Here is a 144,179-nt window from a genome sequence, read left to right as displayed (position 1 = left end):
GGGGTGACTTAGGGAGTTCCACCTGATGTCATCCTGCATCATTTTACACATCGGCGAGCGGGGTCTGACCTTCACTCGCCGATCGGGAAATCCTGGCCAATGAATTCCAGATGCCCACCACCCTCTGGGTGAAAGGTTTTTCCCTCATGTCCCCCCAATCCTTCTACCAATCACCTTAAATCTATGCCCCCTGGTAATTGATCCCTCAGCTAGGGGAAACAAGTCTTTCCTGTCTACTCTATTTAGGCCCCTCATAATTTTGTACACCTCAATTAGGTCACCCCTTAGCCTCCTCGGCTCTAAGGAAAACAACCATAGCTTATTGAATCTTTCCTCATAGCTGCAATTTTCAAGACCTGGTAACATTCTTGTAAATCTCCTCTGCACTCTCTCCAGAGCAATTATGTCCTTCCTGTAATGTGGTGACCAGAACTGTTCACAAAATTCCATCTGTGGCCTAACCTGTATTTTATACAGTTCAATTATTATGTCCCGGCTTTTGTATTGAATACCTCACCCAGTAAAGGAAAGTATCCCATGTGCTTTCTTGACCACCTTGTCCACCTTCCCTGCCACCTTCAAGGACCTGTGGACATGCATTCCAAGATGGTTGCTGCTGTGACCACAGCAGTGGAGGAGCTCCCTCTTCACAATGACAAATTGGCAGCCCTGGCCTCTTTTTATTTTACCTTTACTAAAATGTCTTCTGGGCTGTTTCCATCTTAAGGCACCCTCTCTTTCACCTGCCTCACTGGCAGCTCCCACCTCTGGTGGTTGGGTTGCCGATCTCGCGATGCTAGAGGGCATCCAATAGGCCCTCCAGCCTCAAGTGCGACATCCTTTATTGGATGGGGCCACCTAAACTTGGAATACAGCCCAGCATCGAGATTGAGACTCTGGAACAAAAATGGAACTGATAGAGTACCAAAGCCAGGAAGTCACGATGAACCTTTGTAAAATTATGATTTGGCCTCAATTGGAGAATTGTATTCAATTCTGGGCACTGCTCTTTAGGAAGCATGGGAAGGCATTAATGAGGGTGTAGAAAAGATTTACGAAAATGGGTCCAGGAATGCAGGATGTTCAGTTATGAGGCTAGATTAGAGAAGCTGGGGTTGTCCCCCTTAGAAAAGGGGAGGTTGAAATGAGATTTGAATGCAGTTTTCAAAATCATGAGGGGTCTATACAGAGTAGATAGAAAAACACTGTTCTCTATGGCATAAGGGTCGAGAACCAGAGGGCACATATTTAAGGTGATTAATGTTTCATTATCCAAGCCATGCACTCATGTGCTTGTTCACCCATCTCCCCAGTGCTTGTTGATTTGGGCGGGAATTTCCAGCCTTGCCCGCCGCAGGAATCGTTCGGTCCCGCTGCTGGGCCGCCACCTCCCCACAGCAAACCCAGCCTCGACGGGGCCAGAAAATCCCGGCCATTGTTTCTCAGTCCCTGAATGCCTCAATTTAAAATTCAAATTCAATCAAATCCCTCCTCCCTATCTCTGTGACCTCCTTCAGCCCTACTGTCCTCTAAGAACTCTCCATTCCTCCAAACCCGTCTCTGGTCCAGGTCCCTCTTCCTTCACACCACCAATGGCGGCCATGCTTTCAGTTGTTTAGAGTCTAAACTCACATTCTCTCCCTAAACGTTTCTGTCTCTCCACTTTACTCTCCTCCTTTCATACCTTCCATAAAACCTATGCCTTTGACCAAGCTTTTGGTCACCTGTCCTAAACCTGGCTCAGAATCACATTTTGTCCATTTTATGTTAAAGGTTTTATGTAAATGGAAATTATTTTTATTTTGCTGATAATGTACAGCATTTTTCTATAATTATATATCTTGTAAATAAATGTAAAATGGTTTAGCCTAGGTAATATGTTCTAATGGATTGGTGTTTTCAAAGCATCGATGACAGACAACTTCTTCAACCTTCAGCATGAAATATAATGGGAGAGGGGCAGCTGTTAATCCCAATAAACACACATGTAAATTTTAGATCAGAGTCAATGTGGGCCTGATGGTGAAAGCACTGTTCTGCTGTGACTGTGAATGAAGAAATTTGTAAGAGGGCACAAAATGCAGTGCCTTTCTATGCTGAAGTGAATATGCATGGATAAACCTTTTCTATTCAACTTCATGTCATTTCAAATGGGAGCAGATTCCTTTACCCATTGAACTGTTTGGAGCTGGCTTGCCATTGACTTTAGCAAAAGCAGGAGGCTGCAATTTTCCTGGAATACTTTATTGCTAAAGAGCCTCCAAGCTGGCAAGATGGGGTCTAAAACTGAAATGCTGGTTTAGCCTACTTTTTGCACAAAGAAGCCCAATTGGTAAGGAAGTTGAAGTTTGCACCAGGAAAGGCCACCCAGAGAATCATAAGAGGCAGATTACCAATTAAATTGTCGGCTTGTGCTTAATAAGGAGGCTGCAGACCATTTTGGTAAATAGCATTTAACCTAGCCAATGTCCTCTCTAACAATGACCAGCTAATTGGCAGCAAACCAGTCTTTGCCAAGGATTTTGAGTGTTACTTAACTGTACATCAAATTTTACTGTTTACTTGCTGCTGGAGATTAAAGGGAGCTTTTGAAACACGTGGGAGAATTTCTGGGTAACTTTGTTGAAACTTCACCAGCATTCTACCATCATTTATTCCAAAGTTCTCTGACCAATTCACCTAAAAAAGAGAGACAATTGTGCTGCTTAATCTCATTGTAGTCACCAGGGAAACCAAGTGCTTAGCCCAGGGCATTTGCTATGGGGCTTTCAATTGCAGAAGGAATGGGCAGAAAATATGGACTAGGCAGAGCAGCAGGAAAGAGGGACAGGAGGGACAAGAGGATGGCATGGACTCCTTCCCCTCTGTGTGACAGAACTTCCCTCCTTTGCTGGATCTCCTCCACCAAGGCCTCCAATGTTGCGTATGAGAATTGTTACGTTCTCTCCATCCCTGAGCCTTTCTGAAACATGTCGCTGTGGGGTGTCAGCATCTTCAGTGGAAGGTGAGTGGAGTCCATTTAGACCACTCCACAAAAGTTGCATCTAATCAGTGCTCAAGAGCTAAACCTGCAGATGTCTGTTTCAATACCTCCAGGCAGGCAGCCAGTTAGCGGCTGTTTCACCCTTTCACTAAAATAACCCCCTTACATTTTAATTTTGCAATATCCTCTCAATCATAGTGTGGGTGAGAGCATGACATTTGATTCAAAAAAGCTTTCATTTCAATTTTAGGATACAAGGCTTGAGGTTTCCGCGAGTCTTTTTGGTAAGTTTTTGTGAATTTGTCCCTCCTACAGTAAAAATGACTCAATTTTGTAATGGGGTCAGTGGCATTTTACATCTTCTTTCCATTTACAAGTTGCTTTTGAAGAACTTGCAAAATATACCACTAATGTAATTTGCTCCCCATATGGCTAGAGAAACTGCCTTGATGGAAATATGGCAGTATTTCAGCTGGGCTTATACCAAGGCTCAGTGGAAATTCAAAATTATAATGTTTTTTAACAATATTTTATTTAAAAGAGGTTTTAAAAATATATTTTTTTGCTACTGCAGTTGCCAGCATGAAAAAGAAAGACTTGCATTTATGCTGTACCTTCATGACCTTAGGGTGTTCCAAAGTACTTTACAGCCTATACAAAGCACCTTTGACATGTAGTCACTGTTGTAATGTAGAAAATAAAGCTGCCAATTTATGAACAGCAAGGTTCCTTAAACCAGAAATATGATAATAATACTGGTTGACAGATAAATATTGGCTACAGCACGAGGAAGAATTCCCCTGCTCTTCCTCAAAGTAGTGCCATGGGATTGTTTACATCCACTTGAGAACTAGGCAGACAGGGTCTTGGTTTAAAGTAATATTTCATGCAGCACTCCCTCAGCACTGGATTTTATGCTCAAGTCTCTGGAGTGGTACTTGAACCCAAAAACCTTCTGACTCAAAGGAATGAGGTTTATCAATGAACTGCGGTTGACACCATAAATGGATGATGAGCCAGTCTAACTAGCAGCTTAAAAGGTGCACTGAGAAATAGCAGTACAAATGTTTAATATTTTGCAGCCTGCATTCCTGGCACACATGTTGTCCAACTCAAATGCGAACAACTCTTGTCTGCTTCCATCGTCATGACTTTGCAGAGAAATGGCTGTCTGGCCAAGTCTTTCTGGAATCTAGACTGGATGAAGCAAGCCTCTTATTAATATATATTGGTCTGTGTGGCTTAAGACTATGAAAACAAAATGATGAGATGGGGTTGCTCCACAGCATTTCAAACAGCCTTGCAATAATTCATCACTGGAAAGTTACAGGTTTTGTAAAGTCTCTGTGGACAACAAGTAAGGCTCAGCTTTCACAAGGATATTTGCTAATCAGCTTTTCCAAACACCTTTGTCATTTGTTCATGGGAACATAGGAGCAGGAGTAGGCCATTTGGCCCTTCGAGCCTGCTCTGCCATTCAATGAGACCACGGTCGATTTGGTTGTGGTCTCAGTTCCACTTTCTTGTCTGTCCTCCATAACCCTTGACCCCCTTGCCTAACAAAGATCTGTCTAACTCTGCCTTGGATAAATTCAAAGACCCAGCCTTCAGTGCTTTCTGGAGAAGTAATTCCGCACACCAACAACTATTTGGAAGAAAAAATTTCTCCTAATCTCTGTCTTAAAAGGGAGTCCTCTTATTTTAAACTATGTCCCACAAGAGGAAACATCCTCCAGGAATCCACCCTATCAATTCATCTCAGAATCGATCAGATATAATTACAATTGGCTGAATTTGCATAAGAAAATCCTAAACTCTTGTAAAATGGGAAAAAGCTCAGATCGCAGTCAGCTTTTTTCAACAATCATAGACATTTGTTTATCCACTGTTCCGTTCTGAATGCAAATACATGCAATCTTTCAGACAGGGTTTTAACTTGACCTTTGAAAAGGATAATTTCACTTCTTTGAACCTATTTTAATTGGTCAATGTTAGATTTATTCAGAATTCCACTCAGTTTCATTAGTCATCCCACAAAGCACAAATGCGACAGTGACATTATATCACTATCATTACAGGATACATGAGTAGGAGTTGTGTGGAGCAATACACAAAGGGAGTTATGTCAAACACAAAAAAGTGGGATATAGATTAAATGTCATGGTTTTTTAATGTTGTATTTTGTTCATACCGCAGATAAACAGGTAAGAATTCTTACATTAGACAATAACAGCAGCCCTTGACACTAAGGGCAGGATTTTTCACTGACATGTGCCCGACCCGCTTGAGCATAAAATGGCGCACGATGATGTCAGGCGAGCATCCCGGCATCGTCGCGCAATCGTACGATATTTCAGTCGATGAGCACACGTGGGACTCGGCAGGGTGCCTGCCAACAAGTAAAAGGCCTATTAAGGTAATTAAAAATGTAATTCAAATAAAATTTTCGCTGCCCGTCCAACCTTATGGTTGGTGGGCAGGCGAAAAGGCCAAGCGGCCTTTGCACTTTTTTTAGGAAACCTCATCCATGGATGGGATGAAGTTCCCAACAGCTATTAAAAATAAAATAAAACTTTAATTTTTCATTAATAACATGTCCCTGCTCATGTGACAGAGTCACATGAGGGGACATGTTTTATAGCACCTTAAAATACTTTATTTTTTTAATATCTTCAGCTCCCTGACACAGCTCTGTGTCTCAGGGAGCTTTTCTTGCATCCATCTGCACGCATACGTGAACTTGCACTCTCGCCTTCCTCCCCCACCTCCACACAGGCAGTGCTGAGCGCTGAAGCATGAGTTTCGCGCTGGGTGGGCCTTAACTGGTTCGCCAGCGTGAAATTGCGGTCCAGCACCAATCGTGGGCAGCAGTCGGCTTCCCGACTGCTCCCACCCGCCCCCGCCAAGCCCACCCAGCGTGGGAAAAGACCTGGCCTAAGCCTAACCTGCTTGGTATTTGATAGGCTATTAAGCTTAAAAGTGGAATTGTGTGTCAGTATTCCAGAAGAATACTCTGATTCATTGAACGGAAATAAATGAACAGCCTGGCCTATAAGTTAATCAAGTCAATTTTTGGTTGCCAAATGAGCACAGAGAGTGATTGCTCTCCCTGAAAAAAGAGGCCAGTATGTTGTGAGAAGATAGTCCTCGGACCTGACCTACATTATCATAACAAATTGTCAATGCTGCCACATGCATTTACCTGACAAGTCAACCAAGGACAGCCTCATACGCATAAAAGCAGCTACTTGCTGAATTATGCTGGTTGAAGCCTCACAGCAGATTGCCTGCCTCACTTTTTGAATATGAAAGGTGTGTTTCCGCTGTGTATTGTATGTCTCTGTGAGGGTGTGCATATGTGCTGCGCAATGTGTGTCTAAGTAGGCATCTGTGTCCAGATGTGTGGAGGAAGTAACAGGGAAAAATATAGGTCTATCTAAAATCAGCTAAAAGTCAAATTCCCATCTTTTGTATTTGAAGGATATACTCATTCTGCCAATGCAAAGAATATTTTAATAGATTAAGAAATCAAACAATTTCTCTACAATTATAAATCAGCTCAAAAACAAGATTAATTTTTCTCTGTAGCAAAAATCAGTTGTCCTGCCTTTATGAAACTTGATAATTATATTCCTTATGAAAGTAGGATAATATACTTATTTATCATAGTGCATTACATTTAAATCAATTAGATTAATTGAATGGTAGGCTCTTGCTTACAATGCATCCACTGTTACAGAGGGAAGTGTCACAGTGTGTTCAAAATGTTGCTGATATACAGTAGCTTCCAAGTCAATGCACCAATTGCTGATTTTCAATCTGCAGTACTAAGTTTAATTACAACCGTCTGAATAAAGCTGCAACCATAATTAAATGGAACACCTTATTGTCTGTCTGTATTCTGTATACGAAACAATAGGATTCTATTCAAGCCCTATTCAAGTTCTATTCAACATGTAATGAAGACATAAACTTAATTTTGCCAAACATCAAAAATTTTAGCACACACTATAATTAGGGGATTGAACACAATCACCTACTTTTAGTTAGAGCACAAACAATATATTTATTTTTTTTTAAAATGACAGAAATGACTATCAAGTAAAGTTCCTTCAGGTATTAGTTGACAAACGTTTTAGCCACCTACTCTTTTCAGAAAACAATAGTTATTTTATCTGGTGGTTTGTGGCAAGGGTATTTCGTAGCATAAACAAGGACTCCCACATGTACAGGAACCAAAATGGAGCTGAGCCTGTTTACACGAGAGCAGAGATAAACACAAAGCCTACATGTTATCATTTGTACTCACGTAAGTTAAACTCACACCAGATACTGACCTGAGCTCCATGGCATTTAAGAGATGTGCTAATTTACCAAAGGGTGAGCTAATTTTCTAGTGAGATGTTTTACATTGTCTTATGCTCCATTTTACTGAGTGAACATCTCACTATATCTCATGTAGATATGAAGGCTTTTAAACTCAGTGAACCTGGCTAAAATCCTCCAGTTCTTCTCTCTTCCTTATCGCAGACCAATATAAAATCTGAACCATAGGATTTATCAGAATGTCAGGGAGCTCTGGGTACTTTACTGTCCAAGGCTATGAGAATGTGGTCCCTATCCTACAGAGACTGCCAATTTATGTGGGTCATCATTCTAGTTCACCAGGAAACACACATGTTAAGCCTAAAAACCCACTGAACCACGAAGAAGATGCACTGGACTGCCAGGAAACCCAAATGCCACTGAAAATCAACCACAATACAGCCAAAAAAATGAAAGGATGTAAGCACGTATGCTCTTCACCCCAGGCTTTTTAAAAAATCATAAAATAAAGAAAGGTACAATGGCAATCATGGGGGATTTTAATATATATATATATATATATATATATACATATATATAGAGTGGAAAAATTAGTTGGGCAAGGTAGCCCAGCAGAAGAGTTCATAGAATGTTTTTGGGATAGTTTCTTAGAACAGCACATTCTGAGCCAACCAGAGAGCAGTCCATACTAGACCTGGTATTGTACAATGAAGCAGGATTGATTAATGATCTCATAGTGAAGGTACCCCATAGGTAGCAGCAATCATAATATGATAGAATTTTACATTCAGTTTGAGGAAGAGAAAGATGGGTCCAAGGCTAGTATTTTAAACTTAATTAAGGGCAGTTATGAGGGCATTAAAACAGAGCTAGCTAAAGTGAACTGGCAATTGAGTTTAAGGGAAAGGTCAATAGAGACATAGTGGCAGACATTTAAAGTGATATTGCAGAATGCACAGAATAGCTACATTCCAATGAGAAAGAGAAATTCAAAGGGAAGGGCACCCCCACCCATTGTTAACTAAAAAAGTTAAAGACAGCATCAAACTTAAAGAAAAAACATAAAATTGCCCAAAGATGGGTGGCAGGTCAGAAGATTAGACAGAATATAAAGAGCAGCAAAGAATGACAAAAAGCTTAATAATGAGGAAAATTAGAGTACAAGAGAAAGCTAGCTAGAAATATGAAGATGGATAGTAAGAGTTTTTATATGTATGTAAATAAGAAAAGAATTAACAAAGTTAGCGTTTGTCCTATAGAAAGTGAGGGGAATTAATAATGGAAAATAAGGAGATGGCAGAGGAATTGAATAGGTATTTTGCATCAGTCTTCACTACATAGGACACAAGTAACATCCCAGGAATAGCTGTAAATCAGGAAATGGAAGAACCCTGGAAAATTACACTTACCAGAGAAATGGTACTTGGCAAATTCCTGGAGCTGCTGCTGACAAATCCCCAGGTCCTGATGGACTTCATCCCAGGGCCTTAAAAGAAGTGGTTAGTAATGCATTGATTTTAACCTGCCAAAATTCCCTAAGTGTGGGAAAGGTTCCATTAGATTGGAAAAAAAGCAAATGTAACCCCTTTATTCATAAAGGGAGGGAGACAGAAAGCAGGAAACTACAGACCAGTTAGCCTGACATCGGTCACAGGGAAAATGTTTGAAGCTGCTATTAAAGGTGTTATAGCAGGGCAGCTAGAAAAATTCAAGGCAATCAGGCAAGGTCAACATAGTTTTGTGAAAGATGAATCATGTTTAACAAATTTTTTGGAGTTCTTTGAAGGAGTCAAACGTGCTGTAGATAAAGGGGAATAGGTAGATGTACTCTACCTAGATTTCCAGGTTGTTGTGGAAAGTAAAAGCTCACTGTGTAGGTGGTAACATATGGCATGGAAGAAAAATTGGCTAGCTAACAGGAAACAGAAAGTAGGCATAAATGTGTCTTTTTCTGGTTGGTAGGATATAATGAGTGGTGTGCCACAGGGGTCACTGCTAGGGCCTCAACTTTTTATAATTTATATAAATGATTTCAATGAAGGGACCAAAGGTATGGTTGCTGAATTTGCTGATGACACAAAGATAGGTAGGAAAGTAAGTTGTGAAAAGGACATAAGGAGGCTACAAATGGACATAGATAGGTTAAGTGAGTGGGCAAAGATCCGGCAAATGGAGCATAATGTGGGCTAATGTAACATTGTCCATTTTGACAGAAAGCATAAAAAAGCATCTTATCTAAATGGTGAGAAATTGCAGAGCTCTGAGATTTAGAGGGATCTGAGAGTCTTAGTGAATGAATCACAAAAGTTTAGTATGCAGGTACAGCAAGTAATTAGGAAAGCTAGTAGAACGTTATTTTTTATTGAGAGGGGAATTGAAGACAAACATAGGGAGGGTATGTTTCAGTTGTACAGGGCACTGGTGAGATCACATCTGGAGTATTGTGTATAGCATTGATCGCCTTATTTAAGGAGGGATGTAAATGCATTAGAAGCAGCCCAGAGAGGGTTTACTAGACTAATATCAGGAATGGATGGGTTCTCTTACGAGGAAGGTTGGACAGGTTAGGCTTGTATCCCCTGGAGTTTAGAAGAGTTAGAGGCGACTTGTTTGAAACATATAAGATCCTGAAGGGTCTTGATAGGTGGATTGAAGAGGATGTTTTCTCTCATGGGAGAATCTAGAACTGTTCAAAAATAATGGTTGCCCATTTATAACAGAGGTGAGGAGAATTTTTTTCTCTCAGATGGTAGTGACTCTTTGGAACCCCCTTCCTCAAAAGGCAGCAGAAGCAGAATCTTTGAATGTTTTTAAGGCAGAGGTAGATAGATTCTTTAAAAAAAAAGGGTGAAAGGTTATTGGGGATAGGCAGGAGGATACAGTCAGATCAGCCATGATCCTATTGTATGGCAGAACAGGCTCAAGGGGCTAAGAGTCCTACCCCTAATTTGTATGTTCATATGTACATTAGATCATCACAGAATTAGATGGTAATTTTTACATCATTGTATAAGGTCATATCTTCAGTAATTTTCAAAATCTGTTGGTGTGAACGCTCAAATGCAGGTTTGGGCCTCACTAGCTCAGTGTATAAATACAGCATGTGCTGTGATGTTGACTCACACCAATCAAGAAATTCCACTTCAATCCTTATGAAATGATAGTGCTTTTTGAAATCGTTGTATAGAATGAGAGTTCTGGAAATAACTAGTTGACATGATATCAATGTTGATCATTAAGCGAATGCAATTCATTTGAGAGTGGAATGACTTGGAGACATGTAGAATTATGACTGTTAATGAGTTGGGGTAGGGATTGTTCAGTGGAAGTGCTCTTCCATGAGCTGCTGTTAAATAATTTTGGGTGCACACAAGTATTAGAGCCTACTTGCTTCCTCAGGATCCTCTCTGTCATCAGTGTCAGCTAGAAGCTTCTTTTCATCTCCATATGGCTCCTGAGATCTGGCCATGGTGGATATTGGGTTACAGGTTATGGAGGTGGCGTGGGGGTATGAGGAGGCATGGAGGTGGATGGTAGCATGAGTTGGCATAGGGGAGCCATGGGAAGTAGATGAGGGGTGAGGGAGTATGAAAGGTGAGGGTTAGAGGGCTTATCAGTTTCCAAAACAACTGATGTGAAGTGCTTTCTAACCAGCCTGTCTCAGCACTCACCTGCCCACATGGCTGTCTACAATCTGCTTCCATGGTCAGTGGGTCCTACCCTCACCTCCCAGGAGCGAAGGCAGCTCTACTGAGTTGGGAAATTCCCCGACTTGAGGTACCTGCCTCAGTAGTGAAAATCTGGCCCTTACTCTCACTTGTTGGCTGCAAGCCATTGTGTAAATAATATTTTTTTTAAAGCATCACAGACCAACAAAAACAAAGGATTTTGATTTTACCATTGGGGTTAGGGAAACAATTGTAATAATACAAACAGGAGATGGTCTCTTCAGTGTATGTTCCCCTTCAGGGCCAGTTCCGCACTCTGAATTTAAAAAGCAGGGACAGTAGTCTATGAACATCTCTCCCAAAGCTGGTTGAAATTAAGCGCAAATATAAAAAGACCTTTTCACTCCAGCAGTCTAGACTGGATTTGAACCCAAGTCCTAGCACCTAACATATTCACACAGAATTGAGCACATCCGCATAAATTGTGTATCCCTGCTGAAGGAATTGAATGCAATCTGATCGCCATTTCACAATCAAATTACTTGTGACGAATTGGTGCTGGACTTAATCAGACCCATCTCTGGGTAAATCTGTCACACCCGCACGAATATTTAATAATTATATTCCAAGAATTTTCTCAGAGAAAGCCAGTAAAGTTCCACTCAGCTCACAATTTGACAGGTATACAACTGAGCTGGTTTACGGCTTTAAATCAGAATGGAAATGAGACCGCAGCAAGTATAATTTTTCCCATAAATTAGTAAGAAATAAAGGGATAGATTTCCAACTTCCGGCCCACTATAGAAACTGCCCAATCTGAATGTCCATTGATTTCATTGAATTGGATGGTTTCTATAATGGGTTGCCGATCCGCCTCAATAGTTTTACGCCTGTGGGCAATTGAAATCTATTCCAAAGTAAAGTTGTAAAATAGGAGTCATGTGAATTTTGTGGAGAGCTATTGTTTTTGAAGATTTTGTTGCTGCTGTTTCATTTTCCGTTTCTCTCTATTTTGGGGTATGTAGAAAAGGCTGGCGGCTGCCATCCTTACCTAATGGTTTTGTACTTGCAGTTTTTGTTGGGGAGTGACCAAGAGAAACCCTTGAGATCATTAACTCTGAATTCCCTGCTTCTTACAGGCAAAGACCCTTAACTCTGTTCAAGGCTTCAAGTCAACATTGATGAAGTCAGAAGCTCAGTATGGGATTGAAAATTTCAGCATATTGGTTAGCAGTCACATCAAATTTCTGTGTGCACTAAATTAGAATTAAAATAAATGGGTTAATGAATTTGTTAACATAACATACAGGAATTTGACTCAAACATGTTAAACATTGGTCTGAAAATAGCACCCCTAGAAATATCAATGCACATGTGGGAAACTGTACCCATAAATTTGCATAATGTGGTCTTAACATGAAAGATCATGTACTAGAAATACTTTAATTCCATAGCAGATATTGCAAGATAATATATCAGGGTGCTGGTTGCATTTTTTCTATCATGTTACATACGGGTGAAAAAACAGCTTTAGTTACAAAAATAAATGGCCAAGCTTATTTTGACCTAGAATGTATATGTTAAATCTGGTCAACTATCCAAGGAAAATCCAATTCATTCAATTTTTGTGGGGTCTGTCCGTATAAATGTGTCATGGTCAGCTTTGTTTCCTTTGACCTGGTCATTTTTTGAGAAGTATTTCTCACTTGTCATGTTCAAATTGAGCAGTCCACCTGACACCATAAGAAAGAGAGAGATCAGCCAAAGAGATTCCTTGGCCAGTAAGCACCAAACCAGTATGTGTAAGATAAGATTCAAGGACATTTCTTAGGATCTAGTTTACATTGTAGTAGTTTCATATTTTTCTACTTCTGAGGAATGATAATTAACCCTATATAACTACTAAAAATCCATAATGTGTCACAGCTTTGTTCATTTGTTCATTTACTGGTAATAAATTTGATGACAAATCCTTCCATGGCCTTTCTCCTCACTATCTCTGTAATCTCTTCTAGCTCCACAATTCTCCACGATATCTGTACATCTCTAATTCTATCTTCTTGTGCATTCTCAATTATAATTACTCCACTATTGGTGGCTATGCCTTCAACTGCCTAGGTCCCAATCTCTGGAATACCCTCCCTACACATTTCTGCCTCTCTATATTGCTCTCTTCCTTTAAGACATTTCTTAAAAACTACTTCCAATAAGCCATTGATCATCTCACCTAATACCTCCTAATGTGGCTTGATATCAAAGTTTGTTTTATAATTCCCCTGTGAAGTGCCTTGGGACTTTACATTATATTAAAGACACAATATAAATATAAGTTGCGTTGTTGTTGTAGAAATGCTGTATACTATATTTTAAATCTGTTTTCTATTATAAGTCAGGTTGCTATAGTTCTTACCAGCTACTTATTCTTATTATTCAGATTTTTATGTACTATAAAGATTTCATGATTTCACATGGTGAATGCTCAATCCCAAGATGTAAAAGCAAGATCTTTGAGGCAGCAACCTGGGACATTTGGCCTCCACTTTCTCCACATGCTTAGTGATTTCTAGGGCTATAAAGAGCAAACTTGTTCATGAGGCCAGGCAGGGAAGAGGGGTGGGGCGATTGTGGGATGAGGGTACTGTAAATAGCCCTCCTGGTTTTTACCTGTCCCAACATTGCTTAGACGTCCAAAGGAATTAGACACTGGGCCTTGTATGACTGAAGAGAAGCAAGGACTTGGATACAGGGGCCCTTAGATCAGCCACAAACCCCAAAGTCCATGGCCATTACCAATGCTATGAGCCACACAGGCTGGTAGCAAAGGTTGTATTTCGGCAACAGTTGCTTAGCACAAGTCCCTGCCCTACCTGAGGGTTTTTTGAGTTGCTTGTGCCTTGGCTACTAACTGGAGCCTGAAAATTTGTACAGGATCAAGACAGGTGGAGCACGTTTTGCGTGACCTCTGTCCTACAAGTGCCCAAGCTTAGGGAAATTTGGAAAATCAGCCCCTGTTCTTTGTAAACATGTTTATCACTTGCAATACCTAGTAAATAAAGGACATTTTCTTGCATAATTTAAAATAAATTGAAACTTGGTGGAGTATCTTACTTATAGCATTACCTGACATCTCATAAGGTGTTAGATGGACATGACACATTGGTAGGACATGCAACGAGATAGCAATGGAGTTGTCAATATCAAACTAATATCAGGAATTACACTTCTGTCAAAAAGACCGAGACACTTGTACAATTTGCACATAGTGTTGTTACCAGCAGAGATCGGAAGGCAAGACATGATTTTCTGTCAAAGTAAGTCACATTTTTAAAATTAATTGAGTAACACTTTTCAAGTTCTGCTTTGTATTAAAGTCCTTATTTGCAAAGGTCGAAGGAAATGCTGCCAAACAGGCCATATTGATTTTACTGATCTTGAGAAAATGGCGCTTATCTAAATGTGAAGGGAACAGAAACAAAACTTGTGCCCATTCAGATAATCTGTTGCTGGCTAAACTTTCTTCAGATTCATTACAAATTCATGCCAGAAAAAAAATGCTTTCATTAATTTGTCTGCTGAAAATATGCAGCCCTGTAGAGTGATTTGCTAGGCATGGCCTCTCTCTAACTCTCACTTAGGAGAGGTACTAGACAGTGTAACCATGTTATTGAACCACAGGAGCCATCATAGTTGAACCCAACATCCATGAATGTGATTTTTCCAGCAGCAATCAGCAATATAGGGAATTGGATACATAGAAACTTATGGCACAGAAGGAGGCCATTGAGCCCATTGTGTCTGTATTAACTCTTTGAAAGATCAGTCAAGCTTCATTTCACTTCCCTGATTCTTGTCCATAATCCTGTAAACCCCTCATCCTCAAGATTATGCCCAACCCACTTTTAAAATTATTTATGGAATCAGCTTCAGGAAGAGCATTCCAGATCCTGAACACTCTGAGTGAAAAAAAATTCTCCTGCTCTCCCTTCTAGATCTTTTTCCAGTGGTTTTGAACCTGGGACCTCGAATAATTTTTCTCTATCTATCAAAACCTCTCAAAATCTTGAAAACCTGCTAGGCCGCTTCTTGACCCAAGGAGAACACTTGTACATTTTCCAACCTCTCCTTATAGCTGAAGTCCTTCATTCCTGTTAACTTCCTAGTAAAATTCCTCTGTGCCCTTTCTAAGGCCTTTTTATTTTTCCTGAAGTGTGGTGCCCAGAACTGTCCAAAATACTCCAGTTGACTCTGGCATGAGTCAAAACAGAAAGGAGAGAGAGAGAGAGAGAACAGGGAACCAAAGGCCAGTTAGCCTAGCACCAGTCATAGGGAAAATGCTAGAATTTATTATTTGGAGCTTGATAACACAGGGATTAGAAAATGATAATATGATTGAGCAGAGACAACACAGCTTTATGATTGGGAACTTGTGTGACAAATCTGTTACAGTTCTCTGGGGTTGTAATTAGCAGCATGGATAAGGGCGAACCAATGGATGTAGTGCATTTGGGCTTTCAAAAAGCATTGAATAAAGTGTCACTCGAGATTAGGACTCAAAATTAGGTCTCATGGGATTTGGTAATATATTAATATATTAGCATAGAGTGAGGATTGGTTGACAGATGGAAAATAGAGATTAGGAATATATGGGTCATTATCATGTTGGTAGGCTGTCAATAGTGGAGTACCGCAAGGTTCAGTGCTTAGGCCTAAACTATTTACAGCCTGCACCAATGACTTTGAAGGGACTAAACATGATGCATCTAAATTTGCTGATGATGCAAAATTAGATGAGAAAGTTAGTCGTAAGAAGGATGCAAGGGAACTACAAAAGGATTCAAACAAATTAGGTGATAAGGCAAGATGTGATGGATGGGATATAATGTGGTGAAATGTGAGATAATTTCCTTTGGTAGAAAAATAGAAAAGCAGGATATTTTTTAAAAGGCCAGAGTGGTGTCATGGAAAGAAGCATCTGCTCTCTTACTGCCATAATCAGTCTGTTTTGTATGGAAAGGGGTTTTTTTATTCATTCACAGGGTGTGGGCTTCGCTGGCTGTGCAAGCATTCATTGCCCATCCCTACTTGCCCTTGAGAAGGTGCTGGTAAGCTGCCTTCTTGAACTGCTGCAGTCCATGTGGTGTAGGTACGCCCATGCTGCTGCTAGGGAGTTCCAGGATTTTAACCCAGTGACAGCGAAGGAACGGCAATATATTTCCAAGTCAGGATGGTGAGTGACTTGAAGGGGAACTCCCAATTGGTCGTGTTCCCTTCTATCTGCTGCCCTTGTCCTTCTAGGTGGTAGTGGTCATGGGTTTGGAAGGTGCTGTCTAAGAAGCCTTGGTGAATTCCTGCAATGCACTTTGTAGATGGTACACACTGCTGTTGGTGGTGGAGGGAGTGAATGTTTGTGAATGTGGTGCCAAACAAGCAGGCTGCTTTACCTGGATGGTATCAAGCTTCTTGAGTGTTATGGGAGCTGCACTCATCCAGGCAAGTGGGAGTATTCTATCACACTCCTCACTTGTGCCTTGTGGATGATGGACAGGCTTTGGGGAGTCAGGAGGTGAATTACTCGTCGGGGGATTCCTAGCCTCTGACCTGCTCACATACAAAGATTGTATGCTTATAAAGATTGTGCACTTTTACAGTTTACAATTAATTCAGTCTCAGATTTATAACTTCTGGTCTCTGAAATAACAGGTCTGGGGTTTCTTGAATTGATTCAAGGATTTAAAACTGAAATGAGGGCCTTGTAAAGTGACCTGTTCACTGCAGGTTGTGAGGTTTCATGTAGTCAAATACCTAGGGCAGAATCTTCCCAGATTTGCATTAAATTCGGTAGCGGGCAGGAAAAAGAATGTTTTATCATTGGCCGCAATGTTCAAGCCGTATTCTTCCACTCCCCCCTCATTAATCATGCATTCCTAGGAAACATGCCATTTTGATGGTGGACAGACTCCAATTTGTCTGCTTTGCTGTCACCGTGTTGCTTCCTCATACCAGGTGCAATATTTGAAGTTTACACACCTCTCAGTGCTTCCAGCCCAGGACTGCTGCACAGAAGACATGACCCCAAATGGCAAGAAGACTGCAGTCCTCCCTGATTTAGTGACGCCTCCCTCGAGGGCCTTTTGGATGGCAGGGAGGCCCACCATGATGTCCTCTACCCCCGCTCTGGCTGCAGGAGGGGGAGCAGTATTACCAAACTAGCTTGGGAGGTGATGACAGCGTTGGTCAGTGACAATGTCCTGCAAAGGAGGACAGCCACCCAGTGCTGTAAGAGGATGAATGATCTCTTTTGTTCCAGGGTAAGACACTCTTCTCATCACTCTCAACTCGCACACTCCCTGGGAACCGTGCATAGAACTGCAGAATGTATTTGTGGTGGTTGCACACCAGTTGAAGTTTCAGCGATTGGAAGCCCTTGAGAGTGACATATTTGATGGCTTGTTGCCATGGAGATCAGAGCGCCACGTGAGTGCAGTTGATGTCACCCTGCACCTATGGGAAACCCAAGGTCTGAGCATATCCCAGCGCTCTTGCATCCTGGTTTTCCTGGTCCCAGGCAAAATGCACAAAATTGTGTGCCTTCGCGAAGCTGGTGTCTGTGACCTTCTGGATGCATTTGTGTCTGGAGGATTGTGATATCCCACAGAGGTCACCTGTGGAGCCCTGAAAGTAACCTCCGGTGTAGAAATTGAGCGCCACGGTCACTTTTACAGCCATTGGCAGTGGATGCCCTCCATGTCCCCTTGGCATCAAATCCTGCAGCAGGTGGCAGATGTGACTGACCAGTATTCTCGACATGCGAAGTCCTCGGCGACACTGGTTCTCAGTCATCTGCAGGTTTGAAAGGCAGTATCTACAGACCCTGGGTCCAGCTAGGCACCGACCAGCAACAGCTTGCTGTGGCTCTTCAGCAGAGTGTGTGGGAGTCGCAGCCCCCCTTCTTCCTGAGGGCACTGCTCATCCCTTTGCCCAGCCAGGTGCCTCCGTCACTCTCTTCTCCATTGTCTTCACTCTCTGTAAGCCATGAGGCATACAGTTAATTCACCAAGCTCCATGCTCCTGATGTACTCCTCCTGCAGGATGAAAGAGAGAGACGTGCAGGTTAGCATGGGTATACTGAGAACCTCTCTTGGTTAAATCTGAAGACCCCTAAATGCACTCCAGAGAGTTCTGGCCATCACTTGAATGGCTAGAGTTTAGTGCGTTGCATGGCAGCCTGAAACCCCACCCACCTCCCCACCACTCAACCTGACTGATTGGCAGCAGATTTGCCCATTGGACTGCATGCTGTGCTCTCAGCTCAGGCGCAGGCATTCTCCTAACCCACACTGCAAGGCTGTGCTGTTAGCTGGAACTGTTGGAGATACTGGTCCAAACCTGAATGATGACATTGCAAGGGGCTGTGAGCACCTTCACCAGTGAATGCTCCATGGGCAGCTTTAGCAAGGAGATTATACAATGTGCACAGCTGCCCATTGTTCTGTAGTCCATTAAAATGCTCATTAGTTTGCAGTCTGTGCCTGAGTGGTGAAAAGTTCTGGAGCATTTGGTGGCACTTTCACGCCTGCATGTTGTTTGAGTGGCCAGGTAAGCTAAAAGCCAGACTCCAGTCATTTATATGTGGCTGCACCTGAACTGTCTCAGTTGCGCAGGAATGGTCACTTTATACAGGTTTCCCGAATGTGTGGCTGCTTCCCTTCCCACACAACTGCCGCACCCCCCCCTGCCGCATGTGCTTGTGCACTACTATTAACCAGAGTGCAGCCCTTGCCCACTCCCCCAACTCACCTCAACCACAGTGCAGCCCTTTTCCCCCAACCCCCAAACTTGCCTCAACTGCAGTGCGGCCCTTGCCCTGGCACTGCACTGTCAGCCAGCCGGGAAAAAGTGACTTTCCTGTGCCCCCGCCTGAATGCTTGGTGCCTCAAACTTGAAGTCCAACAGGCGACCCTTGTGAGCGCTGCGCAACATTACTGTGTACTCACTTCCGATATCCCCTTGAAGTGCAGTTTGCCAAGTGCACACCTTATAAATGCTGTTGTGAAACACTCTGATGTGCTCAGATGATCAGCGTTGGGGCTGATTCTGGCAAGCTAGGCTTATAATAATATGCAGATGTATTGCAATGAAGTTCCCGATGTCCAGCGGTGGGAAACACAGCCCGGCCTTGACGGCAAACAGTTTCACAATGGCATGAAACCGACTTTTGGCCTTCCCGCCATGTTGTCCGCTCATGTCTACCATGAAGCCTGCCACCTTGCTTGATGACTTGCAGCTAGTTTCAGAGTCTGGCTCTCAGATTGGCTAACGATAGATGGCCCTTAAAAGGCAAAGACACGCAGCTTTTCTCTGCAACTGTTGCCTTGTTGGTTTTCTTCTGCAGTTGCCCAGATCTCTTAAAAAATATCAATGGACTTCTGGAGCCTGTTGAAACTGACCATTAACATGTCATGAAATGTAAATTTCATTGCTCCATCTTCTGTCAGTGTGAACATTCCAGATGGATACTCTATTTGTGCTTTCCACTAGTATTTGCTTGGAGATAGAGTTTAATGCAGTCCACAGAACGGTTATCTCTAACAGTGTAGGGCATGAAGGTTGCTATGTGATCTGTAAGAAGTCACTTCGCTGTTCAAATGGATGGGAATTCTTTACTCTATATTGGGTCCTGTAAAGTTTGAATCAGAATGCCATTTAACAAGGCCATTGGCAATACAAAGCCTCCAATCAAGAACAACCAGGTATTCTTCAGCTGTCACCACTAACCCTTCCCTACTTATCAGGAGCAACTTAATCTGGTGAATGCTTGATGATGACATTGAGTGATAAAGTTTGTTGCTAAATAAAAAAAACAGCTCTCTCATCCTCACTCTCTCATCGCCCACACACTCCCAATGCCCCATTCATGCCAATCCATGCCAAACTATGCTCCTCTACCCACCCCAATAGTCCCCATACCTTCCATGCCAACATATGCCCCTCTACCCACTCCCCATGGTCCCTCATGCTCTCCATGCCAATCTATGTCCCTATACCCACCCCCAAGGTCCTTTATAATCCTGTGTCAACTTAGTGCCAACTCATGCCAACATATGCTTCCCAACCACCATCTTTTGCACTTGTACTCTCCATGCCAACTCACCCAGTATCCACCATGGGCAGATCTCAGGACCCATGCTGCAAGGAAATAAAATAAAGTTCTAAGTTTCCATTGATAAATTCACTATATTAAGAAAAGCATCCTCATTGATTAAAAAAAAAGTCACTACATTTAAATTCCCTTAACTATTAATTCCTTATAATAACAAGCATTTGTATTCACAGCCCCACATGGAGCTGACAATCAAACTATGTCCATTCCAGAGGAAGCCCGGACTCATGGTTATTCAATTCGGAACTTTCCAGAAGGCTTGATAGTCCGTGTTGAACAAATAGAGGTCAGCTGGTGCCTTGGTAGCCACCTTAACATTTTATCAGTGTCCATTTTAAATAAATAAAGGACAATTCCAGAAGCTTCCATACTCAGTCCATAAAGTTAGAATATGACATGCCTTTACTGGGCATGATATTGAGAAATGTTGGTCTTCAAGGGATTTGGCTGTGCTTGTGCATAAATTACAGAAAGCTAACATAAAGCCACGGCATGCAATTAGAAAAATAAATAGTACATTAACCTTTATTACAAAGGAATTGTGGTATAAGAGAAAATAAGTCTTATAGAGCCTTATATTAAATTATATAGAGCCTTGGTGAGACCACACTGACAAATCAGGTACAGCTTTGTCTTCTTACCTAAGCAAAGGTATACTTGCCTTAGAGGGATCGCAGTGTAGAGATCAGTGTAGGTTTTATAGACTGATTCCAAGTATGAGGGGATTTTCCTACTAGAGTGATTGAGGTATAGGTCAGAATTTTCCGGCTGACGTGTGGGTGGTGGAGCCCGCATGTCAGCGCTTAAAATGTCACGTGCTGACTTCGCACGAGCGTGCTGACATCAGCGTGTGGCATCGTGATATTTCGGTCGGCGGGCGCGCTCAGCAGCGGGATGCTCACCTGCCATTAATTGAAGGCCTCGTTAAGGCCTTTAACTTGCCAATTGTCCTGGATTTTGAGGGGCCCGTGCGAACTTCGGGTCGGAGCACGGCCCAACGGGAAGGCGGGTAGAGATTTTTTAAGGAAACTCATGCAATGTCGGGATATGTGGACTCAGAGGGGTTGTTCATGTTTTACATGAAGTTTTAATTGCTGTAAGTGTTTAAAAGTTGCCTGTGTGAGTGTTAGCAGTTCTCATCGATTTCCAAGAGCTTCTTGTGTACTTTGAAACCAGTCTGCAGACAGTAATCTTTCTCGAGCCTGCAGATTTCCAGAGGCCTCCATTTAGGCTGGGGGTATGGGTTCTGACATTCCCACTGGAGGCAGCTCCCCTGAGGAGGAAGGGAGGGATAGAATAAGGAGGAGGCCAGGATTGGACAATCAGCCTCCAGGGGAGCCACCTTTGGGAGGCCAGGCGCAGGCACAAGGGGCGCAGGGCCAAGAGATTGTCCAAGGTGGAAGGGGCCACAGAAGATGCCACTATCCTGCTGCCAGGGTATACAGACGGCGAAGCAGCTACCTCAATATGACTGAGGTGCAGTGCCGAAGGAGGCTCCAACTCTCAAGGGAGACAGTCAGCTATATCTGTCAGATGATTGGCCCTGAGATCTCCCCTAACTTTGTGGGTGGACACCCCAAGCCAGCAGCTCTGAAGCTCACAGTTGCCCTCCATTTCTATGCCTCTGGCTCCTTCCAGGGCTTGGTGGGTGATCTTTGCGATGTCTCCCAATCAGCTGTCCACATTTGTGTCAAGCAGGTTACAGATGCTCTGTTCAGACAGGTATCCACCTTCATCCACTTCTGCTGCGACCAGGTAAGCCAAACACAGCGAACCAGAGGCTTCGTGGCCATTGCTGGCTTCCCCACGTCCAGGGTGCAATAAACTGTACACATGTGGCCATCAAGGCACCAGCCGGTGAGCCCAGTGCCTTCGTCAATAAGAAGAGCTCCCATTCCATGAACGTGCAGATAGTGTGTGACCACAGGATGCAGATTCTGCAAGTCTGTGCAAGGTACCCAGGTAGCTCCCACGATGCCTACTTCCTCAGACACTCCCAGGTGCTGGGGCTCGTCAGTGCTCTGGCTTGGCTGGATGGGTGGCTGCTGGGTGACAAGGGCTATCCCCTGCAAAGGTGGCTCATGATGCCTCTCCGCTGTCCAAGACCAGAAGCTGAGCATCGGTACAATAGGAGCCAAGGCACCACAAGGGCTGTGGTGGAGAGAGCCATCGGTCTTCTCAGGATGCGCTTCCGTTGCATGGACCGCTCAGGGGGTGCACTCCAGTACCAACCAGATCGCCTCTCTCTGATAGTGGTAGCATGCTGCACCCTGCACAATCTTGCGCTGGAAAGGGGGGATGCAGTTGACGCTGAAGTCCTTGATGTACTGGATGAGGCTGCACATGATGAATCAGGCAGTGCCTCAGAGGATGAGGAAGCACAGGGCGATAATTAGGGGCAGAACGATGACCCGCATTTACACCAAGAAGGCAGAGACACCCGGGACAATTTAATCCAAAGAACCTTTAGCTCCACACACATGGATCAGCAGGAACAGCATTGCCTGGCACTTCCACATGTGACACTTCGGTGCCACATCTTCCACCTGTTCAGCTGCAAATAAAGACTTAGTACAGAAACATCAATGTCCACTCAAACACTCATGATAAATAAGTGAAAAAGAAAAATGCACCACAAACAAAAGACCCTCAGCCATGGTAACAAAGGTGGACTTTATTATGTCTAAAAGAAAAGCACATAGCACTTTTTTGCAATAAGAAAAATATGGGTCCCTATTCTAAGGCTAACACAAAATTACCAGCGATATACCCGGGGAATGCCTAAAGTGCCTTATGCTTATGTTTGCGGGTGCTACGTCTAGGTGCCGCCCCATCGCTCGGAGTGGCTTGTGAGACAGCCTGCTGACCCTGCTGTCCTATTGGCCTCGATGACCTTGGCGGGTATCCTCTGGCCCCTGGAGCCTGTGATGGCTCCGCCTGGGAAGGAGTGGCCAGTTCCAGAACTGGTGCCTCCCCAGTTGTCGCAGCCTCAACAGAAGAAACATTGACTGGCAGAGGGGCGGAGGAGCTTCTGCCCTCATCCAGAGCGCCCTGAGAGGAGCTCGCAGCGACGACAGGCAGCTGCTGCGCCGAGACGAGGTCCATTTCGACCTCCCTGCTCATCGCAGATGCATGGGCACCGAGTGCCGATGCTTGGTGTTCACAACATGTCCCACATTGGGAATTACCACCCGTGGCCAGTACCACTGTGAGGGCTTGCAGGTCAGAGCGTATCCCAATCATAAAATGTTCCTTTTGATTGAAGCCCCTCTATATGAGAGTTGCCAATCTCTCTTTGGAAGAAGCCTGAAGCTCTGCCCTGAGGGCCAAACCTTCACAAGCACTCAGCCTAGACTCCTCCATCGCAGAGAGCATTCCCTCATGCAACCCTACCAAACGCAAACACACTTCCTGCCACCTGTCCTGCAGCTGCTGCATTGGGGACAACTCCAGAGGCACGTCACCTGTGCTGGACTCAGCATGTGCCTCATCCCCTGCAGCCCTCCATCTGCTGGCGCCATTGGCACTCTCTGTCCCTGCCATCTCCTCCAGCGATTGTGATGTGCCCTCTCCACTGAGACCCGGGATACTAGCCGACGGTAAAGTCCCCACCGAAGTGTCTGTGTCTGCACAGGTACCTGGCTGGCTGAAATGAAGTGCCGCAAGTTGCACATGTTGGCCCTCAGGTATAGAGTGGGGGCTGCGGTGTCGATGTGCGGGTCGCTCTGGTGGCAATGCTGAAATTAACAACAAGGACAGTGCATCAGTTAGCGAACATTCAGTTCAACCTTTCATCCCTTCACCCCCCAGCCTCTCACCCTTCAAGACCCTAAGGAGAAGAACTTTGGTGAGCTGGGAAAGAGTCAAGAGGAGCCCCAAACATTAAACACACATGAAGACAGGCTGGTCAGATGGCCTCAGGAATGCCACATGGCATGTTATGAACCATAGGAGTGGGGAGAGTGCAGAGGTACCTGACCTGGATGCATTGTGGCCTGGATAGTTGCGGGAATGAGGAAACATCGCAAACAGTTGCAACGTTTGCCGTCGATCACAGGAGATTGAGAGGTTACATTATTGGCCTTCATTCCGTAAGGAGGGGCATAGACCGGGTGGGCAGAAGGCAACATTTCCCCTTGGCGCAGGGACGAATAACGTGGTGGTACTTATCTAAGCTGAGTGCCATGAGGTTCACAGCTGAGGTGCTGAGAACCTTTTGGACAGAGTAATGTGGGGTGCACTGGCTGAAAGGGTGCTGGAAGTCCCAAACCCCCTCAGATGAAATAAGTCTTTGGCTGTGCAGCAGCGAACCAATGGCATGTTAGATCATGGTGGTCGTGGTCACAAATGGGATAAGGTGACTTTCAAAGGTGGTGGAGGCGCGAATCCTCAAGGGGATGAGGGTCCCTTCTGTATGACCCACACGTCAGAGTGTCTCAGTCTGTGAATGAGCAGTGTTTCAGCATTAACGATTGCAGCAACCATCAGTGGTTTGGATGGTGGGCAGACAGAGTGAATGGGACTGTGGACCTCAAATACCTGCCCACCGGGCCCCAGCCTCACTGCCCCCGGCCACCCTGGCCTCCTGACTGTTCCCCAGCTCCGTGGCCTGCCCTTCAACAGGCGTGAGGTGCTGCAGGAGGGCACACCCACCTCCAGTCCTCTGGCGCTCCCGGGAATTGTGGTAACGTTTTGCCTGCAAAACAGAGAAGAGGATTTATTGGGGTTGCTCGCTCATGTACTCTGCATGAGCACACCGCACCTCAACCACAGTGGCCCATCTGAGGTCTCCAGCGGCACCTGTCCACACTACCGGTGATCAATTCCCAGAAGATAGTATGGCTGGTCCCAACCCCCTCCCCCAATGGCCACTTTGGACACATTCGGCGTCCTTCACTTTGAATAGTACACGGGTCTTAGCGCCCATGGGAAGGATGCGCAGGTAGGTGTGACACTGATGCCAGCAGATGGCACTTGCCCAAAATACCTTGAGGCACCCCTTGCACCATCTCATTACCATCAATATAACATGTGTTGGAGTTCTGAGTATGTGTCTAGCGGCCTCCCCTGCAGGTTGCCCCCAGACAACTCAAATGTCACAAACACCAACATATGCTGCGGGGAGAACCCTTCTTCTCCTCAGCCACTAAGGCTGATGTAAGCATGGTCAGTACCCATTTGCCCACCCAGCATGCGACAGATGCCCTATGCAGTAACGACAGCAAGGCATGGTGGGGGGCTCAAAGTCTAAGGCTGCCTCCTGGGTCAAATGGCCAAGACAGGCATGGTACTCACCCGTCCAGTGCGCAGCAAATTATTGAATATTTTCCTGCACTGGGCGCCAGCGTGCCGCAGATCATCTTGGGCACTTACAGCGTCACCCACCTCCTCTCACGCCTGGCTGGTGACATAGGGGGCCCTCCTCCTCCCATCCTCCGGATACAGAATGTGCCGACAGATAGCCACCTCTTGCAGGAGGACAGCAAGGCATGCATCTGAAAATCTAGGGGGCACAGTGGCCCCCCGCTGGCCTCTCCTGCAGCCTGCCCCCCCTCCTCCTGCTCATGCTGCTCTCCAATTGGTCCTCCCTCCCTCCTCTCTCCACGAGTGGCCATGGTGCACTGCCTCAAGCAGACTGCCTGGCCACTCTTTATACGGGCTGCTGGCTCTCCTTTGGAACCGGCAGTCTGAGACCGCCCGCCCCCGCGACTATTTTCCCGTTCTTCATGGGAGTCGCTAACCCGCTGGGCGGGCCTTAATTGGCCGGCCTGCGGAAAATGATGGCACGGCCCGATTCTGCAGCGGCAATCAGCCTCCCGCCCGCCGCCCAGTCGGTTGGACCTGCCGCCCAACAAATGGAAAATTCTGCCCATAGTCTCTAATGTTTAGAAGAAAAAGAGGTGATCTCATTTAAACACAAAATTCTTAAGGGGCTTGACAGGCTAGATGCTGGGAGGATGTTCCCCTGGCTGGGGAATTGAGAACTAGGAGTCACAGTCTCAGAATAAGGGGTCTGACATTTAGGACTGAGATGAGAAGTTTCTTCACTCAAAGGGTTGTGAATCTTTGAAACTACATCTACCCAGAGAACTGTGGATGTTCAGTGGCTGAATATATTCAAGATAGAGATTGATAGATTTTAAGATTAGTAAAGGAATCAAAGGCTATAGGGAAAGAACAGAAGAATGTCACAAATTGGATTGGTTCTTCAAAGAGCCAGCACAGGCAGTTTGGGCCAAATAGCCTCCTCCTGTGCTACATAATTCTATGACTCGAGAATAAGGAGTGGAAATCCTGTCTGATTTTTTTGACTTTAAACCAGAGGAGATTAAGGCAATTGTAGTGACCTCTTACTATTGGGTCTGTTTGATTCACGGCCCTGACCTTGACAAGGGAAGGATTTTATCATCATAGCATACATTATTTTGCTTTGACAGGTTCCCACTGGCAGTCAGCCTCATTATCAAGCTTGGCTTCCAGTCAGACAGGGAGCACTCTAGAGCAGGCCACCGCTGCAGGTAAGTCACCTGATGCTATAGTGAAAGCATAGATCAGGAGAGGTGGCTTTCTGATCCTCTATCCTGGGGAATGGGGTGTGATCCGGAGGGAGAGTGGGGTGTTGTCTCTGAAGTAGAGGGGTGGTTCTAGAGGGAGTCTGCTGGGGAACCTTGGAGGCACTGGGGGAAGCACAAACCCTCTCTCTGGAGCTGTCCTCACCTCTCTTCCGCAGTCGAGTTCCCCGAAGCTTGGGGAAGTCAGCCAAGGTTAAACTTGCAAAGCAGGTTAAATGGGAGGCTGTGAGCCTCTTAAAGTATTTAATTGGCCAACCCACCTCCTGGGAACAAGTTGGTTGCCTGTTCCTTGGCTCGCCTCTGTTAAAGCAAGATATGAATAGATTGGGCTTGAGTTTGAGATGTTTAATATTTTAACATCTCAGCCAACCCCCAACCTATCTATTTTGGGTGGTGGCAGGGGTGGGGGTGGAGCTTTTAAGCGTCAGCCCGCTAATTTGGTGCAGAAAAAAGAAAGAGTTGCATTTATATAGTGCTTTAACAACCACTGAACTTTGCAAAGCACTTTGTAGCCAATGCAATACTTTTGAAGCATAGTCACTGTTGTAATGCAGGAAACATATGGCAACCAATTTGCACCTAGCAAGAGCCCGCAGATAGCAAGATGATAATGACTGGTTAATCATTTTATTGTGATGTTGTATTAGATAAACATTGGACAGGAGACTGGGGGCAACTCCCCTGCTCTTCTTAGAAATAGTGCCATGGAATCTTTCACGCTCACCCAAGAAGGCACACAGGGCCTTGATTTAATGTCTCATCCAAAATATATCACCTCCAACAGTACAGCACTCCCTCAGTACTGCGCTGAAATGTCAGCCTTGATTTTTTTTGTGGAGAAGATAAACAGAAGTCAAAGTTCAGTATTTTGTTCTGTATGTCTCTGTTCCACATCATGTGATACAAGTAATAATTTAGTCTTTGGTGATGCATGCTGGCAAATTCTGGTTCTGTTTTGGATGACCATAAGTGGATCATACAATTCACAATAGTATCAGTAGCTGCAAACTCATCATGATTTTATAGTGAAGTCATGCACGTAGGGATTGTGTTGATTGGTTACAATAAGTGTTATGAAATATATCTGAAAATCTTAGCTGTTTTTTTTTCCTCAATCAGATGTTTTTCATTGAACGTTCCCATAAGTTTAATCATGTTTATTACAATAGCTCACAAAGCAATACAGGACATAAACCAGGAAGAAACGGCACATAATTTTATTGTAGTTCCCTCGCAGCCACTGACTCAATCAATTAATGGATACCTGCCAAGAATGCAGGAATATTCCCATTCTGTTGTTCTGTTTTCTTGCACATTGGACTGTCCCGGAAATAGGAAGTGCTCCAATTTGCAAAGCAACTGGGGCCATACTGTGTAAACAGATCATCAGGTCTTGTAAATGATTTTAGACTGATGATAATTACTAGGAGATGGGTAGCATTCCCATACACTGTGGGGTGCTGTCCTTCTCAGCAAGTGTTGGCCTCAGGCCTCGCACTGGTCACTATGGAGGAGTCTCTCAGCAGTTCCTTCCTGTGAGACAGTGCAAAGGTCCCATCAAGCTGCTTTGTTTGTTTGTGACATATAATCGCTTCCCACAGCAAGTCCACTCATTAGGGGAATTTTCACTTCAAAGTTTGTATTATTAACCAACTCTAAACTCTGTGGCAGCATTTAGCCAATTCAGTGACACCCAGTGGTGCATTTTTATTGATTCATTTGTAAGTAAAAACAATGAATGGGTCTGTCTGCTGCCCACAGTCACACATGACAGGAGTAAAGATAGGGATCATTTCTGTGGATTATTATAAAAACAGTCAATTAGCTCAGCTGGGGACCTCTCACTCTTAAAAGATCAGAACAGTAAGGAAGCCATCAAATGTTAAAAAGCATTTTGGAACATTTATCTCAAGTCAGATAAATAAAGTTGTCCTTTGTTACTGCTTTATTGTTCTTTGTGGTGCCACTCAATGCGCTAAGTGTGTTTCATGCTTCAGTTAAGAAAGCATTTGCTTAAAAATTATTTTTAACACTAGTCACTCTGATATTTTGGTAAATTTATTTTCAATCTGTGTAGGTTAAAACCTGATAAAAAGCAGCCAGTGTTGCTCTTATAATGGGAAGTCTTATCATCTGAAGTCTTTTTATAAATGATTTACATAGATGTCTGCCTTACACCTTTGTTTTGCTTTGTTTTGCTTTGTATTGTTTATTTTGGTTTTGCTTTAAATACAATTAATCCTTGCAATGCTGATTTTTTTTCTTTGCAGTAATACTTTATCCATAAAATTTCTGAAGTACATTACAATTCAAGTAAGGTATTAGAAATTGTGTAACAGAGGTCAGGTTAGTTAAATATAATACATGGTACTGAAAGTTTAATCTTCAAGGGATCACCCAGATGTAAGACTCTGCCAGTACAGAAGTGTTTTTTAGCTCCACTAACACCCACCGCCCCCTACACCAGAATTCACTGCATTACATTTAAAGAACAGATTGCACCAACATTCAAAGTGCCTTAAACATTTTCTGATGCATATGCACTTAGACTAAGGGATTTCACACTGCTTTCAGCCACCCATGTACTACGAGCAGACCAGAAATTGTGGCCTTTCCTGATTGAGCCTTTGCAGTGGCTGCACCAACTTTCAGTGCATCCCTCAGTACATAGTCCTAGACCTTAGAATGTTCAGTCTGTGACACTTGGTTGTGCTAGAAGATCAGGAGGTTTCAGACAGAGCAAAGAACACAAAAAAGAAGAAATAGGAGCAGGAGTAGGCCACTTATCCCCTTGAGCCTGCTCTGCCATTCAATAAAATCATAGGACAGAATTTTCCCTCCGTTGGGGGTGAAGTTCAGGAGCGGGCGCGCCTCCGATCGCCGCCATTTTACGTGGGTGGGCCAATTAAGGCTCACCCAGCATGATGTCCACCAGGAGGCGCTATGCACTCCCTGTGTGGGTGGCTGGACGGGTTGATTCCGTAAAGCCAGGAGTGCACTCTTTCACGCAAGCTAAGTGCTGCCTCAGGGAGATCGACGCCAAATTTAAAAATGTTAAATGTAGAAAAATAAAATTTCCCTGATATATCCCCTCATGTGACACTGTCACATGAGTTGGGACATGTCCATCACTTTTAATTAAACTTTTATTAAATTTTTAAACACCTACATGAAGCCTCATCCCGCCTGTGGATGAAGTTTCACGCTTTTTCCCACCAGGGCTCCCGGCCTGCCCGCCAACCTTAAGGTTGGACAGGCAGGTCCTTTAACTAGTTCAATTAGTTTTTAAATGGTCTCAATTGGCTGTTGACAGATCGGTGGGTGCATAGCTGATTCGGCTGTGCCTCCCCCCCGACCCCCGACCTGAAAATTGAAATGACGCAGAGTGACATCGGCAATTCCGCCCGACATCATCCCGCATCATTTTATCCGCCGGCGAGTGGGCCCCGGCCCCCCCCCTCCCCCCCCGAACTCGCCAACCACAATATCCTGCCCATAGATGATCTGATTGTGGCTTCAATTCCACTTTCCTCTGTCTGTCCCCATAACCCTTGACTCTCTTGTCTATCAAAAATCTGTCTAACTCAGCCTTGAATATATCCAAAGACCCCATCTCCACTGCTCCCTGGGTAAGAGAATTCCACAGATTAACAATCCTTTGAGAGAGAATATTTCTCTTCATCTCAGTCTTAAATGGGAGACCTCTAATTTTAAACTGTGCCACCTAGTTCTAGACTCCTCCACAAAGGGAAATATCCTCTCAGCACCCACCCTGTCAAGTCCCTTTAGGACCTTATATGTTTCAAAAAGATCATCTTTTTTATTCTTCTAAACTCCAATGGGTATAAATCCAATCTGCTCAACCTTTCCTCATAAGATAATCTTTCCATCCCAGGACTCATGCTTTTCATGCAATTATATCATTTCTTAAGTAAGGAGACCAAATTGTACATACTATTTCAGATATGGTCTCCGCGTACCTCTGCAGCAATACTTTCCTGCTTTTATACTCGATTCCCCTGACAATAAACACCAACATTCCATTTGCCTTCCTAAACACTTGCTGTACCTGCAGACCAACATTTTGCAAATCATGTACTAGGACACCCAGATCCCTCTGTACCATAGCCTTCTGCAGTCTTTCTCCATTCACATAACATACTGCTTTTCTATTTTTCCTGCTGAAGTGGACAAGTTCACATTTTCCCACATTATATTCCATCTAAGGATTGCCAAGATATACAACAGACTTTCAGAAAACACTGTCACATCCATCAGCATCTCAGTTCCTTTTTTCTGTTCCCAGCAACCACCAGACTCAAATTGATGAAATGTCTGCATGTTCCCACCTTAGAAAACATTTGCTGCACCCTGTTCTTACGTCACCTAATGTACAAAGAAGGCTGTGATAAGAATGTTGGTCTGAATCCAAAGAATTAAACTCTGGAACCACAGAAGAGGGTGTTGACTTCTAATTCCTTTATTTTAGTTTCTTCCTCATGATGCGAGCAGATTACTCCTTGATTTTAAGGCTAGACAAATTAAGTTCACCCGGGCCCTTGCCAATGCAAACTGCTATTAGGAGGTACTTGTGTGTTTCACATAGGGCAAAATTATAACTGCCGAGGGAAGGTGGGATCGGGTACAGCAGGGAGTTAAAGTCCTGAAAAGTGGCGCAGATTAGGAATCTGACATAATCCAGTCCACTTCCAAATTTAACGCAATGAGTCACAGGTGAGCAGGGAATACTCATGGAGCTTTTTAGTATGTAATTTAAATATTTAAATCCCCAATGAACTCAGGATTTAACCCCGCATTCTGACTTTAACAATCAGCTGATGGGTTTCCCAAGTTGTGTGACACTCACCGGGGGTTAGCAGGCGAGTCCACAGCAGAGAGTACTTGGTGAGTGAAACTGAATGACCGAGAAGCCTTCAGGGAAACTGAATTGCTGCAGCCTTGCCTGGGTGAGAAGCTGCTTCTGAGAATGTTCTCCTCTGGCTTGACAGGCGATCTGCACCTTCCTAAAAGTCAGTTCACCACTGTTGCATTTTACTTACCTTGATCTGCACTTTTATGCTACCAACCTTCACTACACCATTGTCATCATTGTTGGCTGTCCCTCAATTCGAGGATGATGTCTCCTCAGGGTCGTGAGTTTCTGCCGTATATCTACATATGACCGAATGGGCCAATTCTCGACCTGCCAGTCTTTGGGTACGTGTAGCAGGACGTCCCACGAGGTAGCGGGATCCAGAGTACAAGATTTGCTTCTTCTTCTTTCCTTCTCTGCTTCTGCTCTGCCTCGTCACTAAGGTATTTGGACTCAAAGCATGATGCAGCTTGAGAGAGCTGTTATCGCCATTTTGACTGATTGGTAACAAGTTCCATCCATTCATTAATATCAATGCTGTCGCACTTCAAAATGAACTTCAGAGCGGCTTTGTAGCATTTTTTTTTTGTCCTTCCCGGAATGCTGCCCATTTGAGAGCTGAGAAAATGGCCTGGTGAGGGAAATGCTTTTCAGATATCAGGACACAGTCTCCAGTCCATCAACGTTGATCTTGCAGGAGTTTTGCCTGAATGCTTGTGGAGCTGGCTTCAACAAGGACACTAGCATTTGTCTGAAGGCCCTCCCATTGAATCCAAAGGATGCAGCGGAGTATTGCTGATGGAATTTCTCTAGCACTTTTATGTGTCGCTGATACACATTCCAAGTCCAAGTGGTGATGACAATTGCTCTGCACACTAGGACTTTTGATGACTTGTGGAGGGCTTTGTTGTCCAACACTCACTGCATAGTTTGTAGCTGGCCACTTCCTCCCTATATTGGAAAACATTTCAATCCCTCAGATTCTGCAGCAGGACCTCTAGATAATGGGCCAACACTCAGGATGCAGCCTTCCCTGGTCACCTTTTAACTCCTGAGAAAGCTGAAGCCTCGGAAATCAATGTACAGTTCAGCAATTCTGACTCCTGACAGGATTCCTTCTTTTGACAAGGTTCCTTCTTCTGACAGATTCAGCCCATCATCCCCATCCACACTCTCTGATCGGTCAGGAACCTGGTAGCGGAATGTTAATGCCATATTTAAAGAGCCACAGCAAAGCTCACATCAATTGCCAATGGGTTTCCAACTGGCCTCACACTCTGGGCAGAATTTTCTGCATACCGGGCGGGCAGGCCCGACCCAATCTCCGGTGGGCAGGGAGCCGATCCCCACTGGAGAAGCGGGCCATGCCGCCATTTTACGTGGATGGGCCAGTTAAGGCCCACCCAGCGTGACGTCCACCAGGAAACGCTATGCGCTCCCTGTGCAAGTTGGGGGGGGGATTTCCCCAAAAGCGAGAGTGCGCTCTTTCACGCATACACACAAAAGAGCGTACATCTCCCTAAGGCTCAGTGCTGCCTCAGGGAGATCGCTGACAGTTTTAAAAACATTAAAATTAGAAAAAAAAAATCCTCAACATGTCCCCCTCATGTGACAATGTCACATGAGATGGGACATGTTCATAAATTACACTAAAACTTCATTAAACTTTTTAAATCCCTACATGAAACCTCATCCCGCCAGTGGATGAGGTTTCATGTTTTTTCTGTTGTCCGCTGGGGCTCCTGGCCTGCCCGCCAACCTTAAAGTTGGACGGGAAGGTCCTTTAATTGTTTCAATGATCCTGTCAATGGTCTCAATTGGCCATTGACAGGTCGGCGGGCCCATAGCTGATTTTGCTGCACCCCCGCCTTCTTGAAGATTTAAATGGGGTGGGTTGATGTCGGGGGTTCTCCCCGATGTCATCCCGTGTCATTTTATGCATCGGCGAGCGGGCCCCGACCCCTGCTCGCCGACGGCAAAATTTTGTCCTCTGTGTGGGTGTCTCTTTAGGTAAAATTCAGTTCACAGGCCCACTCTGAGTTTCCCTTCTTCTGTGAGGGTGGGTGGGTTGTTTTTGCCTCAGTCTACATGCTGAGTTGGGAAACTCACCATGTATGATAATTTGACTTACTAAACTTTTGTCATGCATGGGGATCACAAGTGCTATCTTCCTCAAGACCACTCTCAGAAATGATCTAATTTACTACTTCACAGAGGGATGCGATGCTGATCTCCACTGACTTAATGCCAGTAATCTATTTGTTCTGATTTATGCCAGTAATCTACATCACTCAATATTGGGTCAGCCAACCTTTAAAAACTTCTCATTTCTGCTCCCATTTACTCCAATGGAAATGAAGATCAGGAGGAGTGTTTACGAGGTGGCTGAGCTGATATCACATATTTTTTGCCCCATTTGCCAAAAGTCAAAATTATCCCCATGAATTCCCTGCATGCCAACTTCCTGATTTCAGCTGTGCTGCAAGGGTATTTGTTTACAAGACAAACAATGGCTTTCATTAAGCCACTTGATTTGCTCTCCTGATGTTGGAACCATCCTACCTTCCTGTTGCATTCACTTGTTTTCTGTCATTGAAGAAAGAATAAAGCACAGCACTGAGCCCTAGCTCAGTTAGCACTCCATAGCTGGAAAGAACGTGAAGCAAGGCACAAAGACAAGTGGAGCTGCAACCCTATCATGTGTTACAGGCGAAACAGTTGCAGGCTACAAGTATCTCTAGAATAATACCAGGCATAAGAAATTATAGCCTTGGGGAAATACTCGAAACATTGGAATTATATCCATTGGAGCAGAGAAGACTCAGAGAACTTTTATCAAAGATTTCTATTTAACTCCCAAAAGGAATTAGGGCGAATAAAGATTATTTCCTCGGCATGAGGGGCCAACAACAAAAGGTTATAAATTTTAAATTGTTGCTGAGAGTTTTGGAGAAATTTCTTTTAGCAGGGAATAGTTAGAGCATGGAATGTTTTGTCAAAAACCAAAGTCGAGATTTTATTTTAAAGAGAAACTTTGATAAACATTTGACGCATGCAAAGTTAGAGGATTTTCAAAAGGCACAGCAGCACAGAGATGGGCAACGATTAACGCCAGCCTTGTCAGCGACGTTCGCATCCCATGAAAGGATAAAAATAAAGTTAGTTTTGGGTTGCTTTAGCAAACAATTAGCAATGACACAATGGGTCAAAGCAGCATCCTTGTGCGCCATCATTTTTATGGTTTAGAATTCTAGACTGTGGCCGGGATTTTCTGCCCCCATTCACGGCAGGCATGTTAGGTGGCAAGATCAGAGAATCTCGCGAGAAGGCCCTAGTTGCGTTTCTTGATGATGTAAATCTAGGTCGCGATTGTTCCTTCCCCCGCCAATGGTGGGCCACGTTTCCCACCTTCAAACGTTGGGAAATTAATTGTAATAAATTTGCATCTAACTATTGTTGCCACATACTGGAATCATCCCCGCATGTCTAATTTAAACCCCACTTCGGTGTGATTCCATGATGGCGTGAATTACAACTGCCTTTAGAAGGCATGAACCTGGCGACCTCAACTTCGAGGAGAACTCAGAGGTGAATGCGCACAACTTTGCACAGCGCTCACGAGGATCCCAGCTGCTCCACAGGTTCACCGGGGGCGGCACAGGCAAGTCAGTAGCTTCTTCATGACTGACTTGTGGTACTGGGGCAAGGGTGACAGTGCAAAAGGGGAGAAGGGAGAAGGCAACCTCAGGGTAAGGGCGACAGTGCCAGGGATCGGGGTGGGGGTGGGGGGGTGTGGTGGGGGGCGTTTGTGGTCATGGCAGCACCCACTGAAGCACTAAAGTATGAGCACAAACACATGTGGAGAAGCCGCGGGGGGGAGTGGGGGGGTGCGGTGGGGGAGGTGACAGGGATAAAGAAAATGGCCGAGCTAATGGCAAAACATGTCCAAGATGAGCAGACAATGCAGCTGAGAGCATTTAGCTTGAGCTTAATTGACATGCTTGGAGTCAAGCCTAATCAAGTATTTGTGCCCACTCAAGCAGCACTAAATTCCTCAGGGTGCCAATGATTGCTCCTCTACTGTTAACCCCTCGTACGGACAATTCAAACTCAAATGAGTGCTATGATGCTGTAAAACCATTGGGTGACTGGGCAAGCCTGAGTCTGCATATGGGGTGGCCCTGGACTAAGACACTAGATGACATTTTGTGCAGGTTTCACATCTGATTGACACGAACGCTGCCCAACATAACAAGGAGCCATAGACAAGGAGTCATTCTTGGGAGTGCATTTACAATGGTCAACATTAAGTACAAGTGATTAACATCTGTGCCCAAATTGTGCAACTAAATCTTCTTGACCTTTGTAACCCTACCGCTATGTCTTGGTGCTCCATGGACATCCACAGCAGAGGTGGAGAAGACATGCTGACTGTTTTGCCCTGTTGTCTGTGATGACCTTGGTGAGTGCTCTCTGGGGGGCTGAGACCTGGAGGGTCCCAGCATGCTTTCGGGGTCCTGCTGTGTGGCAGTGGTACCCTCCTCGGTCTGTGGAGCTGGAGCTACTTGGGTCACAGGAAGAGGGGATTCAGATAAGCTGGTCACTCTTGGAGTCACCTGGGTGGTTGGAACCTGCTGATTCTCCTCCCTTTGGGTGCCTGAGGGCTGCTGGCTGATTTTTTGAGAGGAAGGGGAAGCTGGAATGAGCTTAAGATGCCCCACCCACCCTCTCACATTGACAATGACGGATACCTGCAAGTGCCTCAGTGACGGAGTGCAGTTCCTGCAACAGATCAGGGCCAATGTCCTGGACCAGGGCTGCATGGTGGCCACCATCCTACCAGTTTTGACTTCAGTGCATTAAGGTGCTGGCGCTATCACCTCAGGCTGAAGGTGAAATGACTCCTCCATCGTGCCCTGTAACCTGAGGAGCGCAGCGGACATCCCTTCCTGATCTTCCCGAGCTTTCTTTTGTATTTCCAGCAACTGTGACATGACCGAGCCCAGAGGCTCGTCACCTGACTTGGACTCAGCAGATCTCTGGCCTCCAGCAGTCCTCTGAGTGCCGGAAACCTGGGAAGTTCCTGCCTCTACCTGCTGTGGATCAGACAGTGTGATGTGCTCACTAGATTGTGACCCCAAGGCTACAACTAGGTCCCACCAAGGTGTGGGTGTCTCTGCGCTGGTGGAGGGTGTGGGTGAGCGCTGTGACGGTACTTCAATGTCAGGGTCTGTGGATTCCTCTTCTGTGGTGTCCTTGCGGCTGAAGTCGAGGACCGGCTTGTGGACCCCCTAGGCTGCTTCCCGGGTGTGCCAGCGAAAGCAAAGAGAGATACTTAGTGAATGGCAGGGGACGGCAGAATAGGGGAACTCACTCACGGCATGTTTGTCTGATGGATGTCACACTGCATGACCCTCACTTGGTTGAGCACTGCTGACCTCACCGTCAGCACTGGAATGGTCCAGATCCTCACAGGCCAGCTGGGTGGCTCTGTTTTTAATGTCTGTGAGGAGCTTGATGTCAGAAATTCCTCCATCAGTCTGCGAACCCTCCCTTTTGTTGTGCTAGCTAGACCTGCATGAATACAGGTGGAGAGGGTGTAAGCAGGATGCTTGCCAGGCCAGATGAGATGGATGCCTGGCATGTGTGGGTGCTGAGAGGTGCCATGGGTGGGATGAGGACACGATCACAGAGCAGATGATGGTGAGTGTGAGAGAGTGAATGGTGATGTGCCCTGAAATGGCAACGAGTGAGATTCCTGTGGATGTGTGATGGGTTTGTGAGTGTGTGAGTTGAGGGTGATGAGAAGAGTGACTTATCCTGGTGGAACGAAGGAGATCATTCATCCTGGCTGCCCTCTTTTGCAGGCCATTGGCACTGACCACTGCTGCTACTGCTTCCCATGTTAGATTGGTAATCTTGCTTGCTGGTCTTCACTCAGAGCGGGATTAGAGGACTTGGAGACAGGCCTCTACTGTGTTAGTAAGCACTTGAGGGAGGTGTCACTAAATTTCGGGGCAGCATGTTTCCTCCATTGGGCAGCCATGACTTTCCAATATCTTCCAATCCCTTGGAGGATGCTAACTCTGTGCAGGGGCACCCTTTAAATATGATGCCTGGATTACTGAAAGCTTGAGGTGACAGCAGGGCAGGCGAAATAAAGGCTGTCCCGCCAGTGATCTGACATGAAACCTGTGCCTCTGCATTTTTTGAACAAAGTGCTGCAAGATACAAAGAAAGCGGGTCAAACGCTGCTTTCCCCATCCAATATCGGACTTTGCTGATTTCTCGGACAATTCTGCCCTGCAAGTGCTGTAGCATATTGCAATATCTGAGCATTTTGTTATATTGTCCTCTCTGCTGGGAGGTTTAAATATTCCATTCACTAATGGCTGCCAATATAATACACAACAGAAAGATAGTGATGAGAATGGGATAGAATTCTTAAGAGGTTATAATAGTGGAATTGAGAGTTGAAGTCAAAGTTCAGAATTGACAGATGTTGAGAGACAGCAGAATCAACAGAAAGAGAAAGAAGCCAGATAGGTTAATTGAAAGTATTTAGAACGAAGAAAAAAAATTTTGTTCTTGCCGTTATTTCTTGCGAAATGATGATATTTTTGCTAAATACAGACTGGTGTTAACGAAAACATTTATTTACATGTAAATTACTCTGGAAGAATTGGTCATATATGGTTGCAATTGCAATGAAACCAAGTATGCAACCCAACTTTATTTTTTAAAGTAGGAAGGGAGTGTAGTATATTGCAAGGTCTAAGCATTTTGTGCTATTGCCCTCTTTGCTGCTCTCTCCTTAGGGAGGTGTAAATAAAGTTAGTTCAATAATGGCTGCTGACCATGAGTCCACTTCTTAATCTTTCCTCAGTGCAATACCTAATAAGTGCCATAGAAATTGTGAAAGGAAAACAGTTCGCTATTGATCTATGGAACATTGTGCACAATGTCACCTTTCTATCATGCTTTCTATCATCGCAAATTCAATGAATAAAAATGAAAAGAACTGTTTCAAATCATTTAAAGCACATTGTATTAAGTAACACCACAAGGAAGTAAAGATCCATAATGCCACTTTTATGTCTGGGGGTAGGTTACAAAACTGCCCCATTCTCAAAAAAGCATGACTGAGATAACTTCTCAAAAGTTATTTGGCAAAGGTTAGTGTTAAGAAATATTTTAATTTACAGAAGTATTGACATTGCTTATTACTCAAAGCACACACCACCTTCAGCACCCACCATTACCAACCCCAGGAAAACTAATGATAACAAGTGGATTAGGCTGAGACATACCCAGATGAGTCTTATGTTGATGTAGCCTGTTGCCAGGTAGGCACTCGTTTAATTTTAATTAGAGGTGTCGGTGTGATTGAAAGGTTTTGAAAGGTTTCCTGATTACAGTGTTAAGCTAACCAAATGATCTCTCCTGTCTGCCTCGCAAAAGTACCCACAAGGGCTTTCAGCTGCAAAAATATCAAATACGCATAGTTGCCACAAAATACAAACACGGTGGGTGGCCTGGCATTGAGTGCAATAATATGCTATGATACAATTGTGTTGGGCTCTCCTTCCGACTCCCTCCCTCCAGCACATCATGATTATGGACACAGTAAGTGCCCAATCTCAGCCAGAGTATTGGGTAAAAATTCTCAGAGGAAGGGAGAGAAAAACCAAGAAGCAATCAAATTAATTAACCCCAGTTAAAGATAATTGGCTGTGATTTCCGACTATAGTCATCATATGCCAAGTGGAACCAGGAGTGTACTAACAACAAACTTTGATGAACTAACTACTAAACATGCTTCTTCAGGGTCATGACAATCAAGAGATATTCAACGTTCCATTCCCAGGTTTGCCTTCCACTAGTTTGTCTTTGTACTCTCCATGTCAACCATAAATATTCCTCATATACTTATTATTTAAAGTGCTTTATGGATTGAATCAGCAAAGGATCACATTGAATAATTTCTTGGTGCAATTCCCACCATCATTGTGGGAAAGTTGGGAACAGGCATGCTGTGAAAAGGAGAACGTACCTACCTGACTTTAGGTCAAAAGGGCATGGTAGGATTGACTGAGTAGGTAACAAGCCTTAGTCTGGAAGTCATGAATAGGGAAATTCACTAGCCTGAAAAAGGATAAGGACGTGAAATTTGTCTTCACTGACAGCACAAAATGAACAAGCGTAAAATGGCAGGCCATTTTACAGGCCTCACAATTGTTTCAGTGGAAAAGGGATTCAGGCAAAGTGTAAAATGGGCAGCAATTGACAATCATTCCATCTATTGCCAGAGACCAATTTCACCCCCATAAATCACAGAATCAAGGATTGATACAGCGCAGAAGGATGCCATTAAGCCCATCATGTCTGCGCTGCCTCTCCGAATGAACAATTCTCTTAGTGTCATTCTCCAACCTTCTCCCGGTAACACTGCACATTCTTCCTTTTCAGATACCAGTTTAATTTCCTTTTGAATGCTTCACTTGAACCTGCCTCGACTGCATGTCAGGTAGTGGATTCCAGACCTTAACTACTCAATACGTGAAGAAGTTTTTTCTCATATCGCTTTTGCTTCTTTTTCCAATTACTTTAAATCAGTACCCTCGTGTTCTTGATCCTTTCACGAGTGGGAACAGTTTCTCCCTATCTACTCTGACCAGACCCCTCTTGATTTTGAATACCTCTATCAAATCTCCTCTCAGCCTTCTTTTCTCTGAGGTAAACCAACCTAACTTCTCCAATCTATTTTCAAAACTGAAGTTCCTCATCCCTGGAAACATTCTTTGAATCTTTTCTCACCATTGCCTTTCCATCCCACCTGAAGTACAGCACACCGACTGGAGACAATATTCCAGCTGAGGCCAAACTGGTGCCTTATACAAGTTTAACATAACCTCCGTGTTCTTGTACTCACTATGACCCTATTAATTAAGGGTAGGATACTATGGGCTTTATCAATTGCTCTCTCAATCTGTATGGCCACATTCAATGACCCATGCACATATACACCCATGTCCATCTGTTCCTGCACCTCTTTAGAGTTTATATTGTCTCTCCATGATGAATCAAAAACCAGATGTGGTGTATGATACCAAGTTTACCAACCAGTGAGTAAAGTTAAAATTTATGCCCTAGTATTTCACATTTACACAGTGGCCTGGCTTCAGAAACTAATACAAACAGGTCAATGTTTCAGATGATATCAAATTAGTGGCAGGTTTGAGCCTGATGAAGCAACTAAAGACCTACAGTAATGCCGTGACAAAACCTGTGGATGGGCAGAATATGAAATTCAATATGAATAAGTGTAAAATGTTGCTCATTGTAAGAATGATAGGGGGAACACACATTGCACATGTAACATTGAAAGAAATCCAAGAGTTAGCATACTATGCCTAACCTATCAAATAACAGTGGAGCATTGGTCAACAAAGCAAACAGAATGTTGAATAGTGCTACTCAATAAGTAAAGCATAACTTGGTGAATGTCATGTGTGAAGATCCATGCAAGCATTGGCTAATTGGGCCTTCAAATGTCCCCGGCCAAAGCTGAAGAGAGTTAAGTATATAGAAATACATTTATTAATAATAACTGGTAGCAATAATATAAATCAGCAACCATACCACAACCCTAGCCATGTGCCTTTTTCCTTTAGGGGATGCACAAGACCTGCAAACTGGCCAGGCAGTGATGAAAGAGCAAGAGTTGGAAGATCAGGAAGACAGTGAAGTCTGCAGACTTTAGCAACTTTAAACCATGCTAGATGCCACCAAGCACTTTATCATTGCAGCATCAGCCAGTGAAAACCAACCAGCAACCAACCTGAAAGTAGTTGATGAGTCCTTTAAATGATGCTGATGATCATTCTTGCTGCTAACCTTCAAAACAACAGCGGCAGTGTCAAATCAGCATTTCATGCAGATGGTGTTACGATCTGACTAATTGGCAAGCTTCTGGCACTGTGTGCACTAATGCCCTCAACAAAGTGGCATCTGCTGGAGTGCACACCAAAAGAATGGGTAGCTCTGGAGATCCCATAATGCCAAGAAAAACAGTACTAAAGCAGCGAATTTCACAGCTAGCACTCATAAATCTTGAAAAAGAAAGACTAAGGAAGAGCCTTATAGAAGTATATAAGAGAATAATGGGTATGGGAAAGGTCACTCCAGAAGAATACTTAAATTTAGACTGCAAACAGTAGGACATTCTAATTGCCAAAAGGTAACTTAGGATTCATGTCTGGAATATCTTCTTCACACAAAGACTGATCAACAATTCAGAATGGATTTTCTGGCAGCTGAAGCTTTAGAATAATTTAAGAAACATTGAAATGCCGTGTTGTTGGGCTGTGTGGTTTTCTTTCAAATGGGTGAGCTTTCCTCACCCATCTGTTTGTGACCTTGTGAAAGAGCATTGAAATATATTCTCACCATTAATTTATTTAAACATTCAAGTTCTAACATGATCATACATCACATGATTGATCTCTCCATGCACTGTGCCCAAAAAGTGCTTTACAGGCTAAGATTATTGCAAACATTATTTTCACAAAGGCAGACATGTGGTTCTCCTTGACTCAACACTGATAATCTCAGGCTCACAAATTCTAGACAAGTATCTCTTGTGTGTCTTCAGGGAGCAAAGTCAAAAAATGACTGGGGTAGAAATTTCTTCTCAATATGTTTCTTCTCAATATATTAGTTGGAAGATGAGTTTGCAGTTGAAGTGATAGTTCCAAGATCAGACATTTCACAAACTTAATCTAAGTTATCCTGGAAGCAAATTACAGGCTGCACATATACAAGAATATTGTTTCTTTAAACCATGCCTAAACATTTGGCGTGTCTTTCTAATTTCATCCTCAACTCATTGATGTCATTGCATCTTTTAAGGGGAAATATTTAAAGAGAAAGAAGTTAAAAGTTTCTGGAGGAGGAATGGGACAAGAAAATTAGTTTTGTATTTTTCCAGCAGTCAGCATAGACAAATGATTTGAATGTCTGTTAATTGTGCTGCAAATTTCTATATTCCTATGGTTCTAAGACAAAACTTATAAAAATAAGTTATCCTTACGGTTCCAAGTGTCTTTAAAAACATATGTGTAATAATACAATCAAAGGCATCATCACATTCTGCCGACACGTTTACTGAGCATAAATATGCAAAATTATGATGAGCCTCCAACATCCAAAATAATTAGTCCAAACTTTAAAAATCAAGATTGGTGCAATGTAGCGGGGGTGAATCAGGCTAATCCGCCAAAATGAGTATAGGGATAGAGGTACACGATAAACCCATACCCTTTCATTGCATGTTAAATCTGTGCTTTCTGCTGCTTTACATGATTGCTACACTACTGTGCTGTTCACTGGCTACATGGATCAGCCAAGAGTGGTTAACATTGCTTTAAGGAAACCTGCAGCTCTTAAAGGGGTGAAGCATTGTGGCCACAAGAATTGATGTGAGTTATTTGAAAACTCTTTCTGTGCAGAGAGTATTGAGGAATGGCTGAATAAGCAAGAGAGCATGTACCAATATTTTCAGACATCAGTGGAAGAGGCAGAAAGAAGGCTCCCCCAGCCTAGCTCTTGCAAGGGAGAATGAGATGATGTTGTCTCTCCTTGTACAGAAAGCCTTAGCGACCTCCCTAATGCAACACTGTACTGCAATCTGTGCGATGTATCTGTATCCTCGGTGTGGTATAGGTTTGCAGTAGGAGGCCCTCCAATTAGATGTTCAGGAGGCTATGGCAAGAAGTAATGGCAGAGATCAATGCTAGGACTGTTGCTGAAAGAACATAGATGCATGGATGCAGTGCAGGAAAATGTTTAACAATCTTACATGAGTTTTTAAGGTGAGCGAGTTCATCTTCAAATGGCACATCCTACTAACTGCATGACTAGCCTCATTCTATACCCATTGCCCATCTACCAACAACCTCTATCAGTACGCAACCCTAAAATTCATATTCTTCACCTCACCCCATACACTTAGCATTATTGCAGCCTCACATCCACAACACACAGCTCGCACGCATTGGCAGCTATTCATCCATGACAGCCACCTTACCTAAACATATTGCAGGGCTCTCACTGACACAATTTCCTCTTTCTTGCAGGCAAAGGTAGCACATAACAGCAGGCAGCAGCAAAGAACTGGAGGAGGACAAGTGTGCCTTCATGTTTTAACTCTCGTGGAAGAGACAGTGATGGCCGTGATGGAAAGGAGCATCACTGAGGTTGTCCACTGGCGGTGCTGAAGCAATCGATGATGCAGATATCCACATCCCTAATCCTCCTTCTCTCATCCTTCCCCCTCTTCCTTCAATCTCTTCTGACTTAGAAGTTGCAAACTGTATAAGCACGCACGCAATTACTTTCTCATCTGCTTTCATTACAATCCTAGCCTTGCCATTTTTTCATTTCAAATACCAAAGAATTGAAGCCTGCCTAGTCAGTGGAGGAAGAAGAAGAAACCAATGAAGATCACTTGCTCTTGCAGTCACAGCTACCAGTTCAGTTATTGACACGGTGCATACCTTAGAGGCAAGGATAGAGGAGGGATTCACAACCAGTGAGAAACTAAGCATAAGTGTGGAGAAGCCAGACCAGGAGGAAGGGATAGCACATGTCTGAGCTGAAAAAGTAGACAGTGTGGGTCTGCTGATGAATGGGGAGGTGGGTTTGAGATTATTGGTATCACTCATTAATTATTTCATCACGTAGAGCCTGGGCAGAAGAAGGCTGTCTACTTTGGAGTTTGCCTTCCTCTTCCTCCACTTCCTCCTCCTCTTTCTCCTCTTCTTTTTTCTCCTGTTCCTCAGCTTCTTGCCTGATAGGTGACTGTTCCCTCATAATTGGCAGCATGCAATATATTAACAAAGATCTTGATACCTACTCAGTTGAGTTCTGCGGGGATTCTTTATGTGTCCAGGCAGTGGAAGCACTTCTTGAGAACACAAATAGCATGTTCCATAATGCTTTTTATGACATCATGGCTCTCATTCTCAGCCTACCGTGCATTCGGTATGGACCAGAGCAATAAACCATGTCATGTGTGAGACAGCCCTTATTGTCCAGTAGCCCAAAGTAGACTGCTCATTGTTAATCAAATATAGATGGCACAGAGGACTGCTGCAGAACAAAAGAACCACAGCAGCTGCCAGGATGATGGACATCCAACTGCATGATGTGCTGCCTACGGTCACACAGCAGCAGCACACTGAGAGAATGGAATACTTTTCAGTTCATGACAAGTGAGGATGAGATGAAGCTGTCACTCTAGAGAACCTCAGTGTCCTCATTATGGAGCCATGTACTACAAACTGTAAAATATTTCTTATACCTGCAGCAGCAGCCTGGAAAGAGCCAAGTGCACTCAGGTTAAGAGCCATGTTCACCTTGAAAGCCATTGGCAATGTGGTTCTTTGCTCTGCTTTGAAGTTGCATTTGTTGCTGTAGCAGTTGGAAAATTCAGTCACAGCCTCTTCAGTGAAGATATATCAAATATTATAATAAAAGCAAAATACTGCAGATGCTGGAAATCTGAAACAAAGATAGCTGGAAAAACTCAGCAGGTCTGACAGCATCTGCGATGAGAGACACAGTTAATATTATGAGTCCGTATGACTCTTCATCAGAACTTCATCAGTTCCGATGAAGAGTTATCCGGACTTGAAATGTTAACTGTATTCCTTTCCGCAGATGCTGTCAGGCCTGCTGAGTTTTTCCAGCTAGTTTTGTTTTTGTATCATATTTCAAATATTGATCATCCCTGAAGTCGGGGTAGGAAAATTGCTCCCAAAAGATTACAACTTGTCCTGTTCTGCACAGTCTCTCTTACTTCTCCCAGTCATGCTCAATTCCCAGAGGAAAGCCTACCAAGCCATTACTTTCTGGAAGGAATTGGTTTCAGCACAAGCTTTAAAATGACTAAAAAAGTACTTCAGCACCTGCTACAACTCTCCCTATAGACCACTGAAACATTAGAGAAGTATAGGAAAACTCCAAATACACACACAATTGTACCAGCAGTCAGAAGAAATAATCCAGCATCTAACCTGGAAGTAGTTTGATTCCTTTAAAATTGCACTGGTGGGCATTCTTTCTGATGTTAATATTCTATTCAGTTATGTGAAAGCAGGACATAGGCTGGCTGGAGCCTGGCATTTGAAAATGGCAGGACTGCTGTCTCTGTATGCTCCTGGAAGTCATGTGCAAACCCCTTTAACAAGGTGGCAGCCAGCCCACTCCCCACCAAGAGTGTAAAGCTCGAATCTTACAGTTGACATGCGGGGGCGGGCCCAACACACCGGAACATAAAATGATGCACGATGACATCGGGCATGCATCCCAACATCACTGTGCACCAAGGCGATATTTCAGTAGGCGGGCGCGCGCTATGAGGACGGAGGCACGCCCGCCATTAATTAACAGGCCACGTAAGGCCCTTGAGGTGCCAATTAAATTGGATTTTGCATAGCCCATGCGATTTTCAGGGCGTCGCATGGGTGGGTAGGCCACATTTTCAAAATCCTCATCCATGGGCGGGATAAGGGGGGGTGAGTGGGCTCGCTAATGCGAGTTGTTAGTACTTTAGATTATAGCTTACTGCTACTTGCTTGTGTGAACAGGACAACTTCATTTCACTTCAAAGCTGCTTTGACAGAAATAACAGGCTTCAGTTCAGGACTGCGGAGGTGTCATAACACTTGAGGCCATCCAGGCATCAGACAGCCTTCCCTTATCCTGGGAATGGGGATTGTGGTGTCCACTGGAGGCACCTCCTCTGAGGAGGAAGAGGGGGCCAGAAGGGGTAGGAGGAGGCCAGGTGTCCCTATTCAGCCTCCAAGGTAGCAACGTGTGGGAGGGACAGGCGCATGCACAAGGGGCGCAGGGCCAACAGGAAGCCCAAGGCAGAAGGGGCCACAAAAGATGCCAATATCCTGCTGCCAGGGTTTACAGGCAGCGATGCTGCTATCTCAATATGACCAAGGTGAAATGCTGAAGGAGGCTCCGCCTCTCGAGGGAGACAGTAATCTCCATCTGTCAAATGATCGGCCCTGAGATCAGCTCCGACTGTGTGGGTGGAAACCTCATGCCAGTGGCACATGAAGGTCAAGGTGGCCTTCAACTTCTATGCTTCTGGCTCTTTCCAGAGTTCGGTGGGTGATCTTTGCGGAGTCTCCCAGTCAGCTGTCCACAGTTGGGTCAAGCTGGTGACAGATGCTCTGTTCAGGCATGTATTCACTTTCATTCACTATCACATGGACGAGGCCAGACAGGCAGAGTGAGCCAGAGGCTTTGCAGCGATTGTTGGGTTCCCCCATATCTAGGATGCAATCGACTATACACATGTGGCCATCAAGGCACCAGCGGGCGAGTCGGGTGCCTTCGTCAACAGGAAGGGCTTCCACTCCTTGAACGTGCAGATAGTGTGTGACCATAGGATGCTGATTCTGCAAGTCTGTGCAAGGTACGCAGGCAGCTCCCATGATGCTTACACCCTGAGACACTCCCAGGTGCCAAGGCTCTTTGGTGCTTCAGCCCGGCTGGATGGATGGCTGCTGGGCGACAAGGGCTATCCCCTCAAAATGTAGCTCATGACGCCTCTTAGCCATCCAAGAACAGAGGCCAAGCTGTGGTACAATAGGAGCCATGCCTCCACAAGGACTATGGTAGAGAGAACCATCAGTCTTCTCAAGATGTGCTTCCGATGCTTGGACTGTTCAGGTGACACACTGCAATACTCCCCAGATCATGTGTTACTGATTGTGGTTGTATGCTGCACTCTCCACAATCTGATGCTGGAAAGGGGGGACACGGTGGAGGAAGAAGATGTTGATGCAGCTGCTCTGGCAGCAGATGATGAGTCCAGTAGTGAGTCCGAGGGTGAGCACTGTCAGGAGAACGCTGAGGGGATAGACGCTGACCTGGGCAACCTCCAGGGAGGCAGGGACACCCAGGAGGTTTTGATCCAATGCTCCTTCAGCTAGCCCACCAAAGATGAATCACCACTACATGCCAGGGCTGCAGGCTCCATAATTGATATCTGACAGGAACATTTGCTTAGTGAACAACATGTACCATATGCCATTTCGATAATGTTCAATGACAAACAAGTTGCTCATAACATCACGGGTTCCCCTTCACCTGCAGAACTAATGAAGCACCCAGAGGCTTGTTGAAAACAAACACATTTACTGGCATGATGCCTGGCATGCATAAAACAAATTAAATGTAAAAGTGTTCTACATCACACCAACTTATAACGAACTTGAAAGTGGGGCAAAAAAAACCCACCTGTGATAAGCCCATGTTGAGCCTAAAGTGTTTTACATTTACGTTTGTGAGCGCTACATCTGGGTGCTCCCCCCTCGTTGGCAGCAACCTTGGAGACAGCTTGCTGACTCTGCTATCTGTTGGCATCGATGACCTTGGCGGGCTTCCTCTGGCCTGTGGAGCCTGTGCTGGCCCTGGCTGGGAGGGAGCTGCCAATGGCATGGCTGGCATCTCCCCAGTCGCTGCAACCTCATCTGATACTATGGTCACCGGCAGAGGGGCAGAGGAGCTGCTGGCCACATCTGGAACGCCCTAAGAGGAGCCCACAGGGATGACAGGCAGTTCATGCGCCAACATGAGGTCGCTTTGGACCTCCCTGCTCACCATTGATGGATGGGCACCTAGCTGGGATACTGGGTGCCCAATCCATCTCCCACGCTGACACTGACCACCTCAGGTCACTGCCGCTATGAGGGCTTGCAGGTCCAAGCGCATCCCCAGAAAACCCTGATTGTTCTCCTGGAGCAGCCTCTCCACGAGAGTCACAACTCTCTCCATCGAGGAGGCAGTGCGCTTGGCCATGAGGGTCATTGCATTGCTGATGCTCGGCTTGGACTCCTCCACAAAGGAGACCATGGCACACATCCTCATGTATCTTTGCCAGATCCTCCCACACCCCCTGCTGGACATCCAGCATCTGCTGCCTCAGGGACAACTCCGGAGGCTCATCGTCAGCCACCGACTGAGCATGTTCCTGGTCCCCAGCAGCCCTCCGACGGCCGGCGCCCTGGGCACTCTCTGCCTCCACCTGCACCTTAATTGAGAGTGAAGTGCCGTCACCGCTGTGCACCAAGATACTATCCAACAATCTAATGCCCACCGAGGTGCTGGTAGCTGCGCTGGTGCCTGCCTGGCTGAAAGGGTGTGACACTGGTGCGTTTATATCTTCTGTATCCTCTGGGTTGAGCAGCAGTTCTTCAGGCTCCTGACCTCGATGGGCTTCTGATGGAATCTGAAAGGAAGAAGAAGGACATGTTATTAGCTGAAGTCGTTACACTGTTATTGTGCATGCCTGGCACCCGGATCAGTAAAAATGCTTTGGCATTCAGTCATGGTGCTGAGTGTGGTATATGCCCTATGCTGTTTGTAGGATGTTCGTTCCAGGACCTATAGTTATTTTACCAGTAAAATCTATAATAACATACACGTTAATACAGTCTACAGTCTGCTCCAAGGCAATAAAACATCAAGGAGTCAAGATGCTGTTATAAAACTTAGCGTAATGGAAGAAAAGCATAATCTAAAAACTGCTTATCAGCTTGACGTCAGGATGCATCATTGTGTCAAGGAGATTGCAGACTATGGTTTGACCTTACTCGTGTTTTCCTATTTTTTTAATTTTATTAGTGGGTTTATAATGGCAGACAGCAATGGTTGCTAGTTTTAACAAGCAGTGATGCTGGATTATATGCTTTAATGAGTAATAAAACTGCATCATGTGATTTGGCAAGTAGCTGGCAAGATGAAATTTATTTAACTTAATGATAGAAGATTAACATAACTCATAGATCGGTAATGCATGAATGCCAGTTTCTGTTTTAAATTATCTTTGACCTAAGAGAGGCCACAAGTTCTAGATTTATTTTATTGCTTCCAGTTATTGGCAGCACATGGCACATTAACTTTATCAATATATTTATTTGGATATGGGGGAAACTGGATTATCATTTTCACAATGATTGATTTTCTGAGGGCAGAAGACACACATGAGCAAGGCTTTCCCATTTGAGAATGCTTCCCTCAAATTGTTGCTCCAAGACATACAGCAATGAAGAGTTGCCACCTTTAGAATTGAAGCTTGTCCTTTAAGCAGAAGCAATGTGAGGCATGCATTGGTGTAGGTTGCAGAGAGATCGAGCACATTCTCTCTGCCCACAGCTTTATGGGAGAAAATGAGGAGTTTTCCAGGTTTCAGGAAGATGGCAACAGTAGATCTAGCCAGAATTTAGCTACCCATGTATATGCCAATTGCCAGCTAGGCACAAAGCTTACTTTCAACCTGGGTGCAGCTTCACTGAGACATGCAGGCAATCTTCAGCTTTTTCATATGTGCATCTGCACATCCGTATTGCTCCAGGGCTGACTATATTGGTGTCACTGAAATATGTTGCACATTAATTTTACAAGTAATGGCCACAAATGAGTTGCCAACGGTAGCTAGTTGATACAAGTTGAATGTATATTGTGGGATTTAGGGTGGTTACTTGGGTGTCAATGAGGAGTGAATTTCCAAGGGTATTTCCCACTCATCCATCATGACTTAATTTGTGCTGTTTTTCTGTGGTTTTCATTACTCCTCCACTGAAAATGGAGCAGATGAACTGAAGAATTCCAGGGAAATCCACATCTAATATCTCTGTACTTCCAAATTCCCCAAAACTGTACATTTTGCAGCTGTTTATGGGAAAAGGACAATTTACAGTGGACTTCACCTGTACTGACTGAGCTTCTGTGTCCCAAATGCAGTTTGTGTCAAGGGATCTATAACCTCAAGGTACATGGATCTCTTTTCTGTATTTGACATGATAAAGGAGTGAACTTAGAGAGCCATTACACAGGGCTTCATTAATCTCAGTGCTCCCCAGTGACTTGCTCCCTTGCAGATCACTGGACGTGCTGAGGGAATGCCCAGCAGAAAGTGCATAACAAAAATTAGTGTGGATGATGAAGCTGTTTCACAGGGCAACAACATATTCCTAAATCTTCCTAAAAGGTGTGTCAGGTAAGCATGTATTGTCATTTATGTGAGCTTGCTATGCACAGATTGGCTGCTGGATTTCCTAAAATAAAACGGTCACTACACTTCAAAGTACTTCATTGGCTGTAAAGTGCTTTGAGAGGTCGTGAGGTTCTTAAAGACCTTTTTACCGGAGTATTAAACACAGTGCCAGGAGTTGCAGAGTTATTTCATGACCCAGTACAGAAGGCACTGGCTCAACTCCATCTCAAAAGCTTGTACTGGCAGCCAGATACCACACTTCCTCTGCCCACTGCAAAAGCTCTTAGAGGGAACACATGGTTAGTTCATTGAAGACATGCACCATATGCGCCCACAAAGGGAAAGCACCAGGCTAAGATATACAGAACATATGTGTATGCCACATTATTGGGAAAAATAAAATGAATTTACTTAATTCCATTTGTGCTTGAGGCTTTCTTTTTCTTCTTAGGCAATCCCCTAGGATTGAGGGTGTCTTGCTTCCACTCCAGTTCGATGAGTTCTGAGATGGCTGATAAGTCCAATGTGCAATCTACAGACTGTGTCACATGCAAGGCAGGTGGTGCTTGAAGGGTTGGGTAGCTGAGTAGTTTGGAGATTTGTGCGCTCTCTCCGATGCCTTGACTTCACCCCTGTATGTTCTTGACCAAGTCTCTAAATCTGTTCGGTGCCTTCCAGAATGAACCTTCTCCATTTCGTCAGTCACAGGCCAGGGTCTCCCATGAGTCAGCGAGGATGTTTGACCTCTTTCAGGATGCTCTGAAGACATCCCTAAAGCTTTTCCGCTATCCTCCCAGGAGTCTCCTGCCACGACCAAGTTCTAAGTAGGGCAATTGCTTCAGGAATCTGGTGTTGGGCATATGAACAACCTGTCCTGTCCAGCAGAGCTGGTTTTGAGTGATTAACACCTCATGCAGGGCATGTTAACTTGGCAGAGGACTACCTTCCTTGCCATTGGATTTGGAGGATCTTACAAAGGCAGTACTTCTGCAATGTTTTGAGGTACCTGCTATAGATTATAGTTGTCTCCGGAGTATATAGGAACATGGGGTTCATTGCTGTAGGGTCTCAGTCTTAGGTGGGAATCTTGATTCTCAAATACCCTTTTCCTCAGTCAGCTGAAGATTGAGCTGGCACATTGTATGCGATGATGAATTTTGTCATCTATGTCTGTCTTCATCGAGAGGAAGCTCCCTACATGGGAAAAATGGTCCACATTTTACAGGAACTTCCCAATAACCTTAATCGACAGGGATAGTGTTATGCTGCGGGAGTTAGTTGGAAGAGCACCTTAGTTTTCTGGACATCTGGGCATTTAGCAGAAGACCCATTTACTCATATGCTTCAGAGAAGGATTCAACAATGATCTGGAGCTCAGTTTCTGAGTGAGCGCGCACACAAGCATCATCTGCATACTGAAGCACTATGACTGAAGTTGGAGTGGTTTTGGTTTTGGATTGAAGGTGGCATAGGTTGAACAGTTTCCTGTCTGTTATGTAGGTTATCTCCACACATGGGTAACTTGCTGGAGCTGAGGTGCAGTATTGCAGTGAGGAAGATGGAACAGATCTTGTTTGACCCTTGTCCTCATTGAGATAATCTTTGTGGTAGTTCTGTTGTTGAGGATCTTGGCTTGCATGTCATAGTGGAGTAGACGAAGAAGGCAACAAATTTCTGAGTCTAGCCAAATTTGAACAGAATATTCCATAAGCCTTCACAGTTGATAGTTAAAGGCTTTCATGAGGTCAAGAATGGCAACATACAGCAGTTCCTTACATTTTCCTTGGCTTTGCCAAACAGTGAAGATCAAGTTTGTGGTGCCTCTTGATCGGTGAGCACTGCATTATGATTCTGGGAGGAGTTCTTCAGCCACTGGAAGTAAGTGACTGAGGAAGTTCTTGCAATGATCTTCCCTGTGGCAGACAGCAGATACACTCTTCTGTAGTTACCACACTCAGATTTGTCTCCCTTCTTGAATATAGCCACGATCACAGAGTCCCTGAGATCCCCCAGCATGCACTCCTCTTCCCAGGGGAGCGATATAAGTTTGTGCAGTCGTGCCAAGAATGTATCTCCACAGTGTTTCAGAGCTTCAGAAGAGATTCCATCTGTTCCAAAGGCTTTGTTTCTTTTCAGCTGTCGAATGGTTATTTTTAAATTTGCCCCAGGCTGGGGTAGAGCCAAGACTGAGCTGGACAGGGTATTGAGGAATGGAGTTGAGGGCATTCAACTCGAAGACAGAGCCTTGGTTGAGGAGTTTTTCAAAATGGTCAACTTGAGTCTTTGCTTGTGATGTTGCAGATTAACTTTGGTCTTTAAATAAAAGCAAAATACAGTGGATGCTGGAAATCTGAAATAAAGACAGAAAATGCTAGAAAAACTCAGCAGGTCTGGCAGCAACTGCAGAGAGAGAAACAGAGTTAATGTTTCGAATCCATTATGACTTTTCTTCAGAACTCAGAAACAGCTCTAAAGAAGAGTCATATTGGGCTCAAAACATTAACTGTGTTTCACTCTCTACAGATGCTACCAGACGTGCCAAATTGCTAACCTTTCTTGTTAAAGTAAAGCAGAAGACAATGCTGCAGTTAGAGGATTGGGCACTTTATTGTACATATGCATGCAGGACTATTTGTGCATTTATGGAGTAAACACGTGAAAATAAATTTGAAATTAGGCTCCTGCTCATTGCAAATTAAGGCTAAGGAGGTATGTCTTTTGGTTTGATTTCAGCATGGCCACATATATCTCATTCTACTTACTGTTCACCCTGTGCCCATGATCATCTCAAGGAGCTCTTGAAAAGTGTAGGCTTAATCAGCCAGAAACCATCCATCCAGTCTTCTCCCATCAAATAGATTTGGCAAGGTGTATTATTCTAAACTTAAGGCATTATGATTTACCAGTGCAGTGGGCATCAATGTGCTTTAATTTATGCATGTGTTTATAGTCAGTTGCAAAGTAATGGAATGAAAATCTTTCTATTCATGAAGTCAGCGGGGACAGGGGTGGGTCCCCTTAGGACCTTTGGGGAAATGGAAAAGGTGTTGTGTTCTCTTGTGATGCTGATTGCTTCCCAAAAAGAAAGTGATGAATGAGTTGACATGGCCAAATGGGCATCTGTGACCTGTGTGATGCATCATAATGCAAATTGGACTGAGTAATTTAGCATATATCTCTGACATAGTTTGGAAATATTGGAAATCAAATAAAAGTTCTTTGTGGTAATTTTTAAGCCATCAGTAGAACTCTCCTTATCATCGATCTTATTTGAAGGCCTAGCTTCACGTAATCACATTATTCTGTTACTGTCTTTCTGGAAAAGTATAAGTAGCGAAGAAATATTTTGCCAAACATACCTAGGTTGTTAGTCTATAGACATGACTCATTGTGTAAAGGTAGAGGCAAGCAGGCTGGCCTGGTTAAGCAGATCCCGTTCTTTCTTCTCCAAAACCAGAAGAATTTCAATTTCTGAATTTTGGCGGCTGGAACTCCCAAAAAGCTAGAAATAGAAAATGCCGTGGCCATAAAATTCAAACAATGCAGCAGCTACAATAATAATCGTGACCGGTGCCAAACGCGGTTTAGCTCAAAAACGATAAAAAGAAAGGAACATACTATAATATTCTAATCCTATAGAGCAAATTGTGATAAAATTCTTGAAGGATGCAAGTTCCAAAATGATTTCAAATGCCTTACCTGTATCATTGATGTTAAATAGAAATGGAAGATGCATATACCCAGTGAAAAACTCAACAAATGACATGAAATTTTTAGATACACCTGCATAAAATTAGAGGACTTAATGTGACTATCAATATTTTGTGCAATAGGCCTCTAAGCATAAAATAGTGCACTGTATAAATTAACAACATTGATTTATGTAACATTGTTATTGTCTCAATGTGCTTCACAGAGGAAAATTAAATGCTGAGCCTAAGTAGAAGATGGTAAGTAGGCTGACCAAATGATTGCTTGAAGGAATCCATTCATTGGTTTTGACGGTCAGTAAACTTCACTTTATTCCAAAATAGGAATCAGTTACTTTAAAAAAAACAGCTGAAACTTGTAGCTCTTAATGGCAGCTGTGAAAAACATGTACATTTGTATAGTTCTCTGTAATCTGTGAAAATCCCATGTCTGGGACAATGGTAGTGTGGGGGCAAAACTGCTTAAGAGACAGAATGCAGAGTAATGGCAAACGTTTTATTTTCAGACTTGAGGGGAGTCGACAATGGTGTTCTCCAAGAGTCAGTATTAGGAGCATGAATCACTTTGCCATACATTAACGACCTGGACTTGAGTACATGGGACATCATTTCAAAGTTATAGTTGATATAAAACTCAGAAATGCATTAAAAAGTGAGGAGAATAATAACAGATTTCAGGAGGACATAGACTGGTGAAATGGGCAGACACATGGCCGATGAAATTTAACACGTAAAATGACACATTTTAGAAGGAAGAATGAGGAAAAGCAATATAAATGAAAGGATACAATTTTAAATGGGGTGCTGTATGGGTCCCCCTTCACTAGTACTAGTAGAATACCAGCAGTGGCACCACTTAATTGGAATTTGGGTGGGAAAGCTATCCATGACTTTGTTCACCTATCTGTCTGGTGGGAAGGTGGCATAGAGGAGATACTGTACCATGAAGGAGGGGAATGTGCCAAAGTACTTAATTTCCTGTTACAGCACTTTCATCCTAAATTTATTGCTAAATTGCATCTGGTCAGACCCAACATTTGACATGATGTTTGTTGTCATGACAAATGCAATGATTTGTGGACTTACAGCATGCAAATTGGTCATCATTGCATTTTCAGATAGAAATAGGGACAAAAATGGCCAATTACACAGGGCTACACTAACCTGCCCATGGACAATTTTCAGGAGTCCGGGGTGGTCATCTATAAATGGCCATAGGTTCTTTGTCTATGCTGATGAGAGGTCTAATACCTGTTTAAGGACCCATTGGGGAAATAGGTCTGCATGAACAAAGTCTGTGCTGGGCGTGCTCAACTTAGTGTTTGCTGGTGTGGGCACCATCTGATTGCACCCAAAGTAGTCAGTAAAAAAGTGTTCTCATTTTAACCTGGAGCCAAGGGAATTAGGGTTGCTGCCATCCAGCTGCTGTCTTCCATCCTTCCCATTCACATCTTCCTGTATTTGCCTGAGATTGCTGACAATGAGGCAAATGGCCCAAAAACCAGCCTTTAACCTCTCTGTTCGAGTGCATTCTGCTCATGCAGCACTGAATATGGACCCTAAAACAGGTCCCTGACTAATTTAAATTCCAAATGGAACCATAGAAAAGTTACAGCACAGAAGGAGGCCATTCGGCCCATCTTGTCCATGCCAAATCGAGGACATCCAGATGCCCTTTCTAATCCCACCTTCCTGCACCCGGCCCATAGCCCTGCAGCTTACAGCACTTAAGGTGCAGATCCAGGTACTTTTTAAAAGAGTTTAGAGTTGCTGCTTCTACCACCAACTTGGGCAGCGAATTCCAAATTAGTCTCAATTATTGTACACTACGGACGGAATTTAATTGGGAGATGCCAGAACCCATATAATCAGGTGGGGAGGCACAAGGACCCTGTCGCCTTCCCAACTTCCCCCAATTAGGTCAGGGGTGAGGAAGGTCAAGCCTGGCCTTCCTGCTCAAAGACTAATTAAGTCGTGCCACCACTGGAATTCTACCATTGGTGGAGAGGACTGCCTGAGGAGTGGCTGCCTGTGAGCTCCTGGGGGGATGGGGAACCTTGCTAATTGTATACCTTGTGCCCATGGAGCGCCTCCCTGGTGACAAGTGCAGTCCCTGCTGGAAGAGCCCACCTCTGCCCTCCACCCTAACCTCCCCATTCCTCGCCATACCTACCTGTCTGGCCTCTGCTACTCACCTCTCTTCTGGGGCCTCCATTGATGCTGCTGCCCCAGAGTCTTCTAGAGTCCTAGCAGTGTCCATTATTCCTGGTGGAACTACTGGAACTGAACAGCTGCCAACCATCTGATTACCTTTAATGTTAAAGGCACAAGAACCCTGATGGCAAGCAGCTAACTGGGCTCCCAAAAATGACCACAGATGGGTTGCCACTGGCTTTCTGGTCGGTAGACAGAGCGACTGTCATGGCCAATAAATTCAGTCCTATAATTTCAAAGTATTTCATAATTGCAAAAATGCATGTTATCTTATCCTAAGCCCTTGAAATTTTCCTAAAATTCCTGTAGTTTAGGTGATAAATTTTATTAAGGGTTTATAGCCATATTTTCAAAGAACAGCACAAAACACAGAAACTGAATTGCAGAGAATAGATTTGCATTTATAGATTCTGTTCTCAAATGATCAAAAAGTTTCTGGTGTGTGACAGTGAGAGAGTGAGAGCGTGCGTGTGTGTGTGTGTGTGAGAGAGAGAGAGAGAGAGTGCATGTGTGTGTGAGGGAGAGAGAGAGTGAGTGTGCGTGTGTGTGTGAGAGAGAGAGAGACAGAGTGTGTGTGTGTGTTCATATGTCTGACTCACCCCCTGTCTCAGAATTCTCACTTATCCTCATTCCCACAAACCAACAAATATTCACACCCACTCATTCAGTGGGTGAGGATGAGTGAGTGGACACCCTGAGACTGGGAGTGAGCCGGACACACACACTCTGGCCATCTTTAGTAATTACTTTTTTCTTTCAATTATCAATTTATTGAGCCGACATTGCTTTATTTTTGCTCAGCAAGTTGTTTCTTTTCTTAATATTCAATTTTTTTAAAAAATTCGCGTACCTTTCTAAAATATGCTCATTGGCCTTTTAAGTGAGAAAAAAATAGAAATGCGCCCCCCTGCACACACAAAAAGGTTGGATAAGCCTGCTTTAATGAGAGTTTGAGTGAGAATTGCAACAAGTTTCATGAAAACTGATCATACTAATATTGTAAAGCTAACTCACAGAGCAGACCCACTGCCAAAAAATTATTGTGAGCATTGATGCATTTTGCCATTGAACGGTTTTGCATGGTAAGAAGGGTACATGTGCATTTTTAGCTATGAAGGGAAAATGATCACTCGACACAACAGTGTTCTTTGTAAGATTACTAACAAAACAAGAACATTTATTTAGCGCACTAGATGGACTGCAGCAGTTCAAGAAGGCGGCTCACCACCATCTAGGAATGAATGATGTGAAGTTTGGTTAACCTTTTACATTACAAGCCTCCCATCAGGATCTGCACAAGCTACTGAGCAAATTAATTAATCCTTTCTTGCCAATTATCAAAGAAGTCAGACATCAAAATCGTAACTGGCAACGGTCAATTAATCTTACTGTAATAGTTAACAGCATCTAAACGTTGAATATCCAAATATTTAATAGAAATGATTATTGGGCAGAATAATAACAGAGACTGAGATTTTCCAGCTCCGGCTACAGCAGAACTGGCAGTGGGTGGGACAGAAATTTGGTGAGCCAGCACCAAATGTCCATTGAGTTTCTGCGGGAATTACTGGTGCTGCCGTTCAGTATGTCATAGGCCTGAATTTTACACCCAGCAGACAGTCACTCACCCAACCCAAATGGACATGAAATAGCGCAAGGTGACATCGGGCGATGTCCTGCCGTCATTGCACTCTTGAACAATATTTTGCGGCAGCCAGAAGCGCACCAGCTGACAATTAAGCCCATTAACAATGCAATTAACAGGGATTTTACGTGGCCCATCCACATTCATGGTTGGTGGGTGGGCCATTCCCCCAGGCAGCATTCACATTTTTGCTCAAACCTTGATCCAAGGCGGGATGAAATCTCCATGGAGAAATAAAATAAAAAGGGATATCTGGGGAGCGGTTTTTTAATGAGGTATGCCTTCAGACGCTTGATTGTGCTGCATGGACATATTTTGCAGCATTTTTGTTGTTTCCTTTATTATGTGGAGGTCTGCAGCTCCCTGGGGCAGCTGTCTGCCTTTAGGGAACTCACTAGAAGAGCTCACCCGCACCCTCAGTTAGGTTGGCGCCCACCCTGGCAGCATTGAGCATTTCTGAGTGTGCGTTTCATGCTGGCGGGCCATTAATCAGCCAGCCAGCCAGTGGAGAATCACAGTCAGGGGCTGATCGCGGCCAGGGACCCCTTTCCCATCCGCTTCCAGGCCCGCCAATCACATGCGCTCAATGAACAAAAAATTCAGGCCATAGTATTTCAGACGCAACTACTTATTGACTATAAATTTTCAGTTGAGATCAGTTTCTGAAATTGATATAAACTGTTGAGATTAATTTTAGATTACACTCTTTAGATAGTGAAAAGTTAACAATTTTTTTATAGCCTTCCGTTTGAATATACTAAAGTCTACCAGCTAAAATGGGTCTTCTCTCGTTTTCAGTCGTGAGGATCACAATTCACTATCAGACAATGCCTGGTCCAGTTGAGGCAAGCAATATGCAAACTTTGTGCCACTTCCTCAATTGAGTAATTGTAGCATTCAGCTGAGCCTGACATGAACTGCTGGCTGACTGAATGCTCTACATGGGGGCCAGCAGCATGTTCCAGCTAGCCTGCACTACTTAAAGGCAGCCTACTCTTCTTAAATGGGAGCGGCATTCATTGTAAGGAAGCTACTGCTGAACTGTCTCTGCAGGAACTGGCTGGAAGGAAAAGCACTTCAGATGGTTTTCAGGTCTGGCATTTAATCCAAGAGGTTGAGAGGAGAGAGGCCTTGATTCCTCAGGGTGACAGGAGGCCCTCAAAGAATACTATGAGAAGAAAAGGGAAACAAGCGACCAAGAAGGTCAACTCCTGGAGTCTGGACCCAAGGATCTGACAGCAGAGCCAGATGAAGTCTAATGGCCTCACATGGCTGCCAGTGAATGCATTTCACATGGCATCTCTTGCTCACCACACCTTCAAACTCTCATGCTGCTCAATGGAGCACACCCCCTTCACTCACCCATTCGCTGTCCCCAGCACTCCGGACTCAGGCCAAACATTCAGATACTCCACCTCATCCTCACACACCTGTTGTAATATGCCTTTAAGGGATAGTAGCATAACATCACTGGAAGGGAAGTGTGTCAGTGATCCAGTCTTAGTTTCACTTTTGCTTTTTTTTATTCAGTCATGGGATGGAGGCATCGCTGGCTAGGCCAGTATCTATTGTTCATCCCTAATTGCCCTTGAGAAGGTGGTGGTGAATGATTGCAGTCTATCTGGTGCACTTAATAAATGTTCTTGCTTTGTTAGTAATCTTACAAAGAACACTGTGTCACATGATCATTTTCTGCTGTAGGAACACCTACAGTGCTGTTAGGGAGAGACTTCCAGAGTTCTGACCCAGTGACAGTGAAGGAATGATAATATATTTCCAAGTCAGGATGATGAGTGGCATGGAGGCGAACTTCCAAGTGGTGGTGTTCCCAAGTGTCTGCTGCCCTTGTCCTTCTAGATGATGGAGATTTGGAAGGTGATGTCTAAGGAGCCTTGGTGGATTCCTGCAGCGCATCTTGTAGATGGTACACACTGCTGCTACTGTCCGTCGGTGGATGTTGGTGGCGGCGGATGTTGTGCCAATCAAGTGAGCTGCTTTGTCCTGGATAGTATCAAACATCTTGAGTGTTGTTGGAGCTTTTAGATGGTGGATAGGAACGCGGAGTCAGGAGGTAGGATTCCTAGTCTCTGACCTGCTCTTGTAGCCACAGTATTTATATGGCTAGTCCAGTTCAGTTTCTGGTCAATGGTAACCCCTAGGATGTTGATAGTTGGAAATTCAGCAATGGTAATGCCATTGAATACCGAGGGGTGATGTTTAGATTCTTTCTTGTTGCAGTTGGTCGTTGCCTGGTACTTGTGTGGCACATATATTATTTGCCACTTACTGGCCCAAGCCTGGATATTGTTCAGGTCTTGCTGCATTTAGACATGGACTGCTTCAGTATCTGAGGAGTCGTGAATGGTGCTGAACATTGTGCAATCATCAATGAAAATCCCTATTCCTGACCTTATGATGGAAGTAAGGTCATTGGTGAAGCAGCTGAAGATCGTTGGGCCTCGGACACTACCCTGAGGAACTCCGGCAGTGATGTCCTGGAGCTGAGGTGATTGACCTCGAACGAGCACAACCATTTTCCTTTGTGCTGAGTATGACCCCAACTAGCGGAGAATTTTCCCCCGATTCCCATTGACTCCAATTTTTATAGCGCTCCTTGATGCCATTCTCGATCAAATGCTGCCTTGATGTCAAGGGTAGTCACTCTCACCTCACCTCTGCAGTTCAGCTCTTTTATCCATGTATGAACCAAGGCTTTAATGATGTCAGGAAATCAATGATCCTGGTGGAACCCAAGCTGAGTGTTATTGCTAAGCGAGTGCCACTTGATAGCACTGTTGATGATCTCTTCCATCACTTTACTGATGATCAAGAATAGACTGATGGGATGGTAATTGGCTGGGTTGGATTTACTCTGTTTTTTTGTGTATAGGACATAGCTGGGCAATTTTCCACATTGCCCGGTAGGTGCCAGTGTTATAGCAGTACTGGAACAGCTTGGCTAGGAGCACGGCAAGTTCTGGAGCACAAGTCTTCAGCACTGAGCAGAGCTCACACACAGAGTGCTGTGATGTTTTGAGCAGAACAGACACATGCACTGTTCTGCTGCTGATGTGTTGAAGCTTTCTACCTATGTATAAATGTCCTCATGTGTATAGTTCAAATAAATGAACCCACAATGTGTTTACACAATCCCTTGTCAGTGACTGGTGTCTATATCGTTGTAAGAACATGACATGGTGCTCAGCGGTGGTCAAACAGCCTGGCAGCATGATTAATTACAGGTACGACATGGTGAACAGCCTTAGGTCATGCTACATGACATGAGCGAACCTCCGACATTTTGGCCAGATCACTACAAAGTCACAGCATCAGAGAGTTTTGCAAACACAGTGTGCTGACTGCACAGAAAAGCTTTGAAGCCACAATATTGAGATAGCGGTCAAATAAAGAGCTGGTAAACAGACGGATCCCTCATGGTGAGATTGCATCATGTAGCCTGTCAGTTCAGTGAGTGGGACAGCGTGTTGAGAGGACCAGCACTGGGTTTACTCAGTCGGGAAAGGCAAGTGACCAGGGTATGGGCTGGATCGATAGCATGCGAGGGAGAGTCAAACCAAAGAAAGCAAACAAAATCATCATAGAAATCGGGCTAGAGAAGGTTGCGATTATAACAGGTGGCTTTGGGCGTTGCTGAACAATAACTTGAATAAAACAAGAAGGAAGGTCTTTTTCAGAGTGTCCACATAATTTGCCAGTTTGAATTGGAATGTTGCTTCCCTACTATCCCAATTCAAGATTTTTAAACAGCGTGCAGAATTATGGTTCCATAATTCAGGTGTGTATGAGCCAGCCAAGCAAGCTATAAAAATTCACCTGGCGATTGAGAATGGGGATCTGTACAGGCTGAACATGTCAGGATTAGAAGAGCTAAAGGATCCCCAAAAAACATGGACTACATTGGAAGACCAGATCAGAATCAGGTTAAATTTCCGCATTCATGGACTAGTTCATGTAATTTTGGCAACCTACAGAATCCATAGATCACTTCATCAGCAGATGTAGAGAAAATGGCACATACTGTGATTTTTCAAATGTAGAGCCGGCAGACAGAATTGTTGAGTTGGTGATTGCATACACTCCCATGGAAGAATTCCAGAAATATCTGCTAGACAAGTCCAAAAGGTATAGCATCGAAGAGCTACTCGAGGATGGATGTATGAAGTGATCCTTGCAGGTTGATGAAGCTTACAGGTGCTTTGTTGACACATTCACTAGAACAACAAAATCGAGCAAGGCATATAGAAGATGTGGCCTACTGCATGCATCAAGGAAATGCTCAGCTTTCCACCAATTCTGCAAGGCATGTGGCAGCAAGAGCCATTGGCAGTAGCAGTGCACTAGAGCAAAGGCTGATGCAGCTACAAAGAGCCATGCACTGATCCAAATAGACCATGCACAATGGGTACTTTCAAGCAATAAAACCAACCTTCCAGTATCATGTCAGGAATATATACATGAGGTGATTGACGAGCCAAAACATGACGATGATGTGCATAGTGAGACAAAGAGCAGTGAACACTGTCAATCTTGTAGAAAACATAAATTCCACCACACCGTCTAAAGTGTTTGCCAAGATTTGAATTATCTGCCCTAAGAAACTTGGTAACTATTTGTTATTGGCCAAGATTGACACAGGGGCAAGTGCCAACATCCTACCTCTGCATATTTTGAAAGACATGTATCCACAGACATTGAAGGCCATGGCGAAACCTACTACCACGCAACTTTCAGCGTACAACAGTTCACTAATTCCTCAAGTCACCTCTGTGCAGCTGATAAAATTCTGCCCAGTTTCCCTAGTGGCAAAGGCTGTGCCATCATGATGTTCAGGTTATGCTGGATACAGCAAACCATGAAAAAACTGGAGACGTGCTCCAGTTAGTAGTGCAGGGTTGCTCCTGAACAGTCCAGGCAGTTAATTGTATACTAACTGAGCGTTTCATTATATTCAGGTGGTGGGCTATAACTGGGAATTCACCTGGGCTCCTATATGTAGGAACCCACGAGGGCTGGGGTACATCATTGGCTCCCACAACACGTTTTGTTTTGATTTGTTAAGTTTCCTTTAAGATTTTTGCTTTTTGTTAGTGTCCCTTTAAGGGACTGTACCACCAAATCGTTCAGTTTATTTTATTAATTTGTTAATTTATCCCCTTTTTGTTGATTGGTTATACTCAAAAGAGGATACATAGGAGATCATGGGAGATGATGTGCATTGTTGACACCTAAAATCACATTTAAATTTAATGTTTGTAAGTTTCTTTTGAGATTTTGCTTTCAGTTATTGTCCCTTTAAGGGACCACCCTCCTTAGATTTGTTCATTTGTTCCTTTGTTAACTTGTTAATTTACTCTTTATATTGATTGGTTGTTTTTTTGTTATACTAAAAGTGTATATGCCAGAGCAGACTGAAACTCTGGCTATTGGGTTTGGAGGTGCACGTTTGTAATGTATGACTCTGTAAATAAAAGCTCATAAGTGTGTAAAGATTAGGTTCTAGTTCTAGCTTTCGCTGCCTCGTTATCTGGCTTAAAACAAAAGCAGTTGAACCATTGCTTGACTACCCCAATGGTCTATTCTATGATATTATTATACACTTGCTGACCACGTATGGTTGGTTGCGCAGCAGTCAATTGCCTGCTATTAAGCAGATAGTCCTTTTCATCCATTGGTCACTTTCTAGTTTGGTGTGGTGGCTCGAATACCGAGGGACAGCGAATTGATGCAGAATAAATGCTTTATGCCTACTGGCTGGTCAGTGAGCATTCACCTGCATGATGTGTTGAACATTGTCACACACCAACTACACAGTCAGGGAGTAGAATCCTTTGCAGTTGCATTACATCTCAGCATTTAGATGTGGCACCTGCAAAATCACATGGCACTCTGCACCATGGGGAAACCTGCTATTCTGGCAAAACCACATTGTAGTATCTGAAGATATAGCCTTCCCTACTGCCTATCAGGGGTCACATGATTGTTTTTGGAGACTCCAACCAATAAGCACTAAGCACGGGTAATCTGGGGGGTGGGGGGGTGGCTTTCTAGTCGAGGACCAGGTTCAAGCATGTAGTTTCTAGATGAGCTCTCTGTAATAAAGTTATCTGTTTCACATAGAAACCTGTCCGGTACATCAAGTCATTACATTTGGCAATGAGAGTAAAATAGCTCTGATGCTGCACCTTGCCTTATGATTGTGAGTACATCAAATCGTAAGGAAAACTAAAAGTATACTCATCAGTCAAGCCACTCTTTGGTAGATCGATCCTCGCGATGCGCCAATGGAAGACTGGAACCTGTATGTGGGGCGCCTTGGTTTTTATTTTGTGGCAACCAAAATTACCACGGAGGAAAAGCAAAAAACAATCCTTTTGAGTATATGTGGTAGCAAGACACACAGTCTCATCCACAGACTGACGGCCCCAAACATGTAAAAATCTAAGCCATTTAATGAATTAGTAGACCTTGTGAAGACACATTACCAGCCGAAACGATCCGTAATAATGCAGAGGTTAAAGTTTAACTCCAGAGTAAGGGCCCCAGGAGAGTCCACTGCAACCTACATAGTGAAGTTGATGCAATTGACTGAGCACTGCGACTTCGGAGACACACATATGCTGTGGGACTGATTAGTTTGTGGAGTTCATGACGGCACCATTCAGCGCCGTTTACTCACAGAAGTCAACATCGATTTGAAGCGCGCCATGGGAAATAGCACTCACCATGCAAAGTGCTGCGAGAGACTCACAGGCTTTACAACACGTACAACATGGCGCTGTTCTTCATGTGGGGCGGGAACCTACCGTCGAGCGTGGTGCAAAAACCAGAGACACAGCAGTGAAGTGAGAGGTAATCTCTGCTGTTAGGGAAACGAAATGTCCCAGTGGAAACATTTTAGCAGTGACGCCGAAGTTAATCTGTTATAGATGTGGGGTGACCATGTGCTGGACACTTGCAGATTCAAGGAGGCAGAATGCCATTACTACCATAAGAAAGGACAGGTAATAAAGTAATGCAGGGTGAAATCAAAACAGTCCATAAGGCAGCAAACCAAAATGATTGAAGTGAATAATACAACAGAACCTGAAGGTGCCGATACCGACATCTATTCCCTGTACAATGTCACAGTGGGAAAAACTGAACCTATTACCGTCATAATCCAAGTGAATGGGAAGCCACTAATAATGGAGGTAGATACAGGATCCTCAGCCACAGTGGTAGGAGAGCACACATGAAGGTACCCAGCCACTGAATCTGGAGTGAACAATGGCTCAATTGAAGGCATACACTAGAGAATCCATACAAGTAAAGGGCATTGCCATAGTACCTGTATCCTATAGGCAACAGACAGCCCAGCTCCCAGTGATCATAGTGACAGGTGATGGACCTAGTCTTCTGGGCCAAGACTAGTTACAAAGAATTAAGCTCAACTGCTTTGAAATATTTAACTTGTGAACAGGAAGAGTTCCTGTTTCTCTCTCCACAGATGCTGCTAGACCTACTGAGTTTTTCCTGAGCATTTTCTGTTTTTGTTGGAGGAGTTCCTGAATTGCTAAGGAAATACAACAGTGTATTTTGGAATGAGTTAGGAGAATTGAAGGACTTTCACACAATGCAAGGATCCCTCAAGTCAGAGTTGGTTCCTCTGGAAAATCATATAGAGAAACAAAATGAATTTAGTGCCATTCTGAACAAACTGAAGAAACAGTTGGCAGAGAAGACTCAATAATGTTCAATATTCCAGGAGGAAGCCAAGAGATACAAGAAAGAGCCTGAAGAGCTGAAGAATCAGCTGAATGAAACAAAAGAGGATTAGAAGGAAAAGTCATGGAACTTTCCAAGATGTGGGTGGATAATGAAGCCATGAAGCTCAACTACTGAACTGACCCAAGTTACAATTTCACCAGAGAGAAATTTGGCTGACTGTGAAATCAAAATGAAGAACGAGACAAAACTCAATGGCAAACAGAAGAAGAAAAGACAAAAATCAGACCAGAAAGGCCAATTGGCAATGTCTCCAGAACCCTCTCTGCAGCCAAGAAGGGTTATTCCCAACTAGAAAAGGAAGGTTTATCGGTGATATTCGGAATGAAGAAATTCCATCAGTATCTACACGGAATATTGCATGCAATTCTGGTCATCACATTACCAGAAGGATATGGAGGTGTTGGCGAAGGTGCAGAGGAGGTTTACCAGGATGCTGCCTGGCCTGGAGGTTACTAGCTATGAGGAGAAGTTGGAGAAACTCAGATTGTTCTCACTAGAGTGACGGAAATTGAGGGGCGACTTGATAGAAGTTTACAAAATTATGAGTGGCATGGACAGAGTAGATAGTCAGAAGCTTTTTCCCAGGGTCGAAGAGTTAATTACTAGGGGACATAGATTTAAGGTGAAAGGAGAAAACTATAGAGGAGATGTGCGGGGCAAGTTTTTTATGCAAAGGGTAGTGAGTGTCTGGAATTCGCTGCCAGAGGAGGTGGTGGAAGCAGGTATGATAGTGGTGTTTAAGAGGCAGCTTGACAAATACATGAATAGGATGGGAATAGAGGGATATGGACCCCGAAATTGCAAAATGTTTTAGTTGACGGGCGATATGATCGGCGCAGGCTTGGAGGGCCCAAGGGCCTGTTCCTGTGCTGTACTTTTCTTTGTTCTTTATTCTTTTATATTTCACCATTGTGTCAAGCCGTAAATCATTAATGGGCTTATTCAGTGAGAAGAAGGCCATTCCGCCAATAACCTCAGCAAGAATTCAACATTGGGCTTTGATTCTACATGCGTTTGAGTACACTTTTATGCACTGCCCTGGCTTGCATATTGCAAATGCAGACGCACTCAGTCATCTCCCGTTACCAGATAGCATTGTGCATACTCCAGTGCCACAAGAAGTTGTGCTTGTACTGAATTTCTTGAATTCTTCACTAGTGTGTGTGAAATGAATGTTGGACAAACAGAAATCCAATTTTGTCGAAAATCAGAAACCTTGTATTGCAAGGGTAGTCAAATTTGCCAGTATCTGAAGAGATGAGACCATTCTATGCCTCAGAAACAGAGTTAAGTTATCAAGATGGAATCTTGTTGTGGGGATCAAGAGTCGTTGTCCCTTCACAAGGAAAAGAATCACTCTTGACAGAGCTTCACAGTGCTCATCCAGGTATATCAAAGATGAAAATGCTTGCACGATGCTATGTCTGGTGGCCAGGCATTGACAATGACATTGAAAACGTGGTCAAGCATTGTCTTCATTGTCAGCAACAACAGAAGTTGCCTGTTTCAGCTCCAATGTATCCATGGGAGTAGCCTGGTCGACCCTGGGTTAGACTGCATATTGATTATGTAGGACTATTCTTAGGTACCATGTTTTTATGGATCATAGATGCACATTCTAAATGGATGGATGTGTATGAAGTCAGATCATCGACATCGGGCGCAACTATTGAAAAGCTACGTCAATGTTTCAGTAATCATGGCCTATTGGAAGTAATCGTTTCGGATAATGGTGCAGTCTTTACCAGTACAGAGTTTCAAACATTCATAAGTTTATATGGAATCAGACACATTAAAACAGCACCATATCAGCCCTCATCAAATGGTTTAGCTGAAAGAGCTGTACAAACATTCAAATCAGGTTTGTAGACGTTATCCAAAGGTACTCTAGAAACTCGACTTTCCCGCTTTCTTCTAAATTGGCGTACAACGCCTCATTCAACTATGGGTTCAACACCGTTTGAATTATTGATGAAACACTGCCTACATACAAGGTTAAGGGGAAGGTAGAGAAGAATCAAAGTTATAAAAAATTGAATCATAACATTCATAGCAAAGCTGGAAGATTTACTGTAGAAGATACAGTTTTCATGTGGAATTTTGGAAGTGAATCTTCTTGGGTTCCTGGTACAATTGTCTCAGAAACTGGTCCCTTGTCCTTCCAGGTGGAAGTGGAAGACCGAATGATTCGAAAACATGTGGATCATTTTAGGAATAGAGAGACATTCCAACAACCAGCTATTCTGCCTGTAATAAACATCGAACCATTAATCCCTGTGGTGACAGATCAACCTAGAAAAGACATACCCAATGTCTCTGCAGAGTTGCCCAACCTGTACTGCCACTTTCTAATTATGTACCTGATACTGCAGTTCCTGATCATGTCTATCCAGTGGAAGAACCTCAGTTGGTAGAGTTACACTGCAACCTGAATAAGGAAACCACCTCAGAGACTTAATCTTTAATCACCTGACTTGTTATATATATATGAATTATATACACATGTGTTGTGGGTTATTCAAATGTCCCCTGTAAATAAGAAGCATAAAAAAACTAAAGGGGGAAGATATGTAGTAATTGAAGGTGTAGTCTTTCCTACTATCTAGCAGGGTCGCGTGGTTGTTCTTGGAGATTCTGACCAATGAGCCCTAAGCGCAACTAATCCTGGGGGCGTGGCTTTCTAGTCGAGGACCAGATTCAAGCATGTAGCTTCTGGAAGAGCTCTCTGTAATAAAGTTATCTGTTTCAATTAGAAACCAGTCCGGTACATCAAGTCATTACACATGTACAAGCTACCCCTGCTTCTCTCTGTTCAGAGGGAAGACAACAAACTTCCCATTCCTGGTATAAAGACCATCACCTGCAGCAGTGGATATCTAATAGGGAGATGTCACCTTGTAGCCTGAAAAGATCTCAATGCAAAGAATTTCAGAGCCACAGTCACCTTTACTGTCACTGGTAGCGCCATCCTTGCCCTGCTTTAAGATTGCAGATCTGCAAAATGTGACAGATTTCCAGTTCCTCCTATGTAAAACAGAGTCGATGCACACGTTGCTCCTGGCTTAGCTTGAGGTAAGAGAAAGATTCTGGGTTCATAAACCTTCCTGTGAAGGACCAAACTTCCCCTATTCCTCCTCCTCCTCCCTCTTTAAGCAGCTTGTCCTCCTCTTTGCTACCTCTGCTCCACCTCCCTCTCATGCCGCTGGTCAAGGAGGATAGTAAGGAGGATGGAAATTATAGCACCCATGACCGAGAGCAAGTGATCTGACCAGAACCCTTGAAGTCACAAGCAAGGCCTTCTTCGTGTGCAGGACCCCTCCCTCTTGTTGACTTCACCAACTTTAAACAACACTGCAAACCACTAACCACTTCCACAAACTCAGGCAGAGCCAATAGAAATTCATCCACAACCAACCTGAAAGTTGTTGATGATCCCTTTAAATAGCACTGGCAAGGGATCCTTCCTGCTGCTAAATGCATGTTCAGCTCTGCATGTTTAAGAGATGACATTAGCTGAAGCAGTGAGATTGAAAATGGCAGAACTGGCTTACATCAGAATTTGCCTACTCTGCAAAGTTCTGGTGCACACTCCTAATGCCCACACTATAATGACCTCCCAAAATGGTGTCTGGCACAGGCTGTGCCAATGTGCATGTGCACCATTGTCACCATTTTGGGACATGGTCAGCACCCTTGGCACTGAAACTATGGGTGCTACAGATCTGAACACGTAACCTCAAACTTTATTAGAGTTTTTCTTATTCAGTGCTTAGTTTCTTTTGAAAATCGACATGAAGGGGATTATCTATTCATGTGTTTGTGATTAGTAGCTTAATTACCATGGCGGATTGAATGACATTATCAAAGCATATGTTGAAACAGGCAGTAAAAAGATATGAATTCTACAACATATGTTTTCGTTAACAGATTACGTGGAGAGAATTGCATTGCTGCGTTGTTGCAGACTGGATATATCAAATGAGTCAGTGATGTCTTTCATGCTCAATACAACAGTCTGCTTCTTATTTTTCAAGTTCAGTGAATGTATTGTGAAGGTTTTACATTCGTTTACTTACTGATGTTGTGTATATTTTGCTTCTGTGGCATTCCCAGAACCACATGCTGATACAATGACACTGCTGGAATTGTAGTGTATATTTGAGTCATAGTGCTGCACTCTTCAAGATCAAGGTATTTAATTTACCTTGAACACAGGGAAAGGGAATAGTTCATAAGTATATTTACATATAATTACACAGAATATACAGCACAGAAACAGGCCATTTGGCCCAACCACTCCATGTTGGTGATTGTCATCCACTCAAGCCTCTTTCCATCCTCCCTCATCTAACTCTATCCGCATACGCTTTTATTCCTTTCTCCCTAATATGCTTATCTAGCCTCCTTTTAAATGGATAAATACTTCAACCTCTCCTGTGGTAGCAAATTCCACTTTCTCACCACTCCCTGGGTAAAGAAATTTATTTTGAATTCACAATTTGATTTGTGATTATCTTGTATTGATGGCTTCTAATTTTGCTCTTCCCCACAAATGCTAACACTTGTGAATGTCCTAACGTGGCCAGACAAAAGAACAGATAGCTCAATTGCAGTATACTCATAAGTGGCAGGGCTTTAGACAGTAAGTGGTACATTTCAGAGGGAGATGAGTTCAGGGTTTGAGGGAACTGAGCAGATAGCAAGCTTCCCAGAAAAATTTTAGTTCCTGAGATTTATTTCAACCTGAAAGGTCAAATTTCTGTCCAAAACAGGTTGGAATTGGTACCTGGCGGCAGGTGGGAGTGGGATTTTGAGAAGAAGGAAGTCACTGCCAAGGACTCGATAAAGTAGTCCCCAGTACTAATGTTGCAAAGTGAGGTCTAAAGGCAATCACAGTCAAGGGAAGCCTGGGTTAGCAGAATGCCCAACGCGTCCATTTATGCCAAAGGTGAGCACTCCTGCTTCTCCTGGCTTAAAAACAGAGGAAAGAAAGAACATTCATTTATATAGCACCTTTCACATCCTCAGGGCATCACAATATGACTTACAACCAATAAAGTAGCTTTGCGGTGTAGTCACCATTGTAGTGTAGAGAAATGTAATAACCAATTTGTGCACAGCAAGGTCCCAAGAATAGAATAAAGATTTTGGCCAAATAATCTGTTTGTTTTCAGTGATCCTTCATTGAGGGATGAATAGGTCAGGAATTACCCTGTTTTTTTTTTAAATAATGCCATGACATTTTTATATCCATATAATGGAGCAGACAAAACTTTAAGGTTTCACCTGAATGTTGGCATCTGAGATAGTGCAACGTTTTTTAGTGCTGCGTTGAATTGTCAGCCTGGATTATATGCCCTAGCGTGAGTTTACAAGGAATTCTTAAACAAATTCTAACTTACCAGGGTCTTTCTTTGGCCCTCAGTCCAACTCCCAGTAGGTTTAGCCTCATGAGGAAGTAACCATTGCTCCACTGCTCAGGCTTCAGAGTAATCTTGCAGTCAGACTCCGGTGATGCCATTGGAGCTCAGCCTGCATATTTAAAGAAGGACCCGCCAGCTTTAGATGAGTGACTTGTTGCCTGCAATTTTTTAAGAATGCGGTATTGTAAATGATGTGACTAAGTATGTTCCACTTCGCTTCCACACTCTACTTGGGAATGCCAGAGAGCACCTGTTCAATTGAGTTGAGGAACTGTTGGCTCTGGTCTGAATAGGTAGTGTGACTGACATTGATGTGAAGATGGTATTTCTGCTTTGAATGGAAAAGCCTCAAGGGTTGCATCCTAACCCTGGTACACACCAGGGAGCGATCTGTGTCACAGTCAGCACTGCAGCATCTTCACAGGCTTGTCTGCCATTCCGGTTGGGGTGGGAGGGGAGGGGTGTGCGTGGGAGGAGGCAATGCCCAAGTATATGCATGATGCAAGGATTATGATTCTGTACAAGAATAAAGGAGACCACAGCAATTGAGCGATTGCAACAACTATCAAGGCATTTCCCTGATGAGCATCATGGGAAAAGCATTTGTTCATGTTCCCCTTGTCAGGCTTCAGATCCTGGCTGAACACATCTACCCCAAATCCCAGTGTAGTTTCAGATTGGGAAGATCGACAATTTACATGATCTTCTCAGTCCAGCAGCTGTGAGAGAAATGCCATAAGAAAGGAGACAACTATATATTGCTTTCATCGATCTACCAAGGCATTCGAACATGTGAGCAGAGACGATCTATTTAAACTGCTGAAGAAAACTGGCTGCCCAACAAAGCTACTCAGCTTGACCTCCTCTTTCCATGACAACATGATGGGAGTAAGGTCAGCGATGACAGGGCAACATTGGAACCTTTTGACATCTGCAGTGGGGTCAAACATGGTTGCATTCTGCAGCCGATACTCTTTGGCATATTCTTCACTTTGCTGCTGTCATATACATTCAGTTTGTCTACAGATAGTAGCTACTTACACATCAGAACTGATGGAAAGCTGTTCAACCTTACTTACCTGAGGTCAAAGGCAAAAGGTACGCCATCTTCCCATCAGAGAGCTGCTCTACGCTGACGATGCCGCACCAACATTCCATAACGAGGACCACCTTCATCGGCAAGTGGACAGACTCTCTCACACCTGTAAAGAGTTTGGTTTGACCTTCAACATCAGGAAGACAAATGTCAGATCCAAGATATTGCCAAGCCACTATCTATCAGCATAGGCAATGTGACCCTGTGCATTGTTGATAGCTTCACATATCTAGGCTCCATAATCACCAGCAATTTGTCATTTGATGCCGAAATCAACACACACATTACAAAAGCCACAGCTGTAATGTCCACAGAATCACAGAATTGTTGTGGTGTAGAAAGAGGCCATTCAGCCTATCGTGTCTGCACTGACTCTCTGAGCATTTAAACTTAGTGCCAATCTCCTGCCTTTTCTCTGTAACCCTGCACATTGTTTCTATTTAAATAATCATCCAATGCCCTCTTGAATGCCTCAGTTGAACCTGCCTCGAACACACTTCCAGACTCTGCATTCCAAATCCTCAGGATAGTGTCCTTGGCCCAGCCATCTTCAGCTGCTTCATCAATGACCTCCCTTCCATCATAAGTGGGGATGTTCGCTGATGTTTGCACAATGTTCAGCAACATTTGTGACTCCTCAGATACTGAAGCAATCCATGTCCAAATGCAGCAAGACCTGGACAATATGAAGGCTTGGGCTGACTAGTGGCAAGTAACATTCGCGCCACATAAGTGTCAAGCAATGACCATTTCCAACAAGAGAGAATCTAACCATCGTCCCTTGACAAAAACAGAATTACCTGGAAAAACTCAGCAGGTCTGGCAGCATCGGCGGAAAAGAAAAGAGTTGACTTTTAGAGTCCTCATGACCCTTCGACAGAACTTGAGTTCGAGTCCAAGAAAGAGTTGAAATATAAGCTGGTTTAAGGTGTGTGTGTGGGGGGCGGAGAGATAGAGAGACAGAGAGGTGGAGGGGGGTGGTGGGGTGTGGTTGTAAGGACAAACAAGCAGTGATAGAAGCAGATCATCAAAAGATGTCAACGACAATAGTACAATAGAACACATAGGTGTTAGAGTTAAAGTTGGTGATATTATCTAAACGAATGTGCTAATTAAGAATGGATGGTAGGGCACTCAAGGTATAGCTCTAGTGGGGTTTTTTTTATTATATAATGGAAATAGATGGGAAAAGGAAAATCTTTATAATTTATTGGAAAAAAAAAGGGAAGGGGGAAACAGAAAGGGGGTGGGGATGGGGGAGGGAGTTCACGACCTAAAGTTGTTGAATTCAATATTCAGTCTGGAAGGTTGTAAAGTCCCTAGTCAGAAGATGAGGTGTTGTTCCTCCAGTTTGCGTTGGGCTTCACTGGAACAATGCAGCAAGCCAAGGACAGACATGTGGGCAAGAGAGCAGGGTGGAGTGTTAAAATGGCAAGCGACAGGGAGGTTTGGGTCATTCTTGCGGACAGACCGCAGGTGTTCTGCAAAGCGGTCGCCCAGTTTACGTTTGGTCTCTCCAATGTAGAGGAGACCACATTGGGAGCAACGAATGCAGTAGACTAAGTTGGGGGAAATGCAAGTGAAATGCTGCTTCACTTGAAAGGAGTGTTTGGGTCCTTGGACGGTGAGGAGAGAGGAAGTGAAGGGGCAGGTGTTGCATCTTTTGCGTGGGCATGGGGTGGTGCCATAGGAGGGGGTTGAGGAGTAGGGGGTGATGGAGGAGTGGACCAGGGTGTCCCGGAGGGAGCGATCCCTACGGAATGCCGATAAAGGGGGTGAAGGGAAGATGTGTTTGCTGGTGGCATCATGCTGGAGTTGGCAGAAATGGCGGAGGATGATCCTTTGAATGCGGAGGCTGGTGGGGTGATAAGTGAGGACAAGGGGGACCCTATCATGTGTCCCCCTTGTCCTCACTTATCACCCCACCAGCCTCCGCATTCAAAGGATCATCCTCCGCCATTTCTGCCAACTCCAGCATGATGCCACCACCAAACACATCTTCCCTTCACCCCCTTTATCGGCATTCCGTAGGGATCGCTCCCTCCGGGACACCCTGGTCCACTCCTCCATCACCCCCTACTCCTCAACCCTCTCCTATGGCACCACCCCATGCCCACGCAAAAGATGCAACACCTGCCCCTTCACTTCCTCTCTCCTCACCGTCCAAGGACCCAAACACTCCTTTCAAGTGAAGCAGCATTTCACTTGCATTTCCCCCAACTTAGTCTACTGCATTCGTTGCTCCCAATGTGGTCTCCTCTACATTGGAGAGACCAAACGTAAACTGGGCGACCGCTTTGCAGAACACCTGCGGTCTGTCCGCAAGAATGACCCAAACCTCCCTGTCACTTGCCATTTTAACACTCCACCCTGCTCTCTTGCCCACATGTCTGTCCTTGGCTTGCTGCATTGTTCCAGTGAAGCCCAACGCAAACTGGAGGAACAACACCTCATCTTCCGACTAGGGACTTTACAACCTTCCAGACTGAATATTGAATTCAACAACTTTAGGTCGTGAGCTCCCTCCCCCATCCCCACCCCCTTTCTGTTTCCCCCTTCCCTTTTTTTTTCCAATAAATTATAAAGATTTTCCTTTTCCCATCACTTATCACCCCACCAGCCTCCGCATTCAAAGGATCATCCTCCACCATTTCCGCCAACTCCAGCATGATGCCACCACCAAACACATCTTCCCTTCACCCCCTTTATCGGCATTCCGTAGGGATCGCTCCCTCCGGGACACCCTGGTCCACTCCTCCATCACCCCCTACTCCTCAACCCCCTCCTATGGCACCACCCCATGCCCACGCAAAAGATGCAACACCTGCCCCTTCACTTCCTCTCTCCTCACCGTCCAAGGACCCAAACACTCCTTTCAAGTGAAGCAGCATTTCACTTGCATTTCCCCCAACTTAGTCTACTGCATTCGTTGCTCCCAATGTGGTCTCCTCTACATTGGAGAGACCAAACGTAAACTGGGCGACCGCTTTGCAGAACACCTGCGGTCTGTCCGCAAGAATGACCCAAACCTCCCTGTTGCTTGCCATTTTAACACTCCACCCTGCTCTCTTGCCCACATGTCTGTCCTTGGCTTGCTGCATTGTTCCAGTGAAGCCCAACGCAAACTGGAGGAACAACACCTCATCTTCCGACTAGGGACTTTACAACCTTCCAGACTGAATATTGAATTCAACAACTTTAGGTCGTGAGCTCCCTCCCCCATCCCCACCCCCTTTCTGTTTCCCCCTTCCCTTTTTTTTTCCAATAAATTATAAAGATTTTCCTTTTCCCATCTATTTCCATTATATAATAAAAAACCCCACTAGAGCTATACCTTGAGTGCCCTACCATCCATTCTTAATTAGCACATTCGTTTAGATAATATCACCAACTTTAACTCTAACACCTATGTGTTCTATTGTACTATTGTCGTTGACATCTTTTGATGATCTGCTTCTATCACTGCTTGTTTGTCCTTACAACCACACCCCACCCCCCCCCTCCACCTCTCTGTCTCTCTATCTCTCCGCCCCCCACACACACACCTTAAACCAGCTTATATTTCAACTCTTTCTTGGACTCGAACTCAAGTTCTGTCGAAGGGTCATGAGGACTCGAAACGTCAACTCTTTTCTTCTCCGCCGATGCTGCCAGACCTGCTGAGTTTTTCCAGGTAATTCTGTTTTTGTTTTGGATTTCCAGCATCCGCAGTTTTTTTGTTTTTATCGTCCCTTGACGTTCATTCAATGGCATTACCATCACAGAATCCCCTACTATTAATATCCTGGGAGTTACCATTGACCAGAAACTGAATTGGACTAGCTATATAAACACTGTGGCTACAAGAGCAGGTTAGACGCTAGGGATCCTACAATGAGTAACTCATCTCCTGACTCCCCCAAAGCTTGTCCACCATCTACAAGGCACAAGTCAGGAGGGTGATGGAATACTCCCCACTTGCTTGGATGAGTGCAGCTCCAACCACACTCAAGAAGCTTGACCCTGTCCAAGAGAAAGCAGTCCTCTTCATTGGCATTACCTCCACAAACATTCACTCCCTCCACCACCGACAGACAGTAGCAACAATGTGTATCATCTATAAGATGCACTGCAGGAATTCACCAAGGCTCCTTAGACAGCACCTTTCAAACCCACGACCTCTAGCATCTAGAAGGACAAGGGCAGCAGACACATGAGAACACCAACACTTGGAAGTTCCTCTCCAAGTCACTCGCCATCCTGACTTGGAAATATGTCACTGTTCCTTCACTGTCACTGGGTCAATATCCTGGAACTCCCTCCCTAACAGTACTGTGGGTGTAGCTACATCATGGACTGCAGCAGTGCAAGGTGGCAGCTTACCACCACCACCTAAGGCAACTAGGGATGGGCAATGAATGCTGGCCTAGCCAACAAAGCCTGCATCCCGTGAATGAATTTTAAAAAACTTGCTGTGTGAAAAAGTTTTTTTCTCACCTTACATTTGCTTCTTTTGCAAAACACTTTAAAACTGTGCCCTCTGGTTCTCAATACGATTACGAGTGGGAACAGTTTCTCCCATCTACTCAGTCCAGACCCCTCATGATTTTGAAAACTTCTATCAAGTCTCCTCGTAGCCTTCTCCTCTCCAAGGAAAACAGTCCCAACTTCTCCAATCTTTCCTCATAACTGGTGTCTCATCCGTAGAGCCATTCTCATAAACCTCTTCTGTAATCTCTCCAATGTGTTCACATCGTTCCTTTAGTGTGGCACCCAGAACTGTACACAATACTCCAGCTCAGGCCTAACCAATGTCTTATATCAGTTCATCATAACCTCCCTGCTGTTGTACTCTATGCCCCTATTAATGGAGCCTAGAATACTTTAAGCTTTAGAAACAGCTCTCCCTACCTGTCCTGCCACCTTTAATGACTTATGTACATATACATCCAGGTCTTGCTGCTCCTACATACCCTTTAGAATAGCACCCTTTATTTTTTATTGTCTCTCCAAGTTCTTTGTACCAAAGTGTATCTCCTCACATTTCTCTGCATTGAACTTTTTCTGCCACCCATCTGCCCAATACACTAATGTCCTTTTGAAGTTCTGTACTGTCCTCCTCACAGTTTACAATTCTCCCAAGTGTTGTGTCATCCACAAACTTTGAAATTGTCCCTTGCACATCAAGATCTAGAACATTTCTATATATCAGGAAAAGCAAAGGTCCCAATACCGACCCCTGGGGAACGCCACTACAAACCTTCATACAGCCCTAAGAATATCCATTAACCATTACTCTCTGTTTCCTATCCCTCAGCCAATTTTGTATCCACATTGCTACTGTCCCTTTTATTCCATGACCTATAACTTTCCTCACAAGTTTGTTGTGTGGCACTGTATCGAACATCTTTTGGAAACCCACATACAGCACATCACCTGCCTTGCCCTCATCAAGTGTCTCTGTCCCCTCTTCAAAAAATTCCAGCAAGTTAGTTAGACACGATTTTTCTTTAACAAATCCATTCTGACTCTTCCGAATCAAACCACACATTTCCAAATGACTATTAATCCTATCCCGAATAATTGTTTCTAGAGGTTTCCCACCACCAAAGTTAAACTGACTGGTCTGTAATTGCAGGGCAGATCCTTACAACCTTTTCTGAACAAGGGTGTAATGTTTGCAATTCTCCAGTCCTCCGGCACCTCTCCCGAATCCAGGGAACATTGAAAGATTATTGGCAGTGCCTTTGCAATTTCCATTCTCACCTCCTTCAATATTCTTGGATGCATCTCCTCCAGCACTGGTGCCTTATCAACTTTAAGTACCAACACCTTATCCAATAACTTCTCCTTATCAATTTTAAATCATCCTCGTGACTGAGTTTCCTCCCCTGTCGCCATGGCCTGGGCAGCATCTACCTTGTAGGTAAAGACAGGTGCAAAGTATTCATTTAACACCTCAACCATGCCTCTTGCCTCTATGTGTAAATCCCCTTTTTGGTCTCTAATCGGCCCTACTCCTCCTTTTACCACCCTTTTACTATTGCTGTGCTTATAGAATGCTTTGGGGTTTCCTTTTATGTCAGCTGCCAGCCTTTTTCATAATCCCTCTTTGCTTCTTTATTTGCTTTTTCACATCCCTTCTGAACCTCCTGTATTCAGCTTGGTTCTCAATTGTATTTGTTACCTGACACCTGTCATAAGCATACCTTTTCTTCTTTAGTTTAATTTCTATCTTCATGTCATCCAGGGAGCTCTGGGTTGTCCTCCTGCTCCCTTTTGAGGGAACATACCTTGACCGTACTGAAAACATCTCCTCTTTGAAGATAGCCCATCGATCAGTTACTGTTTTTCCCGCCAACCTTTTGTCCCAGTCTATCTGTACCAGCTCTGTTCTTGCCTCGTTGAAGTCTGCTGTCCACCAGTTGATTATCCTTGCTCTGGATTGGCCGATGTCATTTTCCACCGTAATCCTAAAACTTACAATGATCACTGTCCCCGAAATGTTCCCCCACCGTCACTTGATCTACTTGGCCCACCATATTCCCAAGAACCAGGTCTAGCAGTGCTTCCTTAAGATAAAAGCGAAATACTGCAGATGCTGGAAATCTGAAACAAAAACAAAAATAGCTGGAAAAATTCAGTGGGTCTGACAGCATCTGCGGAGAGGAGCACAGTTGAAGTTTTGAGTCCATATGACTCTTCATCAGAACTAAGGAAATAGAGAAATGAGGTGAAATATAAGCTGGTAGAGGAGAGTGGGACAGGTAGAGCTGGGTAGAGGGCCAGTGATGGGTGGAGGCAAAGAGGAGTTTGCCAAAGATGTCATAGACAAAAGGACAAAGGGGTGTTCACGGTGGTGAAATCATCTAAGGAATGTGCTAATGGGGACATTAAGGGTAGCAAGCAGGACAAGCAAGTGGCAGATGGCCCTAGTGGGGGTGAGGTGGGGGGAAGAGATTGAAATGGGCTAAAAGGTGGAGATAAAACAATAGATCGAAATAACTTTTAAAAATAGGTGGGAAAAGAAAAATATATTTTTTTTAAATTATAAATTATTCGAAAAAGGGGGATCGGAAAGGGGGTGGGGATGGAGGAGAGAGTTCATGATCTGAAGTTGTTGAACTCAATATTAAGTCTGGAAGGCTGTAAACTGCGCAGTCGGAAGATGAGGTGCTGTTCCTCCAGTTTGCGCTGAGCTTCACTGGCACATTGCAGCAGGCCAAGGGCGGACATGTGGGCATGAGAGCAGGGTGGAGTGTTGAAATGGCAAGTGACAAGGAAGTCTGCACAGACTGAAGGCGTTCTGCAAAGCGGTCACCCAGTCTGATGTTGACCCAGTCAACTCCAGCATGATGCCACCACCAAACACAACATCCCTTCACCCACCCCCCACCCCCCCCACCCACCCCCAGTGGCTTTCCGCAGGGACCATTCCTTCCAGGACACCCTGGTCCACTCCTCCATCACCCCCTACCCCTCAACCCCCTCCCATGGTACCTTCCCATGCAACCGCTGAAGGTACAACACCTGCCCCTTTACTTCCCCCGTCCTCACCGTCCAAGGGCCCAAACACTCCTTTCAAGTGAAGCAGCACTTCATTTGCACATCCCTCAATTTAGTCTACTGCATTCACTGCTCCCAATGCGGTCCCCTCTACATTGGAGAGACCAATCGCTGATTGGGTGACCACTTTGCGGAACACCTTCGGTCTGTCCGCAAGCATGACCCAGACCTCCCTGTCGCTTGCCATTTCAACACACCATCCTTCTCTCATGCCCATATGTCTGTCCTTGGCCTGCTGCATTGTTCCAGTGAAGCTCAACGCAAACTGGAGGAACAGCACCTCATCTTCAGACTAGGCACTTTACAGCCTTCCGGACTTAATATTGAGTTCAACAACTTCAGATCATGAACTCTCTCCTCCATCCCCACCCCCTTTCCGATCCTCCTTTTTCCAATAATTTATCATTTTTAAAAAATATATTTTTCTTCTCCCACCTATTTTTAAAATTGATTTCGATCTATTGTTTTATCTCCACCTTTTAGCCCATTTCAATCCCTTCCCCCCACTCCACCCCCACTAGGGCCATCTGCCACTTGCTTGTCCTGCTTGCTACCCTTAATGTCCCCATTAGCAGATTCCTTAGATAATATCACCACCATCAATATCCCTACGTCCTTTTGTCTATGACATTGTTGAAATCTCTTCTTTGCCTCCACACCCCCCACACCACCACCACCACCCCCCCCCCCCCCCACCCCACCATCCCCCCACCCTCTACCAGCTTATATTTCACCTCATTTCTCCTTATTTCCTTAGTTCTGACGAAGTCATACGGACTTGAAATGTCAGCTATGTTCCTCTCTGGAGATGCAGTCAGGCCTACTTTTGTTTTTGCTAGCAGTGCTTCCTTTCTTGTTGGACTGGACACATACTGCTGTAGGAAATTCTCCTGGAAACAATCCAGGAATGCTTGTCCCTCACTGCCCCTTACACTATCCCAGCCTATATATGGGTAATTAAAGTCCCACATTATAACTACTGTATGATGTTTACAGCTCTCTGTAATTTCCTTGCAGAGTTGTTCCTCTATATCCTTCCCAATAGCTGGTGGTCTATATATAACACTGAACAATGTAATTGCACCCTTCTTATTCCTTAGCTCTAGCCAAATTGATTCTGTCATCGAATCCTCTAACACATCCTCTTTCTCCAGTACTGCAATACTTTCCTTAACCAAAAACTCTCTTACTCAGGTAAGAGAGTGTGGAACAGCAGCAGCATAACTGAGAACACCAAACAGTGAGTCTATCAAACCTGTGGCCTCAGTACATGCCTCTATAGCAGTTAGACTTGGATAACGTATGCTAGCAGGAGAAAAGGCTGAATAGTTTCCACCTTTGCTGTCTCAGACATACTCTTGACATCCCATGGCAGGACAAAAGATCACCAATTCAGAGTCTTGGAGCCCTAATTTCACCAGCGCACACTCATCAAGCCAAAGACATTTGCACTGGCTCGGCCACATTCATCGGATTGTTGATGGCTGCATACCCAAAGACTTTCTGTACAGTCAACTGGCCATTGAGTCATGACCAGTTGGGCATCAATACCTTCGCTAGAATGATACGTGCGAGTGAGATATAAAGATGGAGATCATTGACCCTGACAACAAGAAGACAATCACCAATGGCTATTACCTCTGAAGGCTGACTGTTTGGAAGGGAATTGGAAGAGGCAAAGAGAAACGGAAGGTTCAGCTGGCTGAGAAGAGGGCCCAGTGAAAACAGAGACCATCAAATCTGCACCTTCTCAGTCCTCTGTCTTCATCTGCAGCAAATGTGGCAAAAGCCGCCATGCCAGAATGGGGCTCCTGAGCCCAGCAGGCAATGTTTAACACAAAGCTGACCGCCAAGGCACAAATCATTGTCTCACAAGATGGAAGGCTGCTGAAGAAGCTGACACACAAACAAATTGCTACTTAATGCCTGTTACCAATTTTCACTTTGCTTTCAATGCTGCCAATTTAATATACTCAACAGCATTGTCACAGAATTATCAACATTGCTTCATTCCAAATTGCCAGTATTAGATCACTAGCATGGAGTCACATTACTGCCATACCACCTTTACAGACACTGCAGCTTGTCTTCTAACTTAAACAGAGGCAATTCAATCATGATTAACAAAAGACTTGCACTTATATAGCACCTGTCACGATCTCAGGATATCCCATATGCTTTACAACCAATTTAATTCTATCGAAATGTTCACTGTTGTAATGTACTAAGCAAGCAACTCAATTAAGATTATCAGTTTTTGCTCTTCCTCTATACAGGAATTTTTGCATTTGCATCAAGCAGCAAAGATGGTTTACCACTTCAGTAGGTTGAGGGTGAAATTCACTGAGACTCAATGTCACAGATATGGCTTGCATGCAGGGGATTACTGATCAGAAATTTGTGAGTGCAGTGTGAATTTCTGTCCATGGAGATAATGAGAGCTCATTCATGATTCTCCGATAAGCCACCCACTGTGTACAAGGCTTTCTGGTGCCAGGGGCTATCGGAACATCTTGTGCTAAAAGCTTAGACTGCAATCTCCTGGTTAAAAATGAGCTCTTCATCTCATTGAACATATGGTACTACCTGGCAATTCAGTTTTATTAATATTCAAGTTACTCATATTTTACTAAAAATAGCTGGATCACCTTAGGCTGACACAGCTAATATCTTCATTACAAATGATGCAAAACTCTCCTGATCATACCAGGACTTGGTTTAAACCTGTGTCTCAGTATTCATGGCCAAAAGGTATTAAAGAACATTATTTAATATTTTTTGAATTATATTATCATCCCTGCTGTTTTGTTTAAGAACCTTTAGACACCATTGAAAGATTTACAATGATAATAGCTATTCAAGGCTGTAGAATCATATTACAGCAATTTAAATTGAGGTGTGGTGCCATTTCCTTGCATGTCTGAACTTATGCGACCTTATGTTGAAGACAGAGATAATCTTTTATATATTAATTTGTGTTTGACAGCTATTATGAACTACTTGGCATAAAACTTAGTTATATGTCAATGTGGAAAATTATTTGGAACATTCATCACTGTCTTCAGAATGGATCAGGTAGACATAAATTGCACCTGTTCACTTTGGATGAACTAAAGTCATCTTTAGATTCAAAATACATAAAAATTGCATGATAGAACAATCACAGTTATCTCCATATTTTAAGTGCTAAGCAAAAAGAGCTTAATAGTCTCTGAAACTGAAACTCTGAAATTATCTTCCATTCAAGAAGTATATTTTATTCTAAAAGCTTCCACCATTGATGCTGCTTGTGTTTACAGTTTATTCTATCCACCCTTGCATTGCAGGTTAAATGTGCACCTTAACAACAATTTTTGTCTAAATATATAGGGGAGCAACAGTATTCTCACATACATGTTGAATCTGGGATACAAATCAAAATAAGTTAATAGTTCCCTTGCTTGAATGGCTCAGAATTATTTGGACAGGTCTTTAATAAAGATCTTTACAGTAATTTAAATATGAGTATAAATGCAGAATAAGGAACAGTTCATATGTCATGAAAGGGAAAGTGATCTGGCATAAGTAACTGCTGTGTCTTTTCTCAAAGTGTTGCAGGGGTCAAATACACAAGTATAATTTCCCAGGTTAGGAAGATGTCAGGTTTCATCACCTCAAGTGTTGCATGGCAGAGAGGCAAAGTCATTTTCTTTTCCTTCTCTTATTTGATCCGTGAGACAAGATTTATTAACCCCTGCTCACCAATAGAAAGACTTTTAGTGATCTTTCTTTAGTTTCACTCCAGTTTGAATATGGCAGAACAAACTCAGTACCATGTCAATGGACCTTACAAAATTACAAGTGGCCCCTGCATCCTTGGAATCTAGCTCTTAGGCATAAATCTCAGGCCTTCAAAGAATTAGCCCAGCAAGACACAATTGGAGTAGACATGTTTGTGGTTGGGAGGGAGAAAGCTGTTAAAAGACAGAAAAATATGAGCAGTATAGGGAGGAGAAGATGCAATCAGGTTAACATGTGAATCAAAGGGTTCCCCCCACTTGATAACATGGGAAGAGAGAAATACAGAACACTCCAGAACCCCAGTACTTCCTAGTCCAGTTCATGTCTACAGCCCAAATTGCAGGAATATACTAGTTTCTGAATGTTCCTAATGCCTGTCCTGTCCACCAGTTGGACAACCATTAGAGAACACATACCACATCAGTGGGGGAGGCCCGATGGAATAACTGGCTAACATTGGGCCTTCCATGTGATTTAGACCCCTGGCAGCAGAAACTCTGCCTGCTGCAAGTTGCTAGCCAATCAGAGCAGAGCCTGCTGCCAGAAATGCTCTAAGCGTTCCACCAGGAATCATCACTGGATCCCTGGACTCTGATGAGTGAAGAAGGGATTGGCATCATGGGGAGCGGGTCACGGGGAGGCAAAAGCAGTCGGGTGGCTTTCAGCAGCATCCCCTTCCTGCCAATTCCCTTGATCAGGCACAAAGTCATGTGATTCTCATGTAATCCCTGAACCACCACTATCTTCCATTGGGATCAAGGTAATGGGTGTCAACTGGCTAACTAATTAACCTAATTGACATGCCACCATAAGCAGGCAAGTTTCTTGCATCTGTCCCTTTCCGACTTCTTTCTCACCGCAGGGAGGCTGTTATATGGCCTCTCCCATGACGGTGTGGGCCCAGCCGCCATGCTTCCCGCTGCGATGGGCTGGATTAAATTCCACCCAATATTTCTGTCAAGCAGGTGTACATTTTACACTCTGCCTATAAATAGGTAGACAATCTAACACAAAGAAGGTGAGTGAGGCAGCAACAATTTAGCCAAGATCATTTAGGCAAGGCAGAGAAATGAAAGTATTCAATATAGATATAATCTGCACATGGTATACGTGATTAAATTATTTTTAATAAAATAACACACAATTATCTTATGATAAAAATGCACAGTTTCCAGCATAACTGTCAAATATGAGAGTTAATTCAGTGATGTTGCAGACTTAACACAGAATCACAGTCAGTGGAAACATAGGTCACATTACAGGTTAGATTCTCTGGCTCGGACTCCCATCAAATTAAGATCTGCACCCAGAGCACAACATTACAAATTTACTCTGCAGTTTAACGAAATTGCAACCTGACCAATTATGGGTGTCTATACTGCAAAGATTAATTCCGTACAAATAGTCTAAGTGGCTATACCAGCAGTGACAGTGCAGCAACAATACTTTTAATGAATAGTGAACATTTGGAGATCGGACGTCCTGTGGAGCAATTTTTAAAAATGTAATTTATAAATAACATATTGTTGCGAGTGAATTAAGCTTCCTTTATTTTCCAAGGGTTTTCTATTTTGCTTTCTGGTTCCCCAGTTACACACAAATCAGCAGGAAGCAGAACCTGCTGTTCATAATTAAGCCCTGAAGCTGGTTGGTCTCAGTGTGTACAAAACAGTCTGAAATTGTCTGGGGATTTCAGATGGCATTCTTTTTATTAGTAATGACAGCAATTTTATCTTAAATATAGAGAGAGGGAAATTTCTGCTTTCACCACCTGAGGAGATTGCACACACTTCCCCTCCCTCCCAGAACCATGATAGGGTCCCCCTTGTCCTCACTTTTCACCCCTCCAGCCTTTGCATTCAAAGCATCATCCTCCACCATTTCTGCCAACTCCAACTCCCGTGTGCAGCCACCGGCTGAAATATCGCGCAAGTGCACGATGACGTCGAGACACTCACCCGAAGTCACTGTGCGCTACTTCACGTTCGTGCGTGTCAGGCGCACAACCACATGCCAAGGTGAAACTTCAGCCCATTTATTAAATGTTTTGTGACAAAGGTAAGAAGCCTCTGGTAATTGTATTGCATGCTGGCGTACCATGGTCCTTTAAATAATGAAGTTAATTAGAGGTTATACAGAATTCTGCACGAAGACGAGATCTTCCAGGAGCATGCAGAGTTCCCACAAGCCAGTATCATAACTGTACAGACAGCAAGGCGTCAGCATTGTCACTGGCAAGAGGATGTGACTTATCTAAAACAATGGAATCTGTCTGGCATCGGTAAGATGCTGTCATCATTTTGTGTTGTTCATCCATCATGTCTACCTGCTGGATATTGCTTAAGCTTTGGTCCTCAACAGTGTCATTCCTATGATGAGTCAATTTACAAGTAAAATAAATACACAGCTTATTATTTTGAGGCCAAGTCAAACATAAATTAGATTTATTTATCAGAATAACTCAATTCTTTTAACAGTAAATTGTGCTTACCAGTTTGCGTAGCCAATAAAATGATATCAAAATACAATGTTTCTTTAGTTTCTTTTAGATTAATTGAGCATTATTCAGTTGCTGTGACTTCAGGCAATGAGGAATAAGTAGAGCTAAGTAGTAGTAAGAAAAGCCGGAATAGGTTTAGGAAAGTATGAGAGATGGTGATCTGGCGGGAATATCAAGCATTTATTATGTGAACAGGCACGATCAAATAAATATTTGATATTATAGTATAAAACTTTAATATTGCTATGTTATATCACTGAATTAGCAGACAGTAAGGGCTAAATTTTCCCCCGTTGTGGGGGAGATTGATGGGCAGGCGCGTACAGGTGCACTTCCAATTGGCGCCCCCGATTGGAGGCGCACCGCCATTTTACGTGAACGGGCCAATTAAGGCCCGCCCAGCGTGACATCCGCACAGAAGCACGATGCGCTCCCTGTGCGGGTGGAGGAGGAATCCCAAAATTGAGAGCGTGCTCTTTCGTGCATGCGCACAAAAGAGTGCATTCATCTCCCTGAGGCTAAGTGCTGCCTCAGGGAGATTGGCTCTAAATGTGAAAAAGACAAAAATAGAAAAATAAAATTTCCCTTACATGTCCCCTCGTGTCACATGAGTTGGAATATGTCCATAATTTTCACAAAATCTTTATTAAAATTTTTTAAAGCCTACATGAAATCTCATACCACCTGTGGATGAGGTTTTGTGTTTTTCCTAGTTCCCGCCAGGGCTCCTGGCCTGCCCGCCAACCTTAAGGTTGGACAGGCGGGTCCTTTAATTACTTAATTGACCCTGTTAATGGCCTCAATTGGACATTGACAGGTTGGCGGGCACGCAGCTGATTTTGCTGCGCTCCCACCTTCCTGAAAATTTAAATGGGGCGCGGTGATGTCAGGAGTTCCCCCTGACATCACCACACGTTATTTTACGCATCGGCGAGAGAGCCACGCTCCCGCTCACCAACTTGTAAAATTCTGCCATATGAGTCATGTGCTCACTTAAGTTTTAGTCTGACGTATCAGTGAGGTAGTGTAGGCAAAGAGATTTTCCTCACAGCAGGAGTATTCAGGAAAAACATCAAACTCTATCTCGTCATGTAGCTTCACGAATACATTTTGATTTGGCTTGCTGATGTGGTCGCAGTTGAGCCTCAATATAGAAAATCCAGAAATAATTAAATAGGTAGCAATGTCCTGATATATGTTGATGCCACATGACAGCCATCTTTACAAAGCAGGTAGGATATAGAATCATAGAAAGTTACAGAAGGAGGCCACCGTGTCTGCGCTAGTTCTTTGAAAGAGCACTTGGGTTCAGCCCCACATTCCCAATTTCTGTCACTAACCCTGTAAGTTTCTCAAGTCCCTGTCCAACTCCCTTTTCAAATTATTTATGGATTATGGAATCAGCTTCCACCACCTTGAGCACATAGAGGCCGAGATTTTCACAATGACAGAGTGCCTCTCTGTCATTCTGAAAATCAGAAGTCCTATATCAGAACACTGTTTTCAAGGGGGTGGGAATGGGCCAGGGTCACGTTACAAAGCATGCACGTTTTGCAGAGGCAGCTGCCCATAGAAATCAGCAGCTTCCTCCACTCAAATGTTATTTTAATGTGAGAGGTGTCCAAAACCTGATGTGCACAGATTAGACCTGATATGAGCAGGCCTGAACTTGAGGGAAAATTTCGGGGGAGGTCAGGTGCCTTTTGTGGGAGGTCAGCTAATCCTTGGAAGAGTTAAAGTGCCCTTTGAAATTCTAAAATTAGGCACGAATTTGCATAAAAAGTGCAAAACTCATCGGAGCTGTGAAGCTCATTGGAACTGTCAAAATCAACTGTCAGAAGTGTCAAGGTGAGCTGTCAAAGGGAATGTCAAGCTGTCAAAAAATTTAAAACTCCTGCCTTTTAATTCTTTGAGAAAACTGCCTGGAATGTTAAAAAATGATTTCTTGCTACTTCACTCTGCCTGTGAACATAAGCCTTAGGGTTACCATTATTGGACTAGTGCTGTATGACTAATTTCACAATGTTCATTATCACAGTAGGGTGACTGCAATTTCACGGTTTGATTGACAGTTCCGGATGGTTATGGACTCTTAAGTGGGACTATGGGCAGAGCTTTACGCCCCGTGGGCGGGCGCCACCTGACCCGCTTAGGCATAAAATGACACGAGATGATGTCGGGCGAGTGCCCTGACGTCATCGTGCACTCAGGCGCTATTTTCCTTGACGGGCACACACAAAAGTCGGAAGAGGGCAATGAAACTCATTAATGGCGCAATTGTCTCCAATTTTTTGTAGGCCATCCAACCTCATGGTTGACGGACAGGCGAATCAGCCAGGTGGCCTTTACATTTTTCATCAAACCTCATCCAGGGGTGGGATGGAACCTCCATTATGAAATAAAATAAAAAATAAACATCTGTGGACAGCATTTTTATGAAGTATATTTTCAGGGGCTTGATTTGATACATGGACATTTTTTTGCAGCTTTTTAAACATTTATTTAATCATTTGAAGGTCTGCAGCTCCCTGAGCCAGCTGGTCTGCCTTCAGGGGGCTCTCTCGCAGCGCTCACCTGCACCCACGGTGACATCATCGCCCACCCTCTCCCCGCCACCACTCGGCAGAGCTGAGCTTTTCAGCGCGTGCTTCACACTGGCTGGCCGTTAATTGGCCAGCCAGCATGAATTCGCAGTCTGGGCGCCGATCAGGGTTGGCGGCCTGTTTCCCGACCGATCCCAGACGCGCGATCATGCCCGCCCGCTAAAGGTAAAATTCAGGCCTATGATTCCAATGCTTGTATTTTATAAGGGATTATCAATTGAATAAAATGCTTGTTGTTATAAAGGACACTGTAGTTGAAGGAATGTAAATGTAGTAAATGGATTTTTATGAATGAGAGTGTTTTTTTTTAAAATAAAGACCACAATAGACACTTGAAACTTTAATTTATTTAATGTCAGTGTCCTTACTGATGTCTGGCCATGGTGAATACTGAGTGAGTTGACATGGTAGGTATCATGTGGCTTTGGGCATGGTTTTGCATAAGTTGGCATAGGGGCTATAAAGGGCCATGGGTTGTGGGCATGGGTTGGCATGGAGGTTATGAGGGGCCATGGGAGAGAGGTGGGGAAATGAGTTGGCATGGATAGGGCATGTGTAGGTCGATGAAGGGGTTTGAGGGGTGAGGGCTGGAGGGCTGCTTTCTGTTTTGCTGTGTTTCTTTTTAAACTTCAATACAGTGCCGGTGCACCAAGGCAGGCCTACTTCCCAGCCTGACTTTGCATTGGCATCCTTCACAGATACCAGGGTCACCCGGTCTGACTCTCAGGGAACCCTGCCACCCTGGAATGAAAATCCAACCTTCCAGGCTGCCTTTTCCTGGGTTGGGTTTGTAGAGCCAGGAAATGTCCCAACTCTATGCTCCCAACCCGGGCGCAAAAATCCAGGACAGAATTTTCCACATACCAACAACTCTCTGAGTGAAATAATTTATCCTCATTTCCCACTCATGATTTTAAATCCATGACCTCCAGTACTGATTCACTTGCCAGAAGGAATAGTTTTTCTCTATCTACTCTATTAAAACCTTTTGTCATCTTGAAAACCTCTGTTTGGACATTTCTTAACCTTAACTGTTCCAAGGAGAACTGTGTTGATTCCTCTAACTTTTCCCCGTAACTGAAGTCCCTCATTTCTGGTAATACCCTCATAAACATCCTCTGAATCCTTTCCAAGGCCTTTTCATCTTTCCTGAAATATGGTGCCTAGAATTGTCCATAATATGCCAACTGAAAAGTGATTGGTAAATTTCTACCATGATCTCTGCTTAGATTTTCTGTTCCGCTGTTTATAAACCCAAGCAACTTCGATACTTTTTTAACCACCTCATCACCTGCTGTGTCGGATTTGTGTATCTGGACATCAAAATCTCTCTGCTCATTTTCACTTATCAAAACCGTGCCATTGATAGTGTACTGTCTTTCCATATGAAACCTCCTGAAGTGCATCACTTCAAACTTTTCTGAATTAAAACTCATCTGCCATGCTTCTGCCCACTTCACTATCATGTCTGTGGCATCCTGAAGTCTACAATATTTCTGTCATTGCTTACTGTGTGTGTCAAACTTTGCATCATCTGAAAACTTAGTAATAAAATATTGGAGTGCACGATGGGCAGTACTACGAAATCAATGGGAAGGAAAATTGTGTGGGTTCTATAATGAACGGCAGACAGCCAATGCTCATTTTATGCTCCCACCAAAGCTGTATTTCTAATTGCCTCAATTGTTATGGAGGAGATGGGAAGTGAGTAGGAGAGCCTGCTTGTGGATTACGGACCGTGCCAGGCCAGGGAATTGGAGTCCAAAATAATCATATGAACAAATTTTTGTAGGGTTGTACCTGAACCGCAAATAGATTGACTAACTGGCTGACTGGCTGGCTGGAAGAAATAAGCATCTGGCAATGGGATTCCATAGCTGTGATCCCATGAAAATGGCCCCTGGCTGTTTTGAGATGGAAAGAATGCATCAGGGGAGGGCTGGGCAGTGGGTTGCAGGCAGCCAATGAGGTGTCCACCATAATCATAGCTTTGAACGTGGCTCCAAAAGTAATGATGATGGGGGCTGGGTGGGGTGGGTTTGGAAGGTATTGGAGCAGGTGGTGTTTGAGAAGAATTAGGCATTCTTAACTCTATGGATCCGTGGAGTTCCAGGGTGGCGGGGTTCCCTGATTTTCAGACCGGGTGACCCTGGTATGTGTGAAGGATACTGATGCAAAGTCAGGCTGGGAAGTAGGCCTGCCTTGGTGCACTGGCACTGTATTGATGTTTAAAAAGAAACACAGCAAAACAGAAAGCAGCCCTCCAGCCCTCACCCCTCAAACCCCTTCACCAACCTACACATGCCCTATCCATGCCAACTCACGTCCCCATGTCAGTGGTTCATATTGTGCAGTTTACTCCTAAACCGTAGCTGCAGTCTATTCACATGCCAACCTTTGATGATTTGGTTGTGAATTACTATTTGCCCAAAAACGAAGTTTGCCAGGTGATAAAAACAGATTAAAATATCCCAAGACTCTTCACATGAGTATTATAAAACAAAATATGATGCCATGTTGCATAAGGAGATCTTAGGGCAATTAGCCAAAAGCTTGGTTAAAGAGGAAGGGTTTAAGGAGCACCTGAGAAGGAAAGAGAAGCAGAGAGGTGAAGATGGTTAGGAAGGGAACTCCAAATGTTCGGGTTTTGGTAGCTGAAGGCACAGTCACCAATAGTGGAATGATTAAAATTGGGTATGCTTAGGAGGCCAGAATTAAATGAGCTCAGATAATGTGGAAGGTTGCGTGGCTGAGGAGATTAAGAGATGTGGGGGGAAGGGGTGGATATCAAGGCCATGGAGGGATTTGAAATCAAGAATGAGAATATTAAAATCAAGGTGTTGCTTAACTGGGAGCCAAAGTAGATCAGTAAGCACAGGGGTGACGGATGAATGGGACTTGGTGCAAGTTAGAACATGGGCAACAGAGTTTTGGATGACCTCAGTTTTATGGAGGATAGAACTAGAAAATTCTATTCAAATAAAATCTATTAAAATTCAGCCAGGAATACATTGGACTAGTCAAGTCAAGAGATAACAGAGGCATGGATGAGGGTTTCAGCAGTAAATAATTTGAGGCAGTGCAGAGGCGAAAATAGCAGCCTATGTGATGGTGTGGCTATATGGTTGGAAGCTCATCTCAGTCAACTATGACAACAAGGTTGAGAATAATCTGGTCTAGCCAGGGAGAGGGATTGAGTTAGTAGACAGAGAGCAGAGTTTGTGGTGATTATCATGTGATTTTCATTTGATTATATCCTAAGAGGGGGACAGGTGGTGGCGGTAGTAGGAGAGTGAGATAGTAACTATTCCCTGAAGACTGGGCTCATGACTATTACAAATTTCCTGCCTATTCACTGTAACATAATTGGTTAATAGTTATGGAATGAGGTAGTGATATGTATCATATGTAACAGTGACATCATCAGTCATGTGCCAGAGACGCTGTAGAGCAGATGGAAAAGTATGTTCACAGGAGAGATGTACTTACCTAGTAGCTCATCATGTATTTAGTACAAATAAAGCAGTTTTAAAGTAACCTACCTGAGTTAGACCTGAGTTACACATGATTAGAGGGAAACTTTCCCATTATAGATTAGGCCACGAGACAAACCACAAAACATGGTAGAGCAGTAGTAACACCAATCTAACAATAATTTGGTGCCATCAGTAGAACACCCACAGCGAGAAAGTGTAAGAAAGCTTGTTCGTAGCAAGAATCAGAAGTCTTATCTTGGCGAGAGGCACAATGAGAATGGGTAGCAATGTCAGCACCCAGTCGAGCAGTCATAGCCGCTTCTGTGGCCATTCAAAAATCTTGAGGTCCACAGAAAGGCCAACATTGGAAGCGGTGGAATAAACACTTCCTAAGGTATCAAGCCAGGTTTGTTCATTCATCTGCGCCATAGGGCCTGTCACTGACAAAGTCATGAATCAGAGGGTATAAGAGACTGCCGGACACTTCAAAACTGGACTAAAAGTGTTTGATGCATACGTCAGTCCAAAATGGAATCTCGTAGTTGCATGAACAAAATCGGATGTCCTAAAAACCAAGAGAATCTGTTGAATTGTTTCTTACCAACCTGTATATTTTAGCCAGTTGTTGCAGTTATGGTGCATTAGAAAATGAATTTATTCACGATCACATTGTCATTGGAATCCATGACAAAATGCTATCAGATTTGTCATAGACAAAAGACGATCTAACATTTGAACAAGCAGTTCAATACGCTAAGCAGGCCGAATCTAGGGGGCAAAATTTTGCCCTTGATGGGCGGGCGGGTCCCATCAAGTGCTATGCATTTCCTGTCCAGGCATGGGTGGGGGGGATTCCCCAACTGCCAGAGCGCACTCTTTCACGCATGCACACGAAAGAGCGCACTGCTCCTTAAGACTAAATGCTGCCTCAGGGAGATCGCTGAAAGCTTTTGAAAGTTTAAAAATAGAAAAATAAAAAAATCATTAACATCTCCCCCTTGTGTCACACAAAATGGGACATGTTAATAAATATCACAGAAACTTTATTAAAGTTATTAAAAACCGACAAGAAACCTCATCCTGCCGGTGGATGAGGTTTCATGTTTTTTCAGAAGCCCGCTGGGGCTCCTGGCCTGCCCGCCAACCTTAAGGTTGGATGGGCAGGGTCTTTAATTGATTTAACTACCCTGTCAATGTCCTCAATTGGCCATTGACAGGTTGGTGGGTGGACAGCTGATCACGCTGTCCACCCACCTTCCTGAATATTTAAATGAGGCGGGATGACATCAGGGATTCCGACGGGCGTCATCCCGTGTCATTTTCATGTCGGCGAGCAGGCCCTGCCCCCAGCTCGTCAATGGAAAAATTCTGCCCAGTGAGTGAAATCAGCCTATAATCTGTCAACACCGTGGCTTCAGACAACTCTGCTAGTTGGTTAGGCCCAAAGATGGCAGTGCCCCCCCACCCCGCACTACTCAAAAACCTGCCAGAACAGCCAAAAGGGCAGGAAACCGTATAGCAGTCATCTTGAGGTGCCCTCGCTGCAGCGCTAAAAAGTAGCACAAATGGCAAAGATTACCCAGCATGGGGTGCAGAATGTTTCCAATGTGGAAAGGGAAGCATTTATGTAAATCTAAAATCCCATTAAAGGAAGAAAGCAACAGAGTATCTACAGAACACAGAAAATTCAAAAACTTGGAATAAGTAAAGAAATTACATCATATAGATTTCCTTGGAGAAATGAAGGATCATGAATAAGACTTTTGGTCAGTCGCTTTGGAAGTTAAAGGCTCTAAAATTGACTTCAAATTTGACACTTGAGCTGGTGTCACAATACCAGCCGATCATTTGGCATGGCTCAACACAGCTCCCACTCAGCATTTAAACATTAAACTGCAAGGTCCAGAGGGTACAAATCTTCAAGTAAAAGGTCATAAAACTGTCACCCTTCACCACAAAAGGTGACAGATTACATAGACCCTCTATATCTTACACAATCAAAGCATATCTTTACTGAGCAGAAATGCATTCATGCAACAGGGCATTCTGCAAAAAGGACACAAAGCCCTACAACAACAGGGCAGAATTCTGCTCAGGATTCCCACACCTCTTTCAGGGGCTTGGTAAGCTCAAGCATGAATACCATATTACAATGCTTCAAGAATACCATATTACGATGCTTCAAGATGCTAAGATTGTATGTCTATACACTCCCAGCAGGGTACCATACCCACTGCTGCCAAAAGTTAAAGACGAACTCGACAAAATGTTATATGGAGGTGCCCTATCACCTGTCATGGAGCCAAGTAAGTGGTCTTCAGGGCTCATAACTGTCCCCAAGCTGAATGGTCAGCTCAGGCTTTGCATAGACCTCACGCAATTAAACAAAGCAGTCCAGGGAGAAATCCATCCTATGGCATCAGTGAATGACAGCTTGGCAAAACTTGCCGATAGCGTCCTCTTCACTAAACTTGATGCTAATAGCAGGATTTGGCAAATACCCCTTGACCAGGAGTCCAGGCTATTAACAATATTTATGTCTGGACCGTTCTGTTTTAACCGCCTTCCCTTTGGGATATCGTCAGCTCCGGAGATATTCCAGTGAACCATGTCAAACATTCTGGAAGGCAGACAGGGAATAATTTGTCATATGGATGACATGCTTATCCATGGAGACACAAGGCAGGAGTGTGATTACAGAGATTGTGAAGTTCTCAAAGCTTTACAAGAGGCAGGTCGCATCTTAAATGAGAAGTATGAATTTGCGAAAACTACCATCAAATTCTTGGGACACCTCATGCAACAAACAACAGGGCATAATGGTAGACCCTCAAAAAACGAAAGCCATCAGTGACTTTCCACAACCAAAGTGTGTTACTGATGTCCAGTGGTCCCTCAGAATGATTAATCAGATTAGCAAATTTATTCCAAATTTAGCTACAATTACTAAACCATTGAGAAATCTTTTACAAAAGGGCCAACAGTAGTTTTGGGGCATTGAAACCAACACATTTCAGGGAATAAAGGAAAGGCTCATCTCTTCAGACGTTCTAGCATATTATGATCCCAGATCGCCCACCCTGGTGGCCGCCAATGCATCCAGAACAGGCCTTGGAGCTATACTCATTCAGGTCCAGAAAAATGGCTACAGAAAACCGGTCTACTTTGCCTCCAGGACTTTGACAGTAATGGGGCAATGCAATGCAACTATAGAGAAAGAAGCACGGGCAGTGATCTGGACATCAGGGAGATTCTTGGATTACTTGATAGGATTACCATTCCAAAATGAGATGGACCATGAACCATTGGTCACCCTCTTGAATTCCACAAAGATTGTCAAATTGCCTCTACACATGTAACGTTTCAGACTTAGGTTGATGTGTTACCATTACACAGCTGTAGTATGTGCCAGGGAAATGGCAGACCACAGGTGACACCCTACTCAGAGCTATGGTTAATCACACGGTTACCCAGGACTTCGTACTTGTTTCCGAGGTGGAAGCCTTCTCATCACTCATAATGAATTTGCCTACCAGCCTCTGAGCGAAAATTACAAGAAGTCAGGATTGTACAGAGGAAGATGTGGAGTCTACCCAGGTTAGGTAGTTTTGCCAAGTAGTTTGTCAAAACACAGTCTGAATGACCAGCTCCTAGGAAAATACTATAAGCAAAGAAAACATCTAACAATGGTGGTTGAGCTTCTCGTATTCAGCCATCACCTGTTAATACCTAAGGTGATGGGGGAAGAGATTCTTCATACACTCTTTGGTGGGCACTTGGCAACTGAGAAGTGTAGAGCTCGTGCACATCAATCTGTGTGGTGGCCAGGTCTTTCAAAGGTAATTCAAGACATTGTTTTGTCATGTTACACTTGTGCAATTAATAGCCAGCAACCCACAAAACCTTTATTACCATCTCTTTTCCCAGATAGGCCTTGGAGAAGATTGGGATTAGACCTCTTCGACTTTCAAGAAAGAGCACACCTTGTCACAGTCGATTATTATTCAAGGTGGTTAGGAGCTACCAGGCTCCACATTACAATGGCTGAGACTATGATAAGGGCGTTACAGAACATCTCCACACAAGGGTTTCCAGGTGAAATTGTTTTGGTTAATGGGTGACATTTCATGAATGAATATTTCAAGAAATTTACAGTCGATTTTGGGATCACCCATGTTACTTGTTCCCCACTCCACCCACAGGCCAATGGAGAGGCTGAAAGAGTGGTGACTACCATCAAAATAATGACCAAGAATACCAACTGGAATATAGAGCTACACCTTTGGATAACAGCTTTTCACTGGCAGAGCTGCTCGTGGCCCAATGGTTGAAGACACAAATTTCTTTGCTGTAGCAGAACCTGCAACAATGTTACAACAGAGAACCATAAAAGAATGAGGAAAACAGAGAATAGCCTACTTGAAAAACAGTAGATCTGGTATAACTCCAGGCATAGAGTGAAGACTTTAGTCCTGTTAGTACCAGGTCAAAAAGTCTGGGTTTGAGATCAAGAATCTGAAGGTGCAGTCCTTAAGTGAACAGAACAACAACATTACCATATCATCCAAACACAGTTAGGTATGTTCAGAAGAAACAGAAAAGCCCTAATCTTATTAGAGACTGCAAGAACACGTGTTTAAATACCAGGCACTTTGAGGTGATGGTCTGAAAACTACAACATTCAACTTGCAGAACGCTGACCCATCCAATGAACTGGTTCAAGACCATTCTCCTCGTTCAATGGTGACAACAACAAGATCAGGGAGAGTTTTGAAGGCATTGCATAGGCTTACTCTGTGAACTTCAGACTTTGGAGGAGAAGGTTGTGGTCATGTAAATGTAACGTAAATATTTTAAGAAATAGTTTAACATTGTTCTTTAAAAGGGTGCTTTTATACTTGGGTGAAGGTGTAGCATAATGGGTTAATAGTTATAGTAATGAGATGGTAATATGTATCATGATGTAACAGTGACATCAGCAGTCATGTGTTTGAGACTCTGTAGAGCAGATAGAATAGTCTGTACACAGGAGAGATGTGCTTACCTGGTAGCTCATCATCGATAGAGTGCAAATAAAGTGGTTTTGAAGTAACCTACCTGAGTCAGACCCGAGTTACTCATGAGTTGTGGTAATTGTGGTTTTATCTATTATGTAGTATTCCTTTAAGTAGAAAGTTATAAAGGAAGATCACATGATCTTGTGTAACCAATAGAAGAGTAGCGCAGGCTACTTCTGTAGTCAATAGTATGGTTAGTAGTCAGTAGTATGGAGATAGGCTTTGATGTGAAAGCACACATGGGTAGCTGCTGAGTACCTTTGTAAATAAACATAATGTTTTTCACCTAAGAAGCGTCTGGTGATCAACTCTATCTATAGTACCAACTCGGCCATCCCACAACAAGCATGCGACTGAGACCTACAAATGCCAACATGAGTCGTAGGAAATCTTCCCACATTAGATTAGACCACAAGACAAACCACAAAACATTCACCAACCCTTTCTTCCACCCCCCCACCTCCCCCCCCCCCCCCCCCCACCCCCCCCCACCCCCCCGCCTCCACCCCCCACACTCCACTTGGACTGCTGAACTGTGAAGCTCAGGCAGCAGTTCTTCCGAGAACCAATCAAAAATATTGCAACATCGCAAATATTGACCTCAGAAAATTCAATCGGATTAGCACTGACTGCCTAACTTGGGTGGGCAGACACCAACCTATCACAATTTCCCTAGGAATTATGCCAACAAGACAAATCTGTTTAAAATAGCTGTAGTGTGAAACATCTAATAAGATGTGGCAGTCAGTCATGACCTTTCATGCTGAATGTATAACACAGGAATTAATATTGCTCTTGAGTCACAAAGCTCTTTTTGAAGAGCAACTGAATCATCTTTAAATGTACCAATTAAAACAGAGGATAAAGCCACAAAAAACATTTGGCAAATAAAGGCTCTCGCAATTGCTGCTCTCATAAATCACTTTAATGAATAGATATTAACTTGGCAAATATGCTTCACCACATCCAAACTCAATGAAAGATGTTTTTTCTAATTAATTTATGTAGGCTCTTACAAGCCCATGACTGTGATACATCATACATTTCAGACATCTGCGCAAGATGTTACTTCTGAGCAAGTTTTAAAATAGCGCACAGGCCTGGGCATGCAAGATCCTGTAAACTCATGTGCAATCTGCAACCTATTTAATTGAATTGACACAGTGGAGGCTTTAACGTTGCTCCTTCCAGTGAAGCCAAGAGATTATTTGAGAGAAAGTGAAGGTCGGTCGCAACTTCCATAACAGCCATATTTGTGCCTAAAAGATATCATGAAGACCTTTGTGAAAACACAAATCAAGCTGTTGGAAATTGTACAAATATTACAGACAATTGGAAAAGTGAATGTTCAATGTAATATAACGGGGAATGGATACAATATATAATATGTATGTGAAAAACATTAAGGCAAACAAGGAAAACAATGTGGTATCTAACATCTACAACAAGAACATTACATATAATCTATTACATCAATAATGTAAGGAGTTAAAAAGTTCGAATAAAAAACAACTTGAATACTTGAATAGTGTATACTGTACAATAGGAAAGGAATATAAAATAAACAAGTGAGGGTGGATGCAGAGGCCTAAGTTTCCTTTCTCCCTTTGATGAAGGCACCTCTTTAATGAAACAGAACTAGCTAGCCTTCCTTTTACCCCAACAGTATTTCCAGTCTGGTGTCACCTACTTATGGGAGGCAGGCCTACTGGTCCCTGCCAGAAGGTTGTGCCAATGGGGGCAGCAGCTTGCCATAGTGGAAGATAAGTGATCATGTTGCCAATTTAAGAACTTGTTTTACTTAAGAATGTGTAACTTCACTAATGGAACCTGCACATACCTAGAACATAACATTTAGCAATTCACAACAAAATCGTTAAACATGCTCCATCAGTTGCCTCTACTGTATTGCAAATTTATTTTATTCTGTTATCCTGCAAATCTCTATAGCTCTCAGATGCCTGGGACATGAATTCTGCTCCATTCTTGGAACTTGCATTGGGTCTTTCCTGGGGCTCAACTAGGGAGTGATCACAAGATTCAGGGTACACTGCTGGCATGTTACACAAGCACTCCAGTGGAGTACAGGAATGTAACTTTGGATTGCAAACTTAGAAAAATAGTGTATACACACGGATATTAATTGTCAATCTAGCATCCCAACAGAAGTTTGGTGGTCAAGCGCCAGGAGTCATTTTACTTCCCATTCAATACTCATGCATTCAGGGCAAAAATTTGCTATAGATTTTAAAGGCTTCCAGCAGCTTAAATGGGCAATACTGTGTTTTGATTTTTGTTGCTGATGTCAGAAATATGAGAGCAGTCATGACAGCTGCAAGGCATCACAGTTCAATGAAGAGGCAATAGAAACCTTTCCAGAGCAAGTGCAAGTGACAAGGGACATCCTCTTTTCTCCCAATGGTCAGATCAGCTGAATGATGGGACAGGGGGCTTGGCAAGGGATCAATGGTCATCACTAATGTTTTCGCTTGTGGGAGATAAGGGCCATAAATAAGATAATTACTAATAAATCCATTAAGGAACTCAGGAGAAACTTATTTACTCAGAATGTGATAAGAATCTGAAACTTACATGGAGTAAGAAGTAAGAGCAAAGTTGCATTTAATTGAAAACTTTATAAGGATATTAGGGAGAAAGCTGTTAATTGTATCAATTGAGGTTAAGTACATACAGATGAAGGCATTGATTAGGTGGTTACATGAGTACATATAAAGAAACATTTACTGACACAGGAGTTGAGTAGAGTCAGGAGGATTTTTTCAAAAATCGATTAATCTATTCCAAGTAAAGGCTGGCTCTGGATTTTCTCTTCACCAACTATCAGGAGTATGACAACAAGGGATAGAAGGATATGTTGATAAGAGTGAAACAAACTCAGGTGGTGGGAGGTTCTTTGGAGCATAAGCACTAAAATAGACTGTGGGACAAAATGGTCTGGTTCTGTGTAAGTTCTACTTAATACTACATTAATGTTATCGGCACTATCGAAAGCACATAGATTTAGTGTTGTAAAAAGGTCAATGACCTCATGAAGAGTGAGAAGATCAGGGGTAGAATTTTTCAATCGGTGTGCAAGGACGGGCCTGACACGCCGACATGTAAAATGACACGGATGATGTCGGACATGTGTCCCGTGACATTTAGTTCGGCGGGCGCGCATCGGAGTTGGCTACGTACCCGCTGATGTATAAACAGCCTATTAAGGCCATTGATAAAGTAATTTATGTAATTAATAACGCTGCCCATCCAACCTTAAGATTGGTGGGCAGGCGAAAACCCAAGCAGCATTTATGTTTTTTAGGAAACCTCATCCACAAGTGGGATGGGGTTTCCTAAAGCTTTTATTAAATAAATAAAAATTTTCATAAAAATAAAAACATGTCCCATTTCATGTGACACAGTCACATGAGGGGACATATTTAAATACATTTTTAAATCATTTATTTAATTATTTTAATACCCATTCAATCTCTCTGAGGCAGCTCTGTGCCTCAGGGAGATTGTCGTGCTCTTTCGCACACGTGCGCAGAAGAGCATTGGCCCCAGCTCTGCCTCCTCCCCCTGTCTGCACAGGTAGCGCTGAGTGCTACCGGTTGCGTATTACACTGGGAGGGCCTTAATTGGCCTGACCGTGTTAAATGGTGGCTCTGCACCCATCCAACCCGCCTGCCATATGAAAAATCTGCCCCAGGGATTTCTCTGGCAGCTCATGGTTATGCAATGCAATATTTAGCATGAAGTGTCTCTCCTACACATACATTCTTACAATATCTGCCTAGCTTGTTCGTTAATTCAGCAATGTTGTACACTCACCAGCCCTTTTTCCTTCTGTAGGAGGTTCAATGTCACAATCCACTATCAATTTTGTGTATGAGTAGTATCTGATTAGACTATGGTAGGATTTTCTGCACCCGCACACCGCTGGGTTCTTCCAGTCCCGCTGCAAGTCAGTAGGCTTCTGGCTGGGGTGCCGCCTCACCTGCAGTGGGTCCCACCCACGACAGGGCCAGAAAATCCTGGCTTATGTTTCTCTCTTGCCAGTAACAATGGTTTTAGCGTGTGTCATATTGGTGTTAGCTATATGTTCATCAATTCACCCACTGCCTCCTCCCCTTCAATTTACTGCCATTACCAACTTCTGACCCCTCTGACCTTGCAAACAATAGTCCTACATCTAACTTCCCTTTCTGCACCAATGTTTTGAATATGATGTCATCTCCTAAATCCATGTCCATATTTCCTTCAATTAATTCTCATTTGAAACATTCCAGTCAGGACTCAGTCCAAACATAGTACTGCAAGGGTCTCCACTAAAGTGACAAATGACAGCGTCTGTGACTAAAACCATTGTACATTATCTCCTTCTTATCTCATCCAATCCTCTCTGTATCTATGATACAGTTCTCCCCAGTTCCTTCTCCCTGTTGTCCAGCACAGTGGGCCTCACTCAGCAATCTAATCATAGCCATAGCATCTCCAGCAATGTGTTCTCTTTTTGGCATCCACTCCAAAACCTCCTGATCTGACCTTGGTTGCCCCCTCTTCCCGATCCACATATTGCATCTTGCTGTAGCATCATCCCTTAAAAGATCAGATTTTGCACATGTGCTTGATAATAGCTTTATCTCCCAACTATCTCTCTGGACCCCTCCACTGCCACTATGCTATCAGATTGCCTAATTGCTTATCTGATACGCAGTCATGGGTGAACTGCACTTTCCTCCAGTTAAATATTGGGAAGACTGAAGCTTTTGGAGCGGGACAGAATGTTGAAATTAATGGGAAACATTGCAAACCAGCTTTTGGTTCATGTCAGACAGTACGGATGATTCTACAACCCACATGTAAAATGAACCCATGTGTGGGATAGAAAACTTGGACCATGGGTAACTCCAAGGATAATTGCAGTTGAGCTAGTGCCACTCTTTGCACCTCTCATGAACACTTAGACTGCTGTTGTATCGGGTTGCACATGTCATTGGACCGGTTTGCCCCTCAGTTGGAGGCAATCAACTTAGGGTTGATGTAAACGTTCAGAATCTAGTTGTAAACTAATTTCTGATGAGAATTCCTGAATTACGGGGAAAGATCAGAGGGGAGCAGTTCTTAAAGGGACATGGCAACTCTGAGAATACAATGAGCTATAGGTCCAGAATGTTAAAAGCCAGCACAGTTACAGCAATTATTAACATCAGCAGAAGCAAACCCCAACTTTCAGAATGAACGTGGTTCAATCCTGGATGTGATTACCGGAAGCAATGACAGCAGAATCCAACTCATGCAGTCGCTTGTGAACCCGTTGGTGTTTCAACAGGTGGAATAACTGAGTGATAACTGAGTTGGAGAGTACAAGAAAAATTTTTATTTCAGTCTGTCTGCCAGAAATGGAGTGACAACAGTGTTAAAATGGAGATGATGAAAATATTGCCCCATTCTTGCTCTGCTGTTATTTTAACCCAGACCTTCCATCAATTCTACCTGAATCAAGTAGGAGCCTTATTAATCCTTGCAGATCGGAGTCTTCTGGTTTATGCAGGACCTGGATGATATTTTATTTGCCTACTGGATGGGCCAACCACTGAGGATATTCAACTCAGTAAAACCTGGCAGAACAGTAGAAGAAGCTGAAAAAAACAAGTGTTGAAATTATTTTTGTGGAGCCATTGAATGCAGTTTGACCCATGACAGGATAATTTATTGGATCTGTGCCTTCTTTAGCAGAACACACAACTGTTGCATTTTTCTTTCTTTTAGTTTAATTGGTCAGCATTTGACTGACCACACTATAATTGCTAGCTGCTTTGAAGTCCAGAGACAATATCAAACAACACACCCTTGCCATTTTCCAGCTTAGTGATATGCTTGTGTATTTTATGGTCAAGTGACCTGGTTCTAATTATGCAGCAGTCTGGAAAATTCCAAGAGGAATGCAGTTACCTTAAACACCTCACATTAAATATGAATCATCATGTTACTGTCCCTCAGCATTCAGTTTCAAGTCATGTGACATTCTGAAACTATGCAGCAGGCTGGCAAATCTTGGGCTACTTTATATGGAACCCCTCAGCAATGCCAGGAAAAGAAGTAACCATTTTTGTTGGGATAGTGAACATTAAAATGTTTTCACAATAAATGAACAAATCTAAATGCAGCCAGAAGGATCTATTCATCAAGAAGACACAGAAAGCTAATGAAAACTCAAGGGACTAGATTTTGACTTGGTCCAACAGTGTAAAATGGATGAGAGTGGATGGAAATTAATATGGGGAGAGATGTAAATCAGATTGCTGATATGCTACTACTCGGTTGCTGATGTGCTATCATCTGTTTTACACTGTCGCACAAAATCAAAATGAATCCCAAATACTTCCATCATATCAAAGTTCCCTATTCAACCTGTGTGTAACAATGCCATATTTCATGTATTAATAGACATTCTTGAAGTGCCAAAATGGTGGTCCCATTTCACATTAAAAGACAGAGCTATATACAAGAGCTATGCGTGAATTATGTAAGATTATATACATTTTCTAATCCACTAAATTTAAATTACACATTACTTCTCCTGCAATTTGTCTTCACACATTAAAAAGTATATTCAGACTTTTTCAGGCAAAAACATAAGAAATGTAACAAATCACTGTCTACAAATATCTCTAATGTTTGTATCTTTTTTCGTCTGGAATATAATCTGCTACTCTGAATACCATTATGAACAACTTGAACAAGTCCAAATTCTACTTCGAGTGGTGTGTTATGTATTGTGCAGACAGTGAACATGTTTTTTTATTTCAAATCAGTGCATCAATCCTGGCAGTTTACTGTCTAGACTCTTTCTATTGTGTTGTTAATTAATAGCTGTAATATATAAAAACACTTCCCTCTCACAGTAGAATGACAATTCAAAGTGATTTGAATTCATTTTTACAGGTAAAAGAAATTTAAAGAACTCATTACCTTAATAATGAGATGCTGGAAATCTAAAATAAAAACTGAAAATGCTGCAAATACTCATCAGGGCTGAGCACTTTTATCCAATCTGGTGATAAGGCATTGACCAGAAAAACTCTGTTTCTTTGTCCACAGATACTTCCTGATTTGCTGACTATTTCCAACATTTTCTGTTTTTATTTCATCATCTAAATGATATACAATATGTTATATAATGGAAGTATAGATAGATGGAAAAGCAATATGGCTGTAATTTAATCAAGTGGTTCATCATTAAAGTTGAGAGGAAATCTCAAATAACTGTTAGGTAGCAGCTAAATGATGAGGTTAGATTACAATTTTGTACCAATACTCATTCACATTTTTAATGATGTATATTATAATAAGGGAACAGTAGCATGTTGGTAAAGCAACTAGGTTAGTAACCCAAAGGCTTGGACTAATGCTCCATAGATATGGCCATAATTTTCTGGGGCCATTGCCAACTGTGGTGAAAGTGGTAAGGCTGGTAAAATGGTGGGGGAAGGTGTCAGACAACTCCATCTGCCATGCCATTTTACCAGTGGTGGGAAAAATGGCAGACAAGTCACCTGCTGGGAACACAATAAAATGGCCAATTAAAGGCCACTTCCTGCCTCCACTGACATTTTGCCATCTGATTTACAAATGTCCTTTAAGGATGAAAATCTGCTGTCCTTGCTCCTTCTGGCCTATGTGTGTGACTCCAGACCCATGGCAATGTGATTGACTTTTAACTTCCCTCTGAAATGGCCGAGCAAGCCACTCAGTTGCACCAAACCGCTACAAAGTGAAAAAGGAATGAAACCGGACAGACCACTCGGCATTGGCCTAGGCACCAGAAATGACAATGGCAAAATGGATGACAGCAAATCAGCATCCTATTTTACATCTCTTCCGCCCTACTTACTTCCATTCACTCTCATCTGTTTTACACTGTTGCACAAAGTTAAAATCTAGCCGCTTGAGTTCTCTTCAGCTTTCTGTGTCTTCTTGTGGAATAGATCTTTCTGGCACTGATTTAAAATTAAAAATAAACATGTTCGCTGTCTGCATAATACATAACACACCACTCAAAGCAGAATTTGGAATTACTTGTTCAAGTTGTTCACAGTGGTAATTAGAGTAGCACATTATAATCCAGCCCTGCGGATCCTGCAAAGGTCTCCTTAATAACGTCTCAGCGTTTGTGCCAATCTTTGGAGAGCTTACCCACAGACTCGTCAAGCAACAGGTTGACATAGTTAACACCGAAACATTCCTTACAGCCAAAGTCCCTGATGCCTCCATTACCATCCCTGGGTAAGCCCTGTCCCATCAATAGATTGAGACACCAGTGTTGGCAGCACAGTTGAGAGTGATTGGTTCAGAGGTCCTCAACATTGACACTGGACCATATGATGTCGCATGCTATCAAGTCAAACATGGGCAACGAAACTTCCTGCTAATTACCACCTACCACCTGCCCTCAGCTGATGAATCAGTACTCCTCTATGTTAAACTTGGGAAAAGCACTGGGGTTAACAATGACACAGAATGAATTCTGGGTGGGAACTCAAATGTCCATTACCAGGAGTGGCTCAGTAACAGCACTATTACCCAAGCTGGCTGAGTCCTGAAGGACATGTCTGCCAGATTGGGCTTGCAGGAGATGAGAGTGTCAACATGAGGGAAAAACCTACTGACCTCATCCTCACCAATCTACCTGTTGCAGATGCATCTGTCCGTGACGTTGTTGGTAGGAGTGACCACCACACAGTCCATGTGGAAACAAGGTCCCATCTTCACACTGAGGAAACACTCCATCGTGTTGTGTGGCACTACCACCGTGTCAAATGGGACAGATCCAGAACACATATAGCAGCTCAAAACTGGGATCCATGAGGCGCTATGGGCTATCAACAGCAGCAGAATTGTTTTCTACCATAATTTGTAACTTCATTGCCCAGCATCTCCCTCAACCTACCATTACAATCAAGCTAGGGTGCCAACCCTAGATCAATGAGAAGTGTAGGGGAGCAGGCCAAGAGCAGTGCCAGGCATACCTAAAAATGAGGTGCTACAACACAGAACGACATCTATACTAAACTGCAGAAGCAGCATGATATTGAGAGAGTTTAGCAATTCACATCCAATAGACTAGATCCACGCTCTCAGTCATGTCTCATTCAGTTGTGAATGGGGCTAGATAAACCCACAAAAGGTTTTTTAAATTTTGACAAATATTTCAAAAAAAGTTATGGACATGTCACAACTCAGTGATAGTGTCACATGAGGGGACATGGCAGGGAAATTTTTTTATTACCTGAAATTCAACTTTTACATCGCAGCCGATCTCCCTGAGGCAGCACTTTGCCCCAGGGAGATCTGAGTGCTCTTTTGCGCACATGCACAGAAGAACACACTCCCGGCTGAGGGAATCCCCCCACACATGCACAAGGAGCACATAGCGCTTCCTGGTGGACGTCACGCTATGTGGGCCTTAATTGGTCCGCCCATATAAAATGGCAGCATGCCTCCAAATGGGGACGCCAGTCGGAGGGCCGCTCGCCCGCACCCACTCCCGCACTTCCCCTTCGATGAGGGGAAAATGTTGGCCCAACATGGTTTTATAAAAGGCAAATTGTGTTTGACAAATAAAAAGAACGATCTACATTTATGTAATGCTGTTCACCACCACCGGATATCTGAAAATGCTTTACAGCCAATAATGTACTTTTTGAAGTGTAAGGTGGATTCTTCTGCTCTCCCCTGTGGCAAGTTTGGTGGTGGGGGTATTTAGTTGGGTGTGAAACTGGCAGGTGGGGACCCTGTCACCTTCCCGCTTCCACCCCGATTAAGTCCGTGATGGAAAGGACTGTGAAAAGCCTTCCTCATCCGTCTCCAATTGAGGCCCTTAAGTGAGCAATTAATGTCCACTTAAGGGCCTTATCCTGCCACCACAGAGGGCATGGGGAGAGATAGGTAGTGTGGGGCTCACTATATGGGAAGCATGACAAGCAAACCCTGTCTCACTGATAGCAATGACAAGTACAGGAGAGCTGCTGCTCTTGGTAGGCAGGACTTGCATCTGTGGGTTTCTTGAACCTGAAGGAAGGCCTGCCACTGGCCTATTCAGTTCCTGAGTAGCATAAGATGTAGCAGGTCTTTTCGAAAAGAGCCGACATGGGGGTCTTGCTAGCTCTCTGGCTGGCAGCCAAGACCCTCATCACCTCTACAAGATTCTGCCCACAGGAACTATTGTAATGTAGGAAATGTGGCAACTAATTTGTGCTCAGCAAACTCCCAAAAATGTGATAATGACCAGATAACCTGGTTTTGTGATGTTGATTGATTTGCTAGAGTTCTTTGAGGATGTAACAAGCAGGGTGGATACAGAGGAACCAGTAGATGTAGTGTATTTGGGTTTGCAGAAGCTGTCTAATAAGGTGTCACATAAAATTTACTGCACAAGATAAGATCTCATGGCGTTGGGGTTAATCCATTAGCATGGACTAACTAACAGGAAACAGAAAGTTAGGATAAATAGGTCATTTTGAGGTTGACAAACCGTAATACTGGGGCGCCACAGGGACCAGTGTTGGGGCCTCAACTATTTACAACCGATGTTAATAACTTAGATGAAGAAGCCAAATATATTCCAACCAAACTTTCTGATGATGCAAAGAAGAGATTTGGGAAAACACAATGTGAGGAGGATGCAAAGAGTCTAAGGTTAAATGAGTGGGCAAAATTTTGGCAGATGTAGTATAATGTGGGAAAATATGAGGTTACCCACTTTGAGGGGAGGAATATAAAAGCAAAATATTATTTAAATAGAGAGGGAGAGACAACAGAATGCTGACTCACCAGAATCTGCCACTAAGCTTAAGGCACGAGTCAGGAGTGTGTGGAATACTCCACTCTTGCCCAGGTGGATGCAGCTCCAGCAACACTCAGAGGAACTCAATCCAGGACAAAGCAGCCTATTTGATTGACACCTAACGACCAGCTTAAATATGCACTTCCTCCACCTCAAGTTCACTGTGGCTCTCTACAAAATAACTGCAGAAACTCGCCAAGGCATCTTCAACCTGCAAACACGTAATCTCCACCACCAACAGAATGTTGCATATTTTAACAGATGCATTTGTACTGTGCATATTAAATTGTAACTGTCAACTGTTGGTGCCTTGTTAGCTGCATCAGATGCATAAAAAACAGTAATCTCTGGAGATCTGCCTTAATTAGATGTAACCTCTGGTTGTCACTTGCAAATGCAAATTTCACACAATTGTGGTAAAGACTCCAATAAATTTATTAACTAATCCATTCAAAGTTGATAAACAGGCTTATTCTATTTATTTATTCTATTTGTGCTGCTGTAAAATTCACTGCCAAGAGTTGTGCAAGAACAGTCGGGAGTAACTCCCCAAGTAATTTGCCACCGCTCGCCTATGGCACTGTAACATTGATGAGCAGTTAACTGAACACAACTGTGTGCTTATTGACATTTTTTGAAACTGCAAATTGATTTCTGTTCATATGCAGGAATTTCAGGTGAGCAAGCAAGAAATTCTTGAGGAAAACACCCCTCGGGCAATAAATTATATTATCTTTCTTCAAACAGTCAGAGTGCTGTCTGAACAAATTGTTCTCTAAATATTCTTTGCAACTGCATCATAAATCGAACAGTGAAAGAATAAATCAGGCAATCCCATAAAAGTCAGGGCATTTAATTTAAAACTGCTGCAAATAGCAGGGACAATCAACATCTTCTTAATGTCATACTTCAAAGTATGCGAGTTTGAATAAAACAAAAACAGTGACATTAAGGGTAACATGTCTTGATGGTATCTTGAAATTAATTACTAATTTCTACTGTCTTTTAGGGTATCAGGTAAAAATATTTATTTTAGCAAACAGCACAGATCCTTGAAAGAAAGCTGTCCTGTGGACACAGTGGTTTGAAAGAAAGAAGTTAAAACAGGAGACAGCCTGATAATTTTCTTTAGCCTTTTCCAATGTGGGATATCAGTGGGAAGTGGCTCAGTTACAGCAGTACAAATAAAGCTGTTATTACATTATCAACTGAAATAGCCTTCTCCTGCCTTTGCCAGTTCCTGTATTTCGCTTGTGCACATGCACCAACTCACTCTGGTGTAACTCAAATTCAACTGTGTGTCCAATCTTGATTGTGTTTACCCTAAAGCCTGGTGAATTTCATCTCATACGGTACCTTAATATGATAGGGCAGCAGCGGACAGGGAGCACATTGACTTCTCTGTTGCACTCAGTTATAAATTTCCATATGCTTAGAGAATCTGTGACATTTTAAACCTATTCTCCATGTACAACCAAAGTAATCAGGCTAGTTCCAGGGTAAACAAGAGGAGTTAATCTCTTGTATTTCTATCTACGCAGGACTGGATCGTCACTTTTGTTGCAAATACGTAGTCCTTAGTTCTTATGTTTTGGAAGACGGCTTTTGGTTTTAGGAATTAAAGGACTAAATGTAAGAGAAATGGAAAAGCTTGGTTGAGAAACTGATAAACAATCCTAATGTAAAGGCAAATAAAACAGGACTAGGTTTAATTAAGCCGTGTTTATCTTATAAAATCAGGGTTGATAGTGGAATAAAAAAATAAACAATGAGTGATCATCTCTGGACCTCTTGGTGGAACCAGGGAGCCTGGAGAGAGGGCGATTACATCTGTTAGAAATATAGATTATTCACAGAATCAAAGGCCAGAATTTTACAGCCTCTCACACTGGCATGACCCAAAGGTCCTGGCAATGTGAACAAAGGTTTCAATGGCTTGCCAGACCCACCACAGGGAAACCTGCCATGGTGGGGGGGAGGGGAGGGAGGGGGTGCTGGAAAATTTCAGCCAAAGAGTTGTAAAACATAATTGGTTTATATTTTTGGTTAGGAACGTCCCAACGAATGCCACATTGCCATAAAGATGAGTTGTGAGGGGTAGAAGGATCCTTTGTTTATTATCTGTGTGTATTTGCTGACAGGAGCAAGCAGTTCAGTTTAGGTGCAAACAGAAGGCAGTTAGCCTTGGAGCAGCCCGTGGTCAACTAGCTTGGAACAATCAGAGAGAAAGCATCTGCCAGGAGCTGGGAATCAGCTGTGGGACCAGCAGTTGTACAGAAGCTGTGGAAGCACAGAGGGCTAATAGAAACCAGAAGTTGATGTTTAAATCCCTAAGCAAGAAGGCAGTGGCAGTTTTGCTTTGGTATAAACTGCAGCTCATCAGATTGAGGGAGCCAACAAGAGATATGTGTTAGTCAGGCCTGCACTTTAAGCAGAGAAAATATACTAACTTTATCATTCACCACATGGAATGCAGGTGAGGCTCAAACTCAGTTTGAATTTTGTGAGGGAAAAGGCAATTGGAGGATTTGCCTAGCCTGGAGCTAGAGGAAGAAATCTAAAGTAACCCTCTTAGTGAAAACCAATAGTTAGCTTGGAGAATGCAGTGAAGCCTAAGTTTGAGCTGAGAAGGATCCCCATGAAATTCCATACCTTGGAGAAAGCAAGAATGCTGAGGAGAATTAGGGTGAATTCCGAGGGCTGTGGTGTATCTTCGCTTTGCTCCAGAAAAAGTGAATAAATCTTCAAGATTCTTGTATTGTATAAGGTAGCTCTTGGGAGGGAAGTAACAAGTAGAACTGAGTTCATAGCATAAGTGATTATATAGAATAGTGTTGAGTTAATAATACTTGCTTTGCTTAAGTATTTTTATATACAATAAAGTTTGTTTTTTTTATGAAAGTGTGAAATCTTGTGGCATAATAGTGTCAGTTAATCACAGAGTGATTTCTCTTTAAATATTAATAGTTCTTAACAGGATCATAACACTTTTCACAGCACAACTGCCTGAACATAAACATAAAAGGAATAGAGTGATATATTGAGGTCAAATTTAAAAATGCTGGAAATTTGAAACAGAAAGCATGAAATGCAGCAGATATCTGCCAGCATGTGTGAAGGGAATGAGTTAACATTTCAGGTACGACCCCTTACCAGGGTTATATTTGAAGCATTAATCTGTCTTGTCTTTACAGATGCTGGCTAATACACCATGTATTCCTATCTTTTTTTCCCCCAAATATACAGAATTCACTCTCTCTGGGTAAAAACAGTACAATAAGTAATATAAAACAACTATAGGCTGTGCAGCAGTGCTGTGATGCCACGTCATCCACCTCATGGTGCTCCCTGTTCCATGCATAAAATCAGCATAACCTCCTTTTCCCTTAATTTTGCTTCCTTTTAGGGCACATTTGTTGTGCACAGCCTCTTCAATGTCTGCTGTACATTCTGGATTGCTCTCTGGCCATGTGGCCATGCACCCACGCAGCTCAGAGGGAATGTTGATACAAACCATAAGATGTTATCCTCTTATAACATTGAATGCACTCACACAATGGTGATTTATTGCATCAATATGAACTTAGATCATGTTGGAATGCAAAGATAACCCCCATCTTTACCTCTCCACTATAAACCCTTCTCCAACCTTTCCTAACCTCACCTCTGAAAGACACATGTGAGAAGTTCATAGACTTCTTTCTCACAAAGTTGAAGCTAACCATTTAACTCCTTCTGATACTTCTCTCCCTTTCCCCAGCCCACTGGGAAACTTTCTCTAAGTTTCCGACATCCTAAACCACATTTTTATCTAATTTCTCTATCTCCTCTGATGCCCTCTCCAAGCTCATTGCATCCAGGAGACCCCTCTTGCTCCCTCAACCCTAATCCTACTCAGTTGCTGACTATCTTCCCTTCCTGGCCCTCAAGTTAGCCTTTTTGGTGACAGTTCCCTCTCAACAGGTACTATCACCTGCCCCTTCAAATCTAACAGCATCAACCCCTCCACAAGAAATCTGCCCTTCACTCCTCTATTCCAGCTATTTACCACACAATTTCCAACCTTCTTTTCCCTTCCAAAGTCCATGAGCGTGTAGTCACTTCCTAAATCCATTCTTACCCATTATTCCATGTTTGAATCCTTCCAGTCAGGTTTCCCTCCTTGCTACAGTTCTGAAACAATTCTTATCAAAGTTACAAATGACATTCTGTGTGACTGTAATAAAGGTAAAATATCTCTGTCATCCTTCTCAACATGCCTGCAGCCTTTGAAATGGTTGACCACACCATCCTCCTCCAACTGGGTGGGACTTCTTTCTTCTGGTTCCATTCTTATCTATCCAGTTGTAGCCAGAGAATCACCTGCAATGACTTCTCTTCCCACTTCCACAATGTTACCTTTGGTGTTCCCCAAAGATCTACACTTGGTCCCTCCTATTTCTTATCTGCATGCACCCCTCAGCAACATCATCCCAAAATGCAATGTCAGATTCCAGATGCAAGCTGACAACACCAGTTTCTACCTCACCACCTCCTGTCCTGGATTTTCCACTGTTGCTACATTGTCATGACTGCTCGTCTGATATCCAGTACTGGGTGAGCAGAATTAAATATTGTTAAGTCCAAACCGTTGGTTCCTGCCACAACTTTGTTCCCTAGCCTGTATCCTAGTTCCATCCCTGGCAGTTGCTTGAGGCTGAACCAAACTGTTTTCCACCTTAGTACACTATTTTGATCCAAGATAAGTTTCTTAACCACATATCAGCTTCATCAGAAGACTGCCTACTGCCACCTCTGTAATATCACCCAACACTAACCTTGTCTCAGCTCATCTGATTCTGAAACCCTATTCCTGGATTTACAGTGCATAAAAAGGCATTCAGTCCTACTGAATCTATGCTAATAGAGTGTTTCCGCTACATGGGGGTGTTGTATTGTTATAATGATATACAGGATTGTGTAAATACATTGTGGGTTCATTTATTTAAACTAGACACATGAGAACAGATATACATGGATATAAAGCTTGAAGACATCAGCAGCAGAGCTGTTGTGTGTGTTGTCTGCTCAAAAGTAAAACTAAAACTGGATACCATGACACACTTCCCTTCCAGTGATATCATGTTGTTATCCTTAAAGGCATATTACAACAGCAAGTGTCCTCTCACCCTACTTAGTTTAATTCTATCAGTGTGTTCTTATATTCCTTTCTTCATGTTCTTACCTAGATCCCCTTAAATTTGTTTAAGCTATTTGCCTCAACCACACTATGCGATAACAAGTTCTACATTCTAACCATTCCCTGGATAAAGACGTTTCTCCTGAAATCCTTATTGCATTTATTAATGATTATCTTACATTTATGATCCAATTATTCTTTACAAGACAACAAAATAACAGTCATGACAGAATTAAATACGCTTACAAGTCTACCGTTGCACGTGTGTATATAATTGGTCCAAAGCCAAGTTTGTATCACATGCAGGTGGCTATGCTGGTCCTGGTGCAGAGGGTGCGGATTGGATTGTTCCAGGCCTACATCCGTTCATACAAAACCAGTCTTCATGTTATATTCTAAGATCAGACCATACATAAAAGCCACAAGCCTCCATTTCATTTATGCCCAAAGATGGCAAAGGAAATGGTGGAGGATTTCACACCTTAGAAGGGCTGAGCACACAGTTAAACTGGGTGCTAATTCTGTATGGTGCTTCAGATGGTTAGTATCTGACTGCTTCTGAGGGCACAGCAATGTAATGAGATTCAGAGACCTCGTCAGTCAGATTTCCTGTTCTATTACCTGATGCAATTCAAGGACTAATTGGTTGCAAAAGGCAAATAGCCATATGTGGGCTCAAACATTTTTCAGCCTTAACGAAGATTTAACTAGGATGGAATAACTACCAGCTTCAAAGGTGGATGAAGGAACAGACTGAAAAATATCATGAGAAAGAAAAGTAAATGTACAGACAGAAAATGTTTCCATAGCAAATAAAACAGTGGTGGAAAAATATTCCCAATTGGATTGCTGGGGAACTGAACATTCACAAAGTGTGTGAGAAGAGGCTTCCCTGTTTTGCACCCCACACATGTCACCCTAAAGGGCATCAGTATATTTTATCTGGTTGGAGTTGGTACCTACATTCAAAGTTTTATAAACATGACAGTCTTTACTGCATGAGTGATAAGAAATTCCTCAATGGAACACAGAGAATTGCAGAATACGCTCCCTCAAAACGCCAGTGAAAATCTTGCTACCCCTTACAGAAGCTGGCATACTTAAACAACATAAACAGTGACTCTGTTTATAATAATTGCAATGGCAAATATTCGTTATCATACTGAAATGCTTCCACCACTTCATACGTCTGAAGCCATTGTCATGAAGACAGACATAAATATATCTACTGCAGATTTTTAACTAATCATAGAATTAAGAATTCAGTTTATAAAAACTGAGTTTATAAAACAATGGCTTGGGGTTTACCCTTGGTTGCATTTTTTCTTTAGGTCAATTTGCCAGAAATCGATCAAAAGCTGAAAAGGTTGCAGAATTCCACAGACAAATCCTATTCATCACAAATTAAGTTTCTGCGATCTTTTGTGTTAGTTTAAAAAACATCATGCGAGAGGCTGGCTCTGCCCACAAAACTGGCCACACCCTCAGATTAAATTAATTACCAGTACATGGCTACACAAATAGTGCTCATTTGCAGGCCTTCTAGGATGCTCTACATTAAGGGGAGGATTTTTCAGCAGGGGTGGGCGGGGACAGTCGGGAAGCCGACCACCGCCTGCGATTGGGGCCGGGCCATGATTTCATGCTGGAGGGCCAATTATGGCCTGCCCAGTGTGAAACACAAGTGGCAATGCTCAGCACTATCTATGTGAGGGGGCGGGGGGGAGAGGAGGGCGAGAGCGAACTTCACGCATGTGCATGGGTGCACGCTGGGAAAGCTCCCTGATGCACAGAGCGGCCTAAGGGAGATGAACATTTTTCAAAATAAAAAATAAAAGATTTATGAAATGTTATAAAACATATCCCCTCATGTGACTCTGTCACATGTTATAAATGAAATTTAAAAATGTTTATTTTATTTTTATTTACCGTTAGAAACCTCATCCCACCCGTGGATGAGGTTTCCTAAAAAAATGCCACGGCCGCTTGGCCTTTTCACTTGCCCTCCAACCGTAAAGTTGGATGGGCAGTGGAAAATTTATTTCAATTACCTTTTTAATGGCCTTAATAGGCCTTTTAGTTGTCGGCGAGCGCGGTGCCGACTCCAGCGCGCATCTGCTGACAGAAATATCACTCAAGTGCACAATGAGGTCAGGATGCGTGCCTGACATCATTGTAGTCTTGGTCGGGTTGGGCGCATGCCTGCCTGATGAGGCAAAAATTGTTCCCTAAGCTTTCTTTTTAAGCACTAGGACGCTAATAGGCATGTTTTAAAACATGCAAATACATCTTTTATTTAGTGTACTAAGAAACTGACTACTCTCCACCAATATAATCAGCAAACAGTTTAGTATATATTTTTAAATAATTTTCAGTTATTTGAAAACAGTTACTCATAAGTGATGAACTAGATGCTCTGATTAAAACGTTGTTTTGATAAACTCATTTTCAGCTGTATTAATCAAACTGCACCAAGTTACCACCCTTAATTATATCAATTAAGTTTTTAATATCATTTTTTAGGAAAATATTACTAAGAATCTGACCTATTGCACTGATTTAAAGCAGATTTTACTTTGGTAATATGCAAGCTTGAGCGGCAGTTTGAATTTAAAAAAAGTTCCAAAAACTAATTCAATTTTGGGGGTAGATTACCCAGATTGTCGATTGCACTCAAAGCAGAAACTGTACCCAAGTAAATTTAATAGAGGTTGTCAATGAACCCATTGTTTATCTAACTGCTACTTTTGCTTTATTTCATGTTTCATCAAAACTTGGGGCAGGATTTTCCCCACACACTTTGAACACATGTCAGGGTCAAATGGGGTCAGAAGCCCATGCTGTGTCAGGAACAGTCACCTGGCAAAGACTGACTCCAAATTGGCCAATTAGTTGTCAGAGGGTGGGCTTGCCATTGAATTAAGGGCCAATAGAAGGACCTCCAGCACTGTGTAGTGGACAGGTTAAAATGTTACATAGATTCTTTTAAGTAAGGAAGACTGAAGTAAAGTCAAAGAATATGACAGTTCTACTTGTTTCGGGTTTGGTGATGGTAATATGTTGAAATCACTAAAAAGAAGCTTGTCTTTCCATGTAAGAAAGACAGCCACCCTAAGATGGAGACATCTGCCTTCTTTCCAATATTTTTAACTTATAAATCAAAAAATCCCCTCAGCCACCAAACCACCATCATGGAGGGGCCCCCTGCCTGGGGTAACCGATGACTGCAGTTGAGGCCAGGTAGGGGGAGGAGGTCCTCAAAGTCTGCCTGGAGCGCTGACCACCCCACCACCCCACCCCCCCCAGCCCCGTCTGCCACAAGGAACCTGCGTCCAGACAGTTGGCCTGTTCTCTGACACCTTGAAGGGCTTGGAGACCACCTGGAAAATTCCAGTCGGCCTCTGACAAAAGGCTTTAATTAGCTTTCCATTGTTGCTGAGTATCTGGTTTCTTTTGGGCAGGTAGCCCACAAAAAACCAACTTGCCTCCTTTCCTGCATTTTGGAAAATGACCCAGGGGTGGGATGGAGCCAGCAAACCAGCACTTCAGCCGGTAGCCCGAAATTTCCCACTCGCCCCTCTCTGTGTTCACCCCCATCAGGACCTAAAATTCCAACCCATGCTGTTTAAATCCCTTGAGTCACAAAACACAGTTGGGTTCCGTGTGTGGAAATGAGGAGGAGTGGTTCCTGAGGCCTAATAGTCACATGTCAGCAATTTACATGGAAATATGGGCATGTTGTACCAACAAAAACACAACCCATAGAGACTCTTAAAAACATTTGTGTGGAAGATTTCAGTTAAATAAATATGACACTGGCATGAGCAGTATTTTATAAATATAGCAAAAAAAAAGGAACAACAATAAGCTATAAAAAGACCAATTAGCAATCAGAAACATTTGGCAATATTGATTCAGATTCTGTAATTTGGTTAAGGGTCACGGCACCTCACCACTGTGAAGTTATATTTAAATAGCAATTACAAGATGATTTTAGTCATGGCTGAGCAGGGTTAGATATAGCACTAGTCACAAGATGTCTTCTGTCTCTCTGTGGACAGGTACAAACTTCAATATATCTTCTGGATATGTTTAAAAATAATTCCAACCCTGCACTCTTGCCCTTTAGTTGCTCATATTTTTTTGACTAAAAACTTTCCTTTTCATAAACAAATTATGAATAATTTAATTTTGAAAATGTACTTGACAAAAAGAAATTCTATCTTGAAGGTTTCTGAAAACTAATGAGGTCACTATGATTTTTACTGAAAGCTGCCTTTGGCGCCACAGGTTAATTCAATAACTAGCTAAGTCATACAGACATTTCCAAATTAAGGACCTTCAGTACTGTACCCAATTTTGGGCATCAAACCTCTGGAAGGATATATTGGCTTTGGAGGAAGATATAGCTGAGATTTTTGCTAGGAATGGTTATAATGTCATATGAAACAAAGAACAGGTAAATGGAGTTGAGGTACAGATCAGCCAAGATCTAATTCAATGGCAGAACAGGCTCAAGGGGCTAAATTGTCAACTCCTGTTCCTATAATCAGCCCTACTGCCCAATAGAAATGTAATAGTATCAGGCAATAACCTATTATCCCATTGCCACCATTGCTGTGGTTATGATATAATATTGAAAATGAATCTTCAGCAGTTTCCGAAGGTGAGTTTTACAAAATAGAATGGTTAGATCCAAAAAACAACTTACAACAAGGTCGTGTATACTGTAATTGCTGCTCATGTGGCAGTCACCTTTACACTGGGGAAGCCAAACATGGTTTGGACAATCGCTTTGCTGAATGCCTCCATTCTGTCCGTAAGCAAGTCCCTGAGCTTTTGGTTGCTTGTCACTTTTATTTTCCATCCCATTCTGACTCGGGCATCTCTGTCCTTGGCCTCCTAAACTGTTCCAATGAAACTCAACACAAGCTTGAGGAACAGTGCGTCACCTTTCCGTTAAGCCCCTTACAACTTCCCAGCCTTAACAATACTGAATCCAATAGCTCTAGATCACAACCAGTGTTCCCATTTTCTCGACAGCAGATGTTGGTAATAGTTCTGCGGTAATAATTTAGATATTCATCATTTTTTTCACCCCATTATCACTGTTACCACTTACTTTTGCCTTGTCCCCTCTTCACTTTGTCATTTAATTGTGTCTGCCCTCCACATCACAGACCTTTCACTTTGTTCTTCCTCCCCTTTTTCCCTACCTCTGCAACTGCTTAAAAACTTTTATGTCTCTAACCTCATCCAGTTCTGATGAAACATCATCAACCTGAAACATAAGGCGGAATTTAATGGAGGTGGGCTGGAGGGGGGTGGGGAGGAGGAATGAGGGGGAGAGTGTAATGGGGCCAGAAGGTATGGTGTGGAGAGCCCAATAAGCCCAGGTCTGGAAGGGTTGATAACGACCTTCCTGCTGTTAAAATCCTCATAGAGACTATTAACAATCAAAGAGAATGGAATCCCCTCAATGCCAACAGAAAGAAAGCCACTGGAAAATATTTCCTTTTTTAAAACTTTTACTGTAACAAACCAACTAAAATCAACATAATTCAAATATTAATTAACAGGTGAAGCATATTTCAAATAAAAAAGTAATTTTCACTTTAAATAGCCAATACAACAAAGAAACACCTCACGTAGTTACAAGACCCCACATCATTTCCTGTACAAATGTAGGACCACATCAAATCTCTGCACTGCAGCACTGCAGTCAGTTTAGTTCAGCTTGAAGGTATCGGTGCCAATAAGGAAGTGATAGACAATCCGCAACAGGCCAGGTCAGCATTCTGATCCAGTCGTGACAACTTCATTGAAAACTTCCAATAATGAAATTGGCTCTTTGCTGCAACTAAACCAAAATTTGGTTGTTTTCTTCCTTCCTTCAAACTTGCCGTCAAAAATGATCAGCCAGCCAACTTATGATGACATGCAGTTAAGCTCCTAATGTAGTGATGTTCCGTTGTGGCAAATACAATTTTGCTACAGAAGCATTGGAACATTTGAAAGAATGCACTTACAAGGAATTCATGTGAATTGAGCCAACAAAATAAATTGAAACAACTGTGTACTTGATGAGCCACTTGATTAATGTCCCTAAGTGCTAAGCACACTGGGATGCCTTACTGAATGTTAAATGGTTTTAATTATGGAGATATTTTTAAATATGTATGGGTGGTGCCTTCTGTGCATATAGATGTTTACTGTAGCTAATAATTGATTTTGACAGCATTTTCTGACTTGGGTATGCTATGCAGCAGACAATTTCCAGTAAATACATATTTCAAGGCATGTTTCCATATCAAATCTATTAAAAAACACAGGGCTTGAAATTAACTGTGCATACCCTGGGAGATATTGACCGTCTGCTCAGAGAAATTGTTTTTGTTCTCTGTTCAAGAATTGAAATCAGCTCAGACTCAATGGACTAAATTTTCTGTTCATCAGGTGGGCGGAGCTGACCCAATCGCGGGCTGCACCGCCATTTTACATGGGAGGACCAATTAAGGCCCGCCCAGCGTGATGTCCGCAGGGAAGTGCTATGCGCTCCCTGTGCAGGTGGGGGGGGAAGCCCTAAAATCGAGAGTGCGCTCTTTCACGCATGTGCACTAAAGAGCGCACTCATCTCCCTGGGGCTAAGTGCTGCCTCAGGGGGATCGCCTCGACTTTTAAAAATATTAAAAATAGAGGGAAAAGAATCCCTCATGTGTCGCTGCTTGTGACAATGTCACATGAGTTGGGACATGTTCATAATTTCCATAACAACTTTATTACAATTTTTAAAACCCTACATAAAATCTCATCCCGTCGGTGGATGAGGTTTCATGTTTTTTCTAGTTGCCGCTGGGGCTCCTGGCCTGCTCGCTTATCTTAAGGTTGGACGGGCAGGTCCTTTAATTGCTTAATTGATTCTGTCAATGGCCTCAAGTGGCCATTGACAGGTCAGGGGCCCGCAGCTGATTTTGCTGCACCCCCGCCTTCCTGAAAATTTAAATGGGGCGGGGTGACATCGGGGGTTCCGCCCGACATCATCCCGCTTCATTTTACACGTTGGCAAGCGGGCCCCACCCCTGCTCGCCGACGATAAAATCCTGCCCACAGTTACAGAGCATGTCTAATCATGAACCCTACAAATGTATTTCTCTTTTCAAGTTCCTCCCCACTTCACCTGACGGCACTTGGGGGGAAATTGGTCCTTGCTGTGCCCATTTTCTTAAAGGGCCAATTCCGGAGTTGAAAATTCCCTTGTCCCATGGGCACCTGAAATACAGGACATTTAGGTATCCCTGCTAGGTGCCCAAAGTAGGCAGTAAGCCCTTGAATACATTAGCGAGGTGGCTAAAGGCTGTTTTGGAATTGCCCATTAAATTAGTTGGCACTGAGCAGAGCTGGTGCCAGGCCTGCCACGCTCAGTATTTAGATCGTAATGCAGCCCAACAGATGGTCCTATTGTAAACTGCCTCCAGTAAGACATGAAGAGAGCAGAAGAGCACCAATTGGCTCCACAGCATTCCTGAAAGCCTATGGTATCACATGATGGCCCTTTAAACACCTCGAGCAGATCACTCCTCAACCTTCTAAACTCAAGGAATAACAAGAAACATTTAGGTAACCTGTCCTCCTAATTTAACCCTGGTGAATCCTGGTGAATCTACCCTATATCTCCCTCCAAAGCTAATATATCCTTCCTGAGGTTTGATGCCCAAATTTGAGTGCAGTACTGAAGACCCTTAATGTGGAAATGCCCCATCTCCTCCCCATTCCAAGGATTTACATGATGGCCTTTAATGGCAAATTGGCTCTTTGGTTGCTTCTGGGGGTGTGACAGGCACCAGAGGCTCACTGCAATTGTTATGATATGGATCAAGGACCAATTTCCAGAGCTCCTTAGCCAGATTTTGAAAGGTGCACAAGGCAGTTGAGTTGCCCATTTTTTGTCTGTATCAGGTGAAAACCAATTTCCACCCCACTGAATATTAATAGGGTATCCAACCCTGGGCATTTTTTGATAGTTTCCTCGTTTTGTATTTGTAAGCCTAGACTGAGTGTTATTTTACCATGGAAGACATTGCAGTTAAACACAAACATGACCTCACCTGAAGTTATCCTTTCTAGCAGAGATCATTGGATACTGGTCAAGGTGCATCAGGCCTGAATTGTTTAGCCCAAGGTACTAAATCAATTGCAATGCCTCAACTACTAACCCAGTCACAATCAGCTAACTCAGCACAGAATAGGGAACAAGACTGAGGCCCTAATCGTCTTTATAACTCAGTTTCACACAAATAGTTTAGCAATTCAACCATTCAGAAGACGCAATGCATCAAATTTTAATGCCAAAGCTTTGGTAACATTTACCGTAATGGATGTGACTATTGTACTTTCTATTACATTGGCCAGAATTTCACCAGCTTTTTGGTGATGGGTGGGAGGAAAAAAGGCTGACAAAATGATCCCGGAAGGCATCATGCCTGATGACTCCCCACTGCCAAGCCATTTTGCCAGCAGTGGGAAAATTGGCAAATTGACCTCCTGCTAGGCAGCCAATTGAACCACTTAAGTCTCCAATTCTGCACAGGTAAACCATCCATTGAAACCTGGTGGCTTGCCAGTGGGCTCCAGTGGGGGGTGGGGACTTCTTGTTGGGCACTCCACGGTCCACAGAGGACCCCCTTCACCTAGTAGCGATGGTTGCCCCCACAGCAACGTGCCACCTATGTACCGAGACACCCACTCAACACCAATTGCCACAGCCTGCCTGTCTGGCCTTGCTGTCCCCCAATTACTCCTCTCTGAGGTTGACCAGCCATCAACGCACCTTCATCCTCAGGTGCAACCCCAACAGTGGCCACAACTATCGCTGATTGGACCAGCAACTCGACAGGGATGGCCACTCTCCTTAAGTGGGATGGCAGACTTCGCGGCAGCAACTTAATTGGCCAGCACCAGGAGTAAGCCTCCTGGGGTCCCATGCAAAGCCTAAGGAGTGTCATCTTCCGCTTTCAGTCCCAGTGGCAGGAATTCAGCTGTCCCTGTGATATTCCAGCATAATTTGAGTTTATGCAATTTGCAAAAAATGCAAGTATAAATCATGTCAGCAATAGCTCCCAGTCTTGAGATTTCAGTCTTAGAAACATAGAAATAGGAATAGTCTGTACAGCCCTTCCAACCTGTTCCACTAGTCAATTAAATCATGGCTGAACTGTATCTTAAGTCCTTCCAACTGTCTTGGTTCTATAATCTTTAATAAAATTGTTTAATCTTAATACTTCTCCAATGATGAAGGACTTTGCATGATATTAGTGGGTATCAGAAAACCGTGGGGAAATCTTGGGTCTGTTTCTAATATGCAGTAATAGTGGACAAGGTTCAACACTGCTAATATGTACTCAGAAAACGAACCTCAGATTTTATTTTTTTATTCGTTCATGGGATGCAGCGCGCTGCTGGCTCGGACAGCATTTATTGCCTATCCCTAATTGCCCTTGATCAGAGGGCAGTTAAGAGTCAACAACATTGTTCTGGGTCTGGAGTCACATGTAGGAGAGACCAGGTAAGGACTGTAGATTTCCTTCCCTAAGGGACATTAGTGAACCAGATGGATTTTTACAACAATCGGCAAATGGTTCTGCGTTCATCATCAGTCCTTTAATTTTGCATTTCTATTAAATTCAAATTTCACCATCTGCTATGGTGGGGTTCGAGCCCAGGGGCAGAATTTTGCCCTTGGTGTGGGCTTTGCGGGGCCGGGCGGGAAGCCGACTGCCACCCGTGATCGACAGCGCACTGCAATTTTATGTTGGCGAGCCAGTTAAGGCCTGCCCGGTGTGATATGTGAGCTAATCAAGAAAAGAGTACGAGCCGGGTGATCGTGCAATTCGCACATGCGCGTGAGTGAGCACTGCATAATCTCCCTGAGGCACGGAGCTGCCTCAGAGAGATGAAGAATTTTCAAAAAAAAAATGAAGAGCAAAAAAATGTAATAAAGCATGTCCACTCATGTGACTCTGTCACGTGAGCAGGGACATGTTTTTAATTAAAAAATAAAGTTTTTATTTTATTTGTATTTGCTTTTGAAAACCTCATCCAGGCCTTAATAGGCCTTTAAATTGTCAGCGGGCACACTGCTGGTTCCGGCGCAGGCCCACCGACCAAACTATCGCATGACTGTGCATTGCCGTCAGCACGCTCGGCTGACATCATCGAGCATCATTTCATGCTCCATCAGGTCGGGCGCACGCCCACTCGCTGAGATAAAAATTCTGCCCCCGGGTCCCCAGAACATGACCCTGGACTATTAGTCCAGTGAAAATACAACTATCCTACTGCCTCACGTTCTCAACGATGCTAAACATTTAGTTGAAACGCTCTTAGTTAATTCAAATGTCATTCATGACAAGATGTTTTTGGCATGGTGGTAATCACTACCACTGAAGGGGATGACGTTCCATCTCATTTATTTCAACTCCATTACAGTTGCCTTTCAAGCTGCACGTGACCATTAACTTTTGCCAGCTCACACTGAAGCAGTGGATGGACATAAATTGCTCCATTTTCCATCAGGACGAATAGAAACTGAACATTTTGTGAGCAAGTAAGCTGTTTCTCACCAGCATATCACAGGCACATTCTGGATGGGTTCCAGCCAGCAGACAGTACAGCTTTTGTTTCAGAAAATACTCTCCACCCTCACTATTACACACTTCAGGGAGCTAAACATTTTGCATGTTCTAACGAGATGTAAGATTGTTATAGGAAACATCCATTAAAGAAGTTGAATGAGTGTGTTATTATCTTTATAAGTGGGGGCTTTCTAGTGAAGTTGGGTCGCACTTATTAATCAACGTAGCTTAAGTAAACTGAAAAGTTGGTCACTCAAACAAAAACTACCTGATTAATTTGAATGATGATCTCAATTTAAAATGTGGGGTAATATTAGGCGAATTACAAGGCTATTACTAATCTAATAGGAGTCCACATATTATCAGCAACATCATTTCGGCCTCAGGCTCACTTAAGCCATACCACTCACTTACCATTCTTTTGCATTAGGTAATCAGTTCTACAGCAACAAATTATTAATACCTGTTTTTCAAACAGGATTCTGTAGGAACAGAATCTGTTTGTGATGTGATTGAATGCAAAATACAAGGATTATGAACTAAGTAGAAGCATGTTATTCACTCACCAGTTTGGTACATGGGTATTTTAAAGTTAAATTCATTGGTCTCCACTTATTAGGCCATGCCTTATGATTGAGGATGACTTACTTCTTCTCCAGTTTGATCAGTTCTAAGATGGCTGATAAGTCCAGTTTGTGATTGGCAGACTCTTAGCACATGTGGGGCAGGCAGTACTTGAAAGATTGGGAAGCTGAGAAGCTTTGGAAGTTTGTGCACTTTCCACTACCTCACCTCTTCATGCTCCCATCGAAGTCTTTCAGCATGTTTGGTGACTTCCCGATTAAACTTTCTCCATATTGGTCAGTCACAAGCCAGAGACTCCCATGAATTGGTGAGGGTCTTTGATCTCTTGAGGGATGCTTTGAGGACATCACTAAAAGGAGACCAGCAGAAATCTGGTCAACTTTGGGGTCTTGCTACTTCTCACCAGGAATGCCTGATCAGGCAATCTGCCCATGTGTTAAAATTGGCAAGTGTGGAAAAGACCACACAAATCAATTGTATAAAGGATCTACTTTTTATTATAATTACAATCTGTTTATAGAGGGAGTTGGTTTTAATTTAGAGCATTTGCAAAAGTGATTAATGGTGCGGTTGATGTCAGTAACTGGAACACTACGTATAAACATTGCTGAGGATCCTTTCCAAATTGAAGGGAATTTTGGGATAATAGGAGTCACAGTTAAGTTGCCTCTTGCAATGCATCAAATTTTAATGCCAAAGGTTTGGTAACAATTGTCATTTTGGCTGCTACCATTGTAGTTTCTATTACACTGACCGGAATTTTATCAGCTCTTTTGAGATGGGCAGGAGCCAAAAGTGACATGGGAAGACGTCAGGAGACGTGCCCAATGACTTTGCACGGCCATGCTATTTTACCAAGGACCCAATATTGATTTGTATTTCCTATCATTCCTATCATTCTCATCTCCTTATCCTACCCATAAAAAGTATCATGGAACTTTCTTTCTGATTCTTCCTTTAACCAACAAAAGAATATAAATTTACTATGAATCATCAAGTATTTTAAATCAATAAAAATGATCCTGGTGGGAGGAAGGGAACATAATATCAAAAAATCAATAAAGCTGATGTAATTATGAAACATTGTAGGAAGGCATAACTGAATGATAGCTGTAAAATGCATTGTTTTCTTAAGTGGTCAGGTAACATGAGTTCAGCTAACAGACAAATTCTTGTCACATGGGCCAGAATTTTATGTCCCACGCGCTGGCACGCGTCCGACCCAAACGCACATGAAAAAGCGCAAAATAACGTCGGGCGAGCACCCCAACATCATCGCTTACTCACGCAATATTTCACTTAGTGGGCGCGCATGGTAGTCGGAAGCGCGCCTGCCGACAATTAAGCGGGAAATAAATCCCATTAACAATGCAATTGGCAGCGCTTTTACATGGCCCATCCACATTTACGGTTGGTGGACGGGCCACTGTTTCAGGCAGCATTCACATTTTTGCTCAAGTCTCGATGCAGAGTGGGGTGAAATCCCCGTGGAGAAATAAAATAAAAAGAGAAATATGGGGATTTCTTTTAATGAGGTATGCTTTCTGGTGCTTGATTGTGCTGCATAGACATATTTTGCAACATTTTTGTCATTTCCTTTATTCTGTGGAAGTCTGCAGCTCCCTGGGGCAGCTGTCTGCATTCAGGGAGCTCACTAGAAGCACTCACTCGCACCCTCAATTAGTTCAGCGCATACCCTCTTCCTGTCCCCACCCTGGCAGCACTGAGCATTTCTCAGCGCATGTTTCATGTGGGCTGGCCGTTAATTAGCCAGTCAGCATGAAATCGCGGTCAGGGGCTGATCGCCGCCGGAGGCCAATTTCCCATCTGCTTCTGGGCCCGCCAATCACATGTGCCCAATGAATGAAAATTTCAGGCCATGGGCGCAGAACCTCATAAAAAGATTAAATAACAGGGTGTCTTCCATTATGGAGAAGAGTTTCCTGAGGTTTATTAGCAAATCAGAAATTGGCAGTGGCTATCTGTGATATAAACAGGGCTTAGTTGAAACTCAACATTTGGAAGAATGAGGCCATTGGCCGGGATTTTCCAGCCCCGCTGTGACGTGACCCCACTGCAGGTAATGTGGCAGCCCAGCCAAAATTCCATTGACTTTTGGCAGGTGAAACATAGAGACTTTTGGCGTCTTGCTGCTCTCCCTTCCAAATCTTGGAAGAATACCAATGTCTTGCGATTGTCCTGATGAGTGCAAGGGAAAAAGTTTTGACAAAATGTATTTTTTCAGGAATACTCTGTACTACCAAACAACTATAAGATTAACGGGAGTGGGTGGGGCTGGAAAATCCCGCCCATTGACTTCAGTATCTGCCACAAACTTTGTTCCCAATCACAGACATGTGCATCCCTCTCCTTAGCAACTCTCTGAGGTTAAATCAAATTTGATTCAAATATGAGATTTATAAGATTGTTATGTCTTAGGTCTGTGTATTTAATTTAGGGTAAAGGTGTTTACACTTGAGGACATTGGTAGCAGCATCTGATTTATAGTGATTAGATAGCTCGTCTCCAAAGTCCCAGGAAAGTGTTGAAAATATAAACAGAAAATGCTGGAAAAACTCAGCAGGTCTAGCAGCATCTGTGGAGAGAGAAATGGAGTTAATGTTTCGAATACATATGACTTCCCCCGGACCATGACCCTAACACCGAACATGAAGCCATTGTTTCCAGGACTGTCACTGACCACGTATGTCTTGATTTCAAGTTTGAAGTTGCCTAAAGTTATCACTGAAAATTTACGTGAATTTACTCAAGAGAAAACAAAAACTCTCAGAGGCTTTACATTGTCAACAGACAGGAGTTCTATTTATATTTTGTGCTGTTGGAGCATTTCAAAATTGGTAAAGTAACACCTGGTGTGATCAATAAAGCAACTGTAGGATTGCCTAGTCTTGAAATCCATTAAGTTTACTATCATTTCACACAAAGTATGTTTATAACTAAATTTTAATTCATGAGTATTAAAACAAGTGAAGATGCTAGATTGATGTAACCTCATCTTCACAACTTTTTGAATCAAGTGTCCCATTAATCAGAGTAAAATGTGCTTTGCTGAAAAATAATATTAAGGGCGGAATCATCCCAGATTTGCACAATGTGCGGTAGCGGGCTGGAAAAAAGTCACAGGCTGCAATGGCGGGTTTTCATGCTGTATCATCCCATTCCCACCTCATTAATTATGTAGCCACAGGAAACACTGGCAGGTGGCATCCAATATGCCCGCCAAACCATTACCTCGCTGCTTCCTCACGCAAGGTGCCATATTTAAGCTAGCACCGCACACACACTTCTCAATGCTTGCAAGATTACTCCAGTGAAGACATGGCCCTAAAAGCCAAGAAGATGGCAGCCCCCAATTAGTGATGCATCCCTGGAATGCCTTCTGGATGCCATGGAGGCCTGCTGCAATGCCCTCTACCCCAGCTCTGGCCACAGGAGGCCTATCAGTCTCACCACCCGGCTTGGGAAGCAGTGGCAGAGGTGGTCGGTGCCAATGCTGCACACAAGAGGTCGGCCATCCAGTGCAGAAAATGGATGAATAATTTTATCCGTAAGGCAGCCATCTTATCACCCTAAGCTCGCACACTCACAAGGCCATCACACATTCACTGGCATCTCACTCATTGCCAGCTCAAGGGACATCACCACTCACTCTCTCTCATACACCCTCACATCACCATCTGGCCTCATCTCCTCTGGAGACTGCCTCCTCAGCCCTCACCATCTTGAGGCCACTTGCACAGACCAACATGTGCCCCCACACACACACCCTGGGATACTCCCCTTCCCCAGTATAGCCCTCACCCTGCAATTTCTTCCCTTGCCTGAAGCTACTTTCCCCCCTTCACCAAGTAAGCCCTAACCCAGCAGCCATTGAAAAGTCACCCCCACCTTAGGGCTGATCTGGTAGTTAGAGACCTGCTCCTCAGCTCTCTAAAAGTGATGTGGTGCTGCCTGCGAAGCCTGGCGCTGGTGACCATGAGTGCTGACTGAAGCAAGGTAGGCAAACAAACCTCGAAGTCCCAAGCGAAGTGCAGCTCACTAGTTGTACGTCGCTTATGTACAGTTGTGAGACATGTCAGCGTGTTGGATGATCCAGCATGAGGGGATGATTCTGGTGTGCAGGCCTTATGATGAGATGATAAAGTATTGAAATTAGGTTCCCAACGTGTGGTGGCAGGAAATGCGGCCTGCTATTGATAGGTGGAATGGAGGATCCCAAACTGATTTCACGGCAGCTGGAAATCAATTTTTGGCTTTCTCACCATATTATAATTCCCCCTCCCCACCTGGCATGACGCCCAACGCCAACAGGGCCAGAAAATTTCAGTCTAAGAAAACAAACTCTCCAATATAAAAGAAAATAAAAGGTTAACATTTCAACTGTTCAGCAGAACTGAAAACAGGGTGGAGATAACAACAGGTAGAGAGAGATGGATAATCAGCTTAATAGGCTATTGATCCATGTTACACTACAGGAAGGAGTTATCAAATGCAGACCATCTCAATCAGTTGTTTGTAAAAGTTTCCCTAAGGCATAGGAAATAGAGGTGGCTCCATAATAGAAGAAGAAGGAGCAAAAGTTGAATTGGAATATCAAGCAGAAAAATTAGAAACTAGGTTTTGAAGTTATTGAAGTTAGTCCTTGGATTAGTGAGTTGAAGAACACCCAGGAAGATGAAATACTGTTCCTGAACTTGGCTTTGAGCTGTAACACTTTTATAATTGTCTCTGACTGGTGGGGATTGGAATATATTATCTATTTATACAAGGTTGTCAGCACTTGTAACTTTTTGATTGTAGTGGCAAAAGAATAAAGTGGAAATAGACCTCTGAGTAACTGACAATACCTGAAAAATCACTGTATAATGGACATGATTATATATTAATGATGAATTACATTTGATCATTGATGCTTAAATCCTTAAGCTAACTTATAACTTATGTGATGTTTTTAATTAACAGAATCATAGACCTGGGCCAGAATTTTATGTCACGGGTTCGGATGCCAGTCAACCTGAATGAGCATGAAGTCATATCAGAAAAGGTTGGGTGGGCATCACAACATCATTGCAATGCCTTGCGATAATACGGTCATGGGCATGTATGGCAATCGGAATTATGCCCGCCAACAATTAAAGTGGCAAGTCAATTTAGAATCCAATTGATAGCAATTTTACGTTGCTGTGTGATTTAACAGTTGGCACACGGGCAACACGGGCAGGCAGCCACCCCATTTTTAATGATTTCTCATTCTCAAGCATGGTAAAAGTGAACCAGGGCAATGGCAGTGTGAGTAGTTGGTTTAGCTGAGAGTTTTTTATTTGTTTATTCCTGATAGCACATAGCACTTTCTGTGTTTTCTGCTGGACTCTGCATTGCAAGCCTTTTTTGAGGACTCTTTGTCTGACAAACTTTCTTGGAGGCTTTCTGCCAAGTGCACCCTTCAGTGCATGAGACAGTGACATCAGCATTTTTGCAAATGAGGATTGCAAAGGAGGGAAATGAGGAGAAATGAGGCTATCTGTACCATCTTTTTGAAAGAGCTATTCAATTAGCCCCACTCTGGTGCTCTTTCCCCATAACCCTGTAAACATTTCCTTTCAAAATAGATATCCAATTACTATTCAAGTTACGATTGAATCTGCTTCCACTGCCCTTTCAGGCAGGGCATTCCAGATCATAACAACAACCATTTAATTCAAAAATGTGAAGCATGACTGGGTGGATATTATGAATAGATTACTGTAATTACTGTTTAGAATTCCACTTCAGATTTTTATTTACTCTTCCTTTTGTCCCCTGTCCCTCTACCTCTGAAAGTGTTACCACGTGCTTCTGTGCAACTTAAGAAAGGTTGGCATCCTTTGCTACCTTTCCCAAGTGGTTAGTTTACATTGGTGAACCCAGTTGGTGAGGATTATTTTGCAACACAATTGCTGGGGAATCACAGCTTAGACTAATGTCCACCTGCAAATGCTTCATCAGGTGTTGGTGCATAGTAAGTGTTGTGAGTGGTGGCCAAGTTGGTACTATTGATAGAGTTGATCAGCAGACACTTCTTAGGTAGAAACTTTTAGTTTATTTACAAAGTTACTCAGCAGCAACTACACGTGTGCTTTCACTTCAAACTATATCTCTACACTACTAACTACAGAAGTAGCCCGCGCTACTCTCCTATTGGGTACTAAAGATCATGTGATCTTTCTGAACAAGTATTATTCTTAAAGGTATATCACACGCTAAATAAAACCACAATTACCACATCCCTCCCCCTTTACTCAGATATGCATTTTATATTTACGAGTACAATTTTCTCAAAACAGCAAAATATTTACACCAGTAAGTAATTTACAGTTTCAGTCTTTCTGGGGGTTTTATCGTGTAGAGTGTCTCAGCTCTACAACTTCAGATGCTTTGTCAGGAACCTCCTTTTCTGGAGTTACCTGAACATCAGGTGCTTCGGTGGGCACCTGCAATTCTGCATCCTCAACTCTTACAGGAACATCAGACATGTCTGTGCTGGGTTGAATACTCTCAACAGGAAACGCTGACCCAGTCATGATCACTGGTGGAATCAATTCTTAGTGATTTGTTTCTCTCTTCCTTAGAAGATCCACATGTCTCCATATGACTTGGCCTTGCATCTCCACATGGTAAGATAGAGGTCCAGTCACTGCACTTATTTCACCCTGTAACCACTTTGGTCCTTCTCCAAAGTTCTTCACATAGACTGTCTATCCCATAGTAAATTGCTTCTCACGACTATGCCAGTCATGTCTAGTTTCTGATTTCTCTGACTCCTTTCCACCTTCCCCTCTAAATTCAGCATTATTAAGTTCAATCTCGTCCTGAGATGGTGTTTCATCAATAACTCCGCAGGTATGACAGCTGTTTTTTGAGGCGTGGTCCTATAAGAGAAAAGAAAGCGTGCTAGCTTTGTTGCTAAGGAATCTCCAGTTACCTTTATCATGCCTGCCTTGAATGTTTGAACCACCCTTTCGGCCAGTCCATTTGAGGAAGGGTGATACTGTAAAGTTTTTACACGGGTGATACAGTTGAGGCTGATAAACCGTTGAAACTCAGCACTCGTAAATGCTGTGCCATTATCAGAAACGACTACTTCTGTTAGTCCATTAATGGAAAAACTTTGACGTAGCTTCTCAACTGTAGCAGTCAACGTTAGTGACTTCACCTCATATATGTCCATCCATTTTGAATGGGCATCAACAATGAGCAGAAACATTGTTCCCATGTAAGGTCCCACATAGTCAATGTGTAACTGCACCCATGGTCTTCCTAGCCACTCCCAAGGGTGTAATGGAGCTGTTGAAGGTAGCTTTTAAGGTTGCTGACATTGCACACAATTCTTCACTAAACTCTCTATTTCACCACCCATCCCAGGCCACCATTGGTAGCTGCGTGCTATGTTCTTCATTTGGGATATTCCTGGATAGGCACTGTGTAGTTCAATTAAAATTGGTTCCCTTCCCTTTGGAGGGACCATCACTCATGCTCCCCATTATAAGATGCCACCCTGCCTGGTTATTTCATGTCTTTTGTTGAAGTACAGTTTCATTTCATCAGGTGCGAGCTCCTGTGACCAACCATGAAGTACTTGTTCTTTTATTTGTGATAGGACTGGGTCCTGAATTGTCCAGTCTCTAATCTGTCAAGTGCATACCAGCGAGGAATCTAAGAAATTTAACAATAAAACAAGTTCTTGTGGAACTGGGACATTCTCATCATTTTTTGTAAAGGCAAATGACTAAGAGCATTGGTGTTTGCAATTTGATTTCCAGGCCTACGTACGAAAGGCAAAGGCTGCCAGGATTAAAGTCTTAATTGTGTTTCTATGGGCAGAATTTTGCCCTCGGTGGGCAGGCTTGGTGGGGGCAGTCGGGAAGCTGACCACTGCCCGCGATTGGCACTGGATCACGATTTCACGCTGGCAAGCCAATTAAGGCCCACCCAGCATGAAACACAAGCAGCAGCACTCAGCGCCACCTGTGCGGGGTGGGGGAGGGGTGGGGGAGGAGGGCGAGTGGGCCAAGTGCGAAGTTCACGCATGTGCGCAACTGAGCACTTCATAATCTCCCTGAGACACAGAGCTGCCCCAGGGAGATGAAGAGATATGAAAAAAAAATTTAAAAATATGTAATGAAACATGGCCCTCATGTGACTCTGTCACATGAGCAGGGACATGTTACTAATGAAAAATTCATGTTTTTATTTCATTTTTATTTGCTTTTGGAAACCTCATCCAAATAAATGCAAAGTCTGCTTGGCCTTTTCGGTTGGTGGGCGGACAGCAAAAAGTTTAAGTTAATTGATTACTTAATGGCCTTAACAGGCCTTTTAATTGTCAGCCAACCAAACTATCGCGCGACAGCGTGTTGTTGTCGACACACTCGACCAATGTCAACGCACGTCATATCACGCTTGAGCGGGTCAGGCACGTGCCCATCTGCCAAGTGAAAATTTCTGCCCTGTGTCTTCCTTCTACATGCCTTTTTCTTCCTAGTGCTGACTTTAATCTTGGCCTTCTTTTCGACTTCAATATTGGCCAGACTTATCTCAGATGCAAGCTCAACTTGTCTGTGCTCAGTGGCTGAGTCTCCCAAATTTTCATCATCTGTCTGATTTTTAGAAAATTCTGCCACTTTTGCCTCCAAAACCTCTTCGGCTTCATTTAGCTGATTCTTCAGCTCTTCCATCTCTTTTTTGTATTTATTTGCTGCCTCCTGGAAAATCGAGCATTGTTGTATCTTCTCTGCCAACTCATTCTTCAGTTTATTCAACAAAGTGCTGAATTCTTTCTGTTTCTCTTTGTACTTTTCCAGAGGTACAAAGTTTGACCTGAGGGTATCCTGCAGTGTGTGAAGGTCTTTCAACAAGTTTTCTTTTTCCTATCGGTGGTTGCTCACCTCATCTCAAACTCTGTCATTAAGCATGATCTCTTCGAGTCCCTTCTGCCGTTCCACCATGTTTTGACTTAAGACAGCCTGCGTTTCTTCAGGTTGTTGAGTCCTTACGCACCCCTTTCCCAAAACCGGAACGCTTCCAGCTTCCTTTGAAATCTCAGTTGCCACTCAAGGCTGATTTCCCTCAGCCAATTTCGCCCTAGAAGGCTTGGTCCTCTGCCTCTCAATACCAACACTGGTAGCTTTGCCAATTGTCTTTCTTAATGGACAGTTACACTGCTTATGCCACTGACTTGAACGTCTGCACCCGCGTATGTTTTCAACTGGGCAGTTGTTTCTTCTAGATTTAATTGATGTTCCCCATTATTCAGATATCTGAAGGTATGTTCCCCAATCTGCCATTTACTTTCACCATTACAACTATTGGTTCTGTCTTTCCAACTTTCAGATTAAATGAGTAAATATCTGAATTTGTTGTTTCAGGCTTTTCTACATTGTAAATCTGACTGGGTTTTTTTCTTTTCTTTAAAAGCTTGCTTGAATCTATACTTGCATTGTCTCATTATATGTCCATTTCTGTGACAATAATAACAAAGACTGCTTGTTTCCACCTCTATTGAAATTATTCTTTGCTTTCACTGGTAAGTCATTTTTTTCTCATTTTCTGGCTGGCGGGGCTGTTTCCCACTTCTTGGCAGAGTCTTACATTTTTGTGCCCTTTTTGGCTGGAGTTTCCCACACAATGTGGAAGAGGCACCATTCTGCACATTCTGTATGGCTTTTGAATCTCTTACTGCACTTTCCATGGCCAGTTCTATCTCTAGCGCCTTCTTGAAATCCAAATTCACTTCAGACAATAGTCTCTTCTGAATCGTGCCCTCATTCACAGCGCGCACTAAATGATCTCGGAGCATGTCACTTAGAGATGTACCAAACTCACAATGTTCCATTAACTGCTTCAAATTTGCCACATAGCCTGCAACCGTCTCTCCCTGGGCTCTATTTCTCGAGTTAAACTTGAACCTTTTTGTCATTACTGAGGGCTTTGGTTGATAATGACTCTTCATGAGGTCCACCAATTCATCAAAAGTTTTTGAATCAGGAGCACTGGGTGCTGTCAAACTTTGAATCAAGCCATAGGTTTTATTTCCACAATTAAGAGGATCGCTCACCTCATCTCTTCTCCTATAATCTCATTCGCTTGGAAAAAGAATATGAAGCTTTCAATGTAATGATCCAATCATCCATGGCTAGATTGAAAGGATCAATTTCTCCGAATTGCGGCATTCTGAGAGGTAATTACTTCTTCGATTTGAATGGAACTTCTACTTACAAGTACTGGGCGAGATACAGTGCCGATTTTGTTTCACTTCATTTCTTCTGTTAAACTTGTTTTATCCTCATCGCCAGTTTGTTGTGAGTGGTGGCTGAGTTGGTACTATTGATAGAGTTGATCAGCAGACACTTCTTAAGTGGAAACTTTTAGTTTATTCACAAAGGTACTCAGCAGTAACTACACAGGTGCTTTCACTTCAAACTCTATCTCTACACTACCAACTACTAACTACAGAGATAGCCCACACTACTCTCCTACTGGATACTAAAGATCATGTGATCTTCCATAACAAGCATTATTCTTAAAGGTATATTACACACTAAATAATACCATAATTACCACTGTAGGCAAGAGCTGGAACCGTGGTTGATGTTCTTCTCCTTAATTCAGGGAATCAATTGGTAAGCTGGCTATCTTGTCTAAGACTTGCTAACTCAACACAGATAGACTGGCAACTGAATCTGAGACCTTTCAGATCTGTATGGCTCAATGACAGTCTAAGTTAATTAGTTGAATAACCACAGCATCACATGAGTTTATTTGAAAATCTGAGAAGTTTAGTAAAAATTAAAAATGAAAAATGGAAATTTCTATCAAATGTCAAAATGGTATACCTATCTAGTTATAATGCAGACAAAGAAGTTTATCCCCTTGTATGAAAATTATTTCCTTGCAAACTGCACATACCTATGTCATAATTATGGGTCTCTATAGTTTTGCACCTCCAATACCTGTTGAGCTTGGCCTAAATAGCCAAGTGGTTATGGTACTGGGCTTGTAACCCCACGATCAAGAGTTCAAATCTCACAATGGCAAAACTATGAAACAATGTAACTTCATCTGAAACAGATGGAAATGGGTTTATACTCGAAAGAGTTCCAATATTTGTTGTGTGATGCTTCTAATATTGCACATGCATTATTCTCCAGTAGTCAAGGCCTGCTCAACCAGCATTCCATAAAGTCTTTGATACATAAATAGAGGAAAACAATGTCACAATGCATTAGATAATAATTAGCAGAAGTGCACAAATTCCCTTGTAGATTGGAATTTATTTGTTTTTTTTCTGCAATGTCAACTCTGAACAAATACACTTCTGTATTTTCCACTTCATGCTTTCTTATAATTAATTTCATTGAATCTATTATATCCAAACAATATATGCTTCCTTGTAATTATCTGTTGATGCATTCCTTCATGGTTTATTCCATGTTTGTTTTCCCTTCTTCCTGAATTTGGTTTCTCAGCCTTTCCATCGCAATCTGTCACATTACATTGTGGTGTGGACTAATTTCTTGTCTAGCTATAGTTTGCCCTTTCACAAACTTGCCCAGTTCTATAGTAGCAGGCTGTTTGTGTGTCCTATGCAATTTTGTCTCATCTAATTATCCTTTGTAATTATGCAGGAGGAATGCTAGATAATCTGGTTCTATAGCTGAGGGTTGGTGCCGCCATTAACTATCACTGAGTCTCCACTCTGATTAATCAAACTTCATCAATGCCAGTTAGTGGCTCAGTTTTGCATTAGATTGTTTCATCTGATTTAAAAGAGTCAGAGGGAGGTTAGAGTCCCACCAATTTAGAATAATCTGATAGTTGATTTAACTTGTATTAGAGGGAACCTCATAAACTAAAGGCACATGTACTGTCATTTTTATCTTGGCTGTGTGACCAAAAGGAAATTATGTCTGAACCATCTGATCTGCTTTGTTACTGGTTTAAATGTCAGTATGTCAGAATGATGTTTCCTCAATGGTACCTGTAAAGCTGGTCCATCTACTCCTTTAGCAAAACTGTTACTGTCCAAAATGAATTTCAGCACCAATCATTAATCGAAATATTAGTCTGGTGTAGTCATGGAATATTACATTGAATTCATGGTATTTTTGCACTCACCCTAATGGAGGCATCAGTTCCAGGAACAGTATACCTTCCTGCTTTTCCACATTTAAATCAGGAACACCTTACTCAGGCATTGCACGAACTAAGTGTAGGACAAAGCTTCCTGTACTCTGCCAAAAATGGAACACTTCCACTGTTTTCTATTTCTAGCAATTCAGGAAATGAGTTCTTTACACACTCCAAAAATACTGTGGTAGGTAGCAGATATCTTCCCTAAATGCTGAAAAGAAACATCTTATTGCAACTGTTTCGCATAATTATTTCTTACAACAGCCATTCATGTGCCTTTTCTTAGTGAGACAGTAAATTCTGCCTGAACTAGATTTTGCACTGAGTTGGTTTCAGTCTGCTCAAACTCATTTTGCTTATAATCTTTGCCCCGGACAGATTATTCTCCTCTCTGTTGTGCAATGCACTAAAAACTCCAAGGGCAATGTTTTTACGTCGGTGTGCAGGCGTGATTGGCGGGCCCCAGAGCAGCCGGGGAACAGACTGCCACCCACGATCGGCCCCAGGCCACAATTTCATGCTGGTTGGCCAATTAACAGGCAGCCAGCGTGAAGTGTGCGCTGAAAGGCTCAGCGCTGCCAGGGTGGGACGGGAGGAAGGTGGGCACTGACGTAGGCGGAGAGTTGCCTCAGGGAGCTAAAGACTTCGAAACAATTACGTATAGATTTTAAAATCTGGGAAAAAAATGTCCACGCATCAGAATCAGTCACCTGAACATATACATGATGAAAATTCTGCCCTTATATATTTTTTTATTTAATAACGGAAACCTCATCCCGGCCTTGAATGAGGTTTCATCCAAAATGCAATGTCCGCCTGGCAGACTCGCCTGTCCACCAACCGTGAGGTTGGATGGACCACGAAAAATCGGGGGCAATCAGAACCTTAACAATTTTAATTGTCAGCGGCTGCACTTCTGACACGTGCACACACCTGCTGACCGAAATATCATGTGAGCCTGGGATGACGTTGGGGCGCTTGCTCAATAGCATGTGCAAATTCGTGTCCGATTGGCTCGGGCATGCACCCGCGCTCCAACCTAAAAATTCTGCCCCAAGTCCTATAAATGACCTTTGAAACAATAATTGTCTTTTGAAGAAACTCAGGTCCTCAGCTTAAACAGTTGAACATATATACATCAACCAAACGGAAATACCAAAACTGACTTTCCTAAAATCAGCATTGCTCATTCTAGCTTCCTTGTTTAGTCAAGACTAAATTCCTAAAGAAAAAATTAGGTTGTTTTATTTTGCTAAAGCAAATGTTACGTTTCTATGAAGCCTGCAACCTGGCAATCAGTAAATCCGCAAAACTCATACTTGAGGATGGGAGTTTAACATAGCAACCAACATGGAAGGACAAAAAGTCACATCCATAAGGGTGTGAACCTGAAGGATTATTTACCAGTCTATTTTGCACAGGGCAGGCCATGGTATGTGATCTTAGAACTGTACGTGAATGTGATCTTGTTTTTTATTCATTCATGGGATGTGGGTGTTGATGACTAGATCAGATGCACATTCCTAATTGCCCTTAAGAAGGTGGTGGGGAGCAGCCTTCTTGGACCACTGTGTTGTAGGAACATCCAATGTGCAGCATCACTAAAGAGTGTCCCTTCTATAGACTAAGTGTTGGACTAATTGCCTTAAACTTAACAAATGAGGAGGCCTTCACTTAGCTTCGGGCATTTGCATCCACTAAATAAATAAATATTTGACATATATTGAACTACTACAATATATTGTGGCAGCTAAATAAGTGAATCATTGAAGTATCATCACTACCAAAAATTTAGTTGAAAAAATTCAGAAGAACACCATACTTGACTGTCCTATTAAAATGTGACTTCACTAAAGAGTTAGGTTGATGCAAAAGAATTGAAGGCAATAAATGAAGGCACAATGGTCATTCAGCAATGAAATAACTCGAGTTCATGAAGTAAATTCTTCTCATGTACAGGAAATAGAAAAAGAAAAATTCGCAAAGGTGTCTGGATACAAACTCACAGCAGGCTCCCAGCCTGTGCATGACTTGACCAAATTACATATTTTTAGCTGCCGTGAATGATAGGTTCCTGGGGCTCATAATCACAAAAACATGCATGCAGACATCATGTGCAGAACTCCATATGCTTGTAGGGAACCAACCATTTAACGAGCACTTACACTGTGATTTCAAACTCATTATATTGCCAACATAAGTTGACTGTAGCATGTAAATTCTCATTTAGACAAAGATGACTGAAACAGAAGACTTAAATTATATAATAACATGCTACATTGCACATTTTAGAATAATTAAATCTATGACTGAATTTGGGTTTGTGTAGAACAAGAATTGCTGTGAATTGAATGGCTGCTTAAATTAGATTAAGTTAAATTTGAAGGGAAAAATATCAAATTGTGTGATTCTAATAAATTCTGGCATGTGTTAAATACCCATTGTGCTTTAAAATGGCTGTACAGTCTCTATTTCAAAACATCTGCCATATGAGCCTGAATTTCACATTCCCTGGTGACAGGCTTTTAGGGGAGCATGAAATACAAGGAATCGGATTCCCTCTGGGTTCCCGCCTGCCCCAACCTCTCAGCGATTTTACACTCGGACGGGACACCCACCCTTGTCCCCGTTGAGGCCCTTAAGTGACCAATTATTGGCCACTTATGGTCCATTTCCTGCCCAGCCTCAAGTTTTAGGCTGGCGGGAGGATTTACCTTGCATGGGGGAAGCCCAAAAATGAACGGGCTTAGACCTTGGGCGAGAAGTGAGGGGTGCCTTCTTCTGATTTGGGCGATCCCCCCTCCCCCCCACCGCCGAACTGGCCGCTAGACTTCTGTTCCCCACCACCCCCACACCCCAGCCTCTCCCTCGACACCCCAATCATCCACTTTTCACATCCCCAAGTCTTCCCTACCCTCCCCAACCTGCGTCCCGGGACTTAGGCTCCAGCATGTTGAAGCACTTCCTCTACTGTCCACTGCAGCTCCTGTCACTGCAGAGCCTGGAGAGCTGCCAGCCAATCAGATTGATCGACAGCTCTCTAAGTTGGGACTTCCTCCTGAGTGGAGGGCAGAAGTCCCACCTGCAGCCAGTTGATGCTCATTCAAGTGTGAAATGGCTGCAGGGCAGTCAGAGTCGGCAGGGATGTGTTATACAGGTCATGATTTTTGTGCCTTTTTAATATTGAATAAGAGACTCCATATATATTTGTGTAAAAGTTAATCTCATATAAAAGTCAACCCTGTGATTTGTGGCCTAAAAACATAATCTTTCATATACCCCATAAACGTTGACTCAGTTTTTCAGGGATCAAAGCCCAAGATATTCAGAACCACATATAATTCTGGAGATGTTAATGATTTGATTTCGTTGTAAATGTACAAATACTAATTTAAATGAGTAAATAAATGTTTAAAAAATTTATACATTTGAGTTTTGTTTTTATTCATTCAAGTTATTAAAATGATCAGATTATGGGCGGAATTTTCCGTGCCCACTGGTAGTGGGCATGATAGATGGCGTGTGCAGACAATTTGGTGTGATCAGTTTTACGACAGTGGGAAGGCAGGTCGTGACCTTCTGCTCAGCCCGCCAACAGCAGCTGCGTTTCCCACAAGCAGTCATCGGGGAGCTCATTGTAATACACCAGCATATCATTAAAAGGCCATCTTGTCAAGTTGTTGGACGCTCACCAGATCATCCACTCATTTCAGCAGGAAAGCACACCGACGTGTTTCTTAATGGCACACAGGCGATGTGCAGTTGGCGGCCTTCACTTTGGGGGAATTGAGGTGAGTGAACAGCATCGCTTTCCACAGCTCGCCATGGTTGCCTGTTGCTTTGCAGGCTTCGGAGGCACCGGGAGGCCTGAGTGAAGTGCCACCCTGACTTGGAGGAGATTATTTTCGAGGGGTGGTGTCTGGGGCCAATGGCTGCCCCACAACTGAGGCAACTATAGTCGGGGTGGGGGAGGGGTGTCCGGGGGATAACTGCTGCCCAGCCTCGGAGGCCACTGTTGCTGTTGTTGGACGGGGTTGGGTGGGAAACTGCTGTCCTGGCATTGGATCCTGTGCACAACAAATCGAGGTGGGGGGGAGGGTAGGCGAGGGAAGTGGCCACACAGTAGGGACACCTGTATAAGCTGACTATTCATCTGGAACTGAGACAGTTCAGGCGCAGCCACAGTGATATGATTCAGGTCAGGCTCCTAGCCTGCCCACCCATGCAAGCAACTCAGGGGCACCAAAATGCCACCAAGTGCTCCAGCCCTTACCTCACCCCCACCCCCCTACCCCACCACCCGCACTCCCCACCCCCAGCCCACCCCCCTCCTCCCCCCCGCCCCCACAACCCCCTCCCGGCACAGACTGCGAGCCCGCAACCACTTTACTGGATCGCGGAGCAGTTGGATTACACATGGTGTACATTCTCCTCACCAACACTGGCCGTATAGCAGTCACTGCTGGAGGCGCTCACAGCCTCTCGCAATCACAGCAACCCGGTTAGGAGCACTCCCCATGTCACAGGCTGACAGGGCAGCCATGCAGTGGACACATCTGTGGCCATCCAAGGCGGGGGGCCAGCACTCTCCGGGAAGTGTTAAGAAGTGGTCACAGAGAGCCAGGAAAGGTGCTAAGTACACCCACGCAAACCACGTCTCTCTCTCTCTTTCATGCCGCAGGAGGACCACATCAGGAGCATGGAGCCTAATGACCTAGCTGTATGCCTGATGGTCCACAGAGGGCAAAAAAGATGGAGGAGCGAGAGACTGAGGCTTCTGGCTGTGCAAAGGCAGGAGCAGCAACCTCAGGATGAAGGGGCAGCTGGGGCTCCCGCACACGCTGCCCAGGAGCAAAAGGAAAATGTGGCTGGTCGGCTCCTAGCAACAACAAAGGTCTATAGACACCGCCTGTCATTCCTGCAGATGACTGAGAACCAGTGTTGTCGATGACTGCGTAAATCTAGGGACCCGGCCGCTCACATCTGTCACTTACTGCAGGACTTGGTGCCAAGGGTACATGGAGGGCATCCACTGCCAGTGGCTGTGAAAGTGACCATGGTCCTCAATTTCTATGCCAGTGGCTCCTTTCAGGGCTCCACAAGTGACCTCTAGGGGATAGTGCAAACACACTTGTTTCTCACGTGTTGGTGCAGACTCGTTGGGCCGAAGTGCCTCCTTCTGCACTGTGTGATTCTGTGATTCTGTGAAGCCACCAGCCACGAATGCATCCATGAGGTCACGTACGCCATATTCTCTATGGCACACAACTTTGTGCATTTTGCCCGGGACTGGGACAGCCAGGATGCAAGTGCCATTGGATTCTCCCTGATCTCGGAATTCCCACAGGTGCAGGGTGCAATTGACCGCACTCATGTGGCACTCAGGTCTCCATCGCTACACATGGTGAACTACATCAACCGCAAGGGCTTCCACTCACTGAATGTGCAGCTGGTATGCGACCACCAGAAACACATCCTGCAGGTGTGCACACGGTTTCTAGGGGGTGTGCACAACACCTACATCCTCAGTCGCTCACAGATCCTTGGAGTTTTCCAGGGTCTGCAGAAGCTGCAGGGATGGCTCCTCGGGGATAAGGGCTACCCACAGAGGCCGTGGCTGATGCCACCCGTGCGGCGGCCTCAGGCTGCAGCAGAGCGACACTATGATGAGGCTCATGTAGCAGCTCACAACTTGGTGGAGCAGACCATTGGGATGCTGAAGATGCGGTTCCAGTGCCTGGACCAGTCTGGTGGTGCCCTGAAATACAGTCAGCAGAGGGTGTCACGCATTGTTGTCGTCTGCTGCGCCCTTTACAACCTGGCGATTTGACGGGGAGATGAGCTGGCGGAGGAGGAGATGGAGGAGCTGCATGTCTCCTCCGATGAGGAGGACCCTGACAGGGATGAGGGTGAGGAGGTCCTTGGAAGCGATGATGATAGGGATGAGGCCCTCACACAGGCTAGACAAGGCAGGCATGCTCGGGGGCCTCATAGCTGCTAGATTTGTGGAGGATGATGACGACATGCAGTGAGGAGACACCACAGATCCTCACATTGCATTTTTGAACATTTGACTCCAGTCTGGCTTATGGCAGCGACAATGCCTTCTGTGAGAATGCTCTTGTTATGGAGATACAGCGGAGGCCCTAATAGTTGCTCAATTGCAGGAGGATGATGACGACATGCAGTGATGACATTCTATAAATCATCACATAGGCCTCTGAGAATGTTTGACTCTTGTCTGGCCAAGGGCAGCTCACTTGCACTTCGTTATCAGGATCATTCATAGAGACAGAGCCAAGAAACTTTAGAATCATCTGATGCTTTGTTTGCCTTCAGCACTTGAGCACTTCAGGAGCTGGATCACAGCTTCAGTGGTCACAGATGCTGAAGAGATGGGCGTCAGCCCCTCCTTAAAGGTGCTGAGAGCACACAGAGAGAATGAAAGAACTCTGTGGTGCCTGCCCACTACATTCTGACACTAATGGCCAGCACCGTGGGAGAGCAGGCTTCAGTAATGTCTCCAGGGAATGTGAGGCCAGACCATCACTGTGCTCTGAAGGCTGCACAGGGAAGAGGCCCTGCACTGAGACACCTGCCTTTATCTTGTGCTCAAAGGTTTCACATCTGAGTGACAAGAAACTGCTCATCAGAACAAGGAGCCATAAGCAGGGAGACATTCTTGAGAGTTTATTGACAATAGTGAACAGTATGTACAAGTGAGTAACATCTGTGCACAGGCTGCACAACTAATTCTCCTTAACTTTCCTAACCCTGCCGCTACGTCTTGGTGCTCCCCGGACATCCACAGTGGAGCTGGAGGCAGCCTGGTGACTGTGACACCCTGTCTGTGATGACTTTGGCAGGCATCCTCTGGAGGGCTGAGACCTGGAGGCTCCAGACTGGATTTGAAGTTCTGTTGTGTGGCAATGGCACCCTCCTCGGCTTGTGAAGCTGGAGCTGCAGTGATCACAGCAAGAGAGGATTCAGATGGGCCGGAGTCACCTGGGTGGATGGGCGCCGAGTGTGTACCTGCTGACCCTCTTCCCTATGGGTACCCATGAGCCCCTGGCTGACTCCTTGAGGAGAAGGGGTAGCTGGAGTGAGACCGAGCTGTCCCATACCCCTCTCACGTACACATTATTGGAGGTCAACTATGGTGTCAGTGATGGAGTTCAGCCCGCGCAGCAGTGCAGGAGCGACGTCCTGGACCAAGGTCTCCATGGTGGCTGCCATCCTGCCAGTG

Source organism: Carcharodon carcharias, chromosome 8 (assembly GCF_017639515.1).
Source record: "Carcharodon carcharias isolate sCarCar2 chromosome 8, sCarCar2.pri, whole genome shotgun sequence".
Taxonomy (NCBI): Eukaryota; Metazoa; Chordata; class Chondrichthyes; order Lamniformes; family Lamnidae; genus Carcharodon; species Carcharodon carcharias.
This window is presented reverse-complemented; position numbering follows the sequence as displayed.